The 130,312-nt window shown below is 43.6% G+C and overlaps 1 long non-coding RNA gene across 1 annotated transcript; it reads left to right on the plus strand.

The window, feature by feature from the left end:
- The first annotated feature begins 13,631 nt into the window (after nt 1–13,631).
- On the plus strand, nt 13,632–113,459 carry LOC138844856 (uncharacterized). Its single transcript, XR_011381240.1, has 3 exons — nt 13,632–13,703; nt 82,940–83,018; nt 112,688–113,459. It is a non-coding gene; the product is annotated as an uncharacterized lncRNA (long non-coding RNA).
- The last annotated feature ends 16,853 nt before the right edge of the window (nt 113,460–130,312 follow it).

Raw genomic sequence — 130,312 nt, forward strand, 5'->3', positions numbered from 1 at the left:
AAAAAAAAAAAAAAAAAAGGAAACGAGCAACAAGCCAAGGACCCTTTCTAAGGATGGTTGAGGGATAGATAAATACAATTGTCTTGGAACAGATTGCCTAATTAAGAATTTTAAATTGCATTGAAGGTGGTTCCTTTGTAACAGATCAATTAAACTAAATTTTTTGTTTAAAGATGTATTTCTTTGAAAAACAGAGTTATAGAAAGAAGGAGAGAGACATACAGAGAGAGAGAGATCTTCCACTCACTGGTTTGCTCTGCAATGGCTGCAATGGCCAGGAATAGGCCAGTCCAAAGCCAGGAGCCAGGAGCTTCATCTGAGTCTCCTATGTGGGTGCAGGGGCCCAAGCACGTGGGCCATCTTCCACTGCTTTCTCAGGTACATTAGCAGGGCACTGGATTGGAAGTTCAGCAGCCAGGAATTGAACTGGTGCCCATATGGGATGTGGGTGCTACATGCTGCAGCTTAATGTACTGCACACAATGCTGGCCCCTAAATATTACTTCTTTAGCATTATAAAATTCTATTAAACACTTGTTCATATAAAGCAGTTATTAACTTTGAGAGCTATAGAATAGTTGCATACTTTCAGTTTTAGATTGTTGGTCAAACCTATCAATCAAACTGCTGTGAGGGTCTGGCATTGTGACGTAGCAGGGTAAGCCACTGCCTACAGTGCCGGCATCCCAGATGGGTGCAGATTTGAATCCCGGCTGCCCCACTTCTGAGCCAGGTCCCTGCTAATGTGCTAATGCACCTGGGAAAGCAGCAGAAGTTGGCCCAAGTGCTTGGGCCCCTACATCCATGCGGGACACCCAGATGAATTTCCTGGCTCCTGGCTTCAGTCTGGCCCAACCCTGGCTGTTGGGGCCATATTGGGAGTGAACCAGCAGTTGGAAGATATTTCTCTCTATATATCTCCCTCTCTCTATGTAACTCTGCTTTTCAAATAAAAAAATAAATCTTTTAAAAATAAAATAAATAGGAAGGCGTTACTAAAAAAAACTGTTGTGAATCATGAACTCTTCTGTGTCATAAGAAGCTGTCCAACACTGTGCCAAGAGACGCGAGCAGACGATGAGCCTGAGTTCCACCTGCACCGGGCTGGGTTCCTCAGGCTGTCCAGGGGCTGTGCTGAGCTTCTGCTCAGGAATGCACAGTCCTGCCAGTCTGCACAGGCTCCATTATCCTAACAAGCCATTTACAGTGCTGCAACTATTCTATAACTGAGCCTCACCCCCACTCGCACCCCCTTGTTTCATTTCCCCAAGGCCGACTTGTTTTTTTTCACTCTTTTTAAAATTTATTTTTATTTATGAGGCTTGAAACCCTCATCACTTTCACCTCGGTCAGAGTTGAGCTCAGTGCATGCTGGTGTCTTCCCCCCTCTCTGTGGAAGTCGGCATCAAAACCATCTTTCCGACTTCAACAAGCGTCTGCAGTGTTTTCCCATGGCACTGGGTCTTACTCCCTTTTCTGTTGCTATAATAAAATAACCCGAGGCTGAGTACTTCATACAGAAGAGAATAAGTTCTAGTCCCGGTCGGGGCGCCGGATTCTGTCCCGGTTGCTCCTCTTCCAGGCCAGCTCTCTGCTGTGGCCCAGGAGTGCAGTGGAGGATGGCCCAAGTGCTTGGGTCCTGCACCCGCATGGGAGACCAGGAGAAGCACCTGGCTCCTGGCTTTGGATCGGCACAGCGTGCCAGCCGTAGCGGCCATTTGAGGGGTGAACCAATGGAAGGAAGACCTTTCTCTCTCTTTCTCTCTCTCTCTCTCTCTCACTAACTCTGCCTGTCCAAAAAAAAAAAAAAAAAGTCTCTTTCGCTCACGGTTTTGGAGCTGGCAAGGGCTTGAGGGCTTGTCTGTGTCACAACACGGCGAATGGTGCCACCGCGGGAGCATGTGTGAGAGCTCACGTGACAATTCAGGAAGCCCGAGACATTCAGGGTTTAGGCTTGCTCTTTCCATAACAGCCTCCTTTCAAGGGACCAGCCAGGTCCACGAGAGCTACATGAATCCCTTCTGAGGGCGGCAACCATCTTCCACTGGGCGCCCTCTTCAAAGTTCTGCGGCCTCCGGCACCTACCGAGTGTGGATGAGCTCCCAGCACCCAAACCTGTGGGTGCCACACTCAAACCATAACCGAGCCACAGGACGCTGGTTTCTGGCCCAGCAAGGAAGAAGCTTGGAAGTCACGACTGCTCTTCTAAGATCTGTCGGAGTCCGAGTCGCGGGGCAAACCACTGACCAAGAAGCTGGAGACACGAGAGAATGCTGAGAATCACGGCTGAGTTGAAGCAGAAGCCGGGAGCCGACACCCCTGTGTCCCGAGCCACAGCTGACGACTTGCTGGGGCTCCTTGTGGGCGCATCTGAGCGCTGGGAACTCCAGGGGCGCCCGGTCAGAGGGAAACCCCGGGCTTTTGCGATTTTACTTCTGGAAGCTCACGCAGGTCCTCACAGGAAGGAGAAAGCAGCCATTTAAAATATGCGCAGAGTATCTTATTCTTTTCAAGAAGGCCTGTCCTCGAAGAAAGTGTTGTACCAGAGCCCAGCCTGCTGGCATTCCATTAGAGCCTAACCAGCCTGCGAGAAAAAAATCCCTGACCCCACCTGCCCCAGCTTTCCATGGCGGGGAAGCCGGTGACCACCCCTAGCTCCCCCCGCCCCCAGCCTTCCTCTGCCGCCTGAGTAGAGGGGGGAACCTACGACGCACATGTGAGCTTCATGGTGTAGGGGTACAGGCTCCCAAAACCCTGGACCTGACCACATGACCACGGACTGTTACCCCTCTCCCTGCACCTCGCCCCCACGTCCCTGAAGGCCTGTTTGCTATACTACACCTTGCATGCCTGGCTTACGCAGATCATTACAGGGTACACCAAGAAGCAAAAAACACAGTTGAAGAGACAGCAGACATCAGAGCCAGTTATGACGGGGATATTGGAATTATCACACCAATACTTAACTTTAAACAACTATTACTAGTAGGCAAGGACGCTAAGGGGAAAAGTAGACAGAATGTAAGAACAGACTGAGTGTTACAAGCAATGAAATGGAAATTCTAAGAGAATCAGAAAGAAATGCTGGAAATCAAAAACTGTAATAAAAATGAAAAATACCTTTGATTGGCTCCTTGGACGACTGCTCTTTGACAAACAGTCAAAGGCAAGTCTGTGGCAAAGCTTTAGCCTCTGCAGGGGGTGGTGATGTAATGATGGGCGTCCTTGTGCAAAACTGACTGTAGGTGCAGACTTAGGCTCTTCACAAAATTTTTTTTCAACTTTTATTTAATAAATACAAATGTCCAAAGTACAACTTTTGGATTATAGCAGCTTTTCCCCCCATAACCTCCCTCCCACCCGCAACCATCCCATCTCCCACTCCCTCTTCCATCCATTCTTTTTTTTTTTTTTTTTGACAGAGTGGACAGTGAGAGAGAGAGACAGAGAGAAAGGTCTTCCTTTGCTGTTGGTTCACCTCCCAATGGCCGCTGCGGCCGGCGCATCACGCTGATCCGAAGCCAGGAGGCAGGTGCTTCTCCTGGTCTCCCATGCGGGTGCAGGGCCCAAGCCCTTGGGCCATCCTCCACTGCCTTCCCGGGCCACAGCAGAGAGCTGGACTGGAAGAGGAGCAACCAGGACAGAATCCGGTGCCCCGACCAGGACTAGAACCCGGGGTGCCGGCACCGCAGGTGGAGGATTAGCCTATTGAGCCACAGCGCCGGCCCCATCCATTCTTCATTAAGATTCATTTTCAATTGTCTTTATATACAGAAGATCAACTTAGTATATACTAAATAAATAAATAAAGATTTCAACAGTTTGCACCCACACAGATACACAAAGTATAAAGTACTTTTTTTTTTAACCGTTAATTTGCATAGTACAACACATTAAGGACAGAGATCCTACATGAGGAGTAAGTGCACAGTGACTCCTGTTGTTGATTTAACAATTGACACTCTTGTTTATGGTGTCAATAATCACCCGAGGCTCTTATCATGAGCTGCCAAGGCTATGGAAACCTCCTGAGTTCACTGACTCTTATCTTATTTAGACAGGGCCATAGTCAAAGTGGAAGTTCTCTCCTCCCTTCTGCTGGGATCTCACTCACAGAGATCTTTCATTTAGGTCATATTTTTTGCCAGTGTCTTGGCTTTCCGTGCCTGTGAAACTCTCATGGGCTTTTTTAGCCAGATCTGAAAGCCTTAAGGGCTGATTCTGAGGCCAGAGGCTCTTCACAACTTTAACTCAGAACTAATCATAGAGCTAACTGTGAAACACAAAACTGTATAAATCCTGAAGATAACATAGGTGGAAACCTGCATAACTTTGAATTTGGCATTGACTTTTTCCATATAACTCCAAAGGCATGATCCGTGAAAGACAGAATTAATAGCTGAACTTCATTCAAATAAAAAACTTCGGGTACATGAAAAACACTGTCAAGAAAATGAGAGGATGAGTCCTAGATCAGGATAAACTATTTACAAAGCACATATCTTGTAAAGGACTGTCATACAAAGAGCTAAACTGAACAATAATACAAAAAATACTGATTAAAAAAAAAGAGCACCATGGGCTAGTGCTGTGGCTCACTTGGTTAATCCTCCGCCTGCGGTGCCGGCATCCCATATGGGCGCCGGGTTCTAGTCCCGGTTGCTCCTCTTCCAGTCCAGCTCTCTGCTGTGGCCTGGGAGAGCAGTGGAGGATGGCCCACGTCATTGGGCCCCTGCACCTGCATGGGAGACCAGGAAGAAGCACCTAGCTCCTGGCTTCGGCGCAGCACCGACCATAGTGGCCATTAGGGGAGTGAACCAACAGAAGGAAGACCTTTCTCTCTGTCTCTCTCACTGTCTATAACTCTACCTGTCAAATAATAATAAAAAAAAATGGAGCCGAAAATCTTAACAGATCCTCAACAAAGCTGATATACAGGTGACAAATAAGCTTGTGAAAAGATGCTGCCCATCATATGGCATCAGGGAAACGCGAAGGGTGAGATGCTACTGCAGGACACTGGCGACACAACCCTGGTGAGGGTGTGGAGCAGCAGGAGTTCTCCTTGGTTGCTGGTGGGAGTGCAAAACGATGCAGCCGCTCCAGAAGACAGCCAGGCTGTTTGTTTGTTTTTACAAAAGCAAATTTTTTTTTTAGAATATAATCTTTTTTTCTGTCTTGTTTTTTAAAGATTTTATTTATTTATTTAAGAGGTAGAGTTACAGACAGTGAGAGAGAGAGACAGAGAGAAAGGTCTTCCTTCTGTTTGTTCACTCCCCAAATGGCCACTACGGCCGGAGTTGTGCCGATCCGAAGCCAGGAGCCAGGTGCTTCTTCCTGGTCTCCCATGGGGTGCAGGGCCCAAGCACTTGGGCCATCCTCCACTGCCTTCCCAGGCCACAGCAGAGTGCTGGCCTGGAAGAGGGGCAACTGGGACAGAACCGGAACCCATATGGGATGCTGGTGCCACAGGCGGAGGATTAACCTACCATTCCAGGGCACTAGCCCCAAAAGCAAACATTGTTTTTTCTGTATGCTCCAGGATGAAACATCATTTCTAGGTCTTAAAGACCTATTTCCCTCAGTCTATCTATCTATCATCTTTGGCTTTCACCATGTGCAAGGCATGCTAAAAAGGACAGACTGAAGAGACAACAAACCTTAAAACAAGACTCACATATGGTGCGGATTTCGTGCTAATCTGGCTAAGGGCTTGGCTGTGTGTGTTTGCTGTAGCCGCAGGTGTCGGGGCCTCACTTTCCTGCAGTGACCTTGTGTTGTTTCCTCCCACGGTGTTTGGGGGTTTCCCCAGGATCTCCTGCTCGGGTAGAATCTGCCCTGCAGCTCTGTTGGCTGTGCCTGTGGCCACACTGGAGTCCTGTCGATGCAGTCTTTACCGAGCAAGTTTCAGACACTGGATTAAATGCAGATGAAGTCTTTTAAGGGATCACACTGCATACACAACCTACCCTAAGCGATCTTCCCTAAATGATCCTTTAGAGAAAGTTAATTCTTCATTATGTGAAAGGCAGGGAGAGGGAGCGAGAGCTCCTGTTTGCTGGTTCACTTCCCAGATGCCCACAATAGGCAGGGCCAGGCCAGGCCTCGGCCAGGAGGTAGGAACTCAGTCTGGGTCTCCCTCCTGTGTGGCAGGGACCCAAGTACTTGAACCATCACCTGCTGCTTCCCAGGGTGCACATTAGCGGGGAGCTGGAATCAGGAGTGGAGCCGGGACTTGAACTCAGGCATTCCGATTTGGGAGACAAGTCTTCTAAGCAGTATCTAACCACTGTGCCAAATGCCTGTCCCTCTTTTGAAAAATGTAAGACTCTATTATAACTATTACCTAAGTTTAGTTATTGTTTTGCATTTTTCTCTAAGAAAAGTTATGTATTGCTTTGTTAAATTTCACCTTTTTTCTCTTTCTGTTCCTTCTCCTTGAAAATTCGTCTTCTAGACTAGTAAAATAAACTATTGGAATTCAATGTCATGTCCACAGTTCCTCTTAAATTTTCACTGACAATAAAGTCCTTTTGTGTTATGACATTCCTCATAATAGCAAGTGTTGGACTAGCAGATAAAATATCAGAAGCCATCTAATAACCAGCTTTGTGTAGCAGAATCCTGAAGTATTCCCTTGAGTTCAGGAGGTGAATGGATTTTCTAGATAATGGAACAACATTTCAGAAGGTTTTGTTTTTTTCATCTTCATTCTAAAATAAGTATTCAGTTTATGTGTTGAGGTGAACCTGTAAGATTATCTTGAAAGAAATATTTTATTTTAAAAGCTAGAAGTTTCCCCCCAACTATACATTAATCTTATTGTTGACATTTAATACCAAGCCTGGCTATTTAAAATTAAGAATGTTAATACAACTATATTCTTTTTAAACTATTATTTAATATATACAAATTTCATGTATTTCATATATACAGATTTAGGAACATAGGGATACTGTATCTCAGGAAATAAATGAGTTGTAATATCACAGCCTTTTCAAAAAATTAGATTTCCTGTCAAATAAGAATTGGAGCCACCGCATGTTTATGTGCTCTTGATTGACATTTAAGAATCCCTGTGAATACATTTGTGTTGTATAACATAAAAACATTTTATGAAATCAGCTTTGATTTGATATCAGGATTTGGGGGTGGCCATGTATGTGCCACTGCTTTTTAAAAACATTTTTAAATTTCTTTCTTTAATTGAGAGATGAATTTACAGGCAGAGAGAGGGAGAGAGATATCTTCCATCTACTGGTTCACTCCCCAAATGGCCACAATGGCCAGAGCTGGGCCGATCTGAAGCCAGGAGCCAGGAGCTTCTTCCAGGTCTCCCACGTGGGTGCAGGGGCCCAAGCACCTGAGCCATCTTTTGCTGCTTTCCCAGGCACACTATCAGGGAGCTGGATCAGAAGTGGAGCAGCTGGGACTTGAACTGGTGTCCATATGGGATGCTGGCTCTGAAGATGCCGGCTTAACCCTTTGCACCACAACACTGTGCCACTGCTTTTAATTTTGTTATAAGAAAAGACAGATTTTTGATCAGATGAGAAGCTTAGGTTATTAGAAACATGTGATGAAATCTAAACTCACTTGATTATTTTGCCTGACCTCCAAATTGAATTTAATTATAACTTTCATGTATTTTTCATAAGATGATTTTTCTAAGTACATATCGTATTTGTTCAACTTTCAGTGTAGAGAATTCTGGGAATTCGAGAAACTAATAAAGCATAGTTTCTGCCATAAAGGGGCTGCTAATCTTAAGAAAGAGTCAAAGCGAATAGAAAAGGACCCTTCAGTCAGTCAAGAAATCTTTCATCTGTACTTGCTACGGGCTCCTCCTTGTGAGTCCCCAGGCATGCGTATGGGATCGCCTTTTTCCTGGCATACAGTCTAGAAAAAGCTGGGTGAAAAAGGACCTTGGGTAAGTACCATTATGCAAGACATGCTAATAGAGACTAGAGTAGAAAAAATGATTTTTGGCTGATATCACAAGAACTGAAGGTAGAAAAACTGCATGGGAGATGAAGCCACTGAAATGGTCCCCAGAGGATGGCGGGAGTCAGTGGATGGACCCTGGAGGGCGCTGCGGGGGGTGCGAGGGGCGAGCTGGGAAGCAGAGCGGGAGCTGTGTGTGGATTGTTTAAAGGACAACACTTTGCTTGCCGGGTCTTAGTAAACTGGGACAAATGCCTGCCCCATCACACCGCAATAGCATTCCTTAGTATATGCCCCTCCCCCAAGGAATATATGTGCAATAAAAATGCACACATAGCGAATATTCTCACAAGAATATTCGTATTAACTTTATTCATCAATCCAAATGTGTACACAGCTCAAAGATTTATCAGGAGAACAGATAAGCAACTTGTGTTAGACCTACACAATAGAGAAGAGCTACGGATACAAGCAGCACAAACGTGGAGGGTTTGAGTTTGGATCTCCTAAGCACACTGAGCTGAATATGGCAGACACAGAACGCCGACTGAATTTCACTTATCTGAAGTTCTAGAACAAAGCCAATCTGTGGTGAGAGGAATCAGAATAACTATTTCCTCAGGGTATGGTGGCAAGCTGTCTGGAAAGGGGATGGGGGGGGGGGGTTTCTAGGGTGGCGGAAATGTTCTGTATTTTTAATCACATAGGTTACATGGGTGTCCACACCTTTGTCAAAATTCATGGAGCACTTATGTGTGTTACACTGTATAGATGGCACTATAATAAATTACTCGTAGCATTAACAAAAAGAGCAGCAAGTGGTCCATTTGACTACACTGTTGGACACATGGCAACCTGGAAAATTTAGTATGGTAATAAAAATTGAAGCAGAGGACAAAAAACAGTTGTTTATTACTGTTGGTTCTTATTTTATGTGAAGTTGAGCAGGAGGTAAGTTGCTTGGCTGAAAGGAGTTGAAATTGAGTCTTTAAGGAGAAAAAAGTCAGGAAGAGGTGCAGATGGAAGGGAGTTACAACAAGCTGGTAAGATCGAGCCTTTACTGCATTTTCTATGCGGTTTCCGTGACATTCGTGTCCGCTGAAAGGAGCTGTGTGGACTGAGACCCTCCGTTGATTAGATCATGGGAACATGAGTCCCGTTAATGCCAAGACTGGACTTGAACAAAAACAAATTGGCAGATAAATAAATCATAGGCGATCAACAACAGCTTCGTGTGTCCTTTTTTTTTTAAACTTTTATTTAATGAATATAAATTTCCAAAATACAGCTTATGGATTACAATGGCTCCCCCCGCCATAACTTCCCTCCCACCCACAACCCTCCCCTTTCCCGCTCCCTCTCCCCTTCCATTCACATCAAGATTCATTTTCAATTCTCTTTATATACAGAAGATCAGATTAGCATATATTAAGTAAGGATTTCAACAGTTTGCACCCACATAGAAACACAAGGTGAAAAATACTGTTTGAGTACTTGTTATAGCATTAAATCACAATGTACAGCACATTAAGGACAGAGATCCTACATGGGGAGTAAGTGCACAGTGACTCCTGTTGTTGACTTAACAAATTGACACTCTTGTTGATGGCATCAGTAATCTCCCTAGGCTCTTGTCATGAGCTGCCAAGGCTACGGAAGCCCCCTGAGCTCACCGATTCTGATCTTACTCAGACAAGGGCGTGTCTGTTCTTAATGCCTTCCTAGATGTAAATCAAGTTTCACCGCGGTTGGTGTCTCTTCTTTGTCGATTGGGGGTGTGGTTGTGTCGTATTTCTGTGTACTGTGTTGCATTTTGGCTCTCACTTTTCAGCTGGCTTCTGACTGGCGAGTGGGGCAGCAATGCCTCGTCTCTACTTTTAAGGAGACGTCTCTAGAACTCTTTTGTTAGCATTTTCTCAATTCCTTTGTGGTATCCATTCATGCTTAGTGTCCCTCACAGATGGTGTTGCTGATAGGATGATGTTTCGGAGACACCTGGAAGGCAGATTGTGGAGCTGGGTGGATCCAGGTGGCTGCCAGGCTGCTCCAGCTGCCAGGACGGACGACCGCTGACCGGGTCCTGAAGCCGCAGACGGTTACTTCCCAGCTCTTGAGCCTGTAGGTCTAAGACCAGGGTGCTCTCTCCTTGAATCACAAAAGGCTTGCTGAGTCCTCTCATGACAGAGAGGGAGCCAGAACAAGTTCCCACAAGGTCTCTGGGCTTCCTCTAAGGACACTGATCCTCTGAGTACCCCGCCCTCATGACGTCATCCGAGCTTCAGAACCTCCCAAACGTTCCATTTGCAGAAACGCTCCATTGGCAGTTGGGGCTGCAGCATATGAGTTTTAGGGGGACAAAAACTTCCCATCGATAGCAGTAGCCTTCAATAAGTTTTCTTGGTTTCAAATTCCTTAGCTTTAAAATGAACATGTCCAGTAGTTACTTGGAAGTACTCACCAAGAGATACATTCACGTGGGAGGGAAGATGACACAGATAAACACAAGTGTCTCTCTCGTGCCATTGCGGTCTCTTTTCCAGCTATGATTGTGTTGTCAAATTCTCCCTCAGGTGGTGATGATTACTATACAGATTATTTGAGGAACCTTCAAGGAGTTCATGGAAAGTGCATATTATGAAAAAACTATGCATGGATTTCAAAATATTTTTGCACCAAAATAAACTTATCTTTTAATTCCATTTCCAATGAGCGTCACTTATTGATAATGTCCTTTGTGTTCCTTCCATCATGGGATCATGGAAATAAACCAAGGAGGTCTGTGTATATTGTTCGGTCTGTGTAGCTGGTCACTGGCAGGTTTTTGCATTCATAGCTTTAAAAGCTGCCCTTCATTACTCTCCTTTTGTTTACATAGATTGCCCAAGATTGTGGTATCACAATCCAACAACATCCAACAATACAGGTAGCCTCTGGCCTCTCAGGTTTATTTAGCTGAAGTGGCATTTGTATTCTCTAAAATAAATTTTGCTCTCTGGTTGGCTATATTTTGTGCATTGGTATAGGAAGTGCTATGGTGCCATGCATACAACAACCTCAATACGTAACTTAGTAACTCCCCAGCCTTGTAACCTGTAAGTCTGATGCAAGATGCTTACTCGGCAGATTATCATTTAACTTTAAGGAGTGCCAGGTCAAAATCAAAACTATTGCCCATACATTGCTGCCATATATTTGTGCTTACACATATCTGTGACGACAGACGTAAGAATCTACTGCAAATGTTAATGCAATATTCACAAGAATAATTTTTATTTTATATTAAGCTTTCAAGAAGAATGTAGTTTATGCCCATGTCTAATAAGATAACAATTCCATCACTCAAAACTCCCAGCACTAATGAAGAGAATGTTCTTGATTCTGATGGGCAGAAAGGTATAGTTAGGGGTTTATTTATACGTGAAAGGAACTGAGAGATGTTTTTGTCATTCTTGAGTTAGTATTAATGAGGAGTGGAGAACAGGTATGGGTGCATCTGTCTCCCAAATTGAGTCAGTTCTTTCCAGAAGTATTTGTGTGCCTTTTACGTACCAAACACTCCAACAGTACCCGGAAATGCAGTTGTGAGCAAGACATAAAACCAAGTTCCTGGCCCTCGTGGAGCCCCCAGTCCAAGATGCAAAGCCCGGATCCTGGGCTACAGGACCCCACAGGCAGTTTGGCTCATCACACATGGGGAAGCCAAGGTGGCATTCTGGAGAGAGTGTCGCTTCAGCGAGAACATAGATTACAATTTCAGGTACACAAGCCTACGGCGTTGTGAGACCTCACAGTGGAAGCAGAAATCAGCAACAAAGACCGAGGATAAGTAAGCGCAGTTGCCAGTCTCTTGCTGTCTCATCTTGGTTAACTCACTCATGCGCCTCAACAGTGCTCCGCAGTGCGTGTGAGTCCTCACCCTTTATAGGTAAGAAAACGGGTTGTGAGAGCTTGAGTAATTTGCTCAACCAACAGCCAAGAAGTGGAAAAGCCAGGCCTGGGGACTAATCTGTCCATCCCCAGCTGTGGTCATAGGCCTTTGCAGTCAGGAGAGGCAGCCAGAGAAATAGAAGCCTCCTGCTTAGAACCAGTCTGCGAAGCTGGAATCCTAAGAGGTCACGTATGAAACTAACAGAGGCTGCCACACAGCACATGCGGAGTTGTTGGAAGGCGTCTCTGCACGTGCCAGTCCTCCAGAGTGAGGGCTCGGTGAAGGCAGGAGTCTCTCTCTTCATCGGTGCTGCGTCAACTGAAATGGTGCCAAGCGTGCAGACCCTTGGCACAGCGACCTGAGCCTTGCACAGCCACCAATTCCAACAAGGTGTCTCAGGACAACTTGGTGGACCAGGTGGAGAAATATAATCAGACAACAAAAAGCGAAGATGTTTGATTAATGCAGTGATATAAAAATGGGTATAATTCTTGGGGTTGTGCCTTCTGTGGGTTTTGAGAAACGTACCCATCACTACAGCATAACGGAGTAGTTTCACTGCCCTGAAATCTTCTGTGCCCGACCTGTTCATTCCCTCTCTCCCAAGCCCCGGGCAAACGCTGCTCTTTTGGCTGTCTCCAAAGTTTTGCCTTTTGCAGACCAATCCGTTTTTTCGCCCCGCAGCCAGAGTGCGCTCCCTGAAACAACCTTTCTCCTTCACTCCTGGTTCTCCATTGCTCAGGGCCGGGTCTAACCACTGTGCTGACTCGGCAGTGGACGAGGCCTTCACATGGTCTCCTTTCGTGGAAGGGTTGCAGGGGACAGACAGTGAATGATGAAACTGACGACGTGATGAGCTCCCTTGCCGTGAGTGTCACGATGGTGATACAGCAGCAGCAGAACAGGCAGTGACTGGAGCCTGGGAAGCTTTCCTTCTGCTGGGGGAAGATGAGAGGGGTTTTGGCCTGAGAGGTGAAAGCCATGGGCAGTGGTGGGGAGGAGCCCTGCAGGCACAGGGAAGAGCGTGTACAAGGCCCTGAGGAGGCAACATCTGGGTGAGGCCGGTGTTCTGGGGAGGGTCAATGGGGTGATAAGAGAAGGGAGTTTTTGAAGAGCATCTAAGTGGCAAAGGGGACTGGTGTTTGTTCAAACTGTCACTGCTTTCAATTTTCAAAGGATTGAAAGTCATTCTCCACCACCCCACCCCCACCCCCACTTTTTGTTTTTTAAGAAGAAGAGATCTGAGACGTTAAATCCCTTGCCTGGGCTCTCACGGCCGGTAGTTGTGGAACTGGGGTGTGAGGCTGGTCGGGGTCTGATTTCAGCTCCCATCCTCCTGGGCTCTCCTGGGGAAACAGTTGGGGTGCTGGTGTCTGCTGAGAGCTCGCTCTCTGAGCCCCGTTTATTCAGTGTGAGTTGCACCGTGGCTCTGCTCCCTTTTTGTGTTTGTGAAGTCACCGGAGAGGCAGCCATGCTACACTCACACTTCCTCCTGGACTTTAGCCTGTTCAAGCACAAGCCCGTCGGGACTGTGTCCTGGTGAAGAAGGAAGCAGTCGGGAACCATCCTCGTGCTAAGGGAGAGTGCAAGGTGTGCGATAGCGGCTCGCTCTCTGGAACCCCAGAGTTCATGTTCTAGTCTTCCTTGATGTTACTGAAGTCGGAGCATAACAGTGTCTGTCAAACAAAGCTGCAATTGTAGGTTTTAAAGAGATTTCCCTGTTCCTAAAGTAAAATCTTCCCATTTACATCTTTTTTAGATAAAACAAGGAGACATCCAATGTACCAAGATAGACCTGGGTCAATGGTGAGATGGACAGATATGCTTCTCGGTAAGGTTGTCCTGGTACAAAGGTACCTGAAAGCAACGAGACACGTGGCCCCATAAATTGCTGAGAAGGCCACCATGCCTCGGTGGCAGGGAGATTAGGAAGCAAGGTGGGACCATCAGCTTTGAGTCACCCAGGTCTCCCTTAGAGAAAATCTTCTGTAACTCTCTTACTTGAATGTGCTAATGTTCAACAAGTCCATAAAGGTGATAGAATTCATACCATAGTTGAGGACAGTCATTGGAATGTGCAGTTTACTCTTGTATGAAACCAGAGTCTGGGGTTTCTCATGACAGGATGGAACAATTTAGAGTTTTTCTGCACTGGGTTTGGTTATGAATGATCAGCATCTGTCTGAGCTGAGGGGGGCAGCCTGGCTATGTGCAGAAGCATCAAGGTGAACTGGGAGACGGCAGAGCGGAAAATTAGCTGGGCAGCGATGAATCCAAGCTGGCGCATTGAACACTGGGGGCTCGCAGGTGGACAGTGTTGCAGGAACACGTAATGAAAGGAAGCACAGTGAAAGAACTGTAGGGAGAAGAGCAATAAAAGGAAAAACAGGTAGTGACCATAATAGGCGGACCATGAGACCAAAGGGCACAATTAGAAATAGCCCAGGCAGCAGGGAAGTGTACACAGGACAGAAAAGATAAGATATGGAAGCCAAGGGCACAAAGCCAGGCTAGAGGGTCAAATAGCTATGGAAACAGGTTAGGAGTCACGCAGGAAGACAGAGAGCCAGGCTGGAAGCAGTCGAGGGGAAAGGCGGGGAATGGATTGAAGTCAAGGCCATGGCTAGGAGGTAATGGAGGCACTAGATCAAAGCAGAGCAGGGGATGAAAAATCAAAGAGAAGCTCTGTGTGCCGCCACTTTCTGAGTTCTCATCTCAGAACCTGTTTTGTTGTTGGTAGCAGATCTAGCAACAGAAGAAAAACACTTCAACGCTTCCATTTAAAAATGTGAATCCGAAGGGCAAGACTCGGAAAACAAATGGAAGTCTGGCTGTTTCAAAAAAGGTCCTCTTGTGGAGGGTCACTTCAGCTATCACTTATATCCTATCTCGGAAGTTCTGTGTGTGTGTGTGTGTGTGTGTGTGTGTGTTCCTGCTTGCAAGGGCTTTTGCATTTTGTCAGATGGTGCATTGTCAGGCTGCAAAGTGCAGTGGAGAACAGAGTGACTTTGGCTCTGAGTGCTGTAGCTTTAGTTGCTCCAAGTACACAGGCATGATTAGGTAGTCAGATAGATTGACTGAGAACAGCCTGGGAATTGGCCCAGGCGGTGGGGTGACGTGTGATTTGCACTTTGGTGCCGACTGCTCCCGAGCCCTTCTCCCAAGGTTCTTTTTAAGATTTATTTTTATTTATATGGCAGGAAGAATTATAGAGAAAAGAGGAGAGACAGAGACGCAGATCTCCTATCTGCTGGTTCACTCCCCAAATGACTGCCCTGGCCAAAGCTAAGGGTCAGGAACTCCATCCAGGCCTGCCACTGAGTGGCCGAGCCCAAGCACTCGGGCCATCTTCTGCTGCTTTTCCAGGCAGGGAGCTGGATCAGAATTGGAACAGCCAGCCCCCCAAAACCTGCGCTAACATGGAGTACCAGCATCACAGGTGCAGCTCAACCCGCAGGGCCACAACACCACCTCTGTGTTTTGTTTTGTTTCTTTCCGCTGTGGCAGTTACCACGGGACTGCAATCTGTTGGTACATCCGAATACATTGCTCTGTAGGTTTTAAATGCTCCTGTAGTCTGTGTGTAAATCACTTCTACTTCCACATGACATTCACTACCTTGAAATTCTAGGTAAGCAGTGCATGACAAGATAATTGACAGACACGCAGCTCCCTGCAGACGACCGCAGTAGGTCCCGGCTCTGCCGTCCTCAGCCCGCCGAGTGCAGTCACCTGTGTTCAGATCCAGGCACAAACTCGGTCAATTCTGGTGCTTGTTCTTGAATGGGCCAAATGCCATCTGATGGAAGCAACTTGGTGTCTTACTTAACAAGGGAGAAATGATTGGGTGGGACAGATGTGGTTTAGTTTCAGCAGGAATGGCTCTCATGCTACTTCGTGTGGCATTGGATTTGTGTGTTTTGTCGTGTTCAGATGCGTGTGGCTCTTGTCTTCCCACTTCCTGGATTCTCCACGGCCAGGGGTCATGGATGAGAGGGGCTGCAGCGGGGGGGATGCTCAGGAGATGTTTCCTCCAAAGAATGCAACTTCAGCCTACATCCTCTGCTTTTCCAGCTCCTGTGGGGGATTGTCAAGTGTCAACTCCAGACCCAGCCCTAGTCCTACTCGCAGGAGAGGCCTCTGTGCGTCTCTGGGTTGTGATCTGGAGAACATGCGACTGTGCCGTTGTCACAGCTGCCAGGGAGTCAGGAGGACCCTGAGGAAGGGGTTGTAGCCCAAGAGGAGGCAGGCCAAAGGGCGGGGCCCGCCAGGTGGAAAGGTGGCCACGGTGCTTCAAGAATGCGACTTCATATTTGATTTTTTTAAAAGGCGCTCTGATATGGAACATGGGTGTCTTTTTAAAAATTTTTAAAAAGCTTTATTTTTATTTATTTGAAAGACGGAGCCACAGAGAAAGATAGATAGAAAGAGAGGTCTTCCATCCTCTGGTTCACTCCCCAGATGGCTGCAACTGCCGGAGCTGCGCTGATCCGAAGCCAGGAGCCAGGAGCTTCTTCTGGGTCTCCCACACAGGTGCAGAGGCCCAAGGACTTGGGCCTTCTTCTACTGCTTTCCCAGGCCACAGCAGAGAGCTGGATCAGAAGTGGAGCAGCCAGGACTAGAATCTGCTTCCATATGGGATGCCAGTGCTTCAGGCCAGGGCTTTAACCCACCGGCCTCCATATTTGATTTTGAATGGTTGGCGGATGGGGAGGGGCTGGTCAGTGGGTTCTAAGTCACAGGTAGATGAGAGAGACACGGGAAAGGCCTGGCATTCTGTCGCATGGGAGGGAGGCTGTAGATAACACTGTATGCTTCAGAAAGGAAAATTAAAGGATTCTGTATGTTTTAACCGCAAAGACACGCTCAGTGTTAGAGCACGTAGATATGCCACCTGTGATTTGGGTGTTACACAACATGTGCGAGTATTGGTACCACATAACTAGGTCCAATTTTTATGTGTCAGTTACAAAATAGTATGAGGGTGGGCATTGGCATGCTGGTTAAGGTGCCCCTTGGACACCTGCATCCCACACTGGAGTGCCTGGCTCTGCTCCTGGGAGTGCGCACCCTGGGAGGCAGCAGGTAATGGCTCAAGCAGTTGGGTCCCTGTCATCCACAGAGAGACGCAAATTGAGTTCCAGCCTGGCTCAGCCCTGGCCGTTGCAGGCACTGGAGAGTAAACCAGCAGATGGGAGATATGTCTGTCTTTCTCCTTGTCCTTATGCCTCTCAAATAAGTACAAACATTAAAATCTGCATTAGTGGCATGGGGGTGGGGTAAGAGACTGGGAGTGGTCGGCAGCAGCAGGTAGATGGCGTGGAGGATGCCTGTGCTAAGGCAGAAGGAGCAAGGGTCAGAAACTCGAGCCAGAGTGGCTCAGAGGGAAGAAGCTGCCCCCCCGGGAATGCCACTCCCTGTCCCCCAGAAGAGAAACAGGCTCTCTGCTTTGTTCGTCTGAACTCAAAGGGCCCGGTGACCTCAGAGAGTGTCCCTGTTTGCGTTGTCCCCCTTCCCTTCAGTTGGTCTAATCATCCAGGTGCTGTTTAATCTTTATTATGGTTCAAAGGTGTGCAGAGTTACAGGATCCAAGAGCACACGGTGGAGTCTGCATGTGGGATCCAGACCCGCCTGGGCTTGCCTGGTAACAGCTGTGGGCGAAGTCCTTCTCCAGGAAGAGCTGAGGGACGTTGTGGGGGAGATGTCCCCCCACAGAGCCCACCCAGGTGGCGCTGAGCGGGGGTGAGCCCTCAGAGCACAGCCCTTGCACTGGTGGCCCGTGTGCACCTGTCTGGGTTTCCAGGGAGGCAGTGGGGCCTGCAAGCAAAGCCTTGTGAATTCTGACAGGTGTTCTGCCACTGTGGTGCCCGCTGCCTGGCAGCTCGGAAAAACAACGTAGTGTTGGAAGTCTGAGAAAGAGGCCTCTGGCTGTCCCTGGGGACCCCAGCTGCCCTGGGCCACCCCCCCCCCCCAACCTGTCCCAGGGCTTTAGGCCTCAGGACGGCAGTGGCATGGGTGGTGGCTCGGCTGGACAAGGAACCCATTAGTCCTCCCAGGGTCACTGGCGAGAGCGCATCTTGATGAACTGATTTAGTCCTCTCAAAACAGCCCTGGCAGTGAACGCTTTCATCACCCCACAGCCAGGAAGGCACGAGCACTGTGGACTGGCCAGTGTGGCCCAGAGCCCGAGCCCCAGGTAGAGGCGCCAGCCACATGATCAGCCCGAGAAAGGCGCTGTGCTGAGGGGTAGGACAGGAGGGAAGGCAGGGTCCGTGTAGCGCTTCTCCGTGGTCCCCAGGGCCGTGAGCATGAACGTGGTCCCTGGGCCCATGGGCACGAATGTGGTCCCCAGGCCTGTGGGCATGAACGTGGTCCCTGGGGCCGTGGGTGTGAACGTGGTCCCCGGGGCTGTGGGCACGAATATGGTCCCAGGGCTGTGGGCATGAACGTGGTCCCCAGGGCCATGAGCATGAACGTGGTCCCCGGGGCTGTGAGCACTAACGTCGTCCCTGGGGCTGTGAGTGTGAACGTGGTCCTAGGGGCCGTGGGTGTGAACGTGGTCCCTGGGCCCATGGGCACGAATGTGGTCCCCAGGGCTGTGGGCGTGAACGTGGTCCCCGGGGCTGTGGGTGCGAACGTGGTCCCAGGGCTGTGGGCATGAATGTGGTCCCCAGGGCTGTGGGCGTGAATGTGGTCCCCGGGGCTGTGGGCGTGCAAGCCGCGTTCCCTGGAACCCGAGAGAGGGCAGTGTTGGGGATGGATGCACTTCAGTGTGGCAGGAGACAGGTTGCAGCGAGAGTCACTCAGCAAACACGGGTCGAGCCATCTTCCCAGCGACGGTCGACACAGTGCACAGCGCCATCCTGAGTCCCGTGGACCTCAGTTACAGTCCCACGGGGGACTTTGCCTTGAAGCGCTCCAGGGTAAAGACAAAGCGTTTACGTCCACGTCCAGCGGTCCTTTGCACATTGTTGGGAGACTGGGCTTGTCCAGGGTGCGGGTGGAGGGAGCAGGCGGGTGGATGACTGGGGTGGGGAGAGGATCAGAGAGGTTTTCCGCTGGGGGACTGAGGGCTGTCTCTTGCTGTTCATGTAGCAAGTGTGTGAGGGCCTAGATTGTCCTGTGACGCCCACTTCCCTCACACTCACTCCTCTGTGATCAGCAGTGCCAAGGCCCGCGCTGCACGTGCCCAGACTTCTCCCCCGCTTGTTCCAGCTTCGTCTTTTCTGCTGTGAATGTTAACCCACCGAACAAACTCTTCCTGTCTAGCTTTTCCTTGGGCCAATTCTCCTATCCTTTCTTATCTTCTTCCCTGGTCAACCTAGCACCTGTAAGAGATGACTCATGGGGGCCGGTGCTGTGGCCAGTGGGTTAAAGCCCCAGCCTGCTGCCCCGGCATCCCATATGGGCGTCCTGGCTGCTCCACTTCTGATACAGCTCCCTACTAATTGCCTGGGAAAGCAGTAGAGGATGGCTCAAGTCCTTGGGTCCCTGCACCCATGTGGGAAACCCAGAAGCAGCTCCTGGCTCCTGGCTTTGGCCATTTGTTATGGCCGTTTGGGGAATAAACCAGTGGATGGAAGATCTCTGTCTCTTCTTCTCTCCCTCTGTAACTTCACCTTTCAAATACACTAATAAATCAATAATTTTTTAAAAAGATGACTCCTGGGTGTTATACCGAGTAAAAATGGGCCTAGACCCCTCTGTGCTCCAGTGGTGACGTTTGGCTCAAAGCAGCCACTGCTACTGTGAGCTTGATACGTAAGCTCATTCTAACCGGAGTATACCCTTGGAACAAGCAGCTGAGTCTCAGCCAGCCACAGCAGCCAATCGCAGGCTGCCAGCTGATCAGGCCACGCCCATATACGAGACAAATGCCCACCATAGCCAATGGCATTGTTTCTGTAGGTTACTTCCTTTTCTTTGGCTATAAATATAAGCCGGACAGATGGATCATTTTGGATCAACTTCTGTCTGGAATGCTGCTGAGTTCTAGAATCTTTTTCTTGCCCCAATTTTGGTGACTTTACTCGCATTTTTCTTTGCCATCGCTTACATAATGCTGAGCTAGAAGCCGGAAGGACAGGCAGTCTCCTTTTCCGGCTGACCCTCCTTGCTTAAAGCAGGCAATCAAATTTCCGTCTCCTTATTTCTCTTTTCTAAGTGGCTAAAGAAAGCACTACTTTCTTTTGAGGATTTGTACCCTTCACTGCTCTCTAGTTCTTTTTAAAAAAAGATGTATTGATTTATTTGAAAGGCAGAGTGACAGAGGGACACACACACACACACACACAGATCTTTCATCAACTGGTTCACTCCCCAAATGGCCACAGTGGCCCGGGGCTGGGCCAGGCTACCAGGAGCCAGTAGTTTCATCCAGGCCTCCTACATGGGTGGCAGGGCCCTACAGACTTGGGCCATCATTGTCCGCTTTCCCAGATACATTAGCAGGAAGCTGGATTGGAAGAGGAGCAGCCAGTGGCTTAACCCAATGCACCACAATGCTGGCCCCATCCTCTCTCTTGTAGTCGGAAGGTCTCTCCTTTCTCTTAGCTCCAGGCATCAGCATTTCCTGTCCTACTCACATCTGCCTCCAAGCTCAGGCTGACTCCTCTCTTAGAGCTCTTGTTTGTCGCTGCGGGAGAAAGGTTGAATTCCCTCTGGGATCTGCCCACCTGTGCTATCTCTGCTTAGTCTTTTGGTTTGGGCTCTGGCCAACTGAGCCCCAAGTGTTTTCCTAAGTAGAGTACGCCTCTTGTGAGTCTGCCACTCTCTCTTGCCTTCCTCCCTGCCTCTCTTTCATGTCCCTTTTATCTTGCTCTAAATCATATATTGTCCTAATAGAATGCACTCTCATTTAATAAACAGGCATTCTGAGTCCTGGGCACCTCTTCTGGATTGAGTCACCCTGTGTTCCGTTCAGCCTTGGGATCCTTAACTAAGAAAAATGGTTACTTCTCTAAAATATTGGTCTGTCTGCATTCAAACAACTGACCTGACCTTTCTCTTCCTCCATGAGGTGGCTTCAGTACAAACTGTCCTATCCCAGAGAATTCCCCCTGCTTTCCTCGAGAACAATACTTCATTACAGCTGAAAAGATATTTGTTGAATAAAGTTATTAAAATCAAGGTTTGGATGGATGAGGACATAAAAATACCCACTATACATTATTAGTTCAAAAAGAAAGCAGTTTACAAAGTTGAATGCTTAGCAAGGCCGGAATTTTATTTAGAAGTTTATATACACAAAATTAGAAAGCAAAACTGTTCACATGTTACACCAAAGTTTTAACAGTGGTTGTCTGATTGAGGGAGTTATGACCAAATTTTATTTTTTCCTTTGGCTCATATATTTTCCATGTGGATGTATTACTTTTATAAAAGGAGGAAATGCTTTTATATAAGTAGCAACATTGAAGCATGCCTTAAACCTCCCTTGTGTGTTTCATCACGGCTTTCTTTGTCTTCCACTGTTTAATTCACATTCACTTCTTGGAGATGGCGTTCCAATGATGTCAGAGTTCAAATATCTCACAGTAAAAGGGCACTGGCCATTTCCCAGGGGTCGCGGGGGTCACCTTTGCTGAGGTGGATGTGGCCTCAGAGATTTAGGAATTAGGGATTAGGGAGGTGGCATTACAAGGGGCTGACCTTTGCAGACACTTCGATTGTGTTGTTTGATTGTTTTTGTTTTTAATTATTCTGTTGATAGGGCACTTACTTCAAGCACTTCCACAAAATTTATTGAGAACCCTGAGTACCAAGAACTGTTTTTTTTTTTTTAATTAATTAATTTATTTGAAAGTCAGAGTTACAGAGAGAGAGAGAGAGAGAGAGAGAGAGAGGTCTTCCATCCACTGGTTCACTCCCCAGTTGGCCGCATTGGCCAGAGCTGAGCTGATCCAAAGCCAGGAGCCAGGAGCTTCTCCTGGTCTCCCATGCAGGTGCAGGGGCCCAAGGACTTGGGCCACCCTCCACTGCTTTCCCAGGCCATAGCAGAGAGCTGGATCAGAAGTGAAGCAGCCGGGTCTCAAACCGCCGCCCATATGGGATGCCAGCACCGCAGGTGGCGGCTTCACCCCCTATGCCACAGCGGCAGCTCCAGGAACTGTTCTGATGTGTGGCCCTTCCCTGTCCCTGCCCTCAGTAGGAGGCTGCTCAGTGTTGCTGTGAAAACAAAAGGAAGGAAGGGGTCTCTTAGCCAGGGCGGTCAGGAGGAGCCTCTGTTTGTGGGTGGTGCTTGAGCGGAGGCTCAATGATGTACGAGTCTCTGGGAAGACCATTTCAGGGAGAAGGATCGCAGCAAATGTGAGAGTCCCAGGATCCCAATGAGCGAGGCCTGTTTAAGGCCGGCAGGAAGTTGGTGTGAGAGCGATCCATGGGTAGGGGTCGGGCATAGGGGGTAAGAGCAGGAAGCAGGAAACAGGAAGTAGGCAGCGCGTGCCGGCCCTCATGGGTCACACCAGGGACGCTGACATCTTTCCTAAACACCACAGGCAGCAACAGGAGGGACAGACGGACTTTGACCTGCAGCAGGTGAGCCCGAGTGCATGATGGCCGCTTCAAGTCTCCCTTCACGTTCAGTCTCCCAGGATTTACGACAGGGAAGAAACCACAGAAGACACTCCCTACCACGCTGGACAGTTCTGTCCAGGAAACTCAGCTACAGAAAATTTTAAATTTTCCCAACCCTGTTTAGAGAATTTCTTACACTGATGTAAGGTGGTTCTTGGGCTCCGCCTGTGTAATTTCAAAAATGGATTCTTTGTCCCCGAAGTGTTACGTGATGTTCCGTGTGCATCAAAGTGCTCCGTGAGGTTCTCCCCGCTGATGACAGCAGAGGTTATAGCATGTCACAGAGGCCGCTGCTGTGGTGCAGTGCTGGCATCCCGTGTGGGTGCTGGTTCAAGTCCCAGATCCAGCTCCCTGCTAATGGCCTAGGAAAAGTAGTGGGTGACCCAAGTGCCTAGGAGACCCAGATGAAGCTCCTGACTCCTGGCTTTGCCCAGCCCAAGCCTGGCCATTGCTGCCATTTGGGTAATGAACTGGCAGATGAGATGGAAGATCTCTCTCTCGTGTCTCCCTCTCTCTCTCTGTAACTCTGCCTCTGAAACAAACAATAAACCTTTAAAAACAGTAGTAAGTAACCATTTCATCTTAAAGTAAAAAAGCAGATGTTTAGGTGGTTGTTTTCATTTTTATTATTTAAAGATTTATTTATTTATTTGAAAGTCAGAGTTACACAGACAGAGAAGGAGATGCAGAGAGAGGGAGTCTTCCATCCGCTGGTTCACTCCCCAGTTGGCCGCAAAGGCCGGAACTGCGCCAATCTGAAGCCAGGAGCCAGGAGCTTTTTCTGGATCCCCCATGTGGGTGCAGGGGCCCAAGGACTTGAGTCATCTTCTACTGCTTTCTCAGGCCATAGTAAGAGCTGGATGGGAAGTGGAGCAGCCGGGATTTGAACCAGTGCCCATATGGGATGCCAGTGCTGCAGGTGGTGGCTTTACCTACTATGCCACAGTGCCGGCCCTGGTGGTGGTTATTATTTAAAACTATACTGCAAAATTGCAAACAAAATCTGTTTCATGAATTCATGTAACAAGGTTCGGGATTCTTAGAAAACAAATACTTTTTTTTTTAATTTGAAAGGCAGTATTACAGAGAGTGAAAGCAAATCTTTTGTACAGATTTAAGGGAACTTGGTTCTACATTATTATTATTATTATTCCTTTAAATTATTTCTATTTTTGAAAACTTTCAGATGGTGTAGAAAAGCTTTGATGATATAGAAATTAGAAACATTTAATTCCCCAATCTGGTTTAACAATTATCTTAAGAAAGAAAATAGTTTATCTGTCCCTGAATTCTTCGATTTGTTTTCTTTGTAAATGGCATCATGTATTTGAAGTACTGGTTACATTAATAAGTTAGTCCTGCAATATCTTTACCCTGGCGATAATCCTTTAGCACCAAGTAAAAGATGTTGATCTCTGTGAATAAAAGAAGTTAGTTTAAGAACATGGTGCTACTAGTTCTGGACTGCTGATTTTGTATCAAGAAATTATTCCATGGCCTGTGGAGGTTTATAAATAGTAATTCTTTTTAAAAAAGGTTCTTTTATTTATTTGAAAGGCAGAGAGAGAGCGCGCGATAGCAATGAAGACAGAAATCTTCCATCTGCTGTTTCATTCCTCAAATGGCCACAATGGCCTGAATTGGGCTAGACTGAAGCCAGGAAGCTGGAACTCCATCCAGGTCTATCACGTGGGTGGCAGGGGCCCAAGCACTTGGGCCATCTTCTGTTGCTTTCGGTTGCATTAGCAGGAATCTGGATTGGAAATGGAGCGGCTGGGACCCGGAGTGGTGGCGGTAGGGGAACGCAGGCATCCCAAGAGGTGGCTTAAGTGGCTGCAGCATGATGCCGGCTGCTCCTTGTCTTTCTAGACCGTGGTTTAACTGTAGATCAGGGCTGGCAAGCAGGATTCACCCCACGGGCCAACCCTACACAATCTAAACATCTGTGACCCTGATGTGTGCAGGGAAATGTCGTGCTGTGTAGACAACACCCAGCCTGTGTAGACAACACCTGCTGGCCCTGGCTTATGTGGGACGGCAGACTTGTGTGTTTGCAGGTTTGTGTGTAGCCTGTGTGCTGATTGTCTTTCTTAGGGCTGTTACTTGTGTTTCAGAAAGTGGCAATGGCAAAGGAGTGTAGTCCATAGAGTGTTGTGGCGACAGTTAGCAAACTTGTATTCCGGGGTTGAACTGAAGCAGCGAGAGCGGGCATTCTCAGCTAAGTCCTGATTGTAACTCTAGAGCTTCCTACCTTTGCTGGAGGCACCTGCAGAGTAGCCCAACCCGGCTGAGAGGGCTGCGTTCTCACCCTGGAGCCTGTGACTGTGGTGGGTCACCTGGCCCCGGAGAGTTAAGGCTGCTGGCGAGGTGATCTGGAGATGGGGGTTGGTGCTGGATTGTCTGCCTGGGCTCTGTGACCCCACAGCCCTTGGAGGCTCAGAGGGGGGCAGGAGAGAGGAGAGGAGACCAGGCAGGCCTGCAGTGGCTCAACCTCTCTCGCTGGCTTGGAAGATGGAGGAATGACCAGGAGCAAGGAATGTGGTGGCCTCAAGCACCAGTGGAGGGACAGCTCCTCCAGAGCCTCCAGGGGCGCAGGCCAGCTGCCATCCTGAGTCCAGCCCAGGGAGACCCCGTCGGGGACAGCTGTAACAGGACGCGTTTGTGCTGTTTGTGCCACTGCTGATGTGGTGGCAGAAAGCAGATGAAAGTGCGTTTCTGCCAAGTCAGGGAATCACTTTCTAGACTTAGTTTCTTAATGGAAAAAACGCAGTGGTCGTGGCTGTTATCCAGCATGTTTTTGTTTTCTTCAGCCATCTGACATCTTCCAGTTTTCGGACGTGAAGGACACGTCCTGTGTGTCATCTAGGCATTGGCACGCCCCTACGCTGGTCAAGCGTTCATAGCCACATGGTATCTTTGTGATGCCTTCTATTGCGTTCCGGTTACTGAACCCCAAAACTGTTCCAGGCCACACTGGGACAGGATGGGCCATGGCAAGAGCAGGGCCACTCTGTAATCACAGGCTGAACACAGACGGCACTTGAACATTACCTAGGTTACAACAATGACCACGCAGCCTTCGGTCCTGGCAAAAATAGAGGGGTACCTGTAGCTTTTTCTTTCTTTTTTTTCTCAAGCCAAGTACATCTTTAGCCTCACTAATTTTCCTCCCCTACCAGATAAAATTTGTTGAAATATCCAGTTGTTCGCTGATAACATCCAATCCAGAGCAAAGTCTGGCAACCTTAGGCTCTCCCTCAAGCCACCGGATGTCAACTTGAATCTGCTAAGTCCTTCTGAAGCCTTTTTTTTTTTTTTTTGACAGGCAGAGTGGACAGTGAGAGAGAGAGACAGAGAGAAAGGTCTTCCTTTGCCGTTGGTTCACCCTCCAATGGCTGCTGCGACTGGAATGCTGCAGCCAACGCACTGTGCTGATCCGAAGGCAGGAGCCAGGTACTTCTCCTGGTCTCCCATGGGGTGCAGGGCCCAAGCACTTGGGCCATCCTCCACTGCACTCCCTGGCCACAGCAGAGAGCTGACCTGGAAGAGGAGCAACTGGGACAGAATCTGGTGCCCCAACCGGGACTAGAACTCGGTGTGCCGGCGCTGCAAGGCGGAGGATTAGCCTATTGAACCACGGCGCCGGCCACTTGAAGCCTTCTTAAAGAGGGGTCCCATGAATTCCCATGGGCTGTGCCTTCCTCTGCTGCAATGATTCACAATGCAGTTTGTCCAACTGCAGGTGTGCTCCTGGGAGTCTTCGGCTAAAGGGCATTGACAATGGCTAGCTTTCACATTTTATAGCATCCAATTATTTTTTTGAAAATTGAGATACAGTTCCTATATCATAAAAGTCACGTGATTAAAGGGTGCAATGCAGCTCACACTTTATTTATTGCAAAAGTTATCAGAAAATTGTGCAACCATCACCACTCTCTGGTTACAGAACATTTTCACCGCCCTAAAAGGAAACGCCATACTCATTAGCAGTCACACCATATTCTTATCTCCTTTCTGTCTTTGTGGATTTGCATAATCTGATCTTTCATAAATAGAATCTTGCTTTTTTGGGTCCAGCTTCTTTTACTGAGTGTAGTGTTTTTAAGGTTCACCCATTTTGTAGCATGAATTGTGCTTCTTTCCTTTCTAAGAGTGAAGACAGTTCTGTTATGACCACATTTATCTATTTGTTCATCAGGTGATGAACATTGGGGTTGTTTTCACTTTTGTCACAGCACAGTGTGAACATACTGTATGAATTTTTGTGTGAACCTATGTGTTTAATTCTTTACTAGGATTGAAATTCCTGGCTCATATGATAACTCTGTTTCATTATTTGAGGAACTACCTAAATGTTTTCCCAAGCTGTTTTACCAATTTTCATACCCAGCAGACATGTATAAAGATCCTTTTTGTACATGTCATCATCAACACCTGTTACTGACTGCCTCTTGTTAATAGCCCCCTGACTGGCTGTCATGTGATATCATCTCTTGACTTGCTTTTTCCCGAAGGCTAATAATCCAAAACTTCAATTTTTGTATGGATTCCTTGTAATTTTCTCTATATAAGATTATATCATCTGAAAACAGAGATTTTTTTCTTTCTTTCCAATATGAATGCCTTTTAAAGTTTTTCTTGCCTAATTACCACAGATAGAATATCCATTACAATGTTGTAAGAAGTTTGTGATATCTTTGTCTTATTCCTGATCCTAGAGGTAAAATTTCAGTCTTTTATTATTAAGTATGATATAGCTGATTTATTTAAGGAAATATCAGAATGCTTATGAAAAATGAAATTAAAAGATCAAAAAAGAAATTATAAAATTTGTTTCCTAATGTTATCTCCATCAAGTTCAAAAAACAACTTTTTTTTTGTTTATTTGAAAGGCAAATAAAAAGAGGAAGAAGAGAAGAGGAGAGCAGAGGAGAGGAGAGATAGGTTAACCATAGTGATGGCTGAGGGGGCTGAAGCTAGGAACCAGGAACTTAATTCAGATCTCCCATGTGGGTGGCAGGGACCCAACTACTTGAGTCATCACTACTCCTTCCCAGGGTCTGCCTTAATGAGAAGCTGGAGTTGGGAGTTGGAAGCAAGCACTCCATGTGGGAAGGGGGAGTTATCACTGGCATGTTAACCTCTGGGTCAAACACCTGCCCTTTACGACGCTCTGTAAGTGATGGTATCAGCCATTTAATCTGTCACCAAAGAACTGGGGGTCTTGGGAATTTAATCATGTCAATATAATCTTTTTTACATTATTAACTGAAGTAAAATGGGTGTCCTTTAAAGATTTTTTAAGATTATGAAACCAAAAGGGTTTCAGCAAGGGTCGGATCAGGACAGTAGGGCGAATGCCTAATGATTTCCCATCAACACTCATAAAATTGCTCTTGTTTGATGGGAGGAATGAGCAGGAAAATTTTCACAGTGGAGATGGACTGCCTGGTAAAGGTTTCTCAGGTATTTTTCTGCTAAGGCTGTAGCCAATTTCCCCAAAACATTCCCTGAATAAGCAGATGGGATGATTCTTTGGCTCTCCAAAAGATCCACAAGCAAAACGCCTTGAGCCTCCATAAAGATGGTTGCCACGACATTTTTCTCTTGACCGTCCACCTTTGCTTTGACTGGACCAGACCACTGCTGGTAACCAGTGCTTTGATTGTGCTTGGTCTTTGGGAGATGTTTCCTCTCCTGTTGCTATTCTTGTAAAAACTACTTCAGGATATTGATTCACTTGTTTACAGTTTCCATTGAAAGCTCTGCTCTTGTCTACAGCTGATCGGAGTTGCTATGGTTTTGGCACCCATCCATCAAAAAGTTTGCTCTACTTTAATTTTGCAACCAGAATTGTGTAAGCTCAACCAGGTGAGATGTCTGTGGTCTTGGCTATGGTTTCTGTTGTTAATAATTGGTCTTTTTCAATTAGGGGATGAACAAGATTGATTTTCTCATAGTGGATGTGGATGATTTGCTGCTACAGGCTTCATCGTCAAGATCTTGTCCCTTCTTAAAATGAGCTGTTTGCAGCAGGCAGTAAGCACTGGGGATGCTTACATCACATACAGCGTGCCTGGGTTTGAGTGCCTGCTCTGCTCTCAATTCCAGCTTTCTGCTAATGTGCACTCTGGGAGGGACCAGGTGATGGTTTGAATCGCTGGATCCCTGCCACACACATGGGAGCCTTGGACTGAGTTCCTGGCTCCTTGTCTTGACCTGGCCCACCCATGGATGTTGCATGCATTGGGAATTGAACCAGCAAGTGTGAATCTCTCTCTGTCGCTTTGTCTCTCTACCTTTCAAGTAAAGAATACTAAAAATGAAAATGAATCATCCATTTGTAAGTTGATGATTTGTTGGGGACTTTGTCTTTATAAACTTTTTTGTAAAGCAACAGCTATTTCAGTGTCCGTCTTCTGAGCTTTACCTGAATCTGATGTTTGTTCTGACTTCAACGCGAGCTGAATCCATGTTGCTCTGAGAGGGGCTGTCCTCACACTGATGTCTTCTATGTGTAGTGCCTCAAACTAGATTTTGTTCAGATGTCTTATAACAAGTTAGCATTATTGATTCGGGTGTCATTTTTTGGAAGTTCATGTATAGTTTTTCATAATATGCATTTCCATGAACTTTTTGAATAATCCATCAGTGTGAGATGATTTTCTTCTATTCCTAGTTTGTTGAGTATTTTTTTAAAATATTTACTTATTTATTTGAAAGTCAGAGTTACAGGGGAGAGAGAGAGAGAGAGAGAATGAGAATATGACAGAAAGATCTTCTGTCTGCTGGCTCACTCCCCCGTGAGCTCTACAAAGAGCAAGGCTGAGCCAGGCCAAAGCTGGGAGCCAGGATCTTCTTCTGGGTCTCCCACATGGGTGGCAGGGGTACAAACACTTGGGCCATCTTCCGTTGCTTTTCTCAGGCCATTAGCAGGGAGCTGGATCACAGAGAAGCAGCCGAGACACAAACTGGCGCCCATATTAGGATGACGGGGTCTCAGGTGGTGGGGTGGCCTTACCCACTATACCATGATGCCAGCACCAAGTATGTTGTTTCTTAAACCCTAGAAATGTGTTGGATTTTCTCAAATTCTTCTTCTAAATTCATTGAGGTGATCTTGTGGTTTTTATCCTTTTTCTATAAATACAATGTATTGTTTTTCCTGAGAGTGATCTTTTTCTAAGAAAGATTTACTTATTTATTTGAAAGGCAGAATGGGAGGAGGGGAGAGAGAGAGAGATAAAGAGAGAGAGAGAGACACACACACACACACTTCCATCTGCTGAGTCATTCTCCAAATGGCTGCAATGGCTGGCCTGGGGCTGGTTCAGGTTAAAGCCAGGAGCCTAGAACTCGATTATGGTATCTGATGTGGGTGGCAGGAGCCCCAGAACTTGAGCCATCTTCTGCTGCTTTTCAAATAAATAAGTAAATCTTAAAAAAAAAAAAGAATCCTTCAGAGGCATCCTGTTGCCTTGCCTGGGCACACAAGGCCATTCATTTCTTGGTTGCTGATACTCCCCTCCCATTCTCTTTCTCACTCAGCCAGCACCGACTTCTCCCCATTGGTATCCAGTAGGGCAGAGAGGAAGTAATATTAGCCTTTCACATCAGGCACTGCACGCCCTGCAAGGCGGATGACTCATTTCTCCCTAGGCTTCCTTGTCTATCTTTGGTTTCAGGGTGTTTTTGGTTTGGACTGTTCTGACCTGATGCTGCTCAGTAATCCCCTGGGGATGTAAGGAGCTTGTCCACTGGGTCCAGCTCTGTTGAGAATGTGAGGTACTTGGTGTATCTTGTTCTCTGCTTTGGGCATTAGCCTCAACTCCAGACAAGATAATTCTGCTTGACATTCTGTGACTTGAGTTTGTGCTGATATATGAAAGTATAATATAGGAAATTCTATAATAGATGTATGAGAAAATATAGAGACACAAAAATTTAAGGCTTTCTCATATCCGCTTGCCTTTTAGATAAACACTTTAGATCTTCATTTAGAAACATGAAGATGATGCAGATATCTAGAAAATGAATCCTTGCAGTTCTGATCATGCAAGCTCATGTCTTCTGCACCTGCCTGCATTGAATCTGTACCTGGCCCAAGGTTCCTGGCTGAAACTGAGGCAGAACAGGGATCCCACTCCAGTTGGTGCAGCTCAGCTTCGGGTGTTGAAGGTGATACCCCTCAGTGCACACGCCGTGCCCCCTCTTCCTTTGTGTCTAGCTCTCTTGCTCTTGTACAGTAGGGTTCTGAGAGAGACCCTCTGGACAGGAATCAGAGTAATTCCGTAGTGATTGGATGGCGCAGGCAATGTCTTCCAGCTAACAGATCCTCACGGGTGTTCAGCTGGCCCTCACTCTGCCAGCTGGGGGAAGTAGCCAGGTCTCATCTTTACCTGTTAAACAGGTCTTCACTACACGTGGGTGCTCTCGTCCACAACTTGAAATTAGGAATGTTCTTGATTGTGGCAAATGAGGAGACGATAGGCACACAGAGTTCCCTGGGTCACTGTGAGAAGCCGCAGGGGCACCCACTACCATGAGATACTGTGAACTTCTTTTGCTTGACTGTGCTTCACCCTGCTGGAATGCCTGCTGGACATTTGGAGAAAGCAGTTGTTAAGAATCTGCATGTGCTATGCCAGCTGTGTGCAATTTTTAGAATATGGCTCTGTTCTCTATTTTGAGAAGACATTTTACTCCGTTTCCAGTTGGTCAGCGTTACTGAGAGACACTTGTTCATCAGAGGTTACTCACAGGGCAAGAACAGTTGGGAGAGGGAGATGCAGTGATCCAGGGCATATCGAGTGCCAATGCTCAGAGGGAAGCAGCTTTGTTTCTGCTTGAGATGCCACCCCGCTGTGTTAAGACAGCAGGTGTTGGCCCACCATTCCGGGTTTTTAAATGTGTTATGAGGAGGGGGCTGGCGCTGTGGCATAGCAAGTAAAGCCGCAGCCTTCAGTGCCAGTATCCCTTATGGGCACCGATTCTAATCCTGACTGCTCCACTTGCAGTCCAGCTTTGCTATGGTCTGGGAAAGCAGTGGAAGATGGCCCAAGTCCTTAGGCCCCTGCACCCACATGGGAGATCCGAAGAAACTCCTGGCTCCTGGCCTCAGATCAGCACAGCTCCAGCTGTTGTAGCCATCTGGGGAGTGAAACAGCAGATGGAAGACCTCTCTCTCTCTCTCTCTCTCTCTCTTGCTCTCTCACTCTCTCTCTTTGCCTCTGCCTCTCTCTAACTCTGCCCTTCAAATAAATAAATTAAAAAAATGTATTATGAGGAGACAGAGCGCGGAATTCTTAGCGTGTGAGTGATTTCGGTGACGTTTGAAATGACACGCTTCACTATCCAAGGAACTTGTTGGTAGAAACTATCGTGTTACCATGACGAAAGACACCAGGTCCAAAACAGGAAATCTGCTCATCAGGAGGCAGCTTGCAGCAAAAGCAAAATTTCCAGTCTGCTGTCTCTGGTCCAGGTGGCCTATATTCTTGTTCTTAGCATAGAATTGGATTTGACATGAACGGTTTCCTTCTTCATATTCTGTTTTTGATTGGGGTAAAATTTTTATTTGGTGAAGCGTGCAGATACTAAGTACATGAGTGTGTATCACTCAATGAGTTTTGGTAGATATCTATTCTTGTGTAACAATTGCAATGAAGATACAGAACATTTTCATCAGCCCCCAAATCCCTTCATTCCTACTCTGTTCTTCCCGCTCCTTACAGGCAAGCATTGGCCTGCTGTTCACCACTGCATGTGAGTTTTGTCATTCTAGAACTTTCTATGGACTCATAGAGTGTACCCTGCTACCTTGGGCTTCTGAAGACCAACAGGATGCTTTTGAGTGTTGTCCATTCTTTCACATGGATGAATAGTTATCTGAGTTTCTGGGATTTGTAAGTTAATTATTTTTACAAAATACAGGAAGGTTTCAGCCATTATTTCAGGTAGTTTCCCCACCCATTTTCTCTCTCCCATCATTTGAGGACTTCAGCGGCTGTGGTTATGCTGCCTGATACTGCCCCATGCGTCACCGAGCTCTGCTCATTTCTTATCTTTACTTCGGGATGGCTTTCTGTTTATATGGCTTCAACTTCAGTCATATTTTTCCTCTAGTCTGTCTTTATATTCACCAAGTTAAACTTTTATTTTGTGATTACAATTTTCTGTTCTAGAATGTTCATTTTTTAAAGATTTATTTATTTATTTGAAAGACAGAGTTACATACAGAGAGAAGGGGAGGCAGAGAGAGACGGGGCGGGGGTCTTCCATCTGCTGGCTCACTCCCCAATCGGCCACAACGGCCAGAGCTGCGCTGATCTGAAGCCAGGAGCCAGGAGCTTCCTCCCATTCTTCCCACAAGGGTGCAGGGGCCCAAGGACTTGGGCCATCTTGTACTGCTTTCCCAGGCAATAGCAGAGAGCTGGATTGGAAGAGGAGCAGCCAAGACTAGAACTGGCGCCCATGTGGGATGCCAGCACTTCAGGCCAGAAAAAAAAAAAAAAAGAAAAAAATGCCTGTTCAAGTCCTTTGTCCCTCCCTCCCTCCCTCCCTCCCTCCCTCCCTCCCTCCCTCCCTCCCTTCCTTCCTTCCTTTCTTCCTTCCTTCCTTCCTTTCTTTCTTTCTTTTTTTTTTTTTTTCGGATCAGTGTGATGTGCTGGCCACAGTGCGCCAGCCGCGGCAGCCATTGGAGAGTGAGCCAATGGCAAAAGGAAGACCTTTCTCTCTGTCTCTCTCTCTCTCTCACTGTCCACTCTGCCTGTCAGAAAAAAAAAAGATTTATTTTATTTATTTAAAAGACAGAGTTACAGAGAGAGGTAGAGACAGAGAGAGAGGTTTTCCATCTGCTGGTTTCCTCCCCAGATGGCTGCAATGGCCAGAGCTGGGCTGAATCGAAGCCAGGAGCCACGAGTTTCTTCCGGGTCTCCCACAAGGGTGCAGAGGCCCAAGGACTAGGGCCATCTTCTACTGCCATGCCAGACCATAGCAGAGAGCTGGATCAGAAGTGGAGCAGCTGGGACTAGAACAGGCGCCATATGGGATGCTGGCGTTTCAGGCCAGGGTGGTAACCTGCTGCGCCACAGCACCAGCACCTGTCCATTTCTTAACCGGATTGTTTGGTTGTTGTTGAATTTCTCGAGCTCTTCATAGATTCTAGATGTGAAACCTTTATCAGCCGCATAGTCTGCATGTACTTTCTCCCGTTCTGTTGGTTGCCTCTTAATTTTGCCGAGTGTTTCTTTTGCAGTGTAGAATCTTCTCAGCTTGATGTAATCCCATTTGTCAATTTTAATTTTCATTGTCTGTACTTCTGGGACCTTTTTCAAGAAGTCTTTGCCTATGCCAATGTCTTACTGAGTTTCCCCAATGTTCTCTGGTAATCCGATGATATTGGGTCATAGATTTAGGTCTTTGATCCATTTTGAGTGGATTTTTGTGTAAGGTGTAAGGTAGGGTGTCTGGTTTCATACTTCTGCACAGGGAGATCCAGTTTTCCCAGCACCTTTGTTGAAGAGACTGTCCTTACTCCAGGGGTTGATTTTAGCTCCTTTGTCAAAAGTAAGTTGGTTGTAGATGTGTCGGTTGATTTCTGGAGTTTCTTTTTTTTCTTTTCTTTCTTTCTTTTTTAAATAATAAATGCTCAATGACCATATATTGAATACCAAGTAGATCTCCACTTTATTTATTTATTTATTTTAGTTTTTTTTTTTTTTTTTTTGACAGGAAAAGTTAGACAGTGAGAGAGAGAGACAGAGAGAAAGGTCTTCCTTCCTTTTGTTAGTTCACCCCCCAAATGGCTGCTATGGCCAGTGTGCTGTGCCAATCCGAAGCCAGGAGCCAGGTGCTTCCTCCTGGTCTCCCATGTGGGTGCAGGGCCCAAGGACCTGGGCTATCCTCCACTGCCTTCCCAGGCCACAGCAGAGAGCTGGACTGGAAGAGGAGCAACAGGGACAGAACCGGTGCTCCAACCGGGACTAGAACCCAGGTGCCAGTGCCGCAGACAGAGGATTAGCCTAGTGAGCCGCAGTGCTGGCCTCCACTTTATTTTTTTTTAAAGGATTTATTTGAAAGTCAGAGTTACACAGAAAGAGAAGGAGAGGCAGAGAGAGAGAGAGAGAGAGAGAGAGAGAGAGAGAGAGAGAGAGGTTTTCCACCCACTGGATTACTTCCCAATTGGCTGCAACAGCCGGAGCTGTGCCATTCCGAAGCCAGGAGCCAGGAGCTTCTTCCTGGTCTCCCACGTGGGTGCAGGGGCTCAAGGACTTTTGCCATCTTCTACTGCTTTCCCAGGCCATAGCAGAGAGCTGGATTGGAAGTGGAATAGCTGGGTCTCAAACCAGTGCCCATATGGGATGCTGGCACTGCAGATGGTGGCTTTACCCACTATGCCACAGTGATGGCCCCCATTTTATCTTATTTTTTAAAAAGATTTATTTATTTATTTAGTTGGAAGTCAGAGTTACAGAGAGGAAGAGGCAGAGAGAGAGGGATGGAGAGGGAGGGAGGGAGAGGTGTCTTCCATCCACTGGCTCACTCCCCAGATGGCCACAATGGCCAGATCTGTGCCAACCTGATGCCATGGAGCCAGGAGCTCCTTCCAGGTCTCCCATGTGGGTGCAGGGGCCCAAGCAATTGGGCCACCTGTGCTGCTTTCCCAGGTCATAGCAGAGAGCTGGATTGGAAATGGAGTTGCTGAGACTTGAACTGGCACCCATATAGGATGGCTTTACCCACTATACCGCAGCACTGACCCTGATTTCTGGAGTTTCTATTCTATTTCATTGGTTTATCCATCTTTTTTTATGCCAGTGCCATGCTGTTTTGATAATAACTGCCCTGTAGTATGTCTTGAACTCTGGTGTTGTGATGTCCCTGGCTTTGTTTTTATTTTATGACTGCATTAGATATGTGGGGTCTCTTGTGTTTCCATATGAATTTGGCATTATTTTTCTAGATCTAGAAGAATGTTTTTGGCATTTTGATTGGTATCTCACTGAATCTGTAAATTGTTTTCAGTAGCATAGACATTTTGATGATGTTGATTCTTCTAATCCATAAACTTTTGATTCAATTTTCCATGAACTTTTTTAAGTATCTTCATATAGTAGTCATTGACCGCCTAAATATCTTGATAAATGAATAGGATAATTAAGAAAAAGGGAAATATTAAAAAGAAAACTTGAAACTTGGATTTAATGAAAACTTCAGTTTTGGGTGGTCTTTTTTATTTTATTTTAAAGATTTATTTATTTGAAAGTCAGAATTACAGAGAGAGAGAGGGAGAGACAGTGAGAGAAAGATCTTCCATCTGCTTGTTCACTCCTCAGAATGCTGCAATGGCCGGGTCTGGGCTAGGCTGAAGCCAGGAGCTTCATCCGGGTCTCCCATGTGGGTGGAAGGGGCTCAAACACTTGGACCGTACTCTGCTGCTTTTCCCAGGCCATTAGCAGGGAGCTGGGTGAGCAGTGGAGAAGTTGGGACACAAAGGATGCCCATTTGGGATGCTGGCATGGCAGGCAGCAGTTTTACCTGCTCTGCCACAACGCCAGCCCCTTGGGGTAGTCTTTAAATGGTGTTTTCCAATACTGAACTTTGTCCTGAGTTATCAGTATTTTGGGGTCAGTTATTTCAATATCCATTAAATGTTAGCATTGAAAAATGCAAGACCTTGGTTTACTGCTTGGGCAGGGGGAAGTTCAGAATCAGGTCAGCCGGAGGGGGAGGCTTAAATCCTAAACTCATTTGCTTTTAAAAAAAATTTTTTTTTTTAAATTTATTTGATAGACAGAGTTAGACAGCGAGAGAGAGAGAGAGAGAAAGGTCTTCCTTCCATTGGTTCAACCCCCAAATGGCCACTACGGCCAGAGCTGCGCCGATCTGAAGCCAGGAGCCAGGTGCTTCCTTCTCGTCTCCCATGTGGGTACAGGGCCCAAGCACTTGGGCCATCCTCCACTGCACTCCCTGGCCACAGCAGAGAGCTGGACTGGAAGAGGAGCAACTGGGACTAGAACCCAATGCCCGCAAGGGATGCCGGCGCCACAGGTGGAGGATGAACCAAGTGAGCCACGGCGCTGGCCCCAACTCATTTAATTTGATTTCCCTTGAATTCTAACTCAGAGAAGCACTCTGGGAAACAATGGATGCACGGGTGCTTTCTGGGAGATCAGGTGACAGTGATGATATGTCACCTATATGTTCAATCTAGGATCAGCTAAGCTGTGTGTGTTTGTTTGTTTTTTTTTTTTTTTTTTTTAAGGAAAATGACCTGAGCCAACTTATACATAAAAAAAAATTCTGATGCGATGACATAAAAGGTTAATGCCAGTATTTGAAAGGTGGGGTGGGGGGAGAGAGAGAATCAGACTTCCGTCCACTGGTTTACTCCCCAAATGGCTGCAACAGCTAGGGCTGAGCCAGGCAGAATCCAGAATCTTCTGTGGATCTCCTATGTGGGTGCAGGGGCCCAAGCACTTGGGCCATCTTCTGCTGCTTTCCCTGGCACATTAGCAGGGAGTTGGATTGGAAGTGGAACAGCTGGGACTCGAACCTGTGCCTATATGAGATGCCTATGCCACAGGCTTCAACTTTACCCATTCTACCACAACACCGGTCCCATTTGTTTTCCTTTATAGTTGCTATTGATTTTATGATTTTTTCCCTAGGGAGAAGTGATAACAATTTTGAAATAACATAATTTGAAGTAAAATAAAGTATGAAATAATGCTTATAATCAGATAATTCTGCTTGAAGGTAGAGAGATTTAAAAGCTTGTTTTCATTTACAGAATTTCATGCCTTTTCAATGAAAAAAGTACAGTAGAAACATAATTTTCAAGTCTTATATGTTAGGGAGAGTTGATTATTGAGTATCTTCATTTTTTGTTAAGTATGTTAATATTATGAAGTAACACATTAATAGCCTTTCAAAATTGTCACTTCCCTGTTCTTTGTTACAATTAGGTATGCACTGTACTGCCTTTCCCATAGCAGCGTTTAGTAGGATTTTTTTTTTTTTTGACAGGCAGAGTGGACAGTGAGAGAGAGAGACAGAGAGAAAGGTCTTCCTTTGCCGTTGGTTCACCCTCCAATGACCACCACAGCTGGCACGCTGCGGCCGGCGCACCATGCTGATCCGAAGGCAGGAGCCAGGTGCTTCTCCTGGTCTCCCCTGGGGTGCAGGGCCCAAGCACTTGGGCCATCCTCCACTGCACTCCCTGGCCACAGCAGAGAGCTGGACTGGAAGAGGGGCAACCGCAAAAGACTCCAGTACCCTGACCGGGACTAGAACCCGGTGTGCCGGCGCCGCAAGGTGGAGGATTAGCCTAGTGAGCCGCGGCACTGGCCTAGTAGGGTGTTTTATAAGAGCAAAGCTTCATGCTGTCATGAGCTGGGATATCCTGCTCCGAAGTACATGAAGGGACATCCTAATCTCAGTAGTGGAAGCTGGAAAATGGGATGTGCAGTGATGTTTACCTCAGGATAAAAATTTACTAAAAGAAAACGGCTGATTTTCTAGCTGCGTCTGGGGATGAGAAGAAACTGGGGGAAACTTGCAAAAGGTTGTGTGGAGAAAATACAAACTTTAAAGTGGAAATAGAGATATAACTGTTAAGTGTAAATGCACTTTACGAAGATATGTGATCTTTTCCCATGAGGTGTTGTTTTATTTAATCCTTTTATGTCCTCCTTCACTATCACTCCATTTCCAATCAAGTTATAAGAATAGTTTCTATTGTACTGATGCATTCTGATTCTGGAAACCCGCGTCTCTAATTGCAATTTAGCTCTGGGAAACCTGCAGTAAGGAGGGCCGTCTCACGTTGCAGTTTTATAAGCGAAGCGTCAGTGCTGGGACTTGGCATAGGAGCTGTGACGAAGATCAGTTTCAGTGATGTGGGTTTCAGTGATGTGGGTTTGAGAGCTGGCGGGAGGTATTTTAGGCAGACCAGTGTTTTTTTTTTTTTGTTTTGTTTTTTATTTATTTTTTGCTGGTGTTTTACCAGGAGGGATGTGCATATCATTGGTAAGGTCAATGCAGCTTTATTTTTGAATTCATGACACAATGTCATGACACTGACATAAAGAACTTTGGAGGAAGTCTCGTTTATTAGCCTTTCTATGGTTTGAAATTTTAAATTTTGTTAGCGCAATGTTGTCGTTCCAAATGAAACTCGCAATGAGGCTTTCTTCATTGTATACTTCGGAATGCTACCCTTCTATTCTGCATTTCCAGTAGAAATGTGATTTCAGAGTCCCTGCGTTTTAGTACTCAACTCTAGTTGCTCCTGGGGTAGGTGAAATGTTAGGATTAGATTTGTATCAGCTTCCTTATTGGCTTTCCTTCGCTTTCTCCTTGGACTTTGCACAAACAGCTGCTAAAGTTGGCTTGAGACCTTTTACGACTTCTCTCCCTCCCAGTCTCAACTATTTTAGCACTGACCTTTGTCCTTCTCTCTGGAGTAGGGACAACTTGATACTGCCAGCCACAGAGAGGGAAACTGAACACGGAGGAGACAGAGAAGTGAGCTCCAGAAGCAGCACCAGCGAGTTTGAGGGCATCAAAGAATGGAAATTCCCTCTGGGTATTTTCACACAGAATCAGGTTATAAGAGCAGGTAAAATGTTTTATTGTTTTAGTTTCTTTGTCTGGAAGCAGAAAAAGTTGAAGAGATGGAGGCCACGAAGCCTTTGCTGGAAAAGACTGATCTTGTTAGACTGAGTTTAGTCTGCTGCTCAGAGTGTCTTTTTCCCTTACATCTTCTACTCGTAAATACATTGCTGGGATCCTGCTGAATTCTGAGCGTCTGTGTTTCACCTGGGAGCCCACACCAGATAACTCTAAACAGATTTCTGCTTCTTTTATTGCCTTCCCCCAAATGCATGTGCCCCAAGTAAGGCAGAGTCACCGGAAAGGAACATGCTTCCACAGCCACCCCTTTGAGTTGCCACCATGATTGCTTTATTTAGTACCATCTGGCACTTTCTTGTTCCCTTGTTTCTTTATTATTCGTGCCCTCCAATTAGACATTGACTTTTATGACAGGAAATACCATCTGATGGGTTCCATCTCCTGGAGCAGCGTCAGGCACACAGCAGGTGTGGATGCTGGTTGAGTAAACGGGGGAGGTCCGGCGTCCTGGGCAGATCTAGGCCACAGTGAAAGAGTGCCCCCCCTTGGCTCTGCAGAAATCTACTGGGAGATCCGCACCTCTGTTTCCAGCGCTCTCCCTGCTTTCCCACTTGAATGGGCACACGCCCGCTGCAGACCTGCCGACCTTTCCAGCCAGGTCCCTTCTTTGTGAAACACCCAGCAGAGTCATCTCAAGTATCGCTGACTCGACTCCTCTTTTTCCTTCACTCCCTGTATCTGTGGTCCTGCTTTGTTCACAGGGGATGTGTTCCAGGACCCCTGTGGATGCTGAACACATGCACTGTGCTGAACTCTGCATTCTGGTTTTTCCTATACACACATAATAACTAATACTAAAATAGAACAGTTACTACAGTGTGCTGTAATAAAAGTTGTGTGAATATAGTCTCTCTCTCTCTGAAAATATCTTAGCGTACTGCAAACTGTGGTTGATCATAACTTTAACCACGAAAAGTGAACCACTGATAAGAAGGTGTTCGTAGTGCACACAGCTCTACTCCCACAGGTTCCCCAGTCCATCTCCTTTCTTCGTCTTTTGTTTTCCACGTGGATGAGTTGCTACGCTCCTCCGCGTAGGCCTTCACACCCCTGAGTGAGTGGTATCTCATCCCACTCTTGTCCTTCATCCGTCCTTCACACAACAGCTAAAGGGTTATTTAAAAATCACAAACCACTTTAGAATACCTGCCCACTACCATTACAGCAGTGTCCAAACTCTTTATCACGGCTTTAGCCATCTCCACGTCTGGGTTTTGGCCTCCTCTTCAACGTCCTTCAGTTCTACTTTTCTTTTCTTTTTTTTTTTTTTTGACAGGCAGAGTGGACAGTGAGAGAGAGAGAGAGAGAGAAAGGTCTTCCTTTTGCCGTTGGTTCACCCTCCAATGGCTGCCGCGGCCAGTGCGCTGCGGCTGGCGCACCGCGCTGATCCGATGGCAGGAGCCAGGTGCTTCTCCTGGTCTCCCCTGGGGTGCAGGGCCCAAGCACTTGGGCCATCCTCCACTGCACTCCCTGGCCACAGCAGAGAGCTGGCCTGGAAGAGGGGCAACCGGGACAGAATCTGGCACCCTGACCAGGACTAGAACCCGGTGTGCCAGCGCCGCAAGGCGGAGGATTAGCCTGTTGAGCCGTGGCGCCGGCCCAGTTCTACTTGTCTCACCAGCGTCCAGCCCAGTGATCTTCCTCTGTTCATCCGTGAGTCATGGTCACACCTACTGGGTGGACTTTCCAGAACCACTTTCTAGAATGTCAGTATTAGTTCATCTTATCACTCAGATTTCGACTCTGATTTATAGAAGTGCCCTCGGTCATGCTCCTTTACTTCCTGTACCTTGTTTTCTTCATCAAACTTAAACTCTATTAAATGAACCTTTTTTTTTTTTTTAATTAAAAGCTCATCAGGGGCTGAGAACCAGGTCTTTGTCTTTCTTATTTCCTGTTACAGTCCCAGGGCCTAGCACAGGGCTGGGTTTATAGGAGTAGATGTTCAGGGATGTATTCTAAGAGTGGAAGTGTGTGTGAACACTTAGAGACTTGTGTGCATCAAAGCCGGGAAGGTAGTCGTATGGTGAGAGTGGATAGCCTATTCATGAAAGTGACAGGGTACCTACGACGACCCTACCGCACTGGGCGGATATGAGATGGTTTCAGGCCTGTGAAAACCACTGACACAGAGAAGAGGAAGCCGACAAGAATCAAGGAGCTTTCTGAGCTCCAAGCTTGTCAGGAAAAGGCCACAGGCTGGGAAGAGTGGCAGGAGAGGGTGCAGCGCCGGTGCGACGCTTTTGCCATTCGTGTGTGTGTGTGTGTGTGTGTGTGTGCCACTCTCCCGATCCCTGCCCCTCCTGCCGCTGTCAGCTTGAAAGGCTACGCTCCCTAAAGCTTACTCAAGCGGCGGCCCATGCTTTTGCGTCAAACAAGTGAGGGTTCCAGGGAAGTTGTAGAAAGCAAGGTTATCTCTGGGATGTAAATAATATGTTAACGTTGCGCTGGCCTCTGCAAAGCTAAGTGCCTTCTTGGAACGCGCTGAGCCTGCGGTAAGCTGATAGCCAGCCTGCAGCCGCCACGGAGGACTTTGGTCTTCGTGCAGAAGGGAGTCTGGTCAGCTAATAGCCCCCCGGGCCCTGCCCAGGCTATTTCGGGGAGAGGGCACCTTAGAGGGCTGAGGCACTCACTCTGTGAGGAGCAGCTGGCCGGGTGGCTCGGCTTCAAAACCCCAGAACCCGTGTGTGGGGTTTAATCAGACTGGCTCCGGGGAGAATTAAAATGAGAGGGAATGCTGCAATCGGAAGGTGTGGACGTGGGGGGATGCCACTCTGCGGCTGTGAGAGAGGCCGAGGTGGACTTTCCAGACTTTTCCGCTGGCAAGCGAGCTGCTGTGCCTGAATTCCGGGGGGAGGGCCCTCTCCCCGCCCCCCTCTCCTTCCACTGCAGGGGCCACCACTGAAAAGCTTGTGGGAGGTCTGACCTGAGGCCCTGCTTTAAAATAGGCTCCTGTCTGTCTCCCTCTGCATTTCCTGTTCCATGCGGTCAGGTCAAAGGAACCACTGTCTGCAGTTATTTGGGGTTTTTGGGACAACCCCTACTAAAATAACTTGATTGTGGGTTACATTGAGCTGTGAGTGTGTTCTGGAAAGTGCCCTGACCCCATGAGGCTGGCCGTGTTGCCAGTGGGGATGGAGGGAAAGGGGGGTTTAGCAACTGAGTTTACAAGCTCTGTGCTGGCGCACGTGCTGTGGCGAGGCGGGTTAATCCTCCTCCTACAGTGCTGGCATCCCATATGCACACTGGTTGGAGTCCCGGCTGCTCCACTTCCCACCCAGCTCTCTGTATGGCCTGGGAAAGCAGCAGAAGATGGCCCAAGCGTTGGGGCCCCTGCACCTGCGTGGGAGACCCGGAAGAAGCTCCTGGCTCCTGGCCTCGAATCAGCCTAGCTCCAGCCATTGAAGCCACTTGGGGAGTGAATGAGAGGAAGACCCCTCTCTCTGTCTCTCCCTCTCTCTGTCTGTAACTGTACCTCTCCAATAAATAAACAAAATCTTTATTAAAAAAAGTTATGCACTCACAACTGGTAGTGGCACATAATAAAAAATTAAAATAGCACAAGTGAAAATAACATCCCATAAATACAATTAGAAAGTGGTCCAGCAGTGATTATTATTATTCACGTGTATGTTGGCTTCTCCTCCCTCCTCCAGGAACTTTATTTCAGTGTTCGCTTCCTTCACTATCTTCTAAAAATGCTGGATTAGCTCCTCAGATCACAAATTCAGTTCTGCATAATTTTTTAAGTGTGATTGTAGGCATGTCCAAGGGCTAGAGATAGCATCAATGAAGAAAATACCCAAAGTCAAGTGAAGTGTGTGAGGTCTTGAGATTTTTATTTTTAAAGATTTTATTTTATTTACTTGAGAGAGAGAGAGTTACAGATAGAGGAGAAGTCTTCCATCTGCTGGTTCACTCCCCAGTGGCCGCAACTGCAGGAGCTGGACTGATCTGAAGCCAGGAGCCAGGAGCTGCTTCCAAGTCTCCCATGTGGGTGCAGGGGCCCAGGAACTTAGCTCATCTTCCACTGCCTTCCCAGGCTATAAGCAGAGCTGAATCAGAAGAGGAGCTACCGGGACATGAACTGGTGCCCACATGTGTCGCTCCCCCTCTTCGTGGAGGAACGACACTAAACCCTGCCTAGGCTTCATATCCGAGTCACGGCACCATTATGTCGCTCCCCCTCTTCATGGAGGAACGACACAGGACCCTGCGCTGTTCTTTTGTCTGCTCGGCCCTCCCCGGGTTTGCTGCTGGTTCTTCCCGGGTTTGCTGCTGGTCCTTCCCGGGTTGGCTACCATCCCTTCCACCTCCGTGGAAGGGCGGTTCCCCCTAGCCACTTTCCCCACTTCCGCGGGGAAGCGGCACACCGCCGGCCGGCTCTCTCGGGGGCTGCACAGGTGTTCCTTCAGATAGATGTTCCCGGTGCATGTTGTCTCTCTCCTCCTTTATAGTCCTCTTCCACCAATCCCAACTCTGCTACCCACATGCCGAGTACGCTGCTCTCCTCCAATCAGGAGCAGGATCAGCTCCTGCAGGTCATCACTCAAGCTGGCGAGAGGCAGCTGCGCAGAAGTTGCTACTCCCTTCTCAGCGCCATATTGTGGGAGAGCAGATGCATAGAATAAGTCTTAATTCCAGTAACTTAGTCTAGTCCAAGTTGCTCCCAGTTGCTCCCCACACACATGGAATGCCGGCGCCACAGGCAGAGGCTCAGCCTACTTAGCCACAGCGCTGGCCCCAAGTGTTGATATCTTTAACACATTCCAGGAGAGGCCCATGGAAGTGCTAACCTGCTGGGTAATTAATATGTTTTTGGCATTATTTTCTTGATTGAGAAAAGGTAGCAAGGCCACTTTATTCTAGTCTGGCTCCAGTCATCTTTACCTAGCCCTGCAGGAAAATCCTGTATCACTGATGTTATGTTTATGTAGCGCCAATGTGTTAGGTGGAACACATGTTTTTAAATAAGAATGCCAGAGACACAGAGAGGCCCTTTTAGATACCATAAAGAAAGACAATACTCAGGGTCTTTATTTTTTTTTTTTTTGCATGGTTTGTCAGCTTCAATTCCTGTTTGTACTTAAGTCTTCTATTTGATCTAGAATATGAATGCATTTTAGAAAAGAAGTGTACCTATGTATGATAAAATTTATTATTAAAATGGACTTAAACCAGGTCTTGGCTCACATGAATTTGTTCAAACTGAGCTACTTTGAACTCAAATTCCTGTGTAGCGCTTCAACTGTGTAAGCAGGGAGCTGGTTGAGGCTGGTGCAATGAGCCAACATGGTTATTAGATTACCTTAAATCAAAAACTGTGTGATAATTCATGTTGAAATTAGAAGAATCTGAAGTGAGTTCTTCTTTTTCCTTTTATGCTGTAATGGCTTTAGTTTAAATTATGTTATTCAAAGAGTGCTGGAGCTTTCATAAATTATTCATTTGCGAAGATTTAGCTGTTTCCAGCCAGATCCTGCAAAACAGAATGGGTTGAGTACAATGCTTTCATTTTGCCGACACATGCATGAAATTCCTTAGCCTTACCTGGGTATCTGTTTGTGAAAGGGACAATCATTGCTTCCTAGCGGGTCAGCTCATCTGATGGTTCCCCTGGCAGAACAACTGGGGAATGAGCTTTTCCTCATTCTGATCGTCACCCTAAGTTCAAAATTCAGAGAGAAATTAAAACTGCGTCTCTGGGGATTGCAGCAACTTTTGTATCTTTCTATCAAGCTAAGCTAGTCTTTTCCTCAACCTTTGTCATCTCATGTTTTTCCGGAGAAGCAATACTGTTTGTATGGGTCTTTCTATAATGTGTACTGGTAGCTACAGTAATAGGTGTATCTTCTCAGAGTCTTTTTCATGTATTTTTGTTAGGATGACTATCCATTAGTTAGGAATATTTCCAAGATTCCTGTTTTCTGGTCAACACACTCCATTACTGGACACAGATGCTCAGCTGGCAATCAGTCATCTATAATTATGCTTTGGAAACCCCCCATGAACAAAGACAAGGAACTTGAAGTCATAGCTACAATTTGTAGGTAATTCTGTAAAATTCATCTTCTGCAACTCAGTGATGGAAAGATTGCTTCTCTTCCCACAACAAGCATTATTTAGTATAATGGTATTATTTTGTGCAACAGTTTTTCAAGCTTTGTTGGGTTTCAAGTTCTGAGTCATTTATGTTTTTCCTCCCTTTTCCTTCAGTTCCCTTTCTACGCCCCAAGTCCCTTGATTATAGCTGACCTGGTGGGAAATGAGAACTGGAGGCAGGTGTGGGAAGAGACTCCACCTGTGGGATCACATCTCCATCACAATGGCTGGCAGCAGCCTAACAGCCAAAGTAGCAGGTTCTCACAAGCGATGGCGACCAGCCTCCGAGAGCAAAGCGAGGAGGAGTGGATGAGAACAAGTGGAAGCAACAAATGCAGAAAAGCAGCTTTTTAGGAAAATTGGTCATGAAGTGAAGGGTACTGAAGGGTGGTAGCTGGAGACTGTGTTAGAATGAACAAACTTATTTAAAGCAGGGCATGACTTGGCCATGTTACCTAGAGGGGGAGGTGAGGGAGAACAGGGGAATTTCTGAGACAAGGGGAAAGGAATGGACTGTGATTCCAGCTCCTTGGAGGAGGTGAAGGATGGAAGATCAAGAGCTCACACGGAGGGGTTAGCATTACTGAAGAGGCAGAGCAGCTTTTGAGAGACTGTGATGATCAAAGAAGCATTAGGAAGACAGAGATTTTCATGGTTGATTTTAAGTGTCAGCTCGGCCAGGCTTGCGGTTCCCAGGTGTGTGCTATGGACTGTGTTTAAAGCTGTGATTGATGTTTACATCAGTAGATTCTGAGGCAAGCAGATTACGCTATAGGGAGTGGGGACCATCTGATCAGTTGAATGCTTGGAGAGCAAAGACTGAAGTTCCCGAGAAAGATAGAAATTGCCTCTAGGTGACTGCAGTAGGCTCAGCCTACTGGCCTGCCCTGCAAAGTTTAGATTTACCAGATCCACATCATGTGAGACAGTTCTTAAAAATCCCCTCCCCTTCCCTCCCCTCTCCTCCCCTCCCCTCCCCCCTCCCACATATCAGGGAGGACATTTGGTATTTGTCTTTCTGAGTCTGGCTTATTTACTCAAAATGATGCCATCCTGTTGCATCCATTTTACTGTAGAATTTAATTTTTTTGACATTTAACATGCATCTAAGGTGAACCAGTTTCATATACGTCATCTATACAGATTTAGGAGCATAGTGGTACTTCCCACCCTGCCTCTCTCTCACCATACGTGCTCCCACTCTTCCCTCTTCCTTCCTTCCTTATTCTTTCCTTCAATCAATGGCACACTTTCAATTTATTTTATGATCATAAGATTAACCCTCCACTAAGTAAAGAATCCAACAAACGCTGTTTCTCAACAATAGAGACAAGGGCTGTAAACAATAATCAATCCCCAAAACATCAATTTTGCTCATACTCTGTTAGTTACCACAGATCATGGAAAATACATGGTATTTGTCTATTTGGAACTGGCTTATTTCACTAAGTCTAGTGGTTTCCAGTTGCATTCATTTTGTTGTGACAGACAGAATTTCATTCTTCTTTATGGCTGAGTAGTATTCTGTAGTGTGCATAAACCACATTTTCTTTATCCAGTCATCAGTTGATGAGAATATGTGTTGACTCTATATTGTAGGTATTATGAATTGAGCTGCCATAAATATGGGGTACAGATAACTCTTTCAAATGCTTATTTCATTTTGTTTGGGTAAACTCTCAGGAGTGGTATGGCTAGGACATATGGTAGACCTATTTTCAGCTTTCTGAGGAATCTCCATACTATCTTCCACAATGGTATACTAGTTGGCATTCCCACCAACAGTGGATTAGGGAACCTTGTCCCCCACATGCTCACCAGGGTTTATTGCATTTTGATTTCTGTATGAGAGCCATTCTAACTGTGGTGTTGTGAAACCTCACTGTGGTTTTTATTTGCAATCAATTCCCTGATGGCTAGTGAATCTGAGCGTTTTTTCATGTATCTGCAAACCATTTGCATTTCCTCTTTTGAAATGCCTGTTCAAGTCCTTTGCCCATTTCTTAATTGGATTGTTTTGTTGTTGTTGTGTTTCTTGATCTCTTTATAGATTCTGGCTATTAATCCTTTATAAACTTCATATTTTACAAGTATTTTCTCCCATTTGTTTGATTACCTCTTCACTTTGTTGAATGTTTCCTTTGCAGTGCAGAAGCTTCTTAGCTTGATGTGATCCCTGGTCTCCATTTTTTTCTTTTTTTGCTTGTGCTTCTGGGGTCTTTTCCAAGAAATGTTTACTTATGCCAATGTCTTGCAGAGTTTCCTATATGTTTTGCTCTGTAATTTGATGGCATCAGGTTGTAAATTTGGATCGTTGATCCATTTTGAGTTGATTTTTGTATAAGGTGTAAGGTACTGGTCTTACTTCTGCCTGTGTTGATTCAATTTTCTCAGTACCATTTGTCGAAGAGACTATCCTTTCTAAGGGATTGATTTCAGCTCCTTTGTCAAAGATTAGTTGGTTGTAGATGTGTGGATTGATTTCTGGGGTTTCTATTCTGTTCCATTGGTCTATATGGGTATCTTTTGTGCCTATACCAGGCTGTTTTGATTGTAACTACCCCATAGTATGTCTTAAAATCTTGTGTTGTGATGCCTCTAGCTTTGAGTTGGTTGTATCAGATTGCTTTATCTTTTTGGGGTCTCTTGTGTTTCCATATGAATTTTCCATAATTTTTTCTAGATCTGAGAAGAATGTCATTGGTATTTTGATTGGGATCACATTGAATCTGAAATTTCTTTTGACATTACGGACATTTTGGTGATATTAATTCTTCCAATCTGCTAACAAGAAAGATTCTTCCATTTTTTTTTTGTGTCTTCTGTTTGTTTCTTACATGTTTTGAAACTTTCATTGTAGAGATCTTTCATCTCCTTGATTAAATTTAAATTTATTCCAAGATATTTAAATTTGTTTATAGCTATGGTGAATGGGACAGATCTTACAAGTTCTTTCTCAGCCATGAAATTGTGTATACAAAGGGTATTGATTTTTGTGTGATAATTTTATATTCGCTACTTTACAAAACTGTCTTATGAGTTCCAGTATTCTCTCAGTGGAGTCTTATGGTTCTCTTATATATTGAATCATGTCATCTGCAAACATGGACTATTTGACTATCTCCTTTCCATTTGTATCCCTCTGATTTCTTTTTCTTGCTTAATGACTCTGGCTAAAACTTTCAAAACTATATTGAAAAGCAATGGTGAAAGTGGGAATTCTTGTTGGGTTCTGCTTCCAACTTTCTGCATTTGATATGATGTTGTCTGTGAATTTGTCATATATTTCCTTGGTTGTGTTGAGGAGTGTTCCTTCTATAGCCAATTTGCTTAAGATTTTTTATCATGAATGGGTGTTATATTTTATCAAATGCTTTCTCTGCATCTGTTTTTAAAGATTTATTTATTTATTTAAAGGCAGAGATACAGAGAGAAGGGGAGAGAGCTATAGAGAGATAGAGAAAGAGATAGATAAAGGTAGATAGACAGACACACACACACACACACACACAGAAATCTTCCATCTGCTGGTTCACTCCCCAAATGACCACATGGCCAGGGCTGTGCCAGGCTAAAGCCAGGATCCAGCTTCTTCCAGGTCTCCCATGTGCTTGCATTGGGTCATATCTCGTTGCTTTCCCTGGGGCATTATCAGGGAGCTGGATTGGAAGTGAAGCAGCTGAGAGTTGAACCAGTGCCCATATGGGACGTAAACACTGCTGGCAGAGGCTTCACCTTCTATGCCACAGAGCTGTCCCCTATCTGCATCTTTTGGGATAATGATACAGTCTTTATTCTTCAACTTGTTAAAGTTGCAAATGTTGAGCCATCCCTGTATACCAAGAATAAATCCATTTGGCCTGGATTAAGATCTTTCTGATGTGTTGATGGATTTAATTAACTAGTGTTTTGTTTAGGATTTTTGCATTTATGTTCATCAGTGATATTGGTCTATAGTTATCTCTCTTCTTTTTCTGGTTTTGGAATTAAGGTGATGCTGGCCTCATAGAAGGAGTTTGGGGAGGATTTTCTCCCTGTCAATTGTTCTTAATAGTATGAGAAGAATTGGAATTAGTTCCTTTGTTTTTTTTTTTTGTTCCAAAGCCCAGAGCTGCTTAAATTATTGTAGCTATTCCCTTTTCAGCCATCTTGGATTTCACCACTCTCCTGTTTTTAAGCCCTTTGGTGTCTTCCTGTTCCCTTAGAATAAAATCCAGAGCCTGAATTATAACATCTGGCAATGACCTGACTCTGGTCCATCTGGCCCTGGTCTTATCCACACCTTGGTCCAGTCACTGTATTCTGGCCATGCTGGCTGCTGCCTTTTTCTAGCGTGTGCTGACTCCTTCCCACCTCAGGGTCTTACACCCACTGTTATTTGTTCTGGGAAGCTGTGTGCTGGGTTCTCTGCATGGCCAACTCTTCCTCTTTGCCTGGAGCTCGGCCCAGGTGTCATTCTCCATCCCGTTTGTCTACTTCATTAGGAAATAATCCTTTGGAGGGCAGTCAGTCTGGCTGGCCCTGGGTTCTCAGACTGGCACATAATAAAAGCCTCAAGAAATGCCCATTGATGAGTGACTGAGTCAGCAGAGTGAGCCTCAAAGATTCGCCCTCATTGTCTCTGACTTGAATCTACTATCCAGGCCGTGAATTTGCCAACACCAGCTGCTATCTGAAGATTTAGCCCTGTCCTCTGCTGCAGGTTAAACAGCACCCCCCGCCCCCCAAGGTTATGACCATGGCACAGTGCCCAGACCCGGTGAATGTCACCTTACTTAACAAAACAGTCTTTGAAGACGTGATGAAGTGAGCAATCTTGAGATGAGGTCATCTTGGGTTAACTGGGTTGGGGGAGGGGACTCTAAATTTGATGACAAATACTGTTGTGAAGGAAGAGGGGCTGGTGGGCTCAGGGGAAACACTGTGGGAAGACGGGGGTAGTGATGAGTGTTCTGAGGCCACATGGTGAGAGCGCCCGGCCTGGCTCTTGTGTAGGGAGCACAGCCCTGCACTGACCTGTGCACGCCTGTATTGCAGACTTTCTGCTTCCAAACTGCAAAAGAATTCGATTATGCTGTGTCAGGTACTTGAACAGGTTTAGTGTAAGTATGTCCCAACTTAGAAGGGACAATATTTATACTAAAACGATTATTATGTATCTGGATTTCTAATTTAACTGAGCATTCTGCTTTTTTTGTTGTTGCAAAATCTGACAATCTTGCTGTATTATTAGGACTATTTGAAAGTGAAAAATTGATGGAAATGATATATAATTTATTCCACGGAAGAACTAGCTTCAGAGTCCAGTGCTGTGGCTTAGTATGTTAAGCCTCCACCTGTGACACAGGTATCCCATGTGGGTACTCGTTTGAGTCCTGGCCGCTCCACTTCTGATCAGCTCCCTGCTAAAGTGCCTGGGAAAGCAGTGGAAGGTGACCCGAGTGCTTGGGCCCTGCACCTCTGTGGGAGAACTAGAAGCAGCTCTGGGCTCCTGGCTTCAGTGTAGCCCAGCCTTGGCTGTCACAGCCATTTGGGGAGCGAACCAGTGGATGGAAGAGATTTTCTCTCTCTTTCTCTCCCTCCTCCTCCTCCTCTTCTCTGTAACTCTGCCTTTTAAGTAAATAAAAAAATTCTTTAAAAAAACTGGTTTCAAAATTTTAAAAATCAATGTAAGTAAGAAGAAAGTGAAATTGATGTCCTGAGAGCTTTAACTATGCCACAAAATCCTAAAATTTTTCCCAGAACAATAACTGAACCAAGTGCTTAGAATAATTGTAAATGATTTTCACATTTTAATTCTGATCTAAAGCTAATTTGTTTTTTGAGCCATAAAAAATAATAGTCAGAGACTATCTGATCCTGACTTAATTTTCAAAAATCTCTAGAGAATTAAGATAGATTTGGGACTTTCTCTTATTTCTACCACCAACAGTTTATTAGACTCACCTTGAATAGAAGCAAATTAAAGCACAGGAATTAAAAATACTGGGCTGAAGGCAGCTTTTCTGGAGCACATTAAGAACCATCATCTTCTGGGGTCTGCAAGTCATCCTGGAAAGCAGGAAGGAGCCTTCCTTAAACTATTTGTCCCCTACACACCTCATGAGCAAGTCACAGCACCAGCAGGCAGAACGGTTCTCCTCCACTCCAAGTCTGTGTGCACATCATTTACAATCACTGTCCTCCTTTTCCTTTGAGAATTTTGAAGTACGAATTTTGTGCAGTCTATTAAATAAGTAATTGAATCCATTTTAGGATCAGTTCCACAAGGGGGAAGAAAAAGCCACATTCTTACATAGAGAGCCACAAAAACTTCAAATCTGTTTATTTAAAGAAATACTAAATAAATTGGGTAAATTTCACCTAGGAATTTAGGTGTCCGTGGTGCTAAACCAGGTAGAAAGAACCTAATGCAGATTCTCCTCTGTCAGCTTTATTTCTATCCTGGATGCACTAAATGTCATACCCGAGCCAAGGACAGTCTCCCCAAGCCCCTGGCGATTGAAGAATTTAAATTATGTATGCGGACCACTATAGTTCAAAAGTTGTACTTATGAAATTTATATTTACTAACTAAAGGAACTAATTCCAATTCTTCTATACTATTGAGGTAGTGATACGGGAAGGGGAGAGAGTAGGACTCGGCTTGGAGAGTGGAGTTGGGCCTATAGCATCGAGACTCACACCTGATCAAGCCCCAAAGCCTCTCTCCCCCAGGCTGGTGCTCACAGACTGAGCCTCTAGACTTGCCTTGCATCGGCAGAGACCTGTGCTCTGATGGTCAGACTCATTTTGGTGTCACTGCTCTCCTGCAGCAGGCCTGGTGGGCACCCCTGGAACTTTGTGGGGCCCAGTGATGGTGGAACCCAGTTATGACCAGCCTGGGCCCAATCTGGGCTGTCTTTACCCTCCTCCAGTGCTGGGCAGACAGCAAGGGGCTACAGGACTGTGTCTTGAAAGTCGGTGCTGGGTTGGTATAGCCCAACACTGGACATATGCTGATGCCTCCATCCCTAGAGTCAGGGCCCTTGGACAGTCTCTGGACTTGGACTTGCCCCACTTTCAGGCAGAGACCTGTGCCTTGGTGAGACTTGTCTGGGTGTTAGAACAGTCTGTCATGGGCCTGGTGTGAACTTGCAGGATCACACAGGGCTTGGTGACTGTGAGACCTGGATATGGCCCACCTACAGCCTGAAGTAGCTGAGAGGCTCCTTCTAATACCCCTCCTACAACCTTGGGTGGACAGCAGGGAATTACAGGATAGTTTGAAGATAAAATGTCAGGCTGATGAAACCTAGTGTTGATTAGATCCTGACAATCCCAGTCCCAGACTGGTTCCTGAAGACAGTCTCTGGACCTGCTCCAGTGGACAGCAGAGCTCTGTGGTCCTGGCTGAGCAGTCTGATACCTGAGCCAGCTTCACTGGTGGCTGGCAGGAGCAGTCCTGGGCAGCAAGTCACCCCAGCAACAGACCACAGCAGGGTTGGCTTCAGTCTTACCCCAGACAGCACTGGTCTTGGTGGGCTGTTCTTTGATTTCATCTAGCGTCGTGGCATTTGTAGACACAGGAAAAGGAGTCTGAGGCTCCCTTAGGTCCAGGAAGAGTTTGCAGGGATGGACTACTACGCTTTTGGCATATCCCAAACACTTCAACTGTACATTTGGGTCAAATTTGAGTCTAGGGAGTATTGTAGGACTGAAATATTAAAAGTGTATACACAGAAGACCTGGGACAACTCCACATACAGTGCTATCTAGTGCCAATGTAGCAGAAATATCCATAGGCTCAGAGGAAATAAACAGACGCTTAGAGTTTCAAGAAGGACAGCTGAAAATGCAGCCAGATTGCTAAGGCTAATCCTTCAGTGCTCCGATGACACCATACTCCAGCAAGCATCAGGAACTCCCAGGAAATGATATCCTCACTTGCAGAGCGAAATAGGGCGCCAGAAACCGACCACTTAGGAACTGAAATTTCCAAATACTTGGATGAAGAATTCAAAGTAGACGCTTTAAGGAAACTCAAAGAAATTCAAGAAATCACACAGAGATGATTTAATCTTCTAACAGAGATTTGATGGGGAGAACTGGACGTAATTAAACATGATCTGGTGATGTGGTATAGCTGGTAAGCTGCTGCCTGTGATGCCAGCATCCCATATGGGTGCTCGTTTGTGTTCTGGCTGCTCACTTCTGATCCAGCTACCTGCTAATGGTCTGGAAAAAGCAGCGGAAGATGGCCCAAGGGTTTGGGCCCTGTCACCATTTGGGAGACCGAGATGAGACTCCTCAATCCTGGCTTTGGCCTGGTGCAGCACTGGCCATTGAGGCCATCTGGGGAATGAATCAGTGGATGGAAGATCGTTCTGTCTCTGTCTCTCTCCCTGTCTCTCTCTAACTCTGGCTTTCAAAATAAATAAATAAATCTTAAAAAAAATCTCATCAAAGAAAAGCCCAGGCCCAAATAGCTTCATTGCTGAATTCAATTAAACATTTAAAGAATTAACACCAATCATTAAATTATTTCAAAAAATAGAAGAGGTAATTATTCCAAACTCATTCCATGAGGCCAGCATTGCCTTGACACCAACACCAGAAAAGCACACAACAAAAAAAGAAAACTGTAGGCCAACACTCTTGATGAACAAAGATAGAAAAATCTTCTACAAAATACTAGCAAATTGAATCCGATAGCACATTAAAAAGATCATTACAATTATGATCAAGCGGAATTCACCTCACTTTTGTTAGTTTGGCTATTATAAAAATATAAGAATCAGTGTTGGTGAGGATGTGGAAAAAAGTGGACTCTGCACACTGCTGGAATATGCATTAGTGCAGTCACTGTAAAGATTCCTCAAAAAACTGAACACAGAGCCATATGGCCCAGCAATCCCACTCCTGGGTCTATGTCTAGGGGAAATGATTCCAAAAGACATCTGGTTTCCTGTATTTATTGCAGCACTGTTCACAATAGCCAGGAAATGGCAGCAACCTAAGTGTCCATCAACTGATGATTGAAGAAAGAGTAAGTGGTACATACACACAGTGAATATAACTGTAATGTTACAGCCACAAAAGAAGATAAAATCTTGTCATCTGAAGTAACGTGGATGGACCTGGAGGTCATTTTGTTGGTTGAAATAAGCCAAGCATGTACAGATCACATGATCTCACTTGTATGTACAGTCTAAAAGGCAGGTGAGCTCATAGATGTCAGAAATGTCATGGTGGTTACCAGAGGCTGGGAGGGAAGTGAGAGAGGAGGGCTGGAGAATGGTTGATGAATGGGGATTAAGTTACAGCTGGACAGCAATAAGAAGTTCTGAGCTTCCACTGCACAGTGGGATGACAATTGGTAATGCTAGTGTGTTGTATATTTCTCTATTAAAATGAACTAGGAGCTAGGATTTTTGGTGTTTTCACTATAAACATAATTTAATTGCCAAAAGGACAAATGTGTTTACCTGACTGAACATTGCACAATGTATACATGTGGAGAAGCATTGCCTAGTGCCTTATAAATATGTACAATTTTTGTGTCTGTTATAAAAATTTATTAAAATATAAATAAATCAGTAAAACTTTAAGAATCTGGGAAAAAAGTCATCCTGAAGTGCATTCCACTTATTGCTGATCATTTAATGGCTAAATCTTCCATTGTTTTAATGAAGAGAAACCTTTCTCCTTGCTGCCAGCAATAGTTGATAACCCTGCCATTAGTGGCCATGCACTTGCTAGAACCATGGTCTGTGGAACATTCAGGCCAGCTTTCTCCAGAAATACAGTTATTCAGGGAATGCAATGTTCAGTCTCAGCTTACAAACAAAAGTGTTGTATGTAATACCCCTGGGACAAACTAGTCTGATCAGTATGAATTTTGATATCTGTGTCTGCTTGAAGTCATTAGGTGGTGACTTCTACTGGTGTTTGCAGGGTGCAAGGACCCTAGGTTGGTTAGGGCAGCTGCTCTGATCTGACATCGCTTTAGGGCACTGCTCCTCAAACTTTAGTGTGCCTCCTGATCCCCTTTGAGACCTGTGGGTCTTGGAGAGGAGCTGACATTTTGCTTTTCTCAATGTAGAAGCTCCTAGGTGGTGCTGGGGCTGCTAACCCAGTGTCTACACACGCAATACTGAGGGCTCAGAATGAGTGGAGACCAATGCTCTGGTTTAGAATCTTGATTCTGTGTACCACAGGACTAAGACAACATATTAGAAAGCAATGCTTTGATGCCTGCAATGTGCAGACACTGTGCAAATCACAAGGTACATATATAGAAAAGCACACTCTCCACCCTCCTAGACAGTGACGTTCTGCGGGTGCACCTGTGTGTGTGGGTTGAGGGGGAGGGACTAGAGGAGAGTGATTCTTTTTTATTTCGCCTTGGGTTGTGTCATAAGTTACAATGAGTAGTTTCTTTTCATCATTTTAAATACAAATCATGTAAAAGGTTTTACTTTCTAAATTGGCACACAGATATAAATATTTGTGGGGTACCATGTAGGGTTTTGATACCTGTATATATTGTGTAATGTTCAAGTCAGCGTAAGCGTAACTATCTCCCCACTTACTATTTCTTTCTTAGTGGTGAAACATCCAATATCCTTTCTTATAGCTGTTTGGAAATATCAAATATGTTATTGTCAGCTATGATCAGGCTGCTGTGCCAAAGAGAAGAGCTTCTTTCTCCTAACTATAACTTGGTATCATTAACCAACACCACCACCTACCACTCTTCCTAACCTATGGCAGCCAGTAGAAGTTATTAAGTTTTTACAGGTTTATTTGTTTGAAAGGAGGGGGGGGAGAAGGAGAGAGAGGGACGGAAAGAGAGACAGAGGGAGAGAGAGAGAGACAGAGACAGAGAGAGAGAGAGAGACAGACAGAGAGAAAAGATGGATGGATCTTTTGTTTGCTGGTTCACTCCCCAGATGGCTCCACAGGCAGGGTTGGCCTGGGCTGAAGCCAGGACCCTGGAACTCCATCCAGGTCTCCCACATGGGTGGCAGGGGTCCATGTACTTGAGCCATCATCTGCTACTTTTCCCAGGTGCATTATCAGGGAGCTGAGCCTCACGCTGACACTCCAGTATGGGGTGTCAGCATTGCAAGCTGCAGCTTAACACGCTGTGCCACGATGTCAGCCCCAGCGCTCAGAGTTATGAAGAGCAGCTGACATTGTAGTAGGGAAGGAAAACAATTAGCACTTGACATTATAGCAAATCAAGTGTTACTGTGAGACAATAGGAGTTATTGTGTAACATACTATGTGTTACAAAGCTTATTGTGAGCAGAGGAGGGATGAAGGATATAATGACAGTTTGGTTTGAAGTGGTAGTTCAGGATTCAGACTTCAGCAGGTGATAAGCCTGGAGGCAGAAGAGGCAGCTAGGAAGCTGTTACTGCAAACTCAGGGTTGAGCTGGATAGAAGGGGACGCATGTGCGAAGACAGAATCAACTCGTGCTAGACTGTGTGGAGAGCAGAGAGAACCATGGAGGGTGACTCCCACTTTCCCAGTTTGAGCAGTTGGGTGAATGCTGACCCCATTTGCTGGGAAGACAACACAAGAGGAGGAGATTTTGGGGCTTGAAGTGAGACTGGCACGTCTAAGTGGGTCTTGGAGGTGGAGTTGTAGGATTCAGGATGGAATGTAGACTTGGATGACAACTGAAGCCATGACAGCAGTCACGTTCATTCAAGGAAGCATTGTTGAGGCTTTTAGAATATTTATTTATTTGTTTGAGAGGTAGTGTGAAAAAGGGAGGTGAGAGAGAGAGAGAGAGAGAGAAAGAATATGAATTCCCTTCCCCAAATGGCCTCCATCATGTCCAGATCTGGGCCCTGGGCTGCAGCTGGGAGCCAGGAACACAGTCCATATCTGCCCACGTGAGTGGCAAGAACCCGATACAGGAGTCATCACCACTCCCTCAAGGGACAGCATTTGAGGAAGCTAAAGCTGAGAGTGCAACCCAGTTATTTCAATGTGGGATCTGGGTGTCTTAACCACCGGGCTAGCCTTCCTGCTCCTGCTGAGACCTGTAAACCAGATTCCTGGGAATATGCTTATGGACTTCAGCGGGTCTGCGTCTTCACAGCTTGGAAGAGGCTTTCAACTATTGTATGAAGATTTTCTGGGAGTAAGATGAGAAGATTTTATAAAATTCGTACAAGAGCCTTTTACCTTGAAAAAACTTAAGAACCGATAGAGTGGAGTATGAAGACAGATGAGGACAGACAGAACTTTAGGCAACAGGAAGACGGGTTAAAAACTCGAAGGCTTCGGAATCAACTCCTGGGAACTCGTTAGTTCTTGCCAGACCCCAGAACTCAGCCGCCCCTTATGTTCCTCCAAATTCTTCATGGGTACATTCTGGAAAAGGAAGGCCTGGCTCTCACAGACTTGAGCTACGAACACTGAGTTTGGGGGTGCAGATGACTTCCTAGGGGTAAGAGGACTATGAAATATTTAACTCCAGGCTTCAGAATTCTGGAGACATTCCTCTTTGTTAGAATTTTAAAAACCTCAACATTTCCAATTAAATCTTGGGTAAAGAAAATAAATATAATTCCTCAAGTACAAAGGATTCTTGTCTGTGGACCATGTGCCTGGCTTTTTATTCACTTGTCTGGATGGAAAGATGAAAGCTGAGTCCAGCATTGGATTCACCTGGTAAAATTAAGATAAAGGATCAAATATCTTTTGAAGTACAAATAGAATATTCACTTCTGATTCATGTTTTTTTTGCAAATACATTATGTTCTGGAAGGCTTTCACACATGAATTGGATTAAGAACAATTCAAGTTTGATTCTACGTCTTAGAATTTTTTTTAACACAACTATCAGCATGCTTACTTTGTCCTCACAACTCAATTTTCTGCTTAGTTTTAGAGGTTTCAAGCAAAAATTCAGGAACTTTGTTAGCGTACTAAACAGATAGTAACAGTAGTCACAAAAGGAAAGGAAAGAGACTCTACCACCAGTTATGTTCTGTCTGGAGCGTCTACTCAAGAGGCCAGATACTATGCTTCCGGATTGGCCGATCCTCTCTGTATTGGTGATTAGTTTTCCTTGCCACATGACAGGTTACCTCCAAGCAAGTTTAAAACTAAGCTACCTTATGTAAGAGACCTTGGTTCCTCTTCATAGGGTTGCCCAGTGGCCCTGTGATGCGACAGCTAGCTATCGCCTGCTTGAGTGATCTGAGAAAGCAAGATAGAAACCTTGATGTCTGTGATGACCTGGCCAGGAGGCCACTTCGGTGCAGCCTCCCATTGGTTACACAGGTTTGTTCTATGCACGGGGGACTACCCAGGGGCAATACTAGCAGGCATAGGAGGAGCACAGCAGGCAGAGAGTGCTGGGAGCTATTGTGATTTTGTAGATTTCATTAAAGCATCACTATCCCCACCACTCCCAAGCATGCTGCTTTACCAGTATGCCAAAGAACTGCGCATGACATAACGGAGCCACGGTTATGTCTAGAGACAGAGGCATTGTCTGTAACACTGATTTAGTCTTGAAGAGCACTGATACCCAGGCGTTTTTACTCCCATTTTTAACATGTCCGGTGGACTCTAAACTGAGAACTGGAAAATCAGCTTTAAGGAATGGTAGAGCCAGGTAAATGTGGGGTTAGGCAAAATAGTTCATGGGTATAATTATGGTGGCTTGAACCTCGAAAGGGAACAGCTGATTTCAATCAAGAATTTCCCCCAATGAGGAGTAAGCCTTGTGTCCTTGTTTTATGGAAAATAATTGGTGCATCTCGTCCTTTCCATGCAATCTGTAAGAAGCTACACTTATGGGTCGGCGCCACGGCTCACTAGGCTAATCCTCCACCTGCAGCACCAGCACTCTGGGTTCTAGTCCCGGTTGGGGCACCGGATTCTGTCCCGGTTGCTCCTTTTCCAGTCCAGCTCTCTGCTGTGGCCAGGGAGTGCAGTGGAGGATGGCCCAAGTGCTTGGGCCCTGCACCCCATGGGAGACCAGAAGCACCTGGCTCCTGGCTTCGGATCGGCGCAGCACGGTGGCTGCAATGCGCCGGCCATAGCGGCCATTGGAGGGTGAACCAACAGAAAAAGGAAGACCTTTCTCTCTATCTCTCTCTCACTGTCTAACTCTGCCTCTTAAAAAAAAAAAAAAAAAAAAAAAAAAAAAAAACTTAAAAAACAAAAATAGAAGCTGCACTTATGAACAGTGTTTCCCTGTAAGGAGTAGGAAGTCCTTTAACACGTTTCCCTTCCCTCTTCCTTCCTTGCAAGATTTCCCAAATGCCAGTTCTTATGGGGATCTGATTGACTCTAAGACAGCTTGTCCCGGATTACAAATTTAGACTTAGTGTAAGTTTGGAGCCTGTTCAGTGTCCCATTGGAGGTTATGTAAAGGACATGAGGGACACTGAGGCAGGCCATGGTGCAGGTCAGAGGTACGCCTCTCTGCACAGTCTCTCCACAGCTCTGCTGAGTCACGTACAGGGAGCCGCTTCATCCTGAAAACTCAAGGGTCACGGCAGCACCTGGGAACGCGTATGGGCAGCTTCCCGGCGGCTGGACTCCATCTTTCTGGATCCAGAGAGAGGAGCTGAGAGGAGGCTGTGTGCGGGACAGAGCTGCTTCCTGGAGGTCATTGCCAGACTTTATGAGATTGCAGATTGGGGAGAATGCTTTTGAGATGTTGAAAGGAATTCTCTGGATGGTCTTATTTGAGCTTTCTGTCTTATCAAAGAACGTAAGCCCTGGTTATATTTTAGAACAACTTGATTCTGCCAGTTGAGGAATAACTCAAGAAGAAGGAGAATTTTTCAGTGGGCTCTCCAGAGTGGTAGTAGGCTTAGCCAAATCACTAACGCTTCCATGACTCTGCTTGTATTGATTCTGTGAAGCGGAGGTGCAACTAAGTTCACTTTAACTGCAATTATCACACAGAAATTCATATCTGTTTCTGTGTCTTTATTGATAAAATAATGCAAATATGCTTCTTAAATTCTAACAGGAAGCTTGCTCCTTCTTTGAAGGATTTACTGCCCGTTTTGTGGGTCAGATGTTTAGACGTTTCTCAGAAAACATTTCTTTAGCAATTCTTAGAGCGAATCAATAAAACAGAAAACTGATAAGCGGGAATGCTCCTACCTGTACCAGCAGATAGTTTAATCACATGTTAGGACAAAATCTGGGCCAGCAATTAATAAATAACCTTGATATCCTACCAACGCCCAACATGCTCTGTATCACACTGATGATTCATTCATTTCTTGCAAATAAGGAGACTATTCCCAGTCTATTAGAACTGACTAGGCAGTGCTGCAGTTAAAAAGGTACCCAAATCTCCTTAGTGTGAAACAACACAAGTTAGTGTTTTGTTTATTACAGGTCTTTTGTGGGTGTGCTTGGGCCAGACACACGTTACCTGACTCCAAGGTACAGACTCAGTGCACTCTGAGACATTACCTGTGTGGAGAGGGGGAAGGAAGGCTGCGGGCCCATGTGCCGGCTTTTAATTTTTTTTTTTTTTTTGACAGGCAGAGTGGACAGTGAGAGAAAGAGACAGAGAGAAAGGTCTTCCTTTGCCGTTGGTTCACCCTCCAATGGCCACCGCTGCAGCCGGCGCACCGCGCTGATCCGATGGCAGGAGCCAGGATCCAGGTGCTTTTCCTGGTCTCCCATGGGGTGCAGGGCCCAAGCACCTGGGCCATCCTCCACTGCACTCCCTGGCCATAGCAGAGAGCTGGCCTGGAAGAGGGGCAACCGGGACAGAATCATGTGCCGGCTTTTACAGTTGCTAATTTCAAGTGTGTCTCTGCAGCCCACAGCAAGGCACACGGCCAATCCTGCTTTCAAAACCCCAGGGATGTACAGTGCTCAAGCGGAAAGGGGCACTGCCCATTGTGTCTGAAGGATGATCCTTTAGGGAGGGGCAGCAACTTCATTCAACATCGACACAATCCACTAGACCCACTCAAGGGCTGGTTGGAACGAGTCTAGAACAAGATGTAACTGAACGATGGCTTGTGCATTTATGAGAACCAATTGTACAGACTATACATGTGTCATTACTGGTGGTAGTGGACTGATACCAACAGACAGGAAGCCGTATGAGCTAGGTGTTGACTGAATGATAAGACAGAAACTTTAAGTAGATAAGATGTTTAATGGTACCTGTAAATGCTAAAAGAGAATTATAAAACTTGATGATAATCCTAAAAAAGAAACAAGAAATTTGGGAATGATCAGATAGCCTGGGCTTGTTGAACCTTTACCCAGCAATGCTCTGTAGCTGAGAGCTACAGTGGGTTTGTCCCAAGGACTACTGGTTTCATATATCCTTGCTCCTGTGAACCCAGGTCATTTTCTGAGATTGGACAAGGCCAGGAAGGTGGACAGCTAGAGGCCTGCAGATTCCTGAGAGCTGGTGACATCACAGAGACAGTTGCAATCCCCCATGGGTAAGGAGGAAAATGACCTTAGCAGGGGAGCAGTAGATGGAAACGGCAGGGAGTGAATCCCTGGCTTCTCTCAATGCCTCATCTGTTAGATGAGTCTGAAGAAGGTGACCTGTGAAAGCACCTGGCAGCACTTGGCCAAATTGTGGTGCTTTATGATAAAGCATAAATCCATCAATAATAAGCTCTTAATTCATGTGGGGTGAATGGGAATCTGGAAGGGGCCTGACAGAGTAGAATAACAGAGGACCAAACATGGTTCTAGAATTTTCCTTCACCTGTTAGGACCTCTATTGATCCAGCCTCTGGTTTCACCGGTGCCTTTTGTTCCTTTGTAAATCTGGCTGCACGGCCTCGGGCTATCTGTGCAGATGGCCCCACACTGTGAGAAGTGCCCCGAGTGAGTCTAGCAGATCCGCTGGCCCTCTTTCTGCACGGAGGGTGTTGTGTTTTCTCGTGAATCTCTGTATGCCAGTCACACCTGACTTGACATGATTCATGTAAATACTACATGAACTGATGAAATATGAACACAAAAGGGAGAGAACATTCCTTCCATGAAAAGTTAAGATGAATGATGTGGAGACAGGTAATAAAAGTTAAATAATTGCTCTCCAACTCTTCACGAAGATGTAGGAAAATCAGAACTGAAAAAAATGGAGGATTGTGTGTGTGTGTGTGTGTGTGTGTGTGTTTGCATGGTGTAGCATCACGGGGCAAGCAATGGATTCTGGAGCTAGACCTCTCTGGGTGCAATGTGCCTTTACCCACTTGACATAGTGTCTCAGTTTAGTTTTCTGTGAACAGGGATGATAAGTAACCCCAATAAAATTAGGTTTTATGTTACTGCAACAACTTATTCTCAAATTTAAAATATTTACCTTGTATAAATATAATCTTTATATGTCCATGCATATACATTTATATGTTCATGCATGTTTATAATGTATTCATACATACATGACTTTGCATATATATTTTGTTACAAAAGTTGGATCATTCTAAATATTGTTCCACAACTTGTCCTTTCCTTCACAAAAAATCATGGATATCTTTCCTAACAAATGCATCAGGCTTTTAAAAGGCTGCATACTATCCCATAGTATGGAAGTGCCATTTTTCTAAGCTCTTTGCACATATTTACACAAGGTTATCCCCCAGCTAATCAAACTCGACAAACAAAATCCTAAATTATAATTTTCATTCTAAACTGTTGGATCTCTCTCAATTGGGTTACTTATTATGGTTAAGAGTGTCACTCTCCTGGGGCCAGCTCTGTGGCTTTCTTGGTTAATCCTCTGCCTGCGGCACTGGCATCCCATATGGGTGCCGGGTTCTAGTCCCGGTTGCTCCTCTTCCAGCCCAGCTCTCTGCTGTAGCCCGGGAGGGCAGTGGAGGATGGCCCAAGTGCTTGGGCTCCTGCACCTGCATGAGAGACCAGGAGAGGCACCTGGCTCCTGGCTTCAGATTGATGAAGCTCTGGCCATAGCGGCCATTTGGGGAGTGAACCAATGGAAGGAAGACTTTCTCTCTGTCTCTCTCTCTCTCTCACTGTCTATAACTCTACCTGCCAAATAAATAAAAAAGAATGTCTCTGTTCTTTCACCCAGCTGACTTGAAAACTGGCACCAGCATCCCCCCACGTCACAGCTGTTCACTGCACTATTAGCAATGTTTCCTGGAGTGTGCGCCTTATGCCTCCCACTGTGCGAATCCCAGACAGGCTCTTCTCTGGTCGCACCACTCTCACTCCAGCAATCCAAGCCAAAATGCTGCAGACCAGCTGTTTCACGTCCCAAGGCACTGAGCTTGTCCAGTTCTCCACCTAAATACCCCCTGATTTCATTGTATACTTCTCCCTGCTTCTTCCTCACTCTTTTCTCTAACTGACACATGGTAATTGTACACATTTACTGGGTACATTGTGACATTTAAATACATGTACACATTATGTAGTGATCAGGTCAAGATAATTGGCCTGTCATCTCAGACATTTATTAATTATTTGTGTTGGGAATATTCAAATTTTTTTCTAACAGACATTTTGAAATATTCAATTAATTATTGTCAAACATAGTTATCTTACTGTGCTATCAGACATTAGCAATTATTACTCAAATTGACCTGCACCCTGTCCCTGTTCACCATCCTTTCTCCATCTCTCTCTCAGATATACCCTTCCCAGGCTCAGTTAACCACTATTAGATGCTTCTTCTTCTTCTTTAAAGATTTATTTACTTATTTGAAAGACAGAGCCACAGAGAGGCAGAGGCAGAGGCAGAGGCAGAGAGAGAGAGAGAGAGAGAGAGAGGTCTTCCATCCGCTGGTTCACACCACCAAATTGCTGCAAAAGCCAGAGCTGTGCTGATCTGAAGCCAGGAGCCAGGAGCTTCTTCTGGGTCTCCCACTTGGGTACAGGGGCTCAGGGACTTCAGCTATCCTCTACTGCTTTCCCAGGCCATAGTAGAGAGCTGGATCGGAAGTGGAACAGCCAGGACTTGAACTGGTGCCCATATGGGATGCCGGCACTGCAGATGGTGGCTTTACCCACTTACCCACTAGGCCACAGCGCTGGCCCCTATTCACTACTTCTAAGAGATCAACTTTTAAGCTTCCATATAGAAGTGAGAATATGTGATGTTTAGGTTTTTGTGTGTGACTGACTTACTTTGCCTAACATAATGTCCTCTGGTTCAATCTATGTTCCTGCAAATAGCAGAATTTTATTCTTTATGCTTTGATGATATCCTGTTGTGTGCATCTACTCATTTTCCTTATCCATTCATTCTTCAGTGGACAGGTAAGGTGATTCCATGTCTTGGCTGTTGTGAACATGCTGCAATATGCATGCAAAGGCAGGTGTTTCCAAGGCACATGTTTCATTTACTTCAGATATAACCCCGGGAGTGGGATTGCTGGATCATGTGGCGGTTCTATTTCTAGTTTTTTGAGCAACTGCTGTATTATTTTCCACAGAAGCTGTGGAACAATGCGTGAGGGTTCCCTCTTCTGCTTGCTTGCCCCCATTTTTGTCTCTTGATAATAGATACTCTGTCTGGAGTGAGGTGATAGCTCACTCTCATTTTCATTTATATTTCATTGATGGTTTGTGATGTTTAGAATTTCATTTTATTTTATTTTCCCAAAGAAATAATTTATTTAAATATTACAAGCTTCATGGATTTCCTAAGTACAACTTTAGGAAAATAGTGATTCTTTGTACCCTACCCTCCCTCCCACCCACACTCCCACACCTCCTCCCTCTCCCATTCCCAGTCCCAGTCTCCACTAAGACCCATTTTCGATTAGCTTTATACACAGAAGACCAACTAAGTAAAGAGCTCAACAATTTGCACCAAACAAAAACAAAACAACAGAAAAACTGTTCCTTAATAGTTGAGACAAGGGCTGTTCTTTTTTTTTTTTTCAGAAGCTTAATTAACTTTAAAGAAGCACCCAAGAATAATACATCTTTTACAAGCACTTAGACATAATTATAATACAACTCTTTGAGGACAGAGGTCCTGCATGGGAAGTTAGTGCAGTGACTCCTGTTGTTAATTTAATGTACATCAGTGATCACCCAAGGCTCTTGACATGAGCTGCCAAGGCTATGGAAGCCTTTGCAGTTACCAACTTCCTCCTCCCTCTCTTATTCCCAGTCTTATTTTTTACTAAGACCTATTTTCAATTAACTTTATGCACATAATATTAACTCTATACTAAGTAAAGCATTCAACAAATAGTATAAAAACAAAACTGTTTGATAACCATACAGACAAGGGCTGTTCAGAGTCATCACATCTCAAAATATCAGTTTCACTTCTATAGATTACCTTTTAGATACTCTATTTGTTACCACCTATCAGGGAGACCACATGGTATTTGTCCTTTTGGGACTGGCTTATTTCACTAAGAATAATGGTTTCCAGTTGCATCCATGTGGTTGCAAATGACAGGATTTTTTTTTTTTTACTGCTTTGTAGTATTCTATGGTGTACATACCCCATAATTTCTTTTTCTTTTTTTCATGGAAAACAGAATTGAAAGATAAGTTTATTTTGGTGCAAAAAAACCTGAAATACATGCATAGTGTTTTCAAAATGTGAATGTCCATGAGCTTTTTGAAGAAATCTTTTAAGCCTTTTGGCATATACAAGGATACATTTACAGGCAAACAAACAACAAAACTTGGTAAGAGCAAGGGGCTCTAAATGACTTTCTCTATGACTGTCCTATGTATAGGAAAAGGGATATTATATCATTCTGGGGATCGTAGCAGACACTTTGTGAGCCTCAGAAGAAATAGAGCCATCTGGTAGCCACTGATTCTCCTGGTCAAGAACAATATGTAAAGATAGGATCACTTGCCCTTTTCATCAGACCTGATATTTTACTATTTTTAAAATTCAAATGCATTCTTAAAGGGGAACTCCATACCACTGAGGATACTCCAAGGAATATAAGAATCTCTAAAAACAGTTCTGAAAGGGAGTTCTGAAAATGTTCTTAGCAGTTGGCAGCATTTTTAGACAAGTTTATAGAGACAAAATATTTTGAATATACAAATTCTGTGATTTTTTTTCATTTTTTAAACTTTCATTTAATAAACATAAATTTCAAAAGTACAACTTTTGGATTATAGTGGTTTTCCCCCCATAACCACCTGCAACCACCCCATCTCATACCCTGTAATTTCTTTATCCAGTCTTCAGTTGATGGATATTTGGGTTGATTCCATGTCTTAGCTATTATGAGTTGAACTGCAATAAATATGGGGTACAGATAACTCTTTCATATGCTGATTTCATTTCCCTTGGGTAAATTGCCAGGAGTGGGATACCTGGGCATATGGTAGTTTTATATTCAAATTTCTAAGGTATCTCCATACTGTCTTCTACAGTGGCTGCACCAGTTTACACTCCCACCAACAGTGGATTAGGGAACCTTTCCCCCACATCCTTACCAGCATGTGTTGTTGATTTCTGTATGAGAGCCATTCTAGTGGGGGTGAGGTGGAATTTTATTGTAATTTTGACTTGCATTTCCCTGAAGGCTAGTGATCCTGAACATTTTTTCATGTGTCTGCTGGGCATTTGGATATCCTCTTTTGAAAAATGCCTGTTTAAGCCCTTGGCCCATTTCTTAACTTCGTTGTTTGTTTTGTTGTTGTTGAGTTTCTTGAACTTTTTATATATTCTGGATATTAATTCTTTATCAGTTGCATAGTTTGCAAATAATTTCTCCCATTCTGTTGGTTGGCTCTTCACTTTGCTGAGTGTTTATTTTGAAGTGCAGAAGCTTCTCAATTTGATGTAATCCCATTTTTCAATTTTGGTTTTGATTGCCCATGCCTCTGGGGTCTTTTCCAAGAGCTTTTTGCCTATGCTAATGTCTTTAGGGTTTCCCAAATGTTCTCTAATAATTTGATGGTATTGGGTCATAGATTTAGGTCTTTGATCCCTTTTGAGTAGATTTTTGTGTAAGGTACAAGGTAGGGGTCTCGCTTCATACTTCTGTGTGGGGATCCAGTTTTCCCAGCAGCATTTGCTGAAGAGACTGTCCTTACTCCAGGGATTGATTTTAGCTCCTTTGTCAAATATAAGTTAGTTTTAGATGCTTGGGTTAATTTCTGGAGTTTCTATTCTGTTCCATTGGTATATCCATCTGTTTTTATGCCAGTACCAGGATGTTTTGATTATAACTGCCCCCTTGGTATGTCTTGAAATCTGGTATTGTGATGTGTCCAGTTTTGTTTTTGTTTTATAAGATCATTTTAGCTATTTGGGATTTTCTGTGTTTCCATTGAATTTCAGCATCATTTTTTCTATATCTGAGGAGCATGTACTTGGCATTTTGATAGGTATTGCATTGAATCTGTAAATCACTTTTGGTAGTGTGGACATTTTGATTAATTTGATTCTTTCAATCAATGAATATGGAAGGTTTTTCCATTTTTTGGTGTCTTCTATTTTTTTAATTTTTTTGTACTTCTCATCATAGAGAGCTCTGACATTCTTGGTTAAATTTATTCCAAGGTATTTGATTTTTTTTAGCTGTTGTGAATGGGATTTATCTTAAATGTTCTTTCTCAGCATGACATTGTCTATGGATACAAAGGCTATTGATTTTTCTGGGTTGATTTTATATCCTGCTACTTTATCAAGCTCTTCTATGAGTTACAATAGTCTTTTGATGGACTTTTGGATTCCCTATATATAGAATCATGTCATCTGCAAATAGGGATAGTTCAGCTTCCTCCTTCCCAATTTGTATCCTTTTGATTTCTTTTTCTTGCCTAATGGTTATGGCTAACACTTCCAAGTCTATATTGAATAGCAGTGGTGAGAGTGGGCATCTTTGTCTGGTTCCAGATCTCGGTGGGAATGCTTCCAACTTCTCCCCATTCAATAGGACACTGGCCATGGATTTGTCATAAACTGCCTTGATTATGTTGAAGAATGTTCCTTCTGTACCCAATTTACTTAAAATTTCATTATGAAGGGATGTTATATTATATGAAATGCTTTCTCTGCATCTATTGAGATAATTACATGGTTTTTGTTTTTCAGTTTGTTAATGTGATGTATCACACCGCTTGATGTGCATGTTAAACCATCCCTGTTTCCGAGTTTTTAATGTATTATTCAATCCCTTTCATTGGCGTGTTGTAATTTTCTCTGTAAAATCATTCACTTCCTTGGTTAAATTTTTTCCTAGATTTTTTTTATCTGGCATGAATGGAATCAATCACTTTCTTAATTTCTTTCTCAGTGATTTTGTCATTCATGTATTTAAAAAGCTACTTATTTTTGTGTGTTGACTTTTTTTTTTGCTCTGAAAACTTACTGAATTTGTTTATTAGTTTTACATTTTTTGTGGTGAATCTATTAGGTTTTTCTGTGAATGAAATCATGTCTGCAAACTGGGATAGTCTGACCTCTTCCTTTCCTATTTGAGTGCTCTCTATTTCATTATTTTGTGTAATTACTATGGAAGGTTTTTATCATTAAGGGATATTGAATTTTATCAAATTCTCTTCCTGCAACTGTGGGGAGCAATCCGGACTAGACTAAGTTACTCGAATTAGGACTTATTCTATGCATCTGCTCTCCCACAATATGGCGCTGGGAGAGAGGTAAACAGCTTCCGCACAGCTGCCTCCAGTTCAACTAATAAACTGTAGGACTTGCTCCTGATTGGAGGAGAGCAGCGTACTCGGCGTGTGGGCAGCCGAGTTGGGATTGGCGGAGGAGGACTATAAAGGAGGAGAGAGACGGCATGCATCAGGAACATCTATGGGGAACATCTAAGGGAACCCGTGCAGCCCCCGAGAAAGCTGGCCGGCGGTGTGCCGCTCCCCTGCGGAAGTGGGGAATGCGGCCAGGGGGAACTGCCCTTCCACGGAGGTGGAAGGGATAGTAGCCAACCCGGGAAGAACCAGCAGCAAACCCGGGGAGGGCCGAGCAGACCAAAGAACAGCGCAGGGTCCTGTGTTGCTCCTCCACGAAGAGGGGGAGCGACATAATGGTGCCGTGACTCGGATAGGAAACCTAGGACGGATAGGAAACCTAGCTCGGATAGGAAACCTAGGACGGATATGAAACTTAGGAGGGAAGAAACGGGAAGAACTGGGAAAATACCGGAGGGAGAGACTAGCAAACAGCCTAGGGAAAAGCCGGACGAAAAAGGAGCCGGAAGAAGCTATTGAAAGCCTAGGCATAGACTCAGATACGGACTACGGGGGGAAGCTGGGAGAAATCTCTAAGGTCGAAAGCGAAAGTGAAAGCTAGAACAAACAGACTCGGACGCGGACTGTGGGGAGAGGCCAGGAGAAATGAGGGAGGAATATCGTTGGAGGAAAGCTTGGGGAAACATACCGGGTAGAGAAAAATGTTAGGGAAATTGAAGCCGCGGGGGGCAGGCCGAGGCGGATACGAAAGCCACTTTGGGATTCTCAAGTTAGCCCGGGAATAGGGGGCGAAAAGTTGAAACTAGAAGCTGAGACGCAAGCCAGGTTGGGATCCGTCTGATTAGCCCGGGGAGCAAAGGACGGGAAGCCAAACCGTGGGGCGGAGACGTACGCTGGGTTGAATTCGCCAGGCTAGCCCGGGGAACTTGGATTGAATGCTAGTGGTGGAGACGCAAGCTACGCTGTGTTACTCGCGGAAGCCGCCGCGTGCAGAGAGAGCACGGGGCGTGAATAGATAGGGAACGCTGGCGTAGGCCGTGGTTCAGACGCGAAAGGGTTAAGCGCGGAGACCGCGGAGCGCGCAAAGCCGAGCTGCGCAGATGAGGCGCGGGCTGAAGCGGCGCAGAGCCGGGAACCCGCCGGCGGGGCGAGGTGCCGGAAAGCCGCAGGGATAAGAGAAACAGAAGTTTAGAAGTAAAGTGAGAAAAATAGGAATGCTGGAAGATAGAAGTAAAATGGGAGAAATAGGAATGCCCGGAGATAGAGAAATAGAGAAATAAAAAGGCCTCCCTACAACACTGCAATGTGAGGGCTTGGATTCGGTCTGCCTGATTTAAGGCGGTAAGCGCCAGCAAGCAGCTCGACCAGAGTATGAGCTGCAGGTCACCGAAGATAGGCACAAACCAACACTAATAAGTCTCCCCCACAATACGGCAATGAGAAGGCTTGGATTCGGTTTGCCTGATAGGTTTTGTAAACACCTGCAGGCAGTTCTAGCAGAGCAGAGCATGCGCTGCAGGGCACCGAACACAGGCACGCATCAGCGCCTAAAAACCTCCTCACAATGGCGAAGAGAGGACCTGGATTCGGTTTTCCTGATTGATAGGACTTGTAAGAGCCTGTGGCAACTCTAGCAAGTAGAGCAGAGTGTGTGCCGCGGGACACCGAAGACAGGCGCGTATCAACGCTAAAAAATAAAAAGAAAGGGGGATCTGTGGGGAGCAATCCGGACTAGACTAAGTTACTCGAATTAGGACTTATTCTATGCATCTGCTCTCCCACAATATGGCGCTGGGAGAGGAGTAAACAGCTTCCGCACAGCTGCCTCCAGTTCAACTAATAAACTGTAGGACTTGCTCCTGATTGGAGGAGAGCAGCGTACTCGGCGTGTGGGCAGCCGAGTTGGGATTGGCGGAGGAGGACTATAAAGGAGGAGAGAGACGGCATGCATCAGGAACATCTATGGGGAACATCTAAGGGAACCCGTGCAGCCCCCGAGAAAGCTGGCCGGCGGTGTGCCGCTCCCCTGCGGAAGTGGGGAATGCGGCCAGGGGGAACTGCCCTTCCACGGAGGTGGAAGGGATAGTAGCCAACCCGGGAAGAACCAGCAGCAAACCCGGGGAGGGCCGAGCAGACCAAAGAACAGCGCAGGGTCCTGTGTTGCTCCTCCACGAAGAGGGGGAGCAACAGCAACTATTGAGGTGATTGTATGGATTTTGTCCTTCATTTGTTGTTTTGACATACTGTGTGTTTTTATTTGTGTATGTTGATTTGCCTTTGCATCTCTGGGATACATGCTGCTTCTTTATGGTAAATGATTATTGCAACGTGTTGTTAGATTCAGTTTGCTAGTGTCTTGTTGAGAACTTTTGCATCTGTTTTCATCAGGGATATTACATTGGCTATAGTTCCTTCTTTTTGTCCTGTCCTTATATGGTTTTGGTATTAGAGTATTACAAGTTTCTTAGAATAAGTTTGGGAGGGTTCTCTTTCTTACAATTCTTTTAAGTGCTTTGAGAGGAGTTGATATGAATTCTTTAAAGATGGGGAAAATTAATCTAGCTCTGAAATTTTGTTTGTTGGGACACTTTTTAATATTGATTTAATCTTGTCTCTTTTTATTGGTTTGTTCAATTTTCATGTCTTCATGGTTCAGTTTAGAAAGATTGTTTAAGGATACTCCGGAAGTAGGGCCGGGCAAGATGGCGGAATAGGAAGGGAGCACACTGATAGTCCGGGGAGAGACAGTTTAATAAAAGTGGAGATACTGCAGGCTCAAGGAAGAGTAGGGGAGGAAACAGCAGAAGAAACTCTTCCGGAACGCGTGATTCACAGTGGACCTGCGTGGAGAGCGTGGGAGCCCACAGTTCGGGACACCAGTGGCAGACTCAACACACCAGCGCTGGAACGCGAGGTGAGCTGAACCTCAATAGCCTGAGACACCGGCAGGCAAGTGGAGAGAGGAGACTAGAGGGAACGACCCCCAGGGGAAGGGAAAGTTCACCAGGCTAACTGGAAGAGAGAGAGAGAGAAAAAAAAGGTGACTGGTACGGACACGGGTTTCTCTCTCTCTGCTCACCTCTCAAGGGCGAGCAAGACAAAGAGCAGGTGCCATCTTGGACATATGTCATAAGCAGAGCGACCTCAGGTCTGCACTGGCCCTGAGCCTAGCAGAAAAACCTGACTCTGGGTGGGGCGAATTAACAGGAGATTAGAACCTAGTAAATCTGTGGTGCTACTGAACTGAGACTGTGAAAAAAGAGACGGTGGGGGAGAGAACTCACGGAATACACGTGAGTACTCTCCAGAGACGCTACAATTCTGTAACTTTGGCAACCCAGTGGGAGACTGAAGGAGAATCTGAGCCCACCCTGAGGGCAGAACAGATTCCCTGTGTGGTCCTTGGGAAAGAGCTTCTGATCTCTGGCTCCTGTGGGTATATCATTTGGCTGCTAACTACCTCCAACTTCTTTCAGCTGTGCGGGATTACTTCCCTTTTGAATCAAAAAAAGAAAGAGAGAGAGAGAGATCTACCACGCCTAACCTGGGAGTGTCACCTTTGGCACACCAAACAGAGCTCTCAGGCCACACCCATCTCAAGCCTCTAAGGCTCCATCAAAACAGACAGTCCACTTAATCTAGAGTCATAGTATAACAAGAAAAAGCACCACAGTGAAGAAACCAAATATCTCCAATATGCCAAATAACAAACGCAAAAACCAAGGTAATAAAAACAAGGAAGTCACCATGACGTCCCCAAATGAAAAAGACACCCCAATTCAAGATTATGAAGATGATGAGATAGAAGAAATGCAAGAAGCAGATCTCAAAAAATTGATAAGAACATTAAGAAGTTCTCAAAAACAAATTCTTGAACTACAGAAATCCTTAATGGACAAGGTAGAAAATCTCTCTCATGAAAATGAAATATTAAGGAGGAATCAAAATGAAACAAAACAACTAGTACAACAGGAAACTGTGATAGTGACGAGAAATCATAATGAAGTGAAGAATTCAATAGATCAAATGAAAAACACAATAGAGAGCCTTACAAACAGAATGGGTGAAGCAGAAGAGAGAATATCGGACTTAGAAGACAGAGAACAGGAAAGGATACAGTCAGACCAAAGAAAAGAAGAGGAAATTAGAAATCTAAAACATATTGTCAGGAATCTGCAGGATACTATTAAAAAACCCAACATTCGGGTTCTTGGAGTTCCTGAAGGCATGGAGAGGGAGAAAGGATTAGAAGGCCTTTTTAGTGAGATATTAGCAGAAAATTTCCCAGGTTTGGAGAAGGACAGAGACATCCTAGTACAGGAAGCTCACAGAACCCCTAATAAACACGACCAAAAGAGATCCTCACCACGACACGTTGTAATTAAACTCTCCACAGTGAAACATAAAGAAAAGATCCTAAAATGTGCAAGAGAGAAACGTCAAATTACTCTCAGAGGATCTCCAATCAGACTCACAGCTGACTTCTCATCAGAAACTCTACAAGCTAGGAGGGAATGGTGAGATATAGCCCAGGTACTAAGAGAGAAAAACTGCCAGCCCAGAATATTATATCCTGCAAAGCTATCATTTGTGAATGAAGGTGAAATAAAGACTTTTCATAGAAAACAGAAATTGAAAGAATTTGTTGCCACTCGTCCAGCCCTGCAAAAGATGCTTAAAGATGTGTTACACACAGAAACACAGAAACACGGTCATCAATATGAAAGAAGGTAAAGGAAGGAAACCTCACAGCAAAAGATCACAGGCAATTCAAAGCATATATTAGAACTTATCTTTGGCAAATGGCAGGGCAAAGTTACCACTTATCATTAGTCACATTGAACGTGAATGGCCTGAACTGTCCAGTTAAAAGACACCGATTGGCTGATTGGGTTAAGGAACAAAACCCATCTATTTGCTGCTTACAAGAAACACATCTTTCCAACAAAGATCCATACAGACTGAAAGTGAAAGGCTGGAAAAAGATATACCATGCCAACAGAAATGAAAAAAGAGCGGGCGTAGCCATCTTAATATCGGACAACATAAACATTACCACAAAAACTGTTAAGAGTGACAAAGAGGGACACTATATAATGATTAAGGGATCAATACAACAAGAAGATATAACAATTATCAATGTATATGCACCTAACTACAGGGCACCGGTTTATCTAAAAGATTTGTTAACAGACTTAAAGGGAGACTTAGACCCCAATACAATAGTACTGGGGGACTTCAATACTCCACTCTCAGAAATAGACAGATCAACAGGACAGAAGATCAACAAGGATACAGTAGATTTAAATGACACTATAGCCCAAATGGATCTAAAAGATATATACAGAACTTTCAATCCTACAGCTAAAGATTTTACATTCTTCTCAGCAGTGCATGGAACCTTCTCTAGGATTGACCACATACTAGGCCATAAAGCAAGTCTCAGCAAATTCAAAAGAATTAGAATCATACCATGCAGCTTCTCAGACCATAAAGGAATGAAGTTGGAAATTAGCAACTCAGGAATCCCTAGAGCATTTGCAAACACATGGAGATTGAACAACATGCTCCTGAATGAACAATGGGTCATAGAAGAAATCAAAAGAGAAATCAAAAATTTTCTGGAAGTAAATGAGGATAACAGCACAACATACCAAAGCTTATGGGACGCAGCAAAAGCAGTGTTAAGAGGAAAGCTTATATCAATAGGTGCCTACATCAAGAAATTGGAAAGGCACCAAATAGATGAGCTTTCAATTCACCTCAAGGATCTAGAAAACCTACAGCAAACCAGACCCAAAGCTAGTAGGAGAAGAGAAATAATTAAAATCAGAGAAGAAATGAACAGGATTGAATCCAAAAAAACATTACAAAAAATCAGCCAAACGAGGAGCTGGTTTTTTGAAAAAATAAACAAAATTGACACCCCATTGGCCCAACTAACTAAAAAAAGAAGAGAAAAGACCCAAATCAATAAAATCAGAGATGAAAAAGGAAACATAACAACAGACACCACAGAAATAAAAAGAATCATCAGAAATTACTACAAGGACTTGTATGCCAGCAAACAGGGAAACCTATCAGAAATGGATAGATTCCTGGACACATGCAACCTACCTAAATTGAACCAGGAAGACATCGAAAACCTAAACAGACCCATAACTGAGACAGAAATTGAAACAGTAATAAAGGCCCTCCCAACAAAGAAAAGCCCAGGACCAGATGGATTCACTGCTGAATTCTACCAGACATTTAAAGAAGAACTAACTCCAATTCTTCTCAAACTATTCAGAACAATCGAAAAAGAGGGAGTCCTCCCAAATTCTTTCTATGAAGCCAGCATCACTTTAATTCCTAAGCCGGAAAAAGATGCAGCACTGAAAGAGAATTACAGACCAATATCCCTGATGAACATAGATGCAAAAATCCTCATTAAAATTCTGGCCAATAGAATGCAACAACACATCAGAAAGATCATCCACCCAGACCAAGTGGGAAAAAATACTAAAATGGATAAAGTATTACATTGTACATCAACAGTCAGGGCAAGAGCTGATCAAGTCATTGTTTCTCATAGTGTCCATTTCACTTCAACAAGTTTCCCCTTTGGTGCTCAGTTAGTTGTCACTCATCAGGGAGAACATATGATATTTGTCCCTTTGGTACTGGCTTAATTCACTAAGCATGATGTTTTCCAAATTCCTCCATCTTGTTGCAAATGACTAGGTTTCGTTGTTTTTGACTGCTGTATAGTATTCTATAGAGTACATGTCCCATAATTTCTTTATCAAGTCTACTGTTGATGGGCATTTGGGTTGGTTCCAGGATTAGCTATTGTGAATTGAGCTGCAATAAACATTAATGTGCAGACAGCTTGTTTGTTTGCCAATTTCATTTCCTTTGGGTAAATTCCAAGGAGTGGTATGGCTGGGTTGAATGGTAGGGTTATATTCAGGTTTCTGAGGAATTTCCAGACTGACTTCCCTAGTGGCTTTACCAATTTGCATTCCCACCAACAGTGGGTTAGTGTCCCTTTTTCCCCACATCCTCGCCAGCATCTGTTGTTGGTAGATTTCTGAATGTGAGCCATTCTAACCGGGGTGAGGTGAAACCTCATTGTGGTTTTGATTTGCATTTCCCTGATTGCTAGTGACCTTGAACATTTTTTTAATGTGTCTGTTGGCCATTTGGATTTCCTCTTTTGAAAAATGTCTATTGAGGTCCTTGGCCCATCTCTTAAGTGGGTTGTTTGTTTTGATGTTGTGGAGTTTCTTGAATTCTTTGTAGATTCTGGTTATCAACCCTTTATCTGTAGCATAGTTTACAAATATTTTTTCCCATTCTGTCGGTTGCCTCTTCACTTGTCTGACTGTTTCTTTTGCAGTACAGAAACTTCTCAATTTGATGCAATCCCAAATGTTAATTTTGGCTTTGACTGCCTATGCTTCTGGGGTGTTTTCCAAGAAGTCATTACCAGTACCTATATCTTGCAGGGTTTTTCCAATGCTCTCTAATAATTTGATGGTGTCGGGTCGTAGATTTAAATCTTTAATCCATGTTGAGTGAATTTTTGTGTAAGGTGAAAGGTAGGGGTCTTGCTTCATGATTCTGCACGTGGAAATCCAATTTTCCCAGCACCATTTATTGAATAGACTGTCCTTATTGCAGTATCCCTTTAATTTCTTTTTCTTGCCTAATAGCTCTGGCTAATACTTCCAGGACTATATTTAATAGTGATGGAGAGAATGGGCATACTTATTTGGTACCATATCTCAGTGGGAATGCTTCCAACTTTTCATTCAATAGGATGCTGGCCATGGCTTTGTCATAAATTGCTTTGATTGTGGTTGATGAATGTTTCTTCTATACCTAATTTTCTTAGAGTTTTCATCATGAAAGGGTATTGTATTTTTTTTTAATTTAACAGGTAGAGTTATAGATAGTGATAGAGAGAGAGAGAAAGGTTTTCCTTCCACTGGTTCACTCCCCAAATGGCCACTACAGCTGGTGCTGCGCCATTCCGAAGCCAGCAGCCAGGTGCTTCCTCCTGGTCTCCCACACGGGTGCAGGAGCCCAAGCACTTGGGCCATCCTCCACTGCCCTCCCAGGCCACAGCAGAGAGCTGGACTGGAAGGGGAGCAGCCTGGACTAGAACCCCGTGCCTCAAGGTGGAGGATTAACCAAATGAGCCATGGTGCCGGCCATTGCATTTTATCAAATGCTTTTGAGATAATAATATGATTTTTGTTCTTCAGTATATTAATGTAATGTATTAAATTGATTGATTTGGGAGTGTTGAACCATCCCTGCACACCAGGGATAAATCCCACTTGCTCTGGGTGGACAATCTTTCTGATGTGTTGTTGGATTCGATTGGCTGGAATTTTGTTGAGGAGCTTTGAGTCTATGTTCATCAGGGAAGTTGGTCTATTGTTCTCTTTCTTGTTGCATCTTTTTCAGGTTTAGGAATTAAGGTAATGTTGGCTTCATAGAAAGACTTTGGGAGGGTCCCCTCCCTTTCATTGTTTTGAATAACTTGAGAAGAATTGGAGTTAGTTCTTCTTTAAATGTCTGGTAGAATTCGGCAGTGAAGCCATCTTGTCCTGGGCTTTTCTTTATTGGGAGAGTCTTTATTACTGATTCAATTTCTGTCATGGTAATGATTCTGTTTAGGTTTTCTGTGTCTTCATGGGTAAATTTAGGTAGGTTGTATGTGTCCAGGAATCTATCTATTTCTTCTAAGTTTCCGGGTTTGTTGGCATACAACTCTTTGTAGTAATCTCTGATTTTTTTTATTTCTGTGATGTCTGTTGTGACATTTCCTTTTTCATCTCTAATTTTGTTGACTTGCATCTTTTCTCTCCTTTTTTTTTGGTTAGTTGTGCCAATGGTGTGTCAATTTTATTTATTTTTTCAAAAAACCATCTCCTCATTTTGCTGATCTTTTGTATTGTATTTTGCTTTCAGTTTTGTTGATTTCTTCTCTAATTTTAATTGTTTCTTTTCTCCTACTAGCTTTGGTTTTGGTTTGCTGTTGTTTTTCTAGATCTTTGAGGTGCATTGATAGTTCCTTTATTTGGTGCCTTTCCAATTTCTTGATGTAGCCACTGATCGCTATAATCTTTCCTCTTAACACTTCTACTGTATCCCATAAGTTTTGATATGTTGTATTGTCATCTTCACTTATTTGTAGAAATTTTTTTATTTCTCTTTTTATTTCTTCTATGACCCACTGTTCATTCAGGTGCATGTTGTTCAGTGGCCATGTGTTTCATATGCTCTAGAGATTCCTCAGCTGCTGATTTCCAGCTTCATTCTTTGTGGTCTTAGAAATGCATGGTAAGAATTTGATTTTTTTTAAATTTGTTGAGACTTGCTTTATGGCCTAGAATGTGGTCAATGCTAAAGTAAGTTCCATGCACTGCTGACAAGTGCAGTCTGCAACTGTAGGATGAAAAGTTCTATACATATCTGTTAGGTCCATTTGGTCTGTAGTTTCAATTAAATCTTCTGTTTCTTTGCTGATTTTCTGTCTGGCTGATCTGTATATTGCTGAAAGTGGTGTACTGAAATCCCCCAATACTATTATATTTGAGTCTATATCTCCCTTTAGTTCCCTTAACAATTTTTTTAAATAGCCAGTTGCCCTGTAATTAGATGCATATACATTTAGAATAGTTACATCTTCCTGTTGAATTGATCCCTTAATCATTACATAGTGTCCTTCTTTGTGTCTTTTAACAGTTTTTGTGTTAAAGTCTATTTTGACTGATACTAGGATGGCTACACCAGCTCCTTTTTGGTTTCTCTTGGCATGGAATATCTTTTTCCAATCTTTCGCTTTGTCTGCATGCATCTTTGTTGGTGAGATGTGTTTCTTGTAGTCAGCAAATAGATGTGATTTGCTTTTTAATCCATTCAGCCAGACTTTGTCATTTAACTGGAGAATTAAGGCCATTTACATATATGGTGACTATTGATAAGTAATGATTTTACCCTGACATTTTTCCAAAAACATTTCTGTTTTTACTTTGGATTTCCTTCGTACTTTTACTGGTAGATTTTCTTCCTTTACCTTCTTTCATAGTGATGACTGTGTTTCTGTGTGCAGTGCATCCTTAAGTATCTTTTGCAGGGCTAAATGTTTGGTGATATATTTGTTCAGTTTCTATTTGTTATGGAAGGTCTTTATTCCATGTTTTTCCATAAATGAGAGCTTTGCAGGGTATAGTATTCTGGGTTGATGGTTTTTCCTCTTAAGACTTGGACTGTATCTCACCATTCTCTCCCAGCTTGTAGAGTTTCTGATGAGAAGTCATCCATGAAATCAGTTGGAGATCCTCTGAAAGTAATCTGGTATTTCTCTCATGTGCATTTTATAACCTTCTCTTATGTTTTATTTTGGTGAGTTTGTTTACAATGTGTCATGGTAAATATCTTTTCTGGTCATATCTATTTGGAGTTCTATGTGCTTTATGTACTTTATGTTTCTTTCTTTCTCAAAATTAGGATGTCTTTTATTACTTCACTCAAAAGGCCTTCTAATCATTTCATTGTTTCCACACCTTCAGGAAGTCCTAGAACACATTTGTGGGTTATTTGATAGTATCCTGTAGATTCCCAACAGTTTTTTTTAGTTTTCTAATAATTCCTTCTTGTGTTTGGTTTGAGTGTATAATTTCCTGGGCTTTGTCTTCTAAGTCTGATTTTGTTTTTTTCTGCTGCACTGTTTCTGTTTTAAGGCTTTCCACTGCAGTTTTAAATTTGTTCTATTGAATTATTCATTTCCAAGATTTCATTTTGATTTATCTTTAAGATCTTAGTTTCTTGGGAGAAATTTTCTTCATGTTATGTATGTATTTCATTAGTTTGTGCATTTGCTTCTGATTGCTTCTATATAGTCTTATGATCAATTTTTTGAATTCTGTTTCTGGCATTTCTTCTATTTCATCATCTTCAAAATCTTGTATTGAAGTGCTTTGTTCTTTTGAGGGCATTATGTTGTCTTCCTTATTCTCGTTTCTTGAATTGGTACATTTGTAATTTGGCATATGTGGAACTACTCATTGGTTTCTTCTTTTTTTTTTTTTTTTTTTTTTTTTTACTGTGGCAGCTGTTATCTTTGTACTATACCTCTGTAGAGTAGTGGAGTGTCTGCTTTCAGTGAATACCTAGAGGTGTGTAGTGGATGTGGCCAGGAAGCTCTGTTCAGTGCTCCAGGTGGAAGGGCATGTCTGAGGTGACACATCCAGGTTTGGCATGATAAATTTCTCTCTCTCTTTTTCAATCAGAGTGGCGTTTATTCTGCTCAGCTGAACTCCTCTCCTCAAAGGAGACCAGTGCCTGAGCTATAGCCCAGCAGGAATGGTATTCATCCACTCTGCCTCCAGGACCACACAAAGGATCCATGCAGTCCTCAGTGTAAGCTCAGATTCCCCAGCAATGTCCATCATTAGGTAAGCAGGGAGCCCTGGGTGTGCGGAGCCTCCCACAGTGACTGCCCAGAGTCCCAGCCCCACCGTGAGTCCTCCCACACAGCCTCAGTGTTTCACAGTCCTGGCACAGAAGCCTTCTGCAGTCACAAGCACCTACCTCCTTGTCAGTTCTCCCCACCAGACTCAGGAGTCTCCATTCAGCTGGTTGCTGAGTGTGGACACGAGCTGGTGTGTATGTCCAAAACTGCACCCTCTCTTTATTGGCTTCTTATGAGATGCCGTTGCATGGTGATTGAGGAGAGAGAAACATGCCCCTCCTTTTTCCCTCTAGTTTGGCAGGCATACGGTCCCCCACGCGACTCCAAGCCAGAGTCCCTCTAGGCTCTTGTAGTTTATCGCCAGGGGCTTAGGCTGCTGTGGTGTGGTCTCACCTCGCTCTCCAATGCTTGTGTGGAGGTGCTCAGCTGCTGAGGTCCTGAGTTGTGGGTGTCCATGCCCTCCATGTAGGTCCACCATGTCCCTGTAATATGCGTAGGGTCTTATCTGCTGTTTTCTCCCTAATTCTTCCCTGAGACTCCACTTTCCACTTTTTTAAAATTATCTTCTCCTAGACTAGAACAGTAAGGTGCCTCCCTACTCTACCATCTTAGTCCTCTCTCTGGATTTTATCTGGGTTTTCTTTTTGAGTTTTTCATTTAACCACTTATTATTCAAGAGAATATTAACTTTCATGTATTTGTACAATTTCTTAAGTTTATTTTGTTGCTGATTTGTAATATTATCCTGCTATGGCCATAGAAGACATATGCTAGACGTTGGGTTTTTGAAGTTCTTGAAACTTGTTTTGTGACCTGATACAGGTATATTCTAGAGAATGTTCCATGTGCTGGTGAAAAGAATGTATATTCTATGGCTCTTGGGTGAACAGTTCTATAAATGTTGGTTAGATATAGTTCTATCATACAACTTTAAAAAAAAAGATTTAGTTTTTATTTACTTGAAAGGCAGAGTAATAGAGAGAGACGGGGGGCGGGGAGAGAGCGTCCATCAGCTGGTTTACTCCCCAAATGGCTACAATGGCTGGGGCTGGGCCAGGGCAAAGCCAGGAGCCAGGAGCTTCTTCTGGTCCCATATGGGTGCAGAGGCCCAAAGACTTGGGCCATCTTCTCTGCTTTCCCAGGTGCATTATCAGGGAGCTGGATCTCAAACTTGCACACATATGTGATGCTGGTGTTGCAAGCGGAAACTTAACCTGCTATACCACAATGCCAGCTCCTTTATCATATAATTTAACTTTAATGTTTCTTTGTTGTTGTTGTTGTTTGGTCTGGATGACCTGTTCATTAACAAAAGTGGGGTACTGAAGTCCTCATGTTATTATTGTATTTTTTAAAATTTTTAATTGACATGTGATAATTGTAAATATTTATAGAATTCAGTGTATATTTAATACATGTATACTATGTGTAAGATCAGATTTAAGTTACTGTATCCATTACTTCAAACATTTATCTTTTCTTTATGATGAGGACATAGTCTTCTCTTCAAGCTAATTTTTAAAAAAGATTTTATTTATTTATTTATTTGAGAGAGTTAGAGAGGGGGAGACAGAAAAAGGTCTTCCGTCCACTGGTTCACTCCTCATATAAAATGGCCACAATGGGTCTAACTATTCTGAAGTACTGTTACTTGTGGTCACCCTGCTGTGTGATAGAGCACCAGCAATGACTTCTGACACTAAATACCAGACCTGATTCACAGGTTTAAGGCATTGTGCTCCTAAGATTTCTTTCACTTCAACATCAGTTCCAAGAACCCTCACTTCTGACTAACTGGCTATAAACTGGGGATTTTGACTACTTCCACAAGCTCAGTGATTTGTCAGAATGTTTAATAGAACTCAGGTAAGTGCTACACCTAGGACTACAGTTTTATTATAACAAAGGGATGTCAACAGAACCAGCCAAAGGGAGGGTTGCAGAGTGAAATCTGGGAGGATCCGAAATACAAGGTGTTCCTTTCCCCGTGGAGTCCTTGGTGCCATCACCTCTGCCTGGCCTATTGATGAGTGATTGTAGTCGGATGTGTTGCCAACTGGGGAACTCAGCTGAGCTGCTTCGCGTCACACGGGCACCACTGATAGAATCATTGCCTGCACGACTGAGCTCCATTTGCCTCTTGTATCTGGTATTACGCGGCTCAAAGCTGGACATCTCCAGTCACTCAGTACTCTTGCTGTTCTACAGAAATGATCTAATTTATATTTTCAAGTTGCTCTTAATACATGGGCTGTTTTGTTTCTGGTTAATTATTCTTTTAAAAGAACCGATATAGAGTAGAAGTAGTTTGAAGTAATTATATAAAAGCTAAAATGAGAGCAGGACTTCGCAAGAATCTAATGCTGAATGAGGAGACAAAATACAAGCAAGTGGGCATAGAACTTAACTGTGCAGAGACTATACCATTAGGTTCTCATAATATCACCATGCCACTAAGGAAATGCTTCTGATCTTGAAGAACCCATTTTTGGAAAGGTGTCTGTCAAATGATTTTAAAAACCCTCGGTTTCAAATTGTTTCTGCTGGGAATTAATTTATGTAAAACATCTCATTTGCTGACAGGTGAGTGGTGGAGATGTGCCTGTGAGATGGAGGAAGGGCAGAGTGATCTGGAGGCCGGGGCACTGAGCAGCTCTCTCAGGTCAGGTACAGTTTTTCCATTTCTCTGTGTTTAACTTTCCTTAAGTGTAAAATAGAGATGTGACTGTCTGCTTCACAGGATTATTGTGAAGATAAACTGGGAGCAAATATCTGAAATCATCTGGGAGTTGCCTCGAAGATAAGACTGTAATAAGAGTCCTCTTAGAACTATTTGCTGTTGTTACACAAACACTAGAAAGTCCTGCATATTTCAGTGTCCTTAAGCCTTTAGCTGCTGATCATCTAGCAGCTTTTGAGATTTTTTTAAAAAGTGGGTTTACAGTTAACAGAGCTAAACACTGAAGGCTGGTGGGATGATGAGGTCTGAGAGAGATAATTGAAGTTTGCAGCCAGTGATTTTCAAGAGGGCAATTTCTTTGAGTGGCCTGGTCGCAGGGCCTTGTTTTCCGAGGAATTGCTTTAAGATGCTGGGAGGAGAAAGAAAAGAGGGCACAGGGCTGAAGGGCATTATGCCAAGGATGTCTGTTTCCAAGATGGTGACAAGATGACATCCGGAAATTTCTTGAAGGCCAGCACAAATAAAGAAGAAGGCAGTAGACGGAGCACAGGTTGAAGAATTAGAGTTGTTTCAAGTTCAGGCTCAACTATTAACTCAGAGTGTGGCCTTGGGCCTGAGCCTCAACCTCTCCAGGTTTCTGTAAAATGGAGGTGTTCATAGCTGCCTTGTCTTCCTCATGAGTTTAGGGTGAAGGTCATTTGAAATAAAGCCTGTAAGATACACTTTGAATATTCTAGAGTATGTTATTATCCAAAATAAACACACAGCAATGTTCAGAAAATGGCCTGTTTGTCCAACATGGTTTTCTTTATGGCTGGTGTCATGAGCATTTTCTTTGCTTGCCTGTGAAGAGTGAGTCTGTTGGAGAAGCATTTATTGAACTAGTTGAACTGAGCGAAGCCCGCCTTCCCGTTTTTTAACCCGAGAGCCCTTTGCAGTCTCTTGCTGGATGCTCTCCTTGGGTTCTGGTTGTTTTCATCACTTCTCAACTGCTGTGCCGTCGGTCAGCTCTGTGCTCTTCCTCTCACATAGTTTAACCCTATCTCTTGGTAATCTTCTGATGAAAGTAATTGCCAGAAGCCAGCGCTGCGGCTCACTAGGCTAATCCTCCACCTTGCGGCGCCGGCACACCGGGTTCTAGTCCCAGTCGGGGCACTGGATTCTGTCCTGGTTGCCCCTCTTCCAGGCCAGCTCTCTGCTGTGGCCAGGGAGTGCAGTGGAGGATGGCCCAAGTGCTTGGGCCCTGCACCCCATGGGAGACCAGGAGAAGCACCTGGCTCCTGTCTTCGGATCAGCGCGGTGCACAGGCTGCAGCACGCCAGCCGTGGCGGCCATTGGAGGGTGAACCAACGGCAAAGGAAGACCTTTCTCTCTGTCTCTCTCTCTCACTGTCCACTCTGCCTGTCAAAAAAAAAATTTAAAAAAAAAAAAAGAAAGTAATTGCCAGCTCTTTGTTTTCATCCAGGCAAAATGCTACCCACCAAGAGTCCATTTACACAAGTAGGAGGAATGACTGTTCAGAATCCAGTGCCAGCCATGGCTTTTCCAAACCATGTTGTGTGTTGAACACTGTGGTATCCATACAGACTTTTTTTTTTAGCTGAAGGACTGTGAAAGATCTGAGTTTTAAATAGAACCTTTTAATTTTTGGCTGGGTTTATTCTTCAGGTTTTGAATTTTTTGTTTTGGTGCAGTTTGAATGTAGGGGGCAAAGGAAAAAAAGAGGTTTTCCAAGAGTTGTAAACTTCACAACAAGAATATCAACACTTTTATTAAACATAAAAACTCCACCTAGGTTGTAGCAGTTTGTTCTCTGGTTTGGGAATTTGTTCCTCAACCAGGCATCACACTAGAACCGGGAACACAGAGATGAGCCAGACATGACAGTATTCTCAGGAGCTCGGACATGTGAATTCATGGATTTCAAAGGATTTCTACGTCAAATGTGTTTATTTGTTAATTCCATTTTCTGTGAATTGTTGAAGTAATCTCTTAGAAGAAAATACTTGTAGCTGAGTGATGAGCATTGTCAGAGAAGTGTGTGTGAAATCGGATGGGGGCATAAAGCAGTGCCCAGGAGCTCCTGCAGAGGAGCTGAGAAAGTTGGTGGGCAGCGAGTGGATGCAGCGGCAGCGCCTCCCCCACGGCTCTGCAGGCTGCAGTCTTTCACATGTGCGTGCAGTTGCTACCTGTACAGGTGCAGGGCCCAGAAAGGCGGTGTGATCAGTGTGACTTTTTGTTTGGCTATTGTGCTTTGGTACTTGGTTGCTTATTTAACAGCTTGATTAGGGTGAAACTGACGCACGGTGAGTGACACACATGTAGATACATTTGGACATATGTTTGCCCCTGTGGAAGGATCACCACCATGAAAGCTGTGAACCTAGCCGCTGCCCCAAACATTTTCTCCTGTCCCTGTGTGATTTTTTCCTTCTTCCTCTTCTCATCTTCCCCAGCAACTCCAAATACTCTTTCTGTTACTTCAAATCCAGTTGCATTTTCTAGAATTTCATTTAATGGAATCATACAGTATTTGCTCATTTTGCATCTTTTTTGTGCATACTAATTTTGATACTCATCTATTTCATTATCTGCATAAATGCTTAATTTTTTTTGGTTGAGTGGAGTTGTATACTTTGTTTATTTACCTGCATTGACATTAGAATTGTTTCCAGGTCTTATCTATCAAAGCTAAAGCTGCTATGAATATTCCTGTATGAGCTTTTGTGAGGGTGTAACCTTTCATTCCTCTTGGGTAAATACCTAAAAGTGGATTGATAGGATCATATGGTATGTGTAGGCTTAATTTTTTAAAAAGTTTCATGTTTCTCAGAGTGATTGTACCAGTTCACTCAGTTCAGTCCCTCTGCATCCTTGGCAACACTTGCTATGGTTAGAATTTTAAATCTTTTTGCCGTTCCGTTGGGTGTTTAGTGGCATTTAACCATGGTTCTGCCTTGCTTCTCTCTAATGGCTCGTCATGACCAGCGTCTGTTCATATGCTAACTTCCATCCAGCTATCCTCTGCCTGCTGAAATCTCTTGCCTTTTAAAAAATTAGGTTACCTTTCCTACTGAGTTTTAAGAGTTCTTTGTATATTCTGGATACAAGCACTTTATCATATGCTTTATAAATAATTGTTCATAGTTTGTGACTTATTTACAGTGGCTTTCAAAGAGCAGAAGTTTATAATTGTGAGGAAATCAAATTGGTCAGTTCATTCTTTCAGGGGTGATGCTTTCTGTGTATATCAGCTTTGCCTCAGCCAAGGTCACAGAGGTCTTCTCCTAGCACTTCTATAGATTCACTCTTTACATTTAGGTTTGTGATGTATTTTGAATGAATTTCTGTAAATGGTATGAGAGATGGATCAAAGCTAAGAAGCAATTTTAAAATTTTTAATTATTTACTTTAGAGGTAGAGGGACAGTAAGAGATGGAGATAGAACCATTTGATGGTTCACTCCCCAAATGCCTGCCAGACTGGGCTGGACAAAGCCAGGAGACAAGAACTCCGTCCAGGTGTCCCACATGAGTGGCAGCAATTCATCACTTGCACCATCTCCACTGCCTCCCCTGATCTTTGTTAGTAGGATGCTGAGGTTGGGAGCTGGGGGCAGATGCTGAACCCAGGCACTCTGACGTCAGACGTGGATACTTTAGCCATGAGGGTATATACCTGCCTCACAGTTTTGTTTTTGCCTCAAACAATTGTTCTAGTACCACTATTGGAAAAGACAACCCTTTTTCCAGTTAACTGCCTTTTCATCTTTGCCAGAATTCGTTGCCCATGTACATGGGAATCTATTTCTGGATTTTATAATCTGCCCCATTACTTTGTGTTTCTTTCTGTCAATACCACACTATACCACAGATTAAATAGCTTCCTAATAGGTCTTTAAAATAGATCATGTCAATGTTTCAACTTTTTTCTTCCTTATTAAAAAAGTTATTTTAGCTATTTTAGGTCCTTTGCTTAATCAAAGTCTGGAAATAGTTCATCCTCACCGGCACACAAGTATGCTGGGAGTTTGGTTCCAATTGTCATGAGCTACAAATTCATTTGAGGGAGAAATGAAATCTTAATAATAGTGAATGTTGACGTGGGATATCTGTTCACTTAGGGCTTTTAAATTTTCTCTTCGCAGTGTTGTTGAGTTTTAAGTGTAGAGGTCTTTCCAATGTTTTGGCAGATTGGTTTATCCTTCTGCATTTCATATTTATTGATGCTAAATGTGTAGACTTTAGTTTTAGAGTAGTTTTACATTGATAGCAAGATTAAGCTGAATATACGTAGTTCCCATATGCTCTGTACTATTCCCTATATATGCATAGCCTGCTCCACTGTCATATACCAGAGTGGAATATTTGATATAGTTGATAAACCTGTCTTAACACATCTTTGTCAACCAGTATCTGTAGTTCACATTAGAGTTCACCCATGGCGTTGTACATCCTGTGGGTTTTGAAAAACGTAAAATTGCAGGAACCCACCACTGTAGTATCATACAGGGTATTTTGCTTGTCCTGATCCCTTATACACTTTGCCTTTTGTGTTTTTCTGCTCTGTGCCCCCTGGGAACAACTGATCCTTTTACTCTCTTCATATTTTTACCTCTTCCAGAATGTCCTGTGGTTATAATTTATAGAATTAGATAGTAATCTATTTTATGTTTTTTTTTATACGTAGTTTTATGCATTTAAGGTTCTTCTAGATCTCTCCTGGCTTAATATCAAAGTTAGCACTAAATAGTATTCCTTTATGTTGATGTACACAGTTTATTTTTATTTTATGTGAGGTAAACACACTTATGTATTTCACATATACAGACTTAGGAACATAGTGATTCTTCCTACCCCCTCCCTCCCACTCATGCTCACCCCCTTCTTCCTCCTTCCTCTCTTATTCCCTCTCTTAGTTTTTTTAAAGATTTATTTATTTTCATTTGCAAGTCAGAGTTACACAGAGAGAGAAGGAGAGGCAGAGGCAGAGAGAGAGAGAGAAAGAGAGAGAGAGAGGTCTTCCATCTGCTGGTTCACTCCCCAACTGGCTGCAATGGCCAGAGCCATGCCTATCTGAAGCCAGGAGCCAGGAGCCAGGAGCTCCTTCCTGGTCTCCCACATGGGTGCAGGGGCACAGGGACTTGGGCCATCTTCTCCTGCTTTCCCAGGCCATAGCAGACAGCTGGATCGGAAGAGGAGCAGCCGGGACTAGAACCAGCGCCCATATGGGATGCTGGCACTGCTATGCCACAGCACCAGCCCCTCCCTCCTTAATTTTTACAGTGATCTACTTCAGTTTACTTTATACACGTAAGATTAACCCTATACTAAGTAAAGGGTTCAATAAATAGGAAGAAGAAAAAGTACTGTTCCTCAACAGTAGAGACAGGGCTGTAAACAATCATTGGATCTCAAAATGTCATTTTCACTCCTGTACATTACATTTGGATGAGTTACTACAGATCAGGGAAAACATATGGTATTTGTCTTTTTGGGACTGACATTTCACTAGACATAATGGTTTCCAGTTGCTTCCATTTTGTTGCAAAAGACAGGATTTCATTTACTTTTACAACTGAGCAGTATTCCACTCTCTCTCTCTCTCTCTCTCTCTATATATATATATATATATATTCATCAGTTGATGAACATCTGTGTTGATTCCATATCTTAGCTATTGTGAATTAAGCTGATATAAATGTGGGGTACAGATAAGTCTTTCATATACCGATTTCATTTCCTTTGGGCAAATTCCCAGGAGTGGGATGGCTGGGTCATGTGGCAGGTCTATATTCAGACTTTTTTTTTGACATGCAGAGTGGACAGTGAGAGAGAGAGACAGAGAGAAAGGTCTTCCTTTGCCATTGGTTCACCCTCCAATGGTCGCCACGGCCGGTGCGCTGTGGCCGGCCCATCATGCTGATCCCAAGGCAGGAGCCAGGTGCTTCTCCTGGTCTCCCATGGGGTGCAGGGCCCAAGCACTTGGGCCATCCTCCACTGCACTCCCTGGCCACAGCAGAGAGCTGGCCTGGAAGAGGAGTAACTGGGACAGAATCCGGTGCCCCAACCGGGACTAGAACCCGGAGTGCCGGCACCGCAGGTGGAGGATTAGCCTATTGAGCCATGGCGCTGGCCTATATTCAGACTTTTGAGGTGTCTCCATACTGTCTTCCACAATGGCTGCACCAGTTTACAATGCCACCAACAGTGAATTAGGGTACCTTTTTCCCTACATCCTTGTTATCATTTATTTTTTGTTGATTTCTGTATGAGAGCCATTCTAATTGGGGTGAGATGAAACCTCATTACTGTTTTAATTTGTATTTCTCTGATGGCAGTGATCCTGAACATTTTTTTATGTGTCTGCTGACCATTTGAATTTCCTCTTTAGAAAATGCCTGTTTAAGCCTTTTGCCCATTTTATGATTGGATTGTTTATTTTGTTGAATTTATTGAGCTCTTTATAAACTCTGGATATTAACCTTTATTGATTGCACAATTTGCAAATATTTCCTCCTATTCTGTTGGTTGCCTATTCACTTTGCTGAGAGTTTCCTTTGCAGTGCAGAAGCTTCTCAGCTTGATGTAATCCCATTTGTCCATTTTTGCTTTTGTTGCCTGTCTCCTCCAAGAAATATTTGCCTATGCCAATGTCTTACAGAATTTCCCCAATGTTCTCCTTTAGTAATTTCATTGTATCAGGTTATGGATTTAGATTGTTGATCCATTTTGAGTTGATTTTTTGGTATAACGTGTAAACGTAGGGGTCTTGTTTCATACTTCTGCATGTGTTCCCAGCACCATTTGTTGAAGAGACTGTCCTTTCTCTAGGAATTGATTTTAGCTCCTTTGTCAAAGATTAGTTGGTTGTAGATGTGTGGATTGGTTTCTGGAGTTTCTATTCTGTTTGGTCTACGTGTCTATTTTTGTGCCAATACCAAGTTGTTTTGATTATAACTGCCCTATAGTATGCCTTGAAGTCTGGTGTTGTGATGATTCCAGCTTTGCTTTTGTTGTGTAAGGTTGTTTTATATATTTGGGATGTCTTGTTCTTCCACATGAATTTTATTATTGTTTTTATTTGGATCTGAGAAGAATGTCATTGGTATTTTGATTGGGATCGCATTGAATCTGTAAATTGCTTTTGGTAGTATGGACAAAATGTTGGTATTAATTCTTCCAATCCATGAACATGGATGATATTTTACATAATTTATTTATCTACTCACCCACCGAAGGGCATTTTGGTCATTTCATAGTTTTGGCAATTATGAGTAAAGTTTCTATAAGCATCCATGAGCGGAATTTTTTTGTTGACTTGAGTTTTTGGAGTAAATACCGAGGAAAATGATTGTTGGATTGTAGAGTAAGAGTATGTCTCCCCAGGTGGCTGTAGCATTTTGTACTCCCACCAGTAAAGAAGAAGTAATGTTGCTCCACATGCTTGCCTGCATTTGATGTTGTCAGCATCTTGGGTTTCTGCCATTGTAACAGATGTGTGGTAGTATCTCATTGTTGTTTTAACTTGTTAATTCTCTAATTACTTATAATGGTGAATATTTATCATATTCTTATGGCTCTCTGGATATCTTTTTGGTGGGGTGTCTGCTCAGATCTTTTGCACATTTTAATTGAGTTGTTCATTTTCTTCTTAAATTTTAAGAGTTTTTTGTTTGATGTCCTTTAACAGATTTCAATTTTGCAAATATTTTCTCCTTGTTTGTTGCTTATTTTCTCATTCTCTTGACGATAACATTTGTTAATAGAGTACAGTTTATTGATTCTTCCTTTCATGGATCATGACTTTTTTTTAAATCTAAAATGGTCATTGCTACATGTGAGGTCATCTAAAGTTTCTTCAATTATCTTCTAGGAGTTTTATAGTTTTGCATTTTACATTTAAGTCTATGATTCATTTTGAATTAATTTTTGTCATAGATACAATGTTGGTATTTGGATTCATTTTGGGCATAGGAATATTCAGTTGTCCCTACACCACTTATTGGAAAGACTGCCTTTTCTGTATCGGATTGTCTTTGCTCTTTTGTCAAAGATCAGTTAACTCTACTTATATGAGTCTGCCTGGGCTCTCTATTCTGTTCCATTGATATATTTGTTCTTTCACCAATACAACACTATTTTGGTTATTGTAGCTTTCTAATAAATCTTAAAATTAGGTAGTGTCCCTTTTCTAACTATTCATCTTTATTATTGTGTTGGCAGTGCAGAGTCTTCAGTGTTTCTGTATAAGCTTTAGACTCAGTGTGTTGATATTCACAAAATAACTTCCTGGGATTTTGATTGAAATTACATTGAATTTGTAGGTAAAATTGAGAAGAACAAACGTCTTTTTTTAAAAAAAGATTTTATTTATTTGAAAGTCAGAGTTACAGAGAAGCAGAGGCAGAGAGAGATCTTCCATCTACTAGTTCATTCCCCAAATGGCCACAATGGCAGGAGCTGGGCCAATCCAGAGCCAGGAGCCAGGAGCTTCTTCTGGGTCTCTAGTGTGGGTGCAGGGGCCCAAGAACTTGGGCCATCTTCTACTGCTTTCCCAGGCCATAGCAGGGAGCTAAATCAGAAGTGGAGCACCTGGGACTTGAACCCCAGGCCCATATGGGATGCTGGCTTTAACTGCTATGCCACAGAGCCAGCCCCAAGAACAGACATCTTGACAAACTGACTCTATGAACATGAAATGTCATTGTATTTATTTAAGTATTTCATGATTTCTTTAGAGTTTTTAGTTTCCTACTCTAGATTGTTATACGTACTTTGTTAAATTTGTACCTAAACACTTCATTTGGGAGACTGCTAATGAAAATGGTATTCTATTTTTAATTTCAAATTCTACTTGTTCATTGCTAATATATAGGAAAATAAGCTATTATTGAATGTATATTAACCTTGAGATCTCGAGTCTTACATTCTTTCTATAATCACTAATTCCAAGAATTTCTGAGTTGATTCATTCAGATTTCCTGTGTAGATAATTATGTCATCTGTTTAACAAGGGCAGTTTTAATTCTTATTCCTAATCTGTGTACCATAGATTTTCTTTTCTCATTTTGTCGTTTTAGCCAAGTTTTCCAGTACAGTATTGAAAAGAAGAGTGACAGAAGTCATCCTCGCGTTTTCCTATTCTAATAGGAGAGCTTCTAGTTTCTCACCATTAAATGTGATGTTAGCTGTAGGATTTTTGTGGCTGTGCTTTATCAGGTTGAGAAAGTACCCTCTCTTTCTAATTTTCTGAGACTTTTTAAAAATTGTAAATCGAAGTTAAATTTTTCAAATTCTTTTCCTGCATCTACTTTTTGCTTGTATGATTTTTCTTGCTTAGACTGTTGATGTGACGGATTATGTTGCTTGACTTTTGGATGTTGACCCAGCATCACATGCCTGAAATAAATTATACTGGGTCATGGTGAATGGTGCTTTTTTCTCAATTATAGATTTCAGTTTCTTAGTGTGTGTTGCTATAGAAATGTACTTGGTTCTTATAGGTTGATCTTGTATATTGATTCTGTGAAGTTGCTAAACTAATTAGTTCTAGGAACTAGATGTTAAAGACTGTTGGATTTTCTGTGTGGATAATCATGTTGGTTCTGGCTTGAGGGAGACCTCTGAAAACCTTCAGCATTCTCTTCCTGTGTCCTCTGTCCTCTATGGTCCGCCACCCTTCTAGCCACCTGATGTCCAATGTTCCCAACGTGTTGTAAATCAGGGAACTTCATGGGCTCCGTCTGGGTCTCTGTGTCCTATAAATGACTGGAGAGGCTCTTCGGGTAGTAAGGTCACAGGGCTCACCTCAAATGTTCTCTGGGATTCGACATCACTGTCCTTGATTGTCTGATGTTCAGTGTATTAGAAATCCTTGTTTCATACGTTGTTCTGTTACTTTTAGAGGAAGCACTGTATCTTACACTTGTGTGCCATAATTTATTTAAACATTTTCCTGATGGGAGATGTGTAGGTTGTTTCATTTTTTTTCTTTGGATGAGATTTATAATAAACAACCTTCCCTGTATTATCTGAATTGTACTGAGTTTTGCCAAAACATTAAATATTTACTGAGTTACTTTAAATTGTATTTTTAAAAACAGCAAAAGTGAGTGCCAGTTATCTGACCAGAATTATATTAGACAATGATCAAATCTTCTTGAGAATTCCGACTAAATGATGACATATTCAAAAGAATTACAGCACGAAATGAAAGAGTAGGAATTCATAGCCACACTCAGCTTATCTGGAATCCTAGGCAACTTAGATATTCTGGATAAATGATGTTTTTTGACATCAGAAATGTAAACATTAAGCTAAAATAAGATGCCATCTTGACCTAATTAAAATGAAATCCTGAAAACCATGTTAAATCTTTCTAACTTTAGTATGAAGAATAAAGTTGAATAATTTCACACCTGGATGACTTACAGCATCCTCCTGTATATGAACATTTTGTTCCGCTGTAGATGTGGGGCGCTGAGCTGAACCCTGGCAACAACCCTCAGGGTTTAGGAGAAGGGGTGTGGCAGCTGACTTTCTGGCAGAAGGACTCCTCGTCCTGGTGCTCTCATGGTGTGTATTTTGTCTGTAGATCTGCACCTGCTATTGGAGTCTGTCAGTCGCAATGATTTACACTGGTGTCCTTTATTCCTCCCAGATTGTTAGTCCTTGGACAGGGACACTGTTCTTCATGCTTTTAAACCCCGTAGAGTCTGGGTAAATATTGGAAATGATTAACTAACTCAGGTACCTAAAGGACTCAGGAAGTTAATTTTGGATACATTGGAATGTAATTAATACATAATTGAAAAGACAATATTGAAAATGCTAACAGTCCAATATTAAAGAAAGCAAACGGACTATATCTTAACCTGAAATTTATTTCTATACATGCAGAGTTTACTAATGTGTGCATGGACCAGCAAGCACACATAAGGAGAGTGAGGGATGAATAAAATGCAGAAAGAAATCTCTTTGGTCATTCTAAGTATGAAAAGTTTTACTTTTTGAAAAGGAAGAGGACAAAAGCAAACTGACTTTTTTTTGAAAGATTTATTTATTTATTTGAAAGAATTACTGAGAGAATGAGAGAGAGAGAGGGAGACAGAGAGAGAGAGAGAGAGGTGGGGAGACAGAGAGAGAGAGAGAGAGAGAGAGAGAGATCAAGATCTTCCATCTGCTGGTTCACTCCCCAGATGTCTGCAACAGCCAGGGTGGGCCAAGGGGAAGCCAGGAGTAGGAGCCAGGAGCTTCTTCTGGATCTTCCACGTGGTAGCAGGGGCCCAAGCACTGGGGACATTTTCTGCTGCTCTTCCCAGACCTTTAGCAGGGAGCTGGATGGGAAGTGCAGCCACTGGGACTTGAACCTGTGCCCATCACAAGCTGCCCCTTTATCCACGATGCCACAATGTGGCCCAAAATTACTTTCCAGAAGGAAAAGGAGAAGAAGTTCAGGCTCAGCTGAGCGTTTTGTGTCCTCTTTCCACTCTGACGTGTTGCCATTGAGAGAGAGAGGTAGCCCCTTACCATCAGTTATTGATCAAATGCGGAGTACTCACTACTCGGTTATATGGAAATTCAGGACTTGCTACTTGGGTATCTGTTATCTGGCCAAGGCCTGCTTCCTCTAAAATAGAATTTTCCTTCGGGGTCAAGAAGATAAATCACAAAACGAATGAGTTGGAAAATAAATTGTGAGGCTCTTCTCAAAGGCTTGTCTTTTGCTGTGAATAATTCTTGCTTGAGCCATTTGAAAATGGAATGTGGATGAAGGTTGGCAAGCCTTCATCTGAGAGAGACAAAAATTTTTGGAAGATTTAGATGTACCTTAAAATAATTAACTTCTGCATTTAAAATTTTATTAATAATTTATGATTGTGAACTGCCCTGGCCAACTTTGCAAGCGAAAAATGAACCATTTTTCATTTGTGTGTCTTGCATCTTCTCCATATTGCAGTAATTATATTACAAAATCAAGAGGTATACAGCCCAAGTGTGGTTCTGTTCCACAGGGATTGTTTCTGTACTCTGTACCCTAGAGGGTATGGTGAAGTAAATTGCTGGAAGGAGGTACTGCAGGAAAAATGTTGATCTTTGTTTCCAACTTTGTTGCAGGGTTGGAGAAAAAAATTCAAAAAATGAGGGAGAATATTGAATTTTGTTTTTCTAATTTGCTGACTTCTAAGTGCAAGATTCTATTTTTATTAATCTTTATTAATGTAAAGAGAACGGATTTCAAGTAGTTCATGATATAATTCTAAGAATATAATGATACTTCCCTTTCTAGCTTCCTTTCTTTTTTAATGCTTATAATAGCGTTTTTAATTTACTTTATAATCACAGGCTTAATGCTCCACTAAAGAGTTTAACAAGTAAAAGTAGAAAGACCGCTGGTCAGCAGGAATATAGACAAGGGATATAAACAGTAATCAGATCTCAAGATGTCGCTTTTCCTCGTATGCATTAAGTACCTTTTGTACTCTATTAGCTCCCACAGATCAGATCAAAGATTCTGTCTTAGAGTACATTCCTTTCTGACATCTTTCTGATGCATTTGGCATGTCGTTAATTTCATAAATTGCTTCAAATGTAACATCTTTCTATTTTAGTAAGTCATTGAAGCAATCTGATGGCAACTGAATCTAGACCTGAACAAGAGAGAATACATACAGGCTAGGTTCAGCGTAAGGACCCAGGGGAGGCACCGTGGCAGAGTTGGGCCTCTGCTGGGGACACCCACATCCCACGTCAGAGAGTCAGTTAGAGTCCTGGCTGCTGCGCCTCTGACGCAGCCTCCTGGTGATACACCCTGGGAGGCTGCTGCTGTGGCTCAAGTGCTGGCCTCGGCCTCCAGCACCCACGAGGGAGACCTGAATAGAAGGGGGGGCTCCCGGCTTTGGCCTAGGCCAGCCCTCCTGTTGTGGGCATTTGATGGAAATGTACTGTTACAACATGTTCTTTTTCAGCCACAACATGATCAGATGGCCATAACCCAATTTCAGTATCTTAAAAAAGGTTATGAAGAAGTAAAGCAATAAGTATTACAGACATTGAATATATGTATGTAAAAGTGCAAATTTAAAAATATTTAGGTGGTGAATGATAAAACCATTCATTTTGGTGTTCAATTATTCTTTCATAAGAATAAAGAATATGGTTTTTAACATTGAAAAACAGTTTTGAAAAAGTGACATTATTTCTTTTAATTAATATTTATTTGAAAGGGAGAGAAAGAGAGAGAAAGAGAGAGAGAGAGAGAGAATGACAGACGGAGATCTCACCTGCTCATTCACTTCCCAAATATCCTATTGAGTCAGGGCTATGCAAGGCTAAAGGCAGGAGCCAGGAACTGAACCCCATCTCCTGTATGGGTGCAGGGACACAAGTACTTGAGCCATCTCCCAGGGTCTGCACTAGCAGGAAGCTGGAGTCGGGCATGGAGCCGGACTTGAACCCCAGGCACTGCGATATGGGATGCAGTCACCCCAGGCAGCATCTTGAGGGCTGTGCCAAATGCCTGTCCGGTGGTGTTGCGGGGTAAATCTCGTGCTCCTTAGGAGTGTCCCGAGTTTTAACCCTCTGCCGCTCTGTGCGCTGGCAGTCAGCGTGAAGGGCACTGTTGGCTCATGGATCAGGGAGCCTGGGTGTTTGAATTTATACAGGAAGGTAAATTGTTTGTATGATTGACATTCTGATTTTTACTATCAAAATGATTTCAACACTGCTCATCACCAGTGACATCACAGACATTGAGAATTTTCTAAGGAAATGAGCTGAGGACAGGACATAATTGCACTGGTTTTAAAATACGAAATTTCTGGATTGCAAGGGACACATTCTGTTGAGGAAATAGTTTTTCTTTTGTTTATTTCTTCTTTTGTTATGACCTCAAGAAAGGAAAGTTTATGTTGCAATCAGGTGACGTCCGTGGAGGATGGGCAGTGATTTTGCTCACAGGGATGTTGGAAGCCCTGATCCACCCCTCCTCTGCCACTCACAAGGAAGTGACCTCTGTCCCCTGGAGTGCAAGGGAGGAGGGGTACTCAGAGAGGCAGGGTCTGGCCAGTAAGGGTGTTATAGGGCCCAGTCAGTAAGTTGACTGAAGTGAAACCAAACAGCTTGTCTGTAGAACCATACTCGAAGCTGAGTTTGTAGGTGACGGGTAGAAAAGTGAGATTTAGGGCAGCTGGCATTGTGGCATATTAAGTAAAGCCATTGCCTGCAGTGCCAGCATCCCACATGGATGCTAGTTTGAGTCCCAGATGCTCCACTTCTGACCCAGCTTCCTGCTAATGCACCAGGAAAGTAGCAGAAGATGGCCCAAGAGCTCCGGCCCCTGTGCCCATGTGGGAGACTGGAAGATGCTCCTGGCTCCTGACTTCACAGCCTGGCCCAACCCCATCTGTTGTGGCCACTTGGGGAGTGAACCAGCAGATGGAAGCTCGCTCGCTCGCTCTCTGTCTCTCCCTCTCTCAGTAACTCTGACTTTCAAATGAATTATAGTAATAAACGAGCAGGTTGTTAGTGCTTATTAGGCTGGACTGTGTACGTTCCTTCTCTTCAGGAATAACTCGTATCGATGAGCGACTCACTGAAAGTAAAAAGGTCAGAGTAATGTTTCAGCAAGCTGTGCCCACAGCACTTGTGGGCTAGGCCTGGGGGGTACCATGGGACAGTGACAAATGAGGATTGCTGCATTGACCTGATCCATTGGTCTGTTGGTGCAGACGGAGTGGGGACGAGGAACAGTTACAAGGTGAAGGTGTCCAGGTGGGACGATGCTTGTGGGCTTACTGCCCTCACAACCAGGATGCCTGAGAAATTCCTGGGTGGCTGCTGTTAATGCTACATGGAGAATCCAAATAACCAATCCAATAAAATAAGACCCAATAACACTGTCTCTGTATCTTTAGAAATCTGTACTTATTCCAAAGGTGTGATTAAAGGTTGGAAAGCAGTAAGCACCAGTATTTCTAATGGGGGGCTGTAGAATCTGCAGGAATTTTCCTTCAGATTGGAGGAAAGTCACCCAAGGTGTGTGTGTGTGTGTGTGTGTGTGTGTTTTGACAGGCAGAGTTAGACAGTGAGAGAGACAGAGAGAAAGGTCTTCCTTCCATTGGTTCACCCCCAAATGGCTGCTATGGCCGGCGCACTTTGCCGATCTGAAGCCAGGATCCAGGTGCTTCTCCTGGTCTCCCATGCGGATGCAGGGGCCCAAGCACGTGGGCCATCCTCCACTGCCTTCCCGGGCCACAGCAGAGAGCTGGACTGGAAGAGGAGCAACCAGGACAGAATCTGGTGCCCCAACCGGAACTCGAACCCCGGGCACCGGCACCGCAGGCGGAGGATTAGCTTAGTGAGCCGAGGTGCCGGCCCCAAGGTGTGTTTTACCAAGGGTTCCAGGCTGTCTGGAGAACTGGCATAGCCCACCTTTGGGATGCTATTGGTGTGTGTGGGAGTGGCTTCAGGCAGCAAAGGAGGAGAGAAGGAGCGGAGCAGGCACTAAGAGCCATGCTCACCTGTTTCTCACTTGTCTGGCTTTGCATTTGGCTCTTGAGAGCGTGGATACAGAAACAGTGGCTACAGCCTCTATGCCAGTAGAACGCTGATCCACATAAGAAGCCTGGAAACCAAACTACAAGTTCCTCAGCTGCCAGCGCAGGCAACCAGACCACAACCTCAGGAACAAATGGCTGGAGATGGTGAGCACTTGTGCAGTGACCAGCAAGAGCCCTCCTTTGGCCCCAACTTCCAACTAGGGACCAAGCAGGGGAAGCCAAATGCATTCAGCAAGCGAATCCCATATGCTGCCCTGTTTCTTGTTCACCTGCCTCCCACCTCCCCAGAGCAACAACTTCCAATCAGAGCAGACCCCAGCCTTCCCTTCGTGTCACGAAAAAGCTTTCCCACGCCACTATCTGCCTTTGAGTCTCTGCCAAAGGTAGCTAAGGGGGCCGAGTCCCTTGCTGGAGCAGGCGCTGAGTAAACATCCCCTGTTTGTTCTCACTGAGGCTGTTCTCACTTGTTGCCACGTTCCATAGAATTTCAGTTTGTTTTCATGAAACAATAATGTATTAAATTACCGGCGGGTAAAATAGTTGTTTTAGTGGAGTGCCGTGTTTATCCTGAGTCCCTGGTGCGCGCAAGCCCTACTGTGGTTTTGGGATCACCAGATCTTTTTGTAAAAGCAATTTTATTGAGGTGAGGGTAACAGGTGCAGTGCAGGGGGAATGTAGCAGGCCTGAGACTCACACAGACCTGCTTGCCAGCTGGGCTCTTGGTTGGCAGTGTGGAAGCATGGCTATCAGGGAGGGTCCCACAGTCCTCACTTTGCCCAGACTGCACAAACAATGCCATTTATTTGTTTTCCTCCTGGGAACCTGAACATTTGGTGGGTTCTAGGCATGGGGTGCCTGCCTACATGATTAGTGAAAACTTTGGGGACTGAGTGTCTAATGACGGGGTGTGTGTTGTCGGAATTCCACGTGTGGATTCTTCCCTTGCCCTCAGCACCGCTTGTCTTTGCTGATTTGGTTTTGTTTCCTTTTGTTGCAGTAAATCTTAGCTGTGAGTCTGACTATACACCAAGTCTTGTGGGCCTGCTTAGCAAATGATTGAATCGTGGAATGATGCTGAGGACCCCCAAATATTAATCACAACAGCATTTTATAAGAAATTAAGACCTCATTTGAACCCACAGTCCGGATGCAAGGAAAATGTTACAAAGGACATGTTATCATTGGTGTTCAGATTGTTATTTCCGTAAAAACTAAAGAATATAGAGAATTTCTGCTTATCTCCCACAGAACTGTGAATTAGTAATAAATACAAAATAACAGTGAAGTTGCACTATGAAATGATGAGAATTCTTGGTATATTCTTTGAAGAATATGTTATATTCCGATGGGAAGCCAATTAGGAAATGCAAGTGAGAAAGATAAAAAAAAAACCCCTATATGTGGAAAGTTGGGAATTGAACATCAAAAATTGGAGTAAGAAGTCGTTGGTATGAGTGATCCTCTGCCCTAGTTAGATGCATGGGTATCCAGTAGGGGATATTTTTAAGGTGCTTAAAGCAAGGCATCGTTCCGGGTGGAAGGAGAAACCTCCTATGTCAACAAAGAAGACTGCTCGAGGTTTGAGGTCTCCATTTTTGAATTTTTACTGCGACTAGCAAAAAACTAGGAAATTGGGATATATACTGTGCTAAAACCATACACACTTTAAAGTACATAGTGAAATTTTTATTTTGTATTCTTTGATGTTGGGAGAGAAACTTCAGTTATGCAAGTGTGTGTCATATTAATTTAGTGATAAATTTATAAGGATCAAATGAGTTACTTTGTGTGAGGCTACAAAATGTCAAGCAAATGTAAGATGAAGGTATTAGGCTGTGATTACCATCAAAGGTAGAAAGAGGGAGAGCTGTTCCATGTCTGCTGTTAAAATAGAGGACTCTCATCTGGCCAGTTGTATTCATGTGTCACCTTTCAGAAATGCAATAAGGCACCCATGTGGCAACATCAGCATCATGGTGGGGGGCATTTATGAGGATATAATTTATGTTGTCAGTGTAAAAGTTTCCTTTTTCTATAATTCTTAAGTATATAGGGAAAAATTTTAGACCTGCTGATGGTTAATTAGGGAGTTCAGTCTGTGGTCACATTTTGCTTCAGAAACTGTGGATCAGGAGTTTAGGAAGGTGCCGCCTACAGTGCTGGCATCCCATATGGGTGCCGGTTCAGGTCCTGGCTGCTCCACTTCTGATCCTGCGTGGGGGACCCGGAAGAAGCTCCTGGCTCCTGGCTTTGGATTGGCGCAGCTCCAGCTGTTGCAGCCATCTGGGGAGTGAAACAGTGGATGGAAGACCTCTCTTTCTTTCTCTCTCTCTCTGCCTCTGCTTCTGCCTCTGTGTAACTCTGCCTTTCAAATGAATAAATAAATCTTAAAAAAAAAGAAAGAGAGATTAGGAATTCAGACCAGTTCCAAAAGGATTTTGTGTATAACTGAAAACACTAGGGATAGCACCTGGCCAACTCATTGGGAATCATAAATTCAACCAAGGGGACAGAAAAATACCTTGGAGCAGATCTGAAGGTATGTGCCAATGGTTACTAAGAGTAAAGGTGACATTTAAAATGAGTTGACCTTTTCATTAGGGTTATGCTATTTTAAAATCATCTAGTTTGTAAATACTTGATTCTGTATTCTGTAAGTTTCTGGACAAAGTCAATAGTTGCTTTTATACTTTTAGTTAGATTTTAGAAAAATTAGTGGCACTTTTTCATTGATACCAGATGCCAAATCAGAACCTGGAGTGGCTTACTTCTTTCTTTTCCAATTTAATTAATTCCAGCAGATCATATGTTAAAATGATCTTCAGTAAAATTTCTTCAGTAAAATTTGCCACAAGATCTTCAGAGCTATTTCTTTCCTCTTTTTAATTTTGCATTCCATACTAACATCTTTGACTTCTCTAGAGAATCATTTCTTTTCATTCTCTGAAATGATTTTTCCTGCCTTTCCCCTTTAATGTGGAAGTGCTCCTTCAGCATTGCACAAACCGTCACATCTGTTAAAGAACATCTCCAAGTGATTCATTGCGAAGAGCAGTAAAAAGCTAGGATTATCCCCTTACTGAGGAAGAATTTATTATTCGCGTAATCTGAAAATGACTGGAGATGCTGAATACAGTAACATATACTTGAGTAGGTTGCAAAACAGAGTATCAGAGCAAATTGTCTTCTGTATAAACATAGATGGTATTCATAGTAAAACAGCCTTTTTTAATGAAGAAAATATTTACATGGACAACATGAGCAACACAATTGGCTATGAATGGCAGGAGGAAAAAGCAATACTGTTGTGTAGAATTGTGCTAACTGGCTAGCCTTTAAGGCATGAGGTAACATGCACCTTTTTATAGTTTGCCTATTAAAAGTCCTGGTAATTCACAAGAGGTAAAGTTTTGTTTTGTTATATTGCTATTATTTTAAAAATTAATACATTGATTTATTTGTATTGATGCTCCTATTTTTTAAAAAGATTTAATTTTATTTATTTGAAAGAGTTAGAGAGAGAGAGAGAGAGAGAGGGAGGTCTTCCATCCGCTGGTTCACTCTCCAAATGTCTGCAATGGCTGGAGCTGAGCTGATCTGAAGTCAGGATCCAGGAACTTCCTCTGGGTCTCCCACATGGGTGCAGGGGCCCAAGGACTTGGGCCATCTTCTACTGCTTTCCCAGGCCATAGCAGAGAGCTGGATCAGAAGAGGAGCAGCTGGGACTAGAACCCTGCCTATGGAACCCTGCCTGCCCTCCTCCTCTGCTTTTTCAGGTGCATTAGCAAGAAGCTGGAGTGGAAGTAGAACACCCTGGACTTGAACTGGCAATGATATGAAATGCCAGCACCTCACGCAGTGGCTTAGCCTGCTGTGCCATGCCAGCACACTGACCCATTGATTCACATAACAGGTATAGGCAGCTTCTGATACAGCTTTCAAAGATCGCCACCTGCTGAGCTTACATGATGTGAACCCCACCTGCTGTGCTCCATAATGCCTCTGGTCTTGAGTGTGGGCCGACCTAGTGGATTGCTTCTCATCAACAGAAAGCAGCAAGATGTGTGTGTGTATGTGTGCGTGTGGGGGCATTTCTGAGCCTGGTTGCTAGTATTCCTTTTCTTGCTCTCTCTTGCTTGCTGCCTTCTCATGAGATGCTCTGTTGAAGGGTCCCTGTGGCAAGGAACTGGACTGACCTCCAGCCAACAGCTCATGAGACACTGAGGCCTGAGTCAAAAATGGTAACAGTAGGCATGGGAATGGATCTTTCTTTGTTGACCCTTGGGATGATGGAAGACTTTGGAGAGGCTGGAGCTGGAGTTACGCTGTGAGGTAGTAAGTGTTGGTTCAAGCCACTCGTATTTTGGGGTAATTTGTGACACATATGGTAGATGACTAAAGCAATGAATAAATTGGAGAACTGAACCGTCCATGGATTTGGGTTGTGGGGACATACAATTTAGTTCATTTAACTCCAGTAATCTGAAATGCTATATAAAATCTCTCTGAAGAGTTAAAAAGAATCATAAAATATTTTGAACATACTTTATTTTTCTAATTGTCTCTCTCCTTCACACCCCTCCCCCTGAGAATCCTTTTGTAGTTATTTTTCATGGAGATAGAACATTTCTTTATAGTTAATTACTTGCCAGTCAAATGATGAAAATGAAATAATGTGACAAAAATGTCATGTCAAGGAACACAAAATAGCACATATATTTATCACATGTTCATTACCCGTGAACAGAGTTACTTCCCGCGGGGTGCTGGGGCCATGCTCCTTTGAGGTAGTCTGCATGGGTTACGCCAGTCATCACGCATTACATCACATGTGAGTGGGGGCCAGCACCGTCAAATGTAATGTGCCACATGGAAATTGTCAAGGGAAGATTCCTTTGAACTTACATGATGGAAAATTTTCAGTGCCTGCTCTCACCCTGCGTACTCACATGTATCGATAATTCACAAAGCATATTGTGAGCAGCTAGCATTCTGGAGAATGTGATTAACAGCGTGGTGTTAGCTCTATGTGCATCGTTAAGTCTCCCATATTGTCATTGTACAGCTTTGAGCGAATACATCCACGTGAGCAAGGTGTAAGGAAAGCAGGCCTAGAGTTTATTGAGTTCATGTGCTTTGCTAGAGCAATTCAATGAAATTTAGAGGTATTTCTGGTTTCATTTTTTTCCAGGTCTCATTTTTTAATTTTTGGGTAAGTCTAGTAGCTCTGATTTGAAGCTGTACTGTGTTTTATGTTCATTCTCTTATGAATATAGCTAATTTTCAATAATTTAGTGCTTGGCTTAAGGGCAAATTTTGGCAAAGTTAAGGGCAGAGATTCTTATTCCTGTACTTAAGGTACTCTAAGCATTTCAGTCAGAAGCAGAAGGTAAGCTCAGGTTCTCTTGTAGTTTGTTTGATTGGCTGTTCTGGTAAAAGGGGTTTAGAGGAGGGGAAAGTTTGATTTAACAGACATCAGCTAATTTCAACAATTCGTAGTAGTTTGAGTACCCTTTACGCAGGAATCTGCTGGTGATTGGTTTTCTTTTTATTTTTTTATTTAAAAAGTTTTTTGAGAGGCAGAGTTAGACAGTGAGAGAGAGAGACAGAGAGAAAGGTCTTCCTTCCATTGGTTCACCCCTCAAATGGCCGCTACGGCCAGTGCTGCACCAGGATCCAGGTGCTTCCTCCTGGTCTCCCATGTGGGTGCAGGGCCCAAGGACTTGGGCCATTCTCCACTGCCCTCCAGCAGAGAGCTGGACTGGAAGAGGGGCAACCGGGACAGAATCCGGCGCCCCGACCGGGACTAGAATCCGGAGTGCCGGCACCACAGGCGGAGGATTAGCCTAGTGAACCACGGTGCAGGCCTGGTGATTGGTTTTAAATATCAGCTCCTGCTGGATCAATACAATGCTAGTCAAGATAGAACAGAAGAAAAGTATACTCACAAGGGTTGGACTTGACTCGAGTGATAACTGGTTTGTAGTTCTGTAGTTAAATGTTATAAATCTTCTTAACATCATTGCTATGGGCAATTGGACAAACACAGCCTCTTCAAGCACAAGTCAAATTTACTTACTTTCTGGGAGTTTGCTGGTCTCTTTAGGGAGGAATTGATCTTGATTATCTGTTATTTGTTCAGAGTGCTTGTAATCAGTCAGGTGTAGCGAGTTATTCCATCTCCAAACACAAGTCTGCTCTTCCCCTGGGGCTTTTAATGGCGGTTACTTGCAGATGCCTTCGTGAAATGATCCTCTCCAAATTCCGGGAAAGGTGAAGCATGTGCTCTGAGTGAGTGACAGTGGTGGAAGAAGAGAATGGACAATTGCAGCTGTGTAGTTGGCTTTAGACATATTTCGCTACCTCAAAGTCCTGAGTAGTTGTCATCACAATACTTTGAACTTGCTGTTTTCCCTTTGCTTGAAACTTCCCAGTTACCATCTATTTTTCATTCAAGATTCAATTTAAGTGTTATCCCCAGGAAGGTGATTTTGAGGCTAGACCACTCCAAGCCTCACTCAGGTTTGCCGCCTCCCTTCGGTGCTCACGATAGCCTACGCTTACCTCTACATCATAGCACGTCTCACATTGTACTGTAAGATGGGCTTGCTTGTGTGACTCCCCTTAGCCCTCGCTTGTAATGCTTGAGGTCAGGAACCAATATCTGCCCAACACAGGAGTTCAAATGACAAGGATATTGCTTGGCCCATAGTTGCTCAACAATTCTTTATTTGGATAATTGACAAATGAATAAGATTAGTTCAACTTAAAAAGAGGACAATTTATTGTTTATCCATGAGGAGTACGGCTATTCTACCATTTTATCTTATTATTGGCAATAACATTTTACTGGAAATTTTCAGTGATAAAAAGTCACAATTCAGAATTTTACCAGTCTTCTATGTGTATGTGAGTGTAACCAACATTATTATTCAAAAACCAAATCTATAGATGCACTGCATGTTAAGGGATTTTGAGAAAGTGTTACTGTTTTACATTAGACCCTAGTTAACTGCTGCAATTTTGATTGCCATAGAGAGAGAAAGTATTTCTGGTTGTTGCCTAATTATATCCAAAGACATGCATTTTGGTTATCAATTATTACATTTTTTAAAAATATTTATTTATTTTTTTGAGAGACAGAAATATAGACAGAGAGAGGGTTCATGACCCAGATGGCCACAACAGCTGGAGCTGGGCCAATCTGAAGCCAGGAGCCAGGAACAACTTCTGGGTCTCTCACATGTTTGCAGGGGTCCACGCACCTGGGCCATCCTCCACTGCTTTCCCAGACCATTAGCAGGGAGCTGGATCAGAACTGGAGCAGCTGGGACTCGAACTTCACCCATATGGGATGCCAGCACCACAGGAGGAGGCTTAACCTAGTATGCCACAGTGACATTTGGTTATTGACCTTTGGTTATTGATTACTGCTATGTAACAAACTATCCCCAGCCTTGGTGATTCATACTTCTGTTTGCTGATTTGGCTTAGCTAGACATTTCTCCCTTGTGGCCTCCCATGCAGCTATTGTAAAATGGTTGTGGTACCAGAGTCATCTGAAAGCTTGATGGGGTTGTATATCCAAGAGGGATGCTTCCTTTACTTGTCTGATTCCTCACCTGGGATGACTGGAAAACTGTGGGCTGGCTGCTGGGTCTGTCTGTCTCTCTCTACCTAACCTCTTCATGTAGTTAGCTTGGATTTGTTCATAGTATGAAGTCTTCAGGCAATTGCACTTATTGTGTGGTACTGGCTCCCCCCATGCACTCTTTTCAAGAGACCCAGGTGGGAACTCAAGACTTATGACCTAGCCTCAGAAGTCAGGCAGTGTCTTTTTGCTGGATTCTGTTGGTAAAATATGTGTCACATTTCTAGCCTAAGTTCAAGGTGAGGAAACTCCATATAGGCATGCCTATTGGGAAGTGTTATTGGGAAGTGTAGTCCATTGGATGGTCACCTTTGGAGAATAGCTACCATTCTACATATTTCATGTTACGGAGTATGATATTTTTCTACTAGGTAGGACCTCATTTGACAAATTCAATCTCTTTTTATAATTTCTTCTGACATAATAAATATCTTAACATGATTTAAAAGATGTAGCAGCAGTATAATGGCCCTGAAGATTTTCATATCCTAATCCCTAGAGGCTGTGACCATGTTGGGTTTACATGGCTGAGTAGAATTAGGCTGGCAAGTAGAATTAAGGTTGCAATCAGTTAAACCTTAGCCTTCCAGCATAGGCACTGGCAGGAAGCTAGAATTAGAAGTGCAGCAGGGAATTGAACCTTGATATGGGGTACAGGGGTCCCAAGTGCTGACTTAACTGTAGTGCTAAATGCTTTGATTCTTGTTCTTTTTTTAGGATTTTATTTATTCATTTATTTTTTCTAGAGGTAGAGTTACAGACAGTGAGAGGGAGAGACAGAGAGAAAGGTCTTCTGTTTGCTGGTTCACTCCCCAAATGGCCGCAATGGCCAGAGCTGCGCCGATGTGAAGCCAGGAGCCAGAAGCTTCTTCCAGGTCTCCCCCGTGGATGCAGGGGAGAGTGCCATCTACCACTGCCTTCCCAGACCATATCAGAGAACTGGATGGGAAGAGGAGCAGCTGGGGCTAGAACTGGTGCCCATATGGAATTAACCTACTGCGCCACAGTGCCAGCCCAATTCTTGTTCTTTTTTTTTTTTCTTAAACTTTTATTTAATGAATATAAATTTCCAAAGTACGACTTATGGATTACAATGGCTTCCCCCCCATAACGTCCTTCCCACCCACAACCCTCCCCTTTCCCACTCCCTCTCCCCTTCCATTCACATCAAGATTCATTTTCGATTATCTTAATATACAGAAGATCAGCTTAGTATACATCAAGTATGGATTTCAACAGTTCTTGTTCTTAATGGTTGAATGGTTGCATTGGTGTATCAGTAAATGGATAAACCATAAATTGTTGGCTGTTACACTCTATTGCTGAGCAATGCAGAAATAAACTTCCCTACCCACAATATTTTTGAACCTTTGTCAAATTCTTTCTTTGGGTGCTTTTCTAAAAATAGAAATTTAGAATTAAGGGGCATGAGTTTTTAAATATTTTGTTATACTCTACATTTATTTTATCACGTGAAATTTTCTGATATCTTTGAAAGACATTTTCAGGATCCTGGCTCATCATTTGATCCTTTTGTTCTTGGCAATTCGAACAGCTCTCGTTTCATAGATCAACGTGTGTCTTGGATGACCAGCAGAGGTCATCTAAGAAATTAAATATCACACCTGCAGCTCGAATTTTCAGTTGGAGGTTGACCTTCATGTAAATCAGAGAGAAAACAGTCTTGAGTCAATGCTTGCCAATTCTAATAACATATAATAGTAAAGTCAAACCTCTGCTTCTTCCACATCACCGCCTACTTTTTTTTTAAATGCCTTCATGCCTGTGGAAGACTCAGCAGTATTCAACTGTAATTTCTCTGGTCGCAAGCTATGTTATGGCCTTGCATTTGGAACATGTTTCTTTTTCATGCTTTTTGTTGTTACTTTCACATATTTTCTCTTTTATTCATACTTGAATTAGTTTATACCAAGCAGCACATTCCAGAGATCTTGGGATCAAAATGCCTAGTATAAATTATTAAGTATAGACTTAATACTTTTGATAAGTACTTTTCCTGTTATATGCTTCATGCTCCTATATAATGATGTATATTATAGAGGGGTGTTCTAGAGTTAAACAATTAATGTTATCTTGTTAATACAGTTACACTTCCATGAATATGTTATCATCATTCTTGAAGTATATATTAATATACTTTATAATCATTTAGCATTGATCTAAGTGTGTGAGAGTTATTACTTTCTATGTTCAACCATTCTATATAATCAGGAAATAAGACAGAAAAGATTACAAAACAAAATACCAGTAATAAAAAATGTTTAAATGTTTTGTCCTAAACACTTCTTTCTGTGCTGTCTTTGGAAGATAGCTTGGACACGACAAATGCCTTCTGTGAAGGTTAACTTATGTGTCAACATGATGGGCCGGGTGCCTAATGTCTGAGTAAATATTTTTTCTGGGTGTGTCTGGAAGCGATTACCTTTTGAATTGGTGGCTGCGTGAAGAGGTGACGTTCGCCAAAGTGGAGGGGTCCTTGGCGGGCCTGGGGAGGAAAAGAAGGCAGAGGAAGGTCGGAGCTGCACTCTCCTCCCCCTGGCGGTTGGAGCTGGAATGACATCTTCTCAGCCCTCAGTGCCACTGGTCCTGGGGCTTCAGCCTCAGTGTGCAAACCATGCGCTCAGTGCTCTGGCTGTCCAGATGTGGAAGGGGACCACTGGCTAGCCAGGCTCTACTGCTGGCACGTGGGAGGGCATGGGATTTTCCAGTCTCCGTAATCATGTAAAGCAGTACCTTATAATAAATGATTCATTTAGCTAACATAATCTAAATCTCTTATTTGTTCTAGTTTTCTGGAGAACCTAATAGACCATTGAAACAGACGCTTGTTAGATATAGGAACGTTGGTTTGTGTTTTGAAAGTTCACCTGGATGACCCCAACAAAGCTGTTACCTGAGCAAGGCAACAGAGGCCCTGCTGTTTTCTTCTCTGCCAGAATTAACCTGGTTATTTTAATTTTACATATAAAATATATAATTTTTATTACAGTTAGATTTTTATAGCACACACATATATAAGGGGGTTTCAAAAAGTCCTTGGAATTGGGTATTATTTAAGAACTACATTTTTCTTTAAATTTATTTGAGAGGCAGAGTTAAAGAGAGAGAGAGAGGGAGAGACAGAGAGGTCTTCCATCTGCTAGTTCACTCCCAAAATGGCCACAAAGGCCAGAGCTAGACCAGTCTGAAGCTAGGAGCCAGGGGCTTCTTCCTGTTATCCCAAATGGGTACAGGGGACTAAGCACTTGGGCCATATTACACCTCTTTCCCAGGCCATAGCAGAGCTGGATTGGAAGAGGAGCATCTGAGACACAAACTGGCACCTTTATGGGATGCTGATGCTGCAGGCGGAGGCTTAACCTGCAACGCTACAGCACTGGCCCTGTGAACTACACGTGTTTAAAAAAAACTTTTCAGGGCTGGTTTTGTGAGGTAGCCGGTAAAGCTGTGGTCTCGGATGCCAGCATCTCAGATGGGCACTGGTTTGTATCCCAGTGGCTCCACTTCCAATCCAGCTTCCTGCTAATGGCCTGGGAAAACAGTAGAAGATGGATCAAGTTCTTGGGCCCCTGTACCTACGTGGGGGACTGAGATGAACTCCTGGCTCCCGGATGGGCCAGGCCATTGTGGCCATCTGAGGAGTAAAGCAGCAGATAGAAGATCCCACTCTCTCTCTGTCTTTCCCTCTGTAGCTCTGACTTGCAGATAAATCTTTAAAATGTTTTTCCACTAAAATTATCTTTTTTAAAGATAAAGTTAATCTTTTTAACTTAAAAAATTGTTTATTTGAGAGGCAGAGAGAAAGAACTCCAATCTGTCTTGAAAGAACTTCCCAGATGCCTACAACAGATGGGGCTGGGCTGGGGCTGCAGCTGGGAACCGAGAATTCAATCCAGGTCTCCCAAGAGGGTGGCAACAACCCAACTACTTGAGCCATCGCCTGCTACCTTCCAGGGTCTGCATTAGCTGGAAGTTGAGTCAGGAGCCACACTAGGAATTGAACCCAGGCCATGTGATATGGGATGTGGGTGTCTTCACTGCTAGGCTAAATTCCTGCTTCCGTAAATTTACCTTTTAATTCCCTTTTCCATGAACATTTTAAAGTACTGTCACATGAACGCTACCTTTTCCTTAAGGTAACAGGCTCATTGCAGTCTGCACTGAGTTCGGGGTTCCTCTTTCAGCATACCCTGTTGAAGGGATTCTTTGGCCATCATGTTAATATGGGCTCCCTTTAAAACACACAGTGCAATCTCACTTTGATCGAATCAGTCCACTTCTCACTTTTTAAAAAAAGATTTATTTAATTATTTGAAATGCAGAGTGACAGAGAGAGGGAGAGGGAGAGGGAGAAGGAGAAGGAGAGAAAAGAGAGGGTGAGAGAGAGAAGAGAGGGAGGGAGGGAGGGAGCGAGGGAGAGAGACAGAGAGGGTGAGAGAGAGAGAATTTTCTACTTGCTTGTTCTCTCCCCAGATGGTTGCAATGGCCCAGGCCATATTAACTTGAATTAAAATTTCTTTCCTTTTGTGTCTCATTTGACTTTGTCAGAATTCTGTGTTGCTGATTGGGTAGGTATCATCCTATAATGTTCTCCCGTAGAGTTTGTCACCATCAATTGTGTAAGCAGTTATTTTCAGCATGAGTGTTGACAAACTGACATGCATTTTTAAACATTTTATAAATAGAACTTTCATTTGCTGAATTTCGTGAATGAAATGTCTCAGGTATGTTTTCACATTCAGGAATTTGTGACTCACGGGACCAGTGATACCATTGTTCTTGTCTCAGTGACGTCACTGTTCAGAGCAGTGGAAATTAGAGTAACAGGTTTAATTTTGTTCTCTCTGACAAATCCAGGGTACAAAAATTGTGCTTTATATTTATGTGGCATTTCCACAACTGATTCAGATCCTAAGGTGAGAGGGTGAAATTCATCTTTCCTGATAGGCTTTCTTTCCTCAGAGCGGAACTTCTCTGCCGAGCGGGACTGCTAATATTGTTTTTCTTGGATAAAACTCTATGACACCATTTAGGTGATATGTGCAATTTAATCTGTGTTAATAAGGGTCAACGTTACCATCTGGAATACAAAGTAAAACCACCTCTTGAGGAAAAGAAATGATCAAATATAGAAACCCATTAGAAGAGTTTTCTTTAACATTCATTTAATTATGATATGGAAGAGAAATTTCACTCTGTGAGAGTCAGATTTTGGAAGTAAAGTTAGCCCAAGTGCTGGGAAGTTTCGTGGTTTCTGCAGGCTGCAAAGCTCTGAGTGAAGTGTGAGACGACAGTGGCTGGTCTCAGTTCCTGTGTTTGCTGGCTGCCATTACTTTAAAATGTCTGGCTCTCTTTGCCACCCCATCTCCTCTAAGCATTTTGTTTTTAATCTCTTTTTAACCATGAAGTGCTTAAGTCTCTCCTCTCCAGGGTTTCTCATTGATCAAAGGCACCAACATCCTTTTTCTTCTACTACTAATTCTGAAACAGACCCCTGCCAGGCTGAGTCTGTAATGCTTCCAGACCATTTCTTGTGTTTCCCTTTCTCCCTTTCGCACCCTTTCCTGTCCTTCTCCCAACCTTTCTCCACGGATGCTTGCTGTAAGGAAACACATTCTTCCTGTATTAAGTTAAAATCCCTAATGTTCTAGAAGATAGCTCCTATAATGTTCTGTAGTGTTCTTTTATATTTGAGATCTAACTTTTTTTGTTTTACACAATGACCTGATGGCTTTTAAATTAATTAGACAATATAAAATTTGTATATAAGTCTCCATAACTTGGTGTGGTGATTATACATTACTCTCATACTTTCTGGCATTGTTAAATCTAACATGTTTTTAAACAATTCCTGACATGGTGATTTTGAACAGATTTAAACGTTCATATTAGGAGAAGCATTTATAAAACTCCCCTCTGATGGTTTGGTTTACATATAGGTGATTTGTTTTAATTTTGATGGCTTTTTCAGCTTCAGGTGACACAGGGACACTGATCATGGTAGACAGGAAACTTTGAAAATGAACCATATTTTGCTCTTCTGAAAGAATTGCTCATTTTACACTTGGGTAAAGGGCTAAAGGGTTTTAAAGATCTATTTCCTCCAGTAATAGCAAGGAGAATTTCTTTTAAAAGAGCCATGCCAAAGGCAGGGATTTTAGGATTTCTCCACCGAATCCCAGGGTAGCAAGGACCCTGAGCACAGTCCTCTAAGATGTGCATTGCAGTTATAAAAATGATGTCCTCGATGAACACAACCTCTCAGGTATGGGACTCAAGGACTTCAGTGATGGCAAAAAATTCAAGCCGTTTCTTTGGTCGGATGACTCTCTCCCCCCGACCCCGTCTCTCTCATCATGGTGAGGTAGTGCACCACATTTTCTTTTGGGTGACTCTTGAACTTGTCTTACTCCTTAGGTTCTGTAACAGGAAGGACACTGGAATTGTCACACAAAGACTGAATGGTCCAAGGAGCAAACACAGCATCCATCTCCCTAAATCCTTGGAGATTCCTGAAGCACTTGGATCCTTGAAGATATCCCCGGGTGCTCCATCAGCTCTAATCCAGATTGTATTGAAGCCATTCTAGGAGGAAACTCTGACTCTGCTTCTAAAAATGTGGTGTTTATTGGGTATTGATCCATTAGTCTACTTTTTGAACCAGCAAACACTAGCAGTGATCATCTCCTTGTACCCACCCAGCAGTGAGCAACAGAAAGCACCCCTGCCCTTACTAGGCCTGCTGTGAGACGGATGGTTACATGATGGGAGAAGCCTACACTGAGCTGCTTCCAGCCAACGATGCATGTAGTACTGAAAATCCCCCAGGATAATGGGATAGTCAGTAGCTGGGTGATTCCTGTTTATTGAAATGATGATGATGAGAAGATTTTTAGATATAAAATCTGTCTGGAGATGGAACTTGTCCTGCATGGATTCCAAGAAGAAATAGTTGCAGGTGCAAAGGCCCTGTGGGAGCAGCCAGCTGGATATGTGCAAAGACTGGATAGCATGGCTAGGTTCCGAGAGTGTAAGGAGTGAGACTGAGAGCAGTAGCAGGTGAAATCAGACAGGAAGACCGAACTAGGCCAGGCAGGGCCTTGGAGAACCCGAGGGATTTTATTTTATTTTATGTAGATAGAGAATTTTAAGGAAGGAACTAATATAAAAAAGAATGTATACTTAAAAAGAGATTATCCTGGCTGCTCTGAGATGATGGATTGTAGAAAATAGATAAATATTTTAGTTTACATACTAATTTTTTTTTGACAGGCAGAGTGGACAGTGAAAGAGACAGAGAGAAAGGTCTTCCTTTGCCTTTGGTTCACCCTCCAATGGCTGCCGCAGCTGGCACACCAGGCTGATCTGAAGGCAGGAGCCAGGTGCTTTTCCTGGTCTCCCATGGGGTGCAGGGCCCAAGCACTTGGGCCATCCTCCACTGCACTCCCGGGCCACAGCAGAGAGCTGGCCTGGAAGAGGGGCAACCGGGACAGAATCCGGCGCCCCAACCGGGACTAGAACCCGGTGTGCCGGCGCCGCTAGGCGGAGGATTAGTCTAGTGAGCCGCGGCTCCGGCCAGTTTACATACAATTTTTAATCTTCACGATGTACAAGTGAAAAAGATATTTGTAATTTCTGTATAAATGATGAGAAATCTGAGGCTTGAAGAGCTTGAGTAATTTGTACAAAACCATACAGTTTGCAATTATCAGTGTGAGGACCTGGATTCCCGTTCGTCTCTGAAGTGTAAGTTTATATTCCCTTTAAATATTTGCTTGTTTTTATTTTATTCGAAAGGCAATGAAAGGGAGGGAGGGAGGGAGGGGAGGAGGGAGAGAGAGAGAGAGAGAGAGGGAAAGAGAGAGAGAGATCCATCTTATATTTGCTAGTTCACTCCCCAGATGGCCACAATGGCTGGTGCTGGGCCAGGTTGAAGAGAGGAGCCAAGAGCTTCTTCCAGGTCTCCCATGTGAGTGGTAGGGGCCCAACTACTTGGGCCATCATTCTCTGTTATCCCAGGACATTAGCAGAAAGCTGAAATGGAAATGGAAAAGCTGGGACTTCAACTGGTGCCCATAGGGGCTACTGGCATCACAGGAGGAGACTTCACCCACTATGCCACAGCGCCAGCCACGAGCAGCATCTTAACCACTGCACCGCACACCCAACCCAAAGATCTTGTCTCTTTTTGGCAGGTGACTCTAGTTAGGGTAACATACAGAATAACCACAGAGGAAAATGAACTCCCATAATTACTAGGTAAGAGTAAGTAAGCTTAATTTATTATTGGATAACATGCATGCATGCAAAATAGAAAAGTGCATACCTGCATGTTTATAGCTCGAGGATTTGTTACAAAATGAACGCACCTGGCTTGCTGTCACTAGATAAAAGCCTCCAGTGCCCTTTCATACGTGCTATTTCTCTATAAAGATAACCATTATTTTGATTTCTAGCATTTGAGGTTGTATTTGCCTGTTTTAAACACTGTATAAATCGAATCATTATTCTGTGATGTCTGGCTCTTTAGATCAATATTTTATTTGACAAATTCATCTATGTTGTTGTGTATAGTGGTTGTTTGTCCATTTTCATCCTTGAAGATTATTCCATGGTTTGTATACACAATGATCTATTTATTTCCCCCATTGGTGGATATTTAGGTTATTGACAGTTTTGGGCTTTTGTAACTATTGTTGTAAATAGTCTCAGATGTAGCTCTGGTGAACACGTATAGGCAAGTCTGTTGGAATTTTAAGTAGGGGAAAGTCTGCAGGATTGTTAACGTATGTCTTTAGCCCTAGTCGTAGGTAAGATGGAGTGTTTGTACCAGCTCATGACATTGCACATTTCCCAAATTCATGTTCAGTGACGTCATGTTGTTATCTTGAAGCAGCTGCTAGAGGAGAATTTCTACCGCGGAACTGTCAAAGCTGCGGATCATTCCCCAGCCCCTATCAGAGAATCGGTTGTTAAATGTTTACCGACACACCACTGGCTTTGGTTATCATTTTCTTACTTCTTTCCTTATTAGTTGCACTAGTTTGCATACCCATCAATGATATGATGGGTCTTTTTTTTGAGTTATAATTCATTATTTTCTTTTAAAATTAAAGTAGTAGTCATCCTTCCATACAAGGAAAGGATTGGAAGGAAAAAAATCATAATATTCAAAGATAGGCTTTTGGTGAACAAAGCAAGTATGGACTTTGAGCTACATGAGATCTTCAGAAAGTGCTCAGAATATATTTTTTTCTACAAAGAAACCTTTTATTTAAGGAAGATAAACTTCATACATTTCATAAGTACGATTTTAGGAATATAGTGATTCTTCACACCATACCTGCCCTTCCAACCACTCTCCCTGCCTTCTCCGTCTCCCTCTCCCGTCCCCTGTCCCATTCAACATGAAGATCCATTTTCAATTAACTTTATAAACAAAAGACCAACTCTATAGTAATAAAGAGTTCAACAATTTATTTGAAAAAAAAAAAAACAAGAAAAAAAATGCTCCTCAACAGTTGAGACAAGGGCTGTTCAAAGTCATTGCATCCTGAAATTAATTTTACTTCTTTTTTTCTTAGAAACTTAATTAACTTTAAATAAGCACTCAAGAATGATACATCTGTTGCAAGCACTTAGACATAATTATACAACTCTTTGAGGACAGAGGTCCTGCATAGGAAGTTAGTGCACAATGACTCTTGTTAATTTAACAATTAACACTATTTTTAAAAAAGATTTCTTTTATTTATTTGAAAAACAGAGTTACACAGAGAGGTAGAGACAGAGAGAGAGGTCTTCCATCTGCTGGTTCACTCTGGCTGCAACGGCTGGAGCTGCGCCAATCTGAAGCCAGGAGCCTGTAACAACTTCTGGGTCTCCCATGTGGGTGCAAGGGCCCAAGGGCTTGGGCCATCTTCTACTGCTTTCCCATGCCATAGCAGAGAGCTGGATTGGAAGAGGAGCAGCCGGAACTAGAACTGGTGCCAATATGGGATGCCAGTTCTTCAGGCCAGGGCTTTAACCTGCTGTGCCACAGCACCAGCCCCAACAATTAACATTCTTAAGTATGATGTCAGTGATCATCTGAGGCTCTTGACATGAGGTACCAAGGTTATGGAAGCCTTCTGAATCCACAAACTCATTCCGTAGTTAGACAAGGTCATAAGCAAAGTTGAAGTTCTCTCCTCTCTTTAGAGAAAATGCCTCCTTCTTTAATGGACACTTCTTTCCACCATCTAAGTCCTTCGTGTAGGACATTTTTGTCACAATATCTTGGCTTTCCATGTCTGAATGCTCTCGTGGACTTTTCAGCCAGACCAGAATGCCTTAAGGGCTGATTCTGAGGTCAGAGTGCTTTTTAAAGCAATTATGAGTCTGCTGTGTGGACTGCTTCCCATGTTGAAGCATTCACTCCTTTTAAATTCTATCTATTATTATTACCAGACACTCAATCCTATCCATATGATCACTTTAACACTTAGGCTGGGTGGTAAAAATACCATCTTAAGGGGGTTTGGGGTTCCATGTGCTGGGAAAACTGGATTTCCACGTGCAGAAGCATGAAGCAAGACCCCTACCTTGCACCTTACACAAAAATCCACTCAGCATGGATTAAAGACCTAAATCTACGACCCGACACCATCAAATTATTAGAGAACATTGGAGAAACCCTGCAAGATATTGGCACCGGCAAAGAATTCCTGGAAAAGACCCCAGAAGCACAGGCAGTCAAAGCCAAAATTAACTATTGGGATTGCATCAAATTGAGAAGTCTCTGTACTGCAAAAGAAACAGTCAGACGAGTGAAGAGGCAACAGACAGAATGGGAAAAAATATTTGTAAACTATGCTAAGATAAAGGATCTACAGAATCTACAAAGAGATCAAGAAACTCCACAAAAACAAAACAAACAACCCACTTTAAGAGATGGGCCAAGGACCTCAATAGACATTTTTCAAAAGAGGAAATCCAAATGGCCAACAGGCACATGAAAAAATGTTCAAGATCACTAGCAATCAGGGAAATGCAAATCAAAACCACAATGAGGTTTCACCTCACCCCGGTTAGAATGGCTCACATTCACAAATCTACCAACAACAGATGCTGGAGAGGACGTGGGGAAAAAGGGACACTAACCCACTGTTGGTGGGAATGTAAACTGGTAAAGCCACTGTGGAAGTCAGTCTGGAGATTCCTCAGAAACCTGAAGATAACCCTACCATTCGACCCAGCCATCCCACTCCTTGGAATTTACCCAAAGGAAATTAAACTGGCAAACACAAAAGCTGTCTGCACATCAATGTTTATTGCAGCTTAATTCACAATAGCTAAGACCCGGAACCAACCCAAATGCCCATCAACAGTAGACTGGATGAAGAAATTATGGGACATGTACTCTATAGAATACTATACAGCAGTCAAAAACAATGAAATTCGATCATTTGCAACAAGATGGAGGAATCTGGAAAACATCATGCTGAGTGAAATAAGCCAATCCCAAAGGGACAAATACCACTTGTTCTCCCTGATTGCAACAACTAACTGAGCACCAAAGGGGAAACCTGTTGAAATGAAATGGACACTATGAGAAACAGTGACTTGATCAGCCCTTGCCCTGACTGTTGATGAACAACTTAATACTTTATCCCTCCTAGTATTTTTTTTGTTTGTTCTACTTGATGCTATAGGTTGAATTCTGTAATTAATACACAGTTATTCTTAAGTGTTTAAATTTAACTGAAAAGTGATCCCTGTTAAATATAAGAGTGGGAATAAGAGAGGGAAGAGATGTATAATTTGGGACATGCTCAAGCTGACTTGCCCCAAACGGTAGAGTTAGAAACATACCAGGGGATTCCAATTCAATCCCATCAAGGTGGCATGTACCAATGCCATCTCACTAGTCCCAGTGATCAATTTCTGTTCACAACTGATCATAATGATAGGACTAAGAGTCAAAGGGATCACATAAGCAATACTAGTGTCTGAAAATACTAGCTGATAGAATAAAAAAGGGAGAGAATGATCCAACATGGGAAGTGAGATACACAGCAGACCCATAGAATGGCAGATGTCCTAAACAGCACTCTGGCCTCAGAATCAGCCCTTAAGGCATGCGGATCCAGCTGAAAAGCCCATGAGAGCATTTCAGGCATGGAAAGCCAAGATACTCTGGCAAAAACAAAAACAAAACAAAACAAAACAAAAAAACAAAACCTAAGTGAAAGATCTCCGCGAGTGAGTGAGATCCCAGTGGAAAGAACAGGTCATCAAAGAAGGAGGTACCTTTCTCTGAAGGGAGGAGAGAACTTTCACTTTGACTATGACCTTGTCTAAATATGATCAGAGTCAGATTTCATTTTTTTACATTAAATAAACATTTAATTCCATTTTCCATGAACTTTTTTGTGTATGATAGCTCATGTTATTCTACATTCTCACCATATTTGCTGTCTTGGTTTTAACTTCAGCTATTCTGATAGCTTTGTAGCAGAGTCTAATTCTGAATTTAATTGCTATTTGGAAACAGCTTTGCGTTGCTCATTTGAGCTTGCTCCCTGAGTTTGGGAACTGTGATGTGAATTTTGAGGGCAAACCTTTCACAGTGAAGATGGGAGCAGCTGAATGCAGCCTGCTGTGGATTGGGGCTGTGGAGATTCTTTCATTCTGCAGAAGGTAACAGTGCGCTGGCCGCTTAGAGTGTCTTCTCTCTTTCAGAGATGTGTGAAACCTTATTTCTAACTTCCGCTATAGTTCCTTTATTTATAAACTTCTGTAATAGGTTGATACTAAATGAAATTTAATAATGTCCATAAATAAAAAGTGATGCTACGAGATGTAAACATAAAAGATGAATTTCTCCTTGACGTCTACTCGTGGGACCCCCTGGGAAGACAGATGGCCTGAGAACCCATACACTGCGTGCTCAAACAGCACATCAAGTTCTTCACCATATCTTAGGTTTTGCAGGTGGCGGCGAGTGGTCTTTCCAGCTTGTGTCACAGTTGCCAGCAGCCTACTGGTGGGTGATTTCTGGTGACTGCCCCAGCCGCTCTGGCTTTATCTGACTTCTGTGTTCTGCCACACCAAGCAACTGACTGGACATCAGCTTAAAATAACCTGGTGCATTTGGATTTGAGAAGCTAAAAGCTCTTTTAAGCCAAGATGGCATTTGCTGCTATATTTGAAAATGATTTGTCTACCCCAGTTGGGCCAGGCACAGTAATATGCTTTATGTTGCATGTCCCATTCTTTCTTTATTAATTGAGTAATGAAAAGTAAGTGGGAAGATGTGTGAATATAGAAACAAGGATTTCCATAACAGAGAAACGTTCTGTGAATCCTGCGGAGGTTACTTCCAGAAAGTTACTCAAATGCCATCTTAGTATGGAAACTGGAAGAGCCATGCGTAGAACAGTGAGATTCAGGACCCTGATTACACAATAAACAAGATGCTATGGAGGAGCACACGGAAACTACATGGAGTGATTCTGGATCTTTCTGCTTTTTTGGGTGGAGGAGTCACTTTTAATTTATGTTTTGTCTTAAAATATTTTGCTTATCCAGTTTTATTGTGCAAATGAATGTACAGGACTAGGGTATATAAAGCCTCTCTATGGAACTGACAGTGAAATCTTTGGGAACACGTGTGGATTTAGGAAAATAAGCACATGGAATTCAGGGACCTTTCAAAGCAGGTAAAGTGGTTTGGTGGCTTAAATCTGGAGAGTTCAGCAGGTGAGGAGTCAGCTCAGAGGTCCCGAAGCTGAGAGAAGTGCAGGGCTAAGGCCAGTGCTTCCAACGCTTCCCCCAGGAGACACACGCCTTCCTCTGAGGCCACATCTTTTGTCTATCCTGCTCTCTCCTCATACCTAATCTCCCACTTGTACTCTGGACATCGCATCAGACTCTCCCTGTCACCTGGACCGCTCCCAGTCCTATCAGAACACAAACATCTTTTGGTCTTTCCTGTCTTTGGAAAACCCTGAAAACTTTCTGGGTCCCCATATTCCTTCCAGTGACCCCTCCATTGCTGAGTAGAGAGAGAGAGGCGTCCCTGACTGTCCCCTCCCGAGTCCTGAGGGACTCCTGGGACTGCTGTGTTGCTGAATGACTGTAGCCCCCGTCAGCCACAGTCCCGGGGGTGCACACTCTCAGGGATCCTTCTATCCTCATTTTCTCTCCTCTCTGTCATCAGCACAGCTCGGGGGCCCCGGAACCTGAGCCCGGGGCTGCTGCCTGTCCTCCACGTCGCTCACCGCGGCCGGCACACAGCCCTGGTGCTTCCCCTCCTCAGACCCCACACCTGCTCCTTGTTGTCAGGAGAGAGCTTTCCTCCACTCTGCGTGGATAATTTCTCATTCTTAGTGCTCAGCCTTAATACTGTCTTCTCAGAGATGCTTCCCATAAATGGTTTATGTAAACTCTCTGGGGTGGGTGTGCACTAAGATACCTGTGACACAGACAAGGAGGAGCTAGCAAGGAAGAGCCGAGGGCTCCAGTTCCTCCCTAGAGCCCAGACTGTGCCATACAAATCTCTCCCTTTCTGTGGGAAAACCCAGCTTCCCTGGCCACATAGAACCAGACCCAGCCAAAAATAACCAACATGGCTGATGGCTGTGTCTCCATGATGATTTTTAGCTCATTACAAAAATATCACCATGGCTGACACTCCTACTCCCACCATGCACCAGGCTCCTTGACACTAGTGAGATTTCTAAAAAAGGCCAAGAAATGGGTGGTACTCAAACCCAGCTCCAAACTCCTCTGCAAACGAATGTTCAATTAAAGCTCACCCAGACACCACACCCTGCACCTTCAGATCCTGTGAAAGATTGGCCCTGAATGTCCTCGCGTGTTGCTCACTGCATCTGGGGAGTGACAGTGGATGGAAGCTCTCTGCCCTATTCGGAGTGGAAGCTTTGTTATCAAAAACTGTGCTAGATATCCTTGAAGAATGAATAAAGGCAGAATCAAATGGATTAAAATTTATATGAATCTTGCTATGATTTTATCCCAATATATAGGCCTTGTTTTGAATTCAAATGATAGCATTCTCAAGTAATTTTTCAAAAAAGTTTCATTTTTCCATATGTATGATGCTGCTATAAATAAATTGCCTTTTCATTGAGCTTTTCATCCAAAAATTTTAGGCAGCATTTAAAAAGCTTTGGATCACACTCATGCTCTACCCCCACTTAACTGAATCTGCTTACTTGTATTAATTTTAAATTAAGCAGAGTTGTGCAGCTCGACACCCTATGAAAGGTGCTAAAATCCCCCACATTCTCAGGTTTGCTCCTCTCTACTCCGCTGTGTAGAAGTTCTGCCTGCCTTTGTGGCTCTAATGTCACCTGATTTGGGTTGCTCCCTATGTCTTATTAATTCCACTGTCTGGTGTAATTGCAGCCAGAAGTGCAGAGTAATTTGAATGCTTTTGACAAGGATAGCTTTGGATAATCTTTTATTTATGTAATTAGCTTGGCTTAATTAAGGGTCAAACCTGAGGGGCTTCTGCAGCCATTGCTATTCTACACTCCACATTAAATGCTTTCAGTTTTACCCAGGGTAATTCCATTTCAGGACAGAGAAGTCCCAGCAGGACAATCTGACCTGATTCTGTGCCCTGTACACACACAGAGATAAACTCAACTGCAGCTCCAAGGGCTTTGTGTTTTTGACTTGTTCATCTTTTCCCAACTGCCTTGCAGAGACATTGCTTCTCTCCTGTTCTCATTTTATTCGTTCTCTTCCTAACCCTCAATTGTCTGTTTGGCTCATCCAAAAATAGAAGCGTTATCTTCAACAAGCTGTTGATAACTGCTTCTGTGTCAGGGAAGAGACGCAGACCCTGACTGGATCATGTGGCTTTTCCATTTGTCTTCTCCTTTAGTACAGATATTCCTGCAAAAGTGTTTCTGATCATCCAGAGATTTGAGTAGAAACTGGAGCACAGAGAATAGGCTATAAAATATTCTTCACTAGCAGGGGAGACCTGGGGCTGCTGAGCAGAGGGAGGCGGGCTGGAAGATAGGCCGTCAAGACAGGCGTTGTGGAGTTGAAACTTAACAGGAGGGCTTGGAACGGAGAGGAGTTTGAACATGCTGGAAATAGAAGTTATGTGAGATAAGTAATGAATGTCTCATATTCTCAGAATTTTCTTTTTAAAAATGTATTTGAGAGGCAGAGAGGAAGAACTTCCATCTGCTGGTTCATCCCCAAGTGCTTTCAAAGGCTGGGGCTGGCCGGGACCAGAGCCAGCAGCCTGGAACTCCACGCAGGTCTCCCAAGTGGGTGAAGGGACCCCAGTTACCTGAGCCACTGCTGCTGCCTCCCAGGGTCTGCACTGGCAGGGCTGGGAACAGAATCTGCTGTGGGGCAGAGCTTTCTCACCCGCTAGGCTAAATGCCTGCTCCTCTACATTTTTCTTTATCTTGGTTTTGCTTATACAAGACAAAAGCTTGTGACTATGTGGATCTTGTCCAGGTTTGTTGAGGATTTTCTTGTTCTGTGGGGAGGAAAAATGTATGATCCTTGCTTTCCTGTCTTTTCCTCTTTTAATTCATTCTGTGCCCGAGCTAGCAGATTGATTTCCTAAAACGTGCCTTTTGTCATGTCAAGCTACTCTTCAGGAATCTAAAATGGTTCCTCACGGCCTATTGTGTAGAGTAGAAACATAGCATCCCTTGCTTTAATTATATCCAGCCTTATTTCTCACTCTTTCCATGTCTCCCCTTTCTCACTCCAGGCCTTTTCTTGGCTTTGCATTTTTAAACTCATGTCCATGGATCACATATGTATTTGATTCTAGTATAAGACCAATGCAACCCTACTGTACCCTACTGTGGATGATCCAAATATGAATAAGATAAGTTTAATAATTTAGTGGGAGGGAAAAGCCCTAAAGAGACATACACAAAAAACTCTATTTATGCAAGCTTTTTTGTGGGGAGTCTAGAATGCCCTTTTTTTCTACTTTTATAATTACAGTGTAAAATTCAGGGTTTCTAGGCCTCTGATCTCTATTAATGCTTCTCAAACTTTATCATGAACAAGAATCATGTGGAGATTGAGATTCTAGGGCCCTAACCCCAGGGATTCTGAGTCAACACATGAGGGCTCAGACTAGAATTCCTGGTGGTTTTCATGCTTAAGCTACAGGGACCATACTTAGCGGAGATACAGTCTGTCCAACAACCTGAAGAAGTAGATTGTGTCTTCTCCAACAGGGAGAATGACACTCAAAGGAGAATAGCTGACTAGTCCATGGCCCATGGCTCATGAATGATTGCTCATGTGTTGTGACCTCTGCATCCTACTGCCTTTGTTCAGTCTGCATGGTTTTGAATGCATAGCTCAGTTCTCTTGTTTATAATCATTCATGCTGTAGTTCTCATGGCACAGTACACAGACCCTATGGGCCTTCAGATCCATTTCAAGTTATTTTTATCATAGTAGTAAAACATTATTTCTCTTTTTCAATGGGTTGACATTTGCCACCATGCTGCCAAAACCAAGGCACCTTAGCCTAAAGTGTAGCACTGGGACTGAGCTATGCTTGTAGTCATTGTCTTTCTTTATCACCATGTGCTTTCTGTTGGAAAAAATGCCTGTGAGAGTACTGATTTTATTAAATCTCAATTCTTGAGTGTATATCATTTTAACATTCTGTATGACAAGATGGGAACTAAGCATAAAGTCCTTTGGATGTATACTGAAGTATGGCGATTGTTTTGAGGAAAAGCATTTGTTTGTGTTCGTGTTTGAGTTGGGAGCTGAAGTAGCTGCTGTGTTCATGGAATGACATTTTCACTTGGAGGAACAACTGACAGGCAAGCTAGAGTTACCCTAGTTCATTTGGAAGATGTTTTCTTGAAAATAAATGAAGTAAGCACGTCATTTAAAAAAAATCTGCAGACTTTTTTTTATTGCCAATGAAAAAAATGTGAGCTCTCACACAAAAATTAGAAAGCTGGAAAACTTGTATTTTTCATCATGAGCTAGTCAGTTTCCCAATATGTAAAGACTTTTCCAATGAGACTAGAGGTAGTTTAATAAATGAGATTTTTTTTGACTGTGTGATAAAATGGGCAGTGGATGGAAGATCTAGATAGCTCAGGGAACCAATACTTTGCGCATGATCAATACCTTCTGTGATAGTTTTGGTTGTCAGTCTGACTGAATTAAGGACTATCTTGACAATTGTGGGACCTTACTTCTAGGAGTGTCAATGAGGGGCCTTCCAGGGGAGATGGGCATGCAGGCCAATGGATCCATTCTCTGTCAGGTGATTTCAATCACAGTGATAAACTTTGGTGTATGGCAGTTATGGCTGGCTGGCCACAGAAATTTCTTCTTGTTTTCTGTTGTATAGCGATGAAGCTGGAAAGAAATCTCTCTTTCTATCTCTTTGGGGAGCTGAGTGTGGACATATGACTATTCTCGGCAGTAGAATGTTGGCAGAAAGGCTATATGCTGTTTTTGTACCAAAGCTTTCATGAAACAAGTATATTTCTTCTTTGCATTTCTTTCCCCTTCCATGGCCTGGATGCAGGTGATAGTGATGGTATAGGGGACAGCAGATTCACTGAATGCATGATTGTGGGCATGTGAGCCATCACATGGAAAGACCTCCATATCTCTTTGAACTTCACTGTGAGTGAGAGATAAACATCTCTCTCTCTCTTATATATAAATAGATATATTTATATATATATATAGATATCTATAAATAGACCTATACATTTCTGAGCTTTTTTTAAACAATGTCATTTACTTTAAGATAATGTAGGTCTATTTATAGATACCTGTTTGTTTATATTGCTATATATAAAATATATCAGAGATAGAGATAGAGATAGAGATAGAGATAGAGATAGAGAGAATCTTCCACTCACTGGTTCACTCTCCACATGGCCACAATGGCCCAAAATGGGCTGGAGCCAGGAGCCAGGAGCTTTTTCTGGGTCTCCTACATGTGTGGCAGGGGCCAAGAACTCAGGCCTTTTTCTGCTGATTTCCCAGACACATTAGAAGGGAGGTGCATTTTTGAGGTGGTGGTGGTGGGATATAGGGACAGAGTATATATTTGAGATGTCCTCAAGTTTATATTTAGCACTTCTAAGTATTTTTAGTTCTATCATAATTTTGTTTTTGAAACTTCTTAAAACAACATGGAGATCATTATGTTAAGTGAAATGAACAGGCAAAGAAAGACAAGCATTGCATTGTCTTACTCATGTGTGGAATCTAAAAACAAGACCCTCTCCTTACACCTTATACAAAGGCAACTCAAAATGGATCAACAATCTAAATCTATGACATGATGCCATCAAAGTACTAGAGGAGAACATTGGGGAAACTCTGTAAGATATTGGCATAAGCAAACGTTTCTTGGAAAAGACCCCAGAAGCACAGGTAATCAAAGCAAAAATAGACAAATAATATTATATCAAGATAAGAAGGTTCTGCACTACAAAAGAAACACCCAACAAAGTTGAGACAATGGACAGAATGGCAGAAAATATTTGCAAACTTTGCAGCTTATAAAGGATTAATATCCAGAATCTAAAAACAGAGCTCAAGAAACTCAAAAAACAAACTCAGCAAAACAAACAATCCAGTCAAAAAATGGACACAGCACTTCAACAGGATTTTTTCAAGAGAAGAAATTCAGATGGCCAACAGACACATGAAAAATTTTTCAGGCATTAGGGAAATGCAAACCAAAACCACAATGAGGTTTTACCTCATCCCATTTAGAATGGCTCTCATACAGAAATCAACAGATAATAAATGCTGGAGAGAATGTAGGGGAAAAGGTTCTCTAATCCACTGTTGGTGGGAATGCAAACTAGTACTGCCTTTGTGGAAGATAGTATGGAGATTTCTAAAAAATCTGAATATCGATCTACCATATGACCCAGCCATCTCATTCTTGGAAATTTACCCAAGGGAAATGAAATCAGCATATGAAACAGTTATCTGTGCCCCATTTTTAAAAAGATTTATTTATTTATTTGAAAGCAGTTACAGAGATGCAAAGGCAGAGGGAAAGAGACAGAGAGGTCTTCCATCCACTGGTTCACTCCCCAAATGGCCACAATGGCTGGACCCGGGCCAATCTGAAGGCAGGAGCCAAGATCTTCTGGGTCTCCCATGTGTGTGCAGGGGCCCAAGGACTTGGGCCATCTTCTATTGCTTTCTGAGTCCGTAGCAGAGAGCTGGGTCTGAAGTGGGGCAGCCAGGACACGAACTGGCACCCATATGGGATGTTGGCACTACAGGTGATGGCTTTACCTGCTATGCCACAGCGCTGGCCCCTTTACCCCCATTTTTATTGCAGCTCAATTCACAATAGCTAAGATAGGGAATCAACCCAGATTTCCATCAACTGATGACTGCATAAAGAAAATGTCATATAGATACACTATGGAATATTATTCAGCCATAAAAAGAATGAAATTTCATCTTTCACAATAAAATAGATTCAAGTGGAAACCATTATAATTAGTGGAATAAGTCAGTCCCCAAAAGAAGAATACCATAGATTTTCCCTGGTCTGTGGTAACTAATAGAGCACAAAGTAATGTAATGTATAGGAGCAAAGTTGACATTTTGAAAATTGATCATTGCTTATAGCCCTTGTCTCTACTGTTAAAGAACAGTGCTTTTTTTCTGTTTACTTTTGTTGAATTCTTTATGTAGTGGAGGGTTAATCTTATGATTATAAAATAAACTGAAAGTATTTCATTATAAAAGTTAAAAGAACAAGAGGGGCTGGCACTAGGTATAGTAGGCTAAGCTTCCATCAGCAGCACCAGCGTCTTCAGATCCAGCTCCCTGCTTATGGCCTGGGAACGCAGTGGCAGATGGCCCAAGTGCTTGGGTTCCTGCACCCATACAGGAGACCCGGAAGAAGCTCCTGGCTCCTGCCTTCAGATCGGCTCAGCTCTGGGCATTGTGGCCTTTTGAAGAGTGATTCAGCAGATGGAAGACCTTTTTCTCTGTCTCTCCCTCTCTGTGTCTGCAACTCTACCCCTCAAGTAAGTAAATACAATCTTTAAAAACTTTTCTTTAAAAAAAGAATAAGAAAGGAAGGAAGAGGACGGGTGTGAGTGTGTGCAGGAAGGAGGGTAGAGTGAGAGTATACTATGCTCCTAAATCTCTATATATGAAATACATGGAATTTGTTAAGCTTATAAAGATAAAAGTTATCAAAATAGTCAAATTAAAGAAAACAAGTTATAATTAGGAGAAATAACTGCTGGTGTTCTGTCCAATGCGAGGACTATAGACGTGTGTGTGTGTGCTATTTCAAAGCTAAGAAAGAGAATTTTGAATATTTTTACCAAGAGATGATAAATGTTCAAGGAGATAGTAATGTGTACCTTGTGTTGATCATTGTGTATCAAGACATCACACAGTGGGGCTGGTGCCATGGCTTAGTGGGGTAAGCAACTGCCTGCAGCGCTGGCATCCCATATGGTCGCCAGTTCGTGTACCAGCTGTTTCACTTCTGATCCAGCTCTCTGCTATGGTGTGGAAAAGCAGTATAAGATGGCCCAAGTCCTTGGACCCCTGCACTCATGTGGGAGACCCAGAAGAGGCTCCTGGTTCCTGGCTTCAGATCGGCACAACTCCGACTGATACAGTCATCTGGGGAGTGAACCAGCAGATGAAAGACCTCTCCCTGTCTGCCTCTGCCTCTCTGTAATTCTGCCTTTCAAATAAATAAATAAATCTTAAAAAAGACATCACATAGCATCACAGTAATAATGTACATTTTTTTGTATTTGTTAAAAATAAATAAATGTATAAAGGAAGCTCCTGATCTCTGAATATTCTTTACTCTGCATGTAGTTACTGTTTCATACTGCATCATGATTATATTTATGTAGGTTTTTTTAAGATTTATTTCAAAGTCAGATTTAAAGAGAGAGAGCGAGACCTTCTATCCACTGGTTTGCTCCCCAGATGGCTACAGTGGCCAGGGTGGGCCAGGCTGAAGCCAGGAGCTAGGAGCTTCTTCCAGGTCTCCCACGTGGGTAGCAGGGACCTAAGCGTTGGGCCGTCCTCCGCTGCCTTTTCTCAGGCCATCAGCAGTGAGCCGGATTGAAAATGGAGCTCCTGGGACATGAACTGGCGCCCTGTGAGATGCCAGCATTGTAGGTGGCAGCTTTACCTGCTATAGCACAATGCCAGCCCCTGTGCGTTTTTATTATGGTTGCATTGGTGTTTTCTTCTACTTCCTGATTTTTCTATGCTCCTTCTAAGTTTCTTTCACTTACCTGATGGCTTATTTAGATCTCCTTTTTAAATATTAGATGCTTCTACTTCGTGAACTACTAATCTTTGAGTGTCCTTAGAAAAACAGCAAAAAATTAAAAAGCTAGGAGGAAACTCTTTGTCCATGGGTAGAGGACCTTGTTGTTGGCTTCACTGTAGTGTGATGAGGTGATAAAGTGATGTCTTTATTACAGCATCCCATAATTTCCATACCTGGTTGACTGTTCCCTTGAATCAGTTTGGGTCTTCTTAGAAAAGCAGCCTCAGCTTCATGTTGTTATAGTGAAATACCCAAGGTAATTAATTTTAGAAAGAGAAAAGCTGTGTTTAGCTCACAGTTTCGGAGGTTTGAGTTCAAGATCTGGTTTGGGTCTGTGAAGTTGATGGATGGTGGTGCTAAAGCTCTTGGGGAGGAAGGTTCCTGTGATGAGCAAGGAAGCAGGGAGACTGGCTCAATGCTGGCTTGTACAATAACTGTTTCCTGAGAACCGCCTTCCAGGGCCCTAAGAGCCGCCTACGAGGCCCTTCCTAAACCCCTAAATAGCTGGAGTGTGTTTCCACCCTGTTGCTGCCTTTCACTTTCAGCTTTGGTGTTGAACGTCTTGCATGAGTTTGTGAGCTAAATCATAGTCACCCTATCGCACAGCACTCTATGCACGGGTTAGGAACCTGGCGGAGAGGGTGGGGGCCTGGGATTCTCAGCATTCATGAAGACGTTATTAGACTCCTGTTATCATGCAGTAACTCACCTTCCTCCTCATTGGTGCGATCGTCTTTATAGATGGAACTTCCCATTTTCTGCAAGGTTCAGGAAGCAGTAGTTGCCTGGCTTGTTAACTGTATACAGAGGGACTCAGGGGTTTAATTGTTGTAACCAAACATTGAACCAAGCTTTCTGTTTTCAATGCCACTGACACCCAACCTTCCAGGTACTGTGTGCTTCCAAGCACCTGAGTCTGGGACTTTGGGGCAGGAATGGCTTGTCTCTGGCTGGCATCTCACCATTGAATGCTCAGGTTTTGGTCTTCTCTGTTCTGAGTTTGTTAAAAACTAACCACAGATTTTTCAGCTTTTAAAATTTTGTTGACATCTTTTATTTGATATCACGTCATTTTTTTTCTGTTCTAGTGAGATTATTTATTTTTTATTTCTTTTATGTTGCATTACTGGTGAGCTGCAGAAAGAAGCAGGGGACTGGGGGATAATAGACACTAGTATCAGTTTGACATGTTTAATCTAAAAAGAAAATTGCTTAGAATTTTAAAGAAGGACTTTGGAAAATATTTGTACTTTTGTGATCCCCAGAACATAAGGAAAGAAGAGGCCATGCAGGTCTGGGAAATGGTCTGGTTAAACCACCAACTTGCGCTTTCTTCCTTGTAGTTTAGAGAGAATCTTCCTGGGCTGGTATCCAGTGTGAATCACACATTATCCATTTAATCTTCCTGGAAAGTGACATTAAACTTTAAGACATTAAATTCCTCACTTAATCTACAGAGCATCCTGCTCATGTAAGTTGCAAATGAACTGTGTGGATCAGACCCACCACTAGAGTCAATTGCTTGCAGCCTCCTGACAGTGAGAAAACCTCAGACTCTTGGGCCTCATTTTTTCCCCTAGCTGACAGATCAAATTAAAGGATAAAAAATGCTGGCCCTAGGGGTTTGGAACCCGGAATGCAACTTTAAGCCTAAATTCTGCTTTTATATCGTTTCACTAAAATATCCTGTAACTCGAATTTGTTTGAAA

Source organism: Oryctolagus cuniculus, chromosome 13 (genome assembly GCF_964237555.1).
Source record: "Oryctolagus cuniculus chromosome 13, mOryCun1.1, whole genome shotgun sequence".
NCBI lineage: Eukaryota > Metazoa > Chordata > Mammalia > Lagomorpha > Leporidae > Oryctolagus > Oryctolagus cuniculus.